Source organism: Amphibalanus amphitrite, unplaced genomic scaffold (genome assembly GCF_019059575.1).
Source record: "Amphibalanus amphitrite isolate SeventyFive unplaced genomic scaffold, NRLGWU_Aamphi_draft 000951F_arrow, whole genome shotgun sequence".
In the NCBI taxonomy this organism is placed as follows: Eukaryota; Metazoa; Arthropoda; class Thecostraca; order Balanomorpha; family Balanidae; genus Amphibalanus; species Amphibalanus amphitrite.
Genome location: NW_024882445.1, coordinates 153,031 through 275,003, shown reverse-complemented (window position 1 = coordinate 275,003; position 121,973 = coordinate 153,031). Strand labels below are relative to the sequence as shown.

General features: G+C 47.9%; 2 protein-coding genes across 10 annotated transcripts; both read right to left on the bottom strand.

The window, feature by feature from the left end:
* Positions 1-12,421: 12,421 nt before the first annotated feature.
* LOC122368485 (protein white-like) lies at positions 12,422-57,577 on the bottom strand. 8 transcript variants are annotated; one of them, XM_043342444.1, is made up of 16 exons: positions 41,863-41,906; positions 34,792-34,960; positions 34,317-34,464; positions 33,775-34,013; positions 32,240-32,413; positions 31,816-31,962; positions 29,148-29,239; positions 28,763-28,886; positions 26,922-27,022; positions 25,348-25,459; positions 22,340-22,471; positions 21,709-21,937; positions 14,401-14,506; positions 13,646-13,814; positions 13,150-13,355; positions 12,422-13,090 (listed from the first exon to the last, which is right to left on the bottom strand). In XM_043342444.1, exons 2-15 carry the CDS (start codon positions 34,882-34,884, stop codon positions 13,254-13,256), a joined length of 1,968 nt encoding a protein of 655 aa, XP_043198379.1. In that variant the 5' UTR covers positions 34,885-34,960; positions 41,863-41,906; the 3' UTR covers positions 12,422-13,090; positions 13,150-13,253. The 8 variants fall into 8 exon arrangements, with proteins under 8 accessions (XP_043198379.1, XP_043198381.1, XP_043198380.1 ...); XM_043342446.1 differs by having other exon boundaries at positions 41,805-41,903; XM_043342445.1 differs by having other exon boundaries at positions 41,843-41,903.
* A 17,222-nt stretch (positions 57,578-74,799) lies between these two features.
* On the bottom strand, positions 74,800-115,479 carry LOC122368493 (protein scarlet-like). Of its 2 annotated transcripts, none has more exons than XM_043342470.1 (16): positions 115,303-115,479; positions 100,514-100,623; positions 99,070-99,262; positions 98,772-98,820; positions 89,312-89,498; positions 88,809-88,979; positions 88,220-88,458; positions 87,571-87,775; positions 87,160-87,191; positions 84,938-85,043; positions 84,509-84,652; positions 82,009-82,089; positions 80,207-80,342; positions 79,673-79,778; positions 75,904-76,004; positions 74,800-75,632 (listed from the first exon to the last, which is right to left on the bottom strand). In XM_043342470.1, exons 2-16 carry the CDS (start codon positions 100,592-100,594, stop codon positions 75,457-75,459), a joined length of 2,007 nt encoding a protein of 668 aa, XP_043198405.1. In that variant the 5' UTR covers positions 100,595-100,623; positions 115,303-115,479; the 3' UTR covers positions 74,800-75,456. The 2 variants fall into 2 exon arrangements, with proteins under 2 accessions (XP_043198405.1, XP_043198404.1); XM_043342469.1 differs by lacking the exon at positions 115,303-115,479 and adding an exon at positions 115,099-115,298.
* Between the last annotated feature and the right edge of the window lie 6,494 nt (positions 115,480-121,973).

The following is a 121,973-nucleotide window of genomic DNA, read 5'->3' as shown; positions in this document are numbered from 1 at the left end:
GGTTTGCCGTTTACAACATATGAATGTTAAGGGAGGTCCGAGATTGGGGCCTGTAAAATTGCACTGTCCGTATGGGCGGTTACACCCCTAGTGCTAGGGCGTATTTTGCGTTTTTTTTTTTTACTGGGGAGATGATTATGACCAGGAATAGCACTCTGCAAACTTCTATGGGCGCCTGTATAGGGGGCGAAACTGATTTTCCAGTGCAGGGACGGCCATCGGCATTGTGGGGCGGCATTTATTCCACTGGGGCGTCTGCCAGTGTTGAAGGGCGGTATTCATTTCAATGGGGCGCCCGTTGGTGTTGATGGGCGACATGTATCACCTGGGGCGCCTATCGGAGATCGGGGCGGCATTAATTTCACTGAGGCGCCTATCGGCGTTGACGGGTGGGTATTTATTCATCCGGGGCGCTTATCGGTGGTATAGGCCGGCATTCGCTTCACTGAGGTGCCTATCGGTGTTGTAAGGCGGCAGTAAATCCACTGGTGTCTGGGGCACCTACCGGCGTCGAAAGGCGACATTCATAATTCATTTCACTGGGTGGCATATTGGTGTTGATGTATAACATTCATTCTCCTGGGCGCCCGGCAATGAGGGGGCGGCATTTATTCCGTTCCCCTGGGATGGGCCCCTATCGGTGTGGAGGCGTCGCCGTCGTATTAGTTTGAAATGGGGGCACCTCTGGGTGGTAATAGATGCATTCATTTCGCTGGGACACCTACCAGCGTTGATTGCCTGTATTCATTCATTTCGGGCTCCTATCGGTGTTGAAAGGCGGCATTTATTTCACTGGGGCGTCACAAACCTGCTACTCCCACCATAAACCTCAGCCTATTCACTTCACGTTAGCAGTAACTAGAAGTCTCTTAGGCGGCGTTCGATGTCTCCCGGACGGCAAAGATTCTTTGCCGTCCGGCCAATAACGTCCAAGGTCAGCGGGGGCTCGGCTGCGGTTATGAAACGTGATTGGCCGGACGGCGTAGAATCTTCGCCGTCCGAGAGACATCGAACGCGGGGTTAGTCTCGGCATAGAGTCTCGGGTATCATTGCGTCGCGTCGGAGCGATTAGAAACCGGGTTCTAACGATCGAAATTTCGCAGCTCTAACCAACTTGCCGGGAGGACGGATGCAACTTAAACGCAATTTAAATGAGTGTTTTTTTTTTTTTAGCGCCGAATGATGTTTCATTAAGAAATAGTCTCTTCACTGTTTGTGTTACTACAACCGTGTATATGGTAAGGGGCGCCCAGCGGGAAGGGGCGCTTCAATATCGTTTGCACCCCTATCCTAGAATACCTTCCGCCGCCACTGACTAACATGAAATTTGTGATCAGCACAAAAAAAAACGTATTACAGCCTTACTTTAGGAGGTTCTGACAGGTCCTGATTTTCCCGTCTTTTGGGTCTGTGACCTGACCTGGGCGGTGTTTCACGGCACGCTGCCAGCCGCTGCCAGCGCTGATGGCACTTTTGGTTTCAATGGAGACATCAACAAGCCTATACCCACAACACTACCGAAGGCTGACCTTAGCTCGCGGAATGCGCTGTCAGCGGCTGTCAGCACGACCGTGAAACACCGCCCTGGAAGGTCAACCAATGACCAAGGACCTTAAAATCGGGTATCATCGGCTTCGTCTCGTCACTCACGGGCAACACGCCTGTTTTTTTTTCCGCGAGCTCTAGCTTAAAGGGACTATCCCACCTTCTAAAATGTTGTTAAACCAGTTAAATTGTGCCCGACCTTATAGATTGGATGACCAGGAACACGGTTCTGGCATTTATTTTTCATTAAACATCTTAGGCTTCCCATATTCCAAACACAAACTTTCAAATATGTGACGTCACAGCCCAAAATTACCTCCTTCCCCAGGCCACATTACTGTCATAAAGCTGATTCTTTTTACTCTGTAGGCACCACAACAAAGTTCAGACCAAGTTTTAAGCGATTTTTCAACGAACAAACCCATTTAAATCAGAATGACTAAACGAGGTGACGTCACACTAACGGTCGCTCCATGTTGAAGATAGGGCCTTGTGCAAGGCCCATTTTCAAATGAAGGGAACGAATTTCTTCAACACCAAGAGGCCGCGGGGGTTGCAACCTAGATAGATAGTGGTTTCTGAACCTCGCCGCAAACTTGGCTATCTCAACTCAAACCCCATGTTAAAGGTGGGATAGTCCCTTTAATCAGGGGCCGAACGGCAGGGGGTCCAACCGACACCTCCCAGCCCGCGAAGGCTGCGCCACGCACCGACCCGGAGCGGGCTAATTGGTCGACAAAAGCAATTTGAAGTGTTTTCAAAGTAATATTTAGGCTCGGGTTGGGTGGGCTACCATTTCTATTTTTTATTTTTAGTTTAAAAAAAAATATCGTTTCAGGGCTGTGACGAAAAAATAAGTGGCCTAAATCCGATGAGAAAACAGGATTTGGGGGTACCCTAGGTTTGGTTACTTGCAGGAGTTGGCCCCCCCCCAAAACGCAAGTCTGGATCCGCCAGTGGCTTGGATTGTAGCCAAGGGTCCATTACGGAAGTGATTGCATTAATTGAGAAATGGTACAGATCTTACGTAACTCAACTCGGTAAAAAAGCTTATGCTCTATGGGAGTGGTTCTGTCAAATAACTTGTGAAGCTGCAAGCACACTCCGTTTACCAAAGCTAGCGCAGCGCTTGCCGCCCACGCCGCCGCCTGTTTTCATTTCATTGAAACGTGTGGAGGCAACCTCGCGATTGACAACATGGGAATTCCACCGGCACCCTATCCGCCCTCTGTGGGGCCGACAGGCAGCGGCTGAGCTCCGGCCGCCGCCGCTGGAGGTGTCGCCGCGCGCGCCGGGGGCTCTCACCGTCCCTGCGCCGGGCGGTGGACAGGTGAAGGGGGGGGGGGGGAGCCAGTGGAGGGGCGGAGCCAGTCGGCCGGCCGGCAGAGCCGTCCGTGGCGCCGCCACCCCTCCCCTGGCCTCACCGGGCCGCCGCGCCGGTAACCCTCAGACAGGCGGCACCGCTCTGCAAGCCTTTGATGACATGACTGGCCAGATTTACTACCATTATCGTCAATGACTTATCGGAATGACTCTTGGCAACCGTTCTCCACTGTTCAGTGACCTATGTATCGAGTGTTTCCCTTATAGGAACAAACCGATCATTGGTCAAATGTTGGAGTGCGTGCACACTGCGCCGGCTATGTCGACTCATCAGTGCAGCGGCGACTCATGCGATCCAGAGTTAGCAGTCAGTTACATAAGCTGGCGGCGGCTGATTGCTCGAACAGGACTTAGAGGTTCATGTGCGTTCAGTGACTGCATTGTGCAAGTTAACGTTTCTGTGATGCTTACGCAATCATAGGCGGCGGAACGGGGAAGGCACCGGGGCACCGTGCCCCCCTTTGATTTTGGCATTTTAACATAAGCCCTATGGCGTTGCATGGAAAGAATGAGACCAAAAGTCGGTAGTGCCCCCCCCCCCCCGTTAATTGAAGGTGTTCCACCGATACTGTACGCAATAAATGTCGCATACGAAATGCACCATCAAAACGGGATAGTGTTAGTAAGTCTGATGAATTCACATCAAATGAGTCTGTAGCCAACGTGATTTGCCCTATCAGCATTTCCATAGTCGCCAGGTTTGAACTCCGGGCGTGAATGTCTGGCAGTCTTATAAATTTTCATATCATTTTTGACTGATGTTTGACGGGACTGGCCCTGTTTGCTCAACTTCTTTCTCGAAGACACTTTGTCTGCATAGATAAACAAAGTCGTAAAACCATTTAGTGCCTCGATACTCAATGTTGCACTTCCTATAGCGCCATTGTCGCGCGAGATGATTTTACAATGGACTTAGGCGTCAACTCACGAAACAGCAAGCTCGCTGCTGTATAAATAGTATTTCACGAGTGCCTGACAGGCTATTAAAGAGACAAGAATAACACTCGAAATATCACGTTACCTTAAAGTGAGAGCTAAGGCCCAAGTCTACTATAGCAGTGGGCCAAAACGGTGCGCAAGATCAAGATTATCTATGACCCGGGTTATATAACCTGTAGAAAGCGGCCGGCCTGACTGGTTCTGCTTTGCCCTCAATGGCCTACAGTGTCACTTCATGTCCGGAAAGGATTCTTCTTCTAATGTTCATTACCGCTCTTTTAATATCCTGCTGCAAAACCCATGTCACTCTCACTTGAAACCACGTTACGCTGAGGCCGTGCGTATTGGATCCTTTCTTGTACGGATGCTGTGTTTTGTGCTTACTTATTGTCACGCATTTGTTCTGCTGAACCATACAAAATTATCTCAGATAGCAAACACGTCATATTGTGTTTCATAGTAGGTATATATTGAGCGAACTTACTGGAAGCGATAAGCTGAATTTTCGAGCATTTTTTCTTGCTGTGAGAGGTCTGATATGATTGCCATTTTTAATAATTGGTATGAAAAAAACTGAACATTGAGAAGGAGGGTTAGTACCTGAATAACTTTGTGCAGCTGGATTAATTGATTTTGTCTTAAAGCTATCGGATACACACAATCCAGGCAATATGTTCTTTTGAAAGGTTGAAATACATGTTCAACGCATGTAACTTTAGCTCGTTTTTCTTAAGTTCGACCCTCACTGTAAACAACTGCACGATATTTTCTGAGAAAATGACTGAGAAAAACTGGTTGATGCACATTGTATTGAAGAGCTAAATAATGTTTTCAAAATGTGCTCTGAACACCAACAGAGTAACACCGTTCGATTGATTGATGAGTTCACTTATAATTCCCGACAAGTCGAGTATAACTTGGAATTGTAAATGTAGATTAAACTCATTAGGTATCGGTGATAGGAAGTAAAAAAAAAATGATCAACCTGATCATCTGTGAAAAGAGATGAGCGCTAGCCAGTTTTCTAAGTAATTCATCTCACAAATCTCGTGCTGTGTTCACAGAGACGTTTAGTGACGGTAGAACTTAAAAAAATGAACTATATATTTTTTAGCTTGTCTTTAAACATTTTTCTTCTAAAAAGGCAAAGCTTTCCTGACGGTTTGTTGTTACAAAATGTGATAACAAACAATTTCCGTATGCATGTGTACTCTGTCTCTTATGTAGATAGTAAGATAAAACTGCATAAGGCAGGTATACCATTAATTAGAACAAAGAATATGCAGATAATTCATTTTGCATTGTCACAAAACTATATCCAGTATACACATCGGTCAATAAGCTATAACGACTGCATGCTGCATGCTTCTGTTTGGGGTCAGGAAAGCTAAATTTATTTCTCAGTTTTTTCCTTGCGAAAGGTTCAAAGGCCATTTTCCTCGAGGTGCTTTCGCAAAAAGGGGAAAATATGTTGAATTTCATAGTTTATGGGTTGGAAGATATTTTCCATATTTACCACTAGCCAAAATATCCTTAGAAAGTAACATAGGCATGTCCTATTTGGTAAAAACCTCTGACCCCGTTGTGGCTTAAGTTAAAGGTAAATGAGTATCAATTAAGGAAATAATCCACTTGAATTTCTTAGACAAATTGAAAGGAATATCCACGACAGAGCTGCCAAAAAATATTGCCATGAACGCTTAGTATAATAAACGAATATAATGAACCCTTAGTATAATGAGCGTTTGGAATTTGAATTCTCAGTACCGAATGATATGATGCTTTGGGATACAAGCCAAGCAAATAATAAAAATAAAATAGAATATAGTAAACAGCTATGTATGTAGCCCAGCCTCGGGCGGTGAAGCATAAACGTATAGGAAGATATTTTGAAAACAGCATAAAATGGTGTTTGCAAATCAAAATGGTGAGCCTGATACTTCCGAGGTGTAAACCATGATCAGTTAACTGAAGGATGAATGATCTAACAGTAGCGTTGCGATTGTTTTAAATCAGTCGCCGCCGGATAATTGAACCCTAATTTCAAGTAAGTTTGCTGGCTGACCTTTCCGAGCGTAAATGTTTTATTGATGAATAAAAAGCTATAAATTCCTGTTGCAATCTTGAGTGAGGCTGAAAAACACTTAGAAGAAACCTGCTGCCCTTAAACTATGAATAATTGCCAATTTGTATGTTAGAACAAGACGGTCAAAGCATGTCCCCATTCCACCGCTGGCTCCTGGCGGCTTTTTAACAGATTTTCCGGTCAAAACCGTAAGCCTGGATTTGTCGCACGGGGAGTGTCCATTAGCTTCTTACCTACGTTTCCATAAATCTGTCTGCACATCAAATCTTGCAGAAGGCATAAATGAATGGGTGCAAGAATGCCCTTGCAAAATTAAATGCAACTCGTCATGTTTCGGAGCGGAAATAGAGCTTGCCACTGTTCGAGGTGCGTAGCTACCAAGGGCAAAAAGTGACCCATGATGTCGGTGATGAGTGTCGGCGCGTCATTGAACCTACCTCGTCTCCGGCGACTCCGTCCACTGTCCGCGCACTCAGCCCACCAGCAGGTCCTCGATCTCCGGACCGCTGCCTGATCGGGGGCAGTGCGCGATCTGGCCACCAGAGGCGCTGGCTGCGCACAGCCCTCCGATCGGCCCGGCCGGCTCGGTCGGCGCGCACTGAGTGATCATATGGCCCACCCCGGGCCGTGACACGACCTAGGCACGTGGGCAGGTTCTCGGCACTAACCGGTAATCGCGCCAGACACGTGCTCGATATTGGAACAATTGCCACTTTCTAATGCATTTCGATGATGCATGATAAGGTCTTCAACTGTATTGATCCGCCAGTTTTAATAAGAAACACAATCCTAACCCGACTGTAGTGTGAAACAGTCTGTGGTTAAAAATTGAGCATGTTCTACTCTAGTTCTAATTTGGTTTCCATATTACTTTCTACTGCTCTCAACACCGGAAATCCAATAAATGAATCATTCATATATGACGTTACAACATGACGTTAGAACTTAGAACTAATTAGCGGCGCGGTGTTCAGTTATTAATATACAACATGCAACTAAATGTATCTTAAATCCGCGCCGGTTACTGAAACTTCACCAGTTCAAAAACTAAGGATATGAGGATGACACACCGACGGCAAGGTTTTGGCGTATTCAGCCATGAGGCTTTGGGGCTTCTTTCAGAGCCAGACCTACAGACACGCCAGCTTTCGAAGGGGGACAGGAGCCGCCGGCTCGCGCACCCGCCATGTGTATTGATGCGGCATCAATACACATGGCCGGTATGCGTGACATTCGCCACATGTTTGTGCATTAAAGTGAAGAATTTAGAGGGAAAGGCTATCGATGGTGTTTGGTAGGTACTAGGTAGTGATAGACCTACCCTACTTCAAATGGTATCATTTTTTTCAATGAAAAGGTTCTGGGAAAGGTGCAACAAGAATTTGAATGCGTGAAATTCCAGGAACTTTTTATCATTATATATATTTTAACCGAAAAATTTATTTCTCCATACATGTTACCGTTGCCTCTAAAGATGAACCGTAGATAAAAAGCTACCATAGTTTCTGACTTTTAACCCGCGCCCGGCTGGGGGTCCTGGATTTCCACGCCCTGCTGGGGGGGGGGGTGTTTGAACACCCCCCCCTTCTAACTCGGCTCCTGGGCCACGTAGCGATACGCGGAAGGCGGCGTTCGAAAGAGCGTCAAAAATAATGACGAAATCACTTCGGTCAATTTTTTGGTCAGGTCAAAGGTCAGGTCACCAGAGGTCATTGAAGGCAAAATTTCGCCGATTTCCGGGTCGAATGTCGAAAATTTCCAAGAAGCCAACGCATAACTCGGGAACCAATAGAGCTACAGCGCCGCGGAAAAGCGCATTCGATAGCCCTATTAACGCCCTTTCTGAGTAATTCTCTCAGATTTGACCTAACGTCAACGGTTTTGCCTGCAGGGGGCAAAAACTGCAAAAATAGCCGATTTTTTCGGAAACAGTTTTTCTGCAATAACTTTTGACCCAAGCCTTGTACGAGCTTACTTTTACCGGCATCGTGTTCCTCTCGTCAATACGCATCGAATGAACTATAACTTGACCTTGAAAGGTCAACTTGAAAATTTGACCTCAGGTCAAGGTCATGACCTGACCGGAAAGGGTCATGTTGCATATCAGTCGATCCGTATCGTCGAGCTGAACACATCTAAGGCGTTTTCATCGCTCTAGCATGCCTCTATCAAAAGTTATTCGAGAAAAACTGTTAGATACCATTCGTGACCTAAGATGACCTCAGGGCATAAACAGGGGTCACGGACACCATTTTCATGTTCAGTGTGTCTAAACCACTTGTAATTCGGTGTTTGGGAGTGTTTATGATGTCTTTCGTCCAAAAGAGGCGCATTTCAATTTTCTCCCATTGACTTATAATGGGGAGGTCGCAAAATTGACCTGACCTTAGGTCATCGATATCAAAATTCTGAGATAAACATTTTGTACATGCTATTGCTCTTAGCAATCGCTGAAAGTTTCAAAGCGATCGGTCACTCGGTGTAGCTATGACAGACATTGAAACTTTGTATGAGGTGAGGTCACTTCAAGTGACCTGGTGACCTGACCTTGAATGACCTTGGTCTGAAATTTTCACAACATGTGTAGAATTGATGTATGATAAGGTGTACCAAAAACGGCGGCGCTCCGCGCCGCCGTTTTTGAGATATTCGCGAAAAACCACAAGGGGGGGTGTTCAAACACCCCCCCCCAGCAGGGCGCGGGTTAATATTCATAGTTCAGACTCTATACGAATGGTTTTGAAGGCTTGAAAAGTCCTTCACATCCGTGAGGTTGGCAGATTCACAGTTTTCCCCTGGTCTGGACACTGATCGCCCCAACCGGAGCTCTGAACGAGGGGGGGGGGGGAACCGTCATAGGCGGGCTTACCTTTCTGTGTTACACGTAAAGTAATTTATTTTTGCACAAAAAATTAATAATAGGTAACCCTTTGCCCATAACTAACAGAAGCAAAAAACGAGTCCATTTCTTATTTGTTTTTGTCTTCCTTTAGTTATGAGCAAAAGTTTTTCATAATTATGATGATAATCACGCTCACGGCTTAAGATAACGTTTCAAACCATTCAAACTATATTTACTTTGCTTATTTACGAAATCATGTATACGTGGCACACCCAATGACGAATGAGGTCATCATATTATAATTTATAAAACAGTAGATGCGCACAGCGCCAAAACGCTAAAATATGGGTGACAGGTGCTCATCTCTAGATGATGCTCAGCACGCTTGATCTCCCGGGAGCTCTGGTGCCATATGTCGGCATCGCAGTGAACATTTATGAAGATGTTACAAGCTTCTGGGATGCGGATAAAAAGACCACGCTTGTACTATTAACCCTTGCTTGGGGAACATGAAATGTGGTCTGTTGACGCACAGATCTCGCTGGCACAGCGAGCGGCAAATACAAGGAAGGTACAATGATATTATTTTCACGTCGGTTGAACATTGAAAATCTTACAAATAGCAGCATGAAAAAGCAGGAAAAATAAGGAAATCGGAAAGCCTGAGCCGGGCGCTGCGAAACCGGTTCCATTCCAGCAGGACCAGTCCCGTAACATGACACAGTAGCATGATAGCGTCCCTCACGGGTTATACAAGCCTTTTGATTGCAGCGTTATATAAAACATTCATTGGGATGACGTGTCTAGTGGGTTACGTAAACTATTTTCGTAAGCGGCGTACACTCCGGCCATGCCACGAGGCTGAACATATAAGTCAATACCTTCGCCTTTTGCATGGTATGCTTGCTTACTCGTATGTTCCTTCATGCTTCAGTTCTCGCTGAGGGGTTAATGGGGCCATGGTATGACCTCGTTCTTTTTATGTGGCATCTGCCGACTTCCCACATGGCTGCATACGATCCACATGGTGAGGTTACAGCGTGCTTTCATAACATATATGCAATTGGACTCACAGTTTATTGCTGTGTTTAATAGATTCATTCTCTCATTCATTTACAAGCAGCTACCAGGTCTGGGCTAAGCGAAGGGGGAAGAGAGAGAGAGAGAGAGAGAGAGAGAGAGAGAGAGAGAGAGAGAGAGAGAGAGAGAGAGAGAGAGAGAGAGAGAGAGAGAGAGAGAGAGAGAGAGAGAGAGAGAGAGAGAGAGAGAGAGAGAGAGAGAGAGAGAGAGAGAGAGAGAGGAGAGAGAGAGAGAGAGAGAGAGGAGAGAGAGAGAGAGAGAGAGAGAGAGAGAGAGAGAGAGAGAGAGAGAGAGAGAGAGAGAGAGAGAGAGAGAGAGAGAGAGAGAGAGAGAGAGAGAGAGAGAGAGAGAGAGAGAGAGAGAGGAGAGAGAGAGAGAGAGAGAGGAGAGAGAGAGAGAGAGAGAGAGAGAGAGAGAGAGAGAGAGAGAGAGAGAGAGAGAGAGAGAGAGAGAGAGGAGAGAGAGAGAGAGAGAGAGAGAGAGAGAGAGAGAGAGAGGAGAGAGAGAGAGAGAGAGAGAGGAGAGAGAGAGAGAGAGAGAGAGGAGAGAGAGAGAGAGAGAGAGAGAGAGAGAGAGAGAGAGAGAGAGAGAGAGAGAGAGAGAGAGGAGAGAGAGAGAGAGAAGAGAGAGAGAGAGAGAGAGAGAGAGAGAGAGAGAGAGGAGAGAGAGAGAGAGAGAGAGGAGAGAGAGAGAGAGAGAGAGAGAGAGAGAGAGAGAGAGGAGAGAGAGAGAGAGAGAGAGAGAGAGAGAGAGAGGAGAGAGAGAGAGAGAGAGAGAGAGAGAGAGAGAGAGAGAGAGAGAGAGAGAGAGAGAGAGAGAGAGAGAGAGAGAGAGGAGAGAGAGAGAGAGAGAGAGAGAGAGAGAGAGAGAGAGAGAGAGAGAGAGAGAGAGAGAGAGAGAGAGAGAGAGAGAGAGAGAGAGAGAGAGAGAGAGAGAGAGAGAGAGAGAGAGAGAGAGAGAGGAGAGAGAGAGAGAGAGAGAGAGAGAGAGAGAGAGAGAGAGAGAGAGAGAGAGAGAGAGAGAGAGAGAGAGAGACCTCCGGCTTCGTCAGGCGATTTCAATCAGCGATCGATGCCGCACTGCTGACCGATGCGTTTATGGGGCAATCTATCGCGGTCCTGCTGCGAGGTTCAGGAGAACACACACAAACAATGGCTGGCAATCGGCAGTGGGTTCGCCACTCGCCAGTGCCACGAGCCGGTGTTCTGTGTTCTGGCCCGACCCGGTCGATCACTGCACCGGTTGCTCAGCGCGATCTGGAAAATCCTGGTCTCCGCTCCCCAAGGCTCCTCCCTCTCCTCCTCTCATTTCATCTCCTCTCCGCTCGTCTCGTTTCGTCTCCTCTTTCCTTCCCTTCTCTTCTCCTCTCCTCTCGTCTCTTGTCGTCTCTTCTCTCTCCCCCTCTTTCTCTCTCTTACTCCCTACCGCACTCTGTCTGTATGTACGAGTATGTCTGTCTCTCTGTCTCTTTCTTTCTTTCTTTCTTTCTTTCTTTCTTTCTTTCTTTCTTTCTTTCTTTCTTTCTTCTTTCTTTCTTTCTTTCTTTCTTTCTTTCTTTCTTTTTTTTCTCTCTCTTCCTCTCTCTCTCTCTCGCTCGCTCATGCTCTCTTTCTTTCGTCCTCTAGCGAGCACATCTATCGAAGAGATTGGTTTGAGAAGTAAGCGGCTTCAAGTAATAGGACAAGTTTAAAGCGAGCCTTTTGCCAGGAGGTAGTGCAACTCCTTCGCTTTATTTCTCACATTAGCAGTTAGTTAGATTTAGGTCGGCCCGAGGCACCTCCCACCAGGCTCCCGCCTTTTTTCAGCGAAATATTATCAGAAGTGAGAAGATCATGACATTGATGGCCTCATGGTCGCTCCTCATCAGCTCAAATCAAGATCGCTGTTAAATTCTTTTGTCCGCTATCATGGTTTGTATGTTCAGTGCTGAATTATGTGCGTTCTTCTATGATGAAACTGTCCCATTATTTGCTCTCTCAAGAAGATGGCTCACGTACTACCGGCTAGTTAAAATTCGTATGGCTATATTTTATCGGCCTTTTTGTGTGACACAAACCCATAATACTATAAATAGACGGTGGCAGTGATCGACAATAAAATCCTATTGGAAAAACGTGCTCCGTATTTTACCGCCCCAGGTGGGCTCCGCTTTTTGCCCTCATTATGTCGTGCGCGAGTGCTGCTTTTGGGCACGGTCCGATAAGGTCATGTCAACCCATCATTAGTAGCGCATCACTGGGCGAGGTAGGGAGGGGACACCGCCAAGTCACCCCTCGTTTTCTGCAATATTTTCCAAACCTGTGAACCTATCGCCACCAAACTTGCAGTGCCTTCTGTTGCATCAAAGTGGCACCTCTCCGTCCTAGGAAAAAATCGTTTCTAGCATAGGTTGGCTAAAAAGGATGCCCCAACTCCCAAAAAAAAAATGCCCCGGGCATTCAAGGTCCGTTTGATGAGTTACATTATCCACTTACACTACCCGTATTTCCGTGTTTGATTTCAATGTTCAGGTGAATGGTCAGACATAAATTGGAAAAACAAATATCTGCATTGTACGTATTTATTCACATTATAACTGATAAGCACTCTGCCGCTTAAAATGACGAGGACATTTTGGCATATGCTATTGGAAAGAACACATTCCTGGGCGAGCAAAACCAATATTGGCTTGCCTCGGCTCAGCTCTGAACCACAAGTTCATATTCATCTGTAGTGATGGAAAACGCAAAAGACATATGTACATATACGATTATCATTTCCCAATAGATTATATTTACCCTAGCTACAAAAGTCTGAGGCACGATCGTCACAGTTTGCACAGGGACTATGCAGTCATTTCGGGTATTTCAGCACACCAACAGGAAATAATTTGAAATTTGTGAAAAAAGCATCATGTGTTTCTCAGCACCAGATTGATTGAGATGCCTGAAATGCGCTTGAGAATTAAGATTTAACAGTGCCACCGATACCCAGGAACACACGCTGCCGAGCCTGTCGCACCCCTCCGGTACCTATATAGCTAATCTCAACACATTACCGAGCTTCAATGCCACATTCTAGCACCAGGAACGTCGTACCCCGGCCCCGCACACTAGGTGACGACGAATAGCCCAGATGCTGCCATCCTGCACAATACAGTTCAAACAAGGCCTCACATTTGACTGTTGCCTCTCGACATTATTCGGTGACTTGCCACTGACGTGAGGATGTCATACCCATTGACCTATAATAAGTACTTATTATACTTATACTTATTATAGGTCAATGGTCATACCACCAGACATCACACGGCGATGGCTCTTGGCAATGGCACGTGACAATGACACTGACAGCTACGCGCTGTGAAGAAGCTAAAGCGCGGCACTGTGGCAGCTAGCGCTACTCGTGTCTATAGGACTTGAAGAGCAGGATCAGGTAGGCGAGCAGCCGGTAGCCGACTAGAAGTGCGGCCAGGGCGCCGATGTCCACATTGAAGTTATCCTGGAATGTGAACCGAGATTGTCAGGATAGTGACAAATCTCGCGCCGCCAGGACAAAAACGGTTAGCAGACTCCGAGCAGAATAGCTGTACCTATGCCCTCCAACGAACGGACAATGGAAAACTGCGTGAAACCGTTCACCCTCTCGTCGATGAAAATAGCATGGATAACATAGCATGGATAAAATATGATGGATAGTTACCATCGGCTGCCAACATGATAACTTTAACCGGTAGAAAAAAGGGCACAGCAGTCTGACTTTACCACTCGCGGCGCGGACGGGCCACTTACCACGCTGTAGCTGAGAGTCTCCAGTACGACAGTGCCGTTGCTGGGGCACGCCGGAGAGCCCCCACAGTCGATGTGATCGATGTTTTGCCACTGGTTGATGCACAGCGCCTCATTGGCGTAGTTGAACCAGGACAGGTACTGGAGCCACTCCAGCCAGACGGGTACGGACCTGCAGCGGACGGGCACACACTCAGCGCCCGGCCCAGCCGCCAGCGGCCCTCACAGAGCTGGGAGCTTACGGCTGCATTCCGCCAAAATTACTCCCGGCTGAGGGTGTCTAAAAGCTCCAGCAGAACGATTCTACAAGTAATGGAGCCCAGCTTTAGCGTAATTATTGCATGGGTGCTGGGCATCAAGAAGCTGCTTAAAAAAAACGAGCCAACCTGTTCTTCACACATGACAGCTGCCACACTCAGATGCACGTTTATGTCATCCAGTTAAGTACAATCGTCAAATGACCAGCGAACCTTAAAATTCCTATGTTGTCGCTCAGTACTTTCTGCCATGCAGGGCTCGCTGTTATTGTTAAGAAGGGTTTTTATTTGTTACGTCGCTGTCGAGCAACACAACAACGCTTGATTGTTTTAACATGCGATAAGCCTGCGTCGTTAAATTGTTCAAGCGTTATATGTCAAAACATGAATATCCTAGGTTCTTCCATGCAGATCACCCGACCGTCTCACTCTCGTCCGTAGTCCCGCCCACAGTGTCACTCTCGCCGGTCTGTGGGAGGTCCGAATCCGGCGGCCACTCACCCGCTATTGAGGAAGAAGCCGCCGAACAGCATGAACGGGATGATGGCCGGAGCAGTGATGGCCAGAGCCACGTTCACACTGCTACTCGAACAAGACGTCATGTAGCCTGCAGAAGAGGGACACGGAGGTCAGCGCGTGCTGCGAGCCGCACCGGGCAGAAGCCGACCGATCGTGTCAGGCGGAAATTCGAACGGGAGAGGAAAGATAGTGCACGCGGATGAAAGACAGCTCACTGAAGCAGGACGAAAACACAGGAGAGGACGTCTGAGGAATGCCCGCTTCTATATGCGCACCGAGATATCATGTGGCGCCGAATCGAAACATCATATATAACCGTTTGCTCGTTGCGTGTTTAGAATTGTGTGGTTACTCAGTTTTTCAATGCCGTTGCTTCGCTGCAGAAATCCAATTAGTGTGCCTTTCATTGGGTAAGGCATTTGGTAGGTTCCTTTTCCTAAACGCGATATGAACGTTGCCTGCATCCCGTTAACCCTATTAGTGGCAGGCTCCTGGTTAACTATTTTGAATAATTAAGTAAAGATATTTTAAAAGTTTTGAACTCATTTCGTGGGCAATGCAAGGTCTGCTTTGCTTGAACAATTTTTTGACTGATTGCTTTGCCAACAATTGCAGTCGCCAACGAAATGGGAATTTTTTGCTTTTTTCCGAAAAACAGAGGCAAACAGTTTTTTCTTTCCATGTTTTGGCACTAATCGGACGTCTGGATTTTATAAACGGAGACAGCGATGAGATACCTCACTCAGGCCATCACCGTAGCCGGCCGGCCCCGGGCGGTGGCCTTTCGCCGTGGTTTCTATATTTAGATAATCGCCAGCCATCGGCGGTGATAGCCATCCTACGAATTCCGACCCATGGCCTCTGCGCGACCGCACCCGCGGAATGCTCGCGCCGCCTACGGAGACGAGAAGACTAAGGAGACCGATGGGCTAATCAGAATCCGACATCACACGGCAGGGGCGGATCCAGAAAATCTCCAAGGGAGGGGCCATTAGAAACCAGGAGGCCCCCCCATAATCCCACCTGTTGGAGGCCCCATCTTCCCACTTGTTGGGCCCCCCCCCCCCCTAAAAAAAACTGCGTCTATTGAGCTTATCTAGCTGTTCAGGCAACATCTCAACATCTGTGCAGGCTTGGAGGCCCTCTGTGCAGGTTAGGAGGCCCTGTAAAAGTAGTCATCTCTGTGAGTATAAGAGACCTCCAAGTTATGAAAAGCTTTACCAATCTTCTAACAAAGAAGTCTTCTCAGCTAGTCTTCTAAGAAATAACTAAGTGGGTAGGTAAAAAAAAACTCATCGGATTTCGGCCACTTTATTTTCAGGAGGCCCCCTTTTCAGCTTTTTAACTTTTTAACTTTTTATTTTATTTTTGAAAAAAATCGGCCAAGGGGGGGGGCCATGGCCCCCATGGCCCCCCCTTTGTATCCGCGCCTGTCACACGGTCGACTGCCTCTCCCCGCGGCATCGGATGCTGAAACGGAGTCTGACAGACATCGAGACCGAGTGCTCTGCGTCTGACCAGCGCGACCGATCACCCGGGTCACACGTTTTCCGCGCGCTAAAAAAGGAACACGGGAGGCCGGTCTCGGCAAGAGCCCTGCTCCATAATGAATGAACGGGTGGCGGCGCGCTGCGCTGTGGCCGGCGTCGTCCGATAGGGGAGGTTGGGGTAATTTGGCCGGTGGTGTAAATTGGCCGCCCCCACCTGTACAATATCTGATAAAATAAAATGAAATAACTCTAGTCTCTATTCATTTGTCATGGGTAGAACTAACTCGAGGACAAATGTCAAATCTTCCCCCCTCATACTTTTCTTCAAAATAAATAAAACATGAAACTTTTACTTCCGCTTAAAAAGTTGTATAACATGCAGTATTTGGGCTGTAAACGAATTCCGACATTATAGCGTCATCCTGGGGGGTTGTTCAGCGGTTCCAAGAGCAATTTCATTTAGTTCCGTACAGTCATGACGACTTTATAGACAACAAATTTCAGAATAGCAATGTGGGGTTATTTGGCCGGGACTAGCGGGGCAACTTGGCCGGTGCGCTCAGGGTCGCTTTGCTGGGGCGGCCCGTGACCTTTAGGTCAAGCGACTTGAGGTAGCGTGACCTGAAGTCAACCTTTGACCTTGACCTCCCGAGGTTAACACATACATGTTTCGATGCGGACTGACGAGAGAATTACGATGCTACTTTTAGTTTTGACCTAGCTTGATTACTTCAAAAGTTATTCGTAAAAAACTGTGCTCGCATCTAGAGCCGCTATTTTGGCTATTTTCGACCCCTGTGACCGCTGAGTCAACCTCCGAAATGCGTCAAATGCGTCGTAGGACACATGTCATTGCTGAATGCGAAGCTGACTCGCCTATAACAAAAAAAAAAAAATCCCGGCCTCAAACTAACACCGGCCAAATTGCCCCACACCCCCGGCCAAAGAACCCTGCTAGTGGGGCAATTTGGCCGCCTTGTAGACATTTGTAATACGTCACACATACAATATAAGTAATTACTCTAGCATTTCAAGTTCACTGTCCAGTAAAGTAAAATGAATGCGACACCTGCCAGCGCTGAGAAAATGCAGAAATGTGTCGTCAATTTTAAGTTACATCGTTTTCTAAAAAAGCGGCCAAATTACCCCAACCTCCCCTACTCGGCTCACTGCCCCGAGCCTTGCTCCCCGGCTGGGGTCACGCTGCTCTGGGGTGGCCAGGACCAGCAGTGGACCATGTCACCAGAACATGTCCCTGCCGTAACAACATCAAACGATATCATCAGACAATGTAGCCAGACCTACATCAAAATGAGCCGCTGGACGCGTCCCGGTGCATTTATCTCTAGCTCGGCTCTCCAGAGCATCACGAAATCAAACAAAATAGCCAATACAAATGGATGTGCCTGTCTCCGATCAATGTCATCCCGCGTTTCGGCTGCAGCAAACAAATCACCATTTTGTATTTATTAATGCTATAAGCAGAGTGATAAGAATTAAACAGCATGGATCGGGATCTTCTGTAAATACGCACACCTTTAACCCTCGCCCTGGCAGGGCATTTTTCATAACACGGCCTGGCAGGGGGGGGGGGGGTCGATGCGACCCCCCCCTCGCGATTGGCTCCTATGGCACCTAGAAACACCAAATTTTGTAGGTAGGTGGGCCCCCTGGAGTTCTCGTCCCTGTGCAAATTTGGTTGCTCTAGGTCAATATTTAGGGGGGTTTTGGGGGGTATAAATGTAAAAATTTCGCTAAAAACAGGTCAAAAGTTTTTCGCTTATAACTTTTGATCTAATAACGATAGAGCAAAAAGAAAAGCACCAGTGAACTTAGCACGTCAAGGCGCATCGAATGATATACTTTTTAGCTTGCTTAAGTGTACTTAAAGTTTTTCTTAAATTTTAAGTAAACTTAAATTAATAAATTAAGTTCAAGTTAATCAAATTGCATCATATCGCATATCATTCGATTCGGCTGATCACCAGGAACACAATGATACCATTTTTTTTAAGCTCTAGCGTCATTATGTGCCAAGTTATTGGCAAAAACGTCATTTGACCTCAATTGACCTCATTTGACCTGACCCATGGATAAGTACACCAAACAAAGAAGCACCAAGTGACCTGCTGATAAGTACTGTGGTTTCTAAGCACAAAAGTGATAGAACGAAGCGGATATCTCCAGTATTTTCCGAATTTAGCATTTTCCCATAGGCTTAACATTACGACGTAATGACCTCTAACTGACCTCAGGTCAGTGACCTCAAAAAACCCGAACTATATGTTATACAACTCGGTGAACTTAGCACATCCTGAAAGTTTGAAGGAAATCAGTCCAAAACTGTGAGCTGGACAGGTGCAAAAAGAAAATTGAAATTTGACCATGACCTTGTACCGGTTTTTCTGACCTGGTGACCTGACCCAAGGTCACCCGGACCTGAAATTTTCAGGTCATATGTAAAAAGGTTGCCCCATAGGCTGTGCCAAATTTGGCGGCGCTGCGCGCCGCCGCTTTTACGCTATCTTCGAAAAACCTTAGGGGGGGGGGTCGCATCGACCCCCCCTGCCAGGGCGAGGGTTAACAGGTGACTTCTTGTTACGTTGTGAATAGTCGGCATTGTATGTATAATACATAGATATGACCTGCTTTGCCGGCATTGGTACGGAGCCCATCTATTGAATTCCCAAGGCATTAAGGTTGTTGTCCTTTTTTTGGGGGGGGGGGAGCACGTTTAGCGCACTTTCCGCAGGCATATTTTATAAAGCTGTATACTGACTATTGAGTGCACCATCTCTACAAGCACCGTTACCGCAATATCAAACCGTTTCTGCTAGTCATTTTAAATCTGGCTACAAAAATGTAGAACTTAATCAGTAATCAACGTTCCAGATGTGAATGGCTCGTTTGAATATCATTAAAATAATGGTTTCCTTTATTGCTGTGCAAAGTTACCCTAAAATATGTATGCACGTAACCTAGAGATTAGAATCATATACGGAGTACATTTAAGGTCCATGACATTGACAATGCTCTAATAAAAGATCAAAATCATTTAGCATTCACCTCGCGCATGTGATATAGATATCGAGCGATCTGTCGCATGCCTCCCGACATTTGTTGTTGACCGACAGTCATCAATGCTACTATCGGCAACTCGATCAGCTTTTAACGTCGGCGATAACCGGTCTCCAAAGCTACGCAGCGGTCCTGCGTTACATGACAGTCTGCTGCTAAAGGCATCGAGAGACCATTATGAATACATCCTCCTATATCTGTTTGGCAAAATATTGTTCAAACACCAGCTTTAAGTTTTTATTGGTAGCTTTCGGAAGCGTTACAGCTTCCTTCGTCAGCCTTGGATAGAATTCTTAAAAAGACAGATAAACACGTAAATACAAAACAATTCAAAATTCAAAAAACGCCACTTAAACTTAAAGTGGCGCAGATATTCGAGAAAAGCTCGTTTCGTAATTCGTAGCGTTCCACTTCGTTGACGAATTCGCGTACATGAGTAAGCACAATAAACAAAAATACACCGCACGAACATTGAACTATCATTTAGTCGCCTAGCCGAGCACACGATACACATCTGCCACCATGACACCAGGTTTCACATTCAGCACATTTCCTCTCGCCTTGTCGATAAAAATACCCTCTTTGATTTTTCGTTTCCTCCAGTCAGACTCGTAAGCTAAGACTTTCACATCTCCCCAAGCGACACAGTGGCCCGTTTCTATAACATGTTTGGCTAGTCCTGAATGATTCTCGTCCAAGTTGCGTATCGCCCTCTTGTGCTCTGTTTCTCTCGCTTTAATACTACGACACGTTTCTCCTATGTAAATTTTTCCACACGCACACTCATATTGGTAGACCAAGCCCGTCCTGTGACACATGTCCCTCTTGTCCTTGGGGTGCACCAGAAAGCTTTTCAAATTCCTCTCTGGCCTGGTAGCAACCCGGGCAAACGGTTTGACCGCGCGTGTAACTCTCTCCGTGACCCCCTTCACGTAAGGTAGAACAACTAAAGGCTTGTCCGTCTGCTCCTCTCTGACCCCAGTCCTCTTTGGTCTGGCTAGTTTCCTGCGAGTGGCCTGAATGAAATGTTTTGGATAGTTGTTAGCCTTAAGTGCCTTATCTATGTGACCCGACTCAGCCTCCCTACTCTCCTGACATGATACGAAAGTTTCGCCCCTCTGTACCAATGACCGAATCACCGACTCCTTGTGCTGTTTACTGTGATGTGAGTTAAAATTTAGGTAGCTATCTGTGTGTGTTGTTTTCCTGTATACTCCTGTCATCACCGTCCCGTCCTCCCCCCTCCTCACCTCTACGTCCAAAAATGGAAGAATGCCGTCCTTCTCCCTCTCCACCGTGAAAGCCACCCCTGCCGCCTGACTGTTTAGGTGCTCGTGAAGACTCTCCACCAAGTCCCCTTTCATCACTACAAAAGTGTCATCCACGTAGCGTCGCCAGACCTTAACTGGATGGGCAAAAGACTCCAGAGCTCTCTGTTCCAGCTCTTCCATAAAGAGATTGGCTACTACAACACTAACCGGACTACCCATCGCTGTGCCCCTTTTTTGTTTGTAAAAAGCGCCGTTTACCTGAAAGTACGTCGTATCCAGGCATAGACGAAGTAGCATGACTATATCATCGACATCCATGGCAGTACTTGCCAGAACATCACTGTCGCCCTTCTCTTCCTCAGCCTGTAGCCTTTTTTTGGCCACATCACAAGCTACCTCAGTTGGAACCGAGGTGAAAAGCGAAGTGACGTCGAATGACACCATGTTTTCATCTTCGTCCAAGTTTAGAGACTGCGCAAATTGAACAAACTCCTTCGAATCTTTCACGTGGGAGTCGGTCTTCCCTACTAGTGGGGCTAGAATACGGGATAGGTGCTTCGCTATAGGGTAGGTTACTGACCCGATCGTGGAGACTATAGGTCTCATATTTATTTTTAATATTTTTTTTTAATATTTTGCCAAATGAATCCGTCCCAGCTCAACAACAACATATATAATCTCCTCCTATATCTGAGGGTGAATTTAGTTGATTTAACTGATATGGTGATTGGTGAAGCCCTGTCGCTTGCTAAACTACAAGGGGCATTGGGGACATCGTATTCGGATGTGGTATGACAGTTTGCAATCATCATTCAGATTCAGAGATGCAATGAGGCATGAGCAATGGTCATCATTTTCATGATATAGCTCTATGTTCACTGTTCAAGTTTCAGTTCAAATTTCTCTTCGAGTCAACTCCAGAGTGCTTGTAACATTTGAAGATACAAAATGCTTAGCACTTGATTTCCATAAATATTACTCAAAACGGTGCACTTATAGGGCTACAATTGTAATTGGTTGAATGGAAGTGGCTTGTAAGCAATTGTTGATGTGAACGATATAACGAAAAAGAAAAGAAGAGCAACTACTAAACCAAAAAAAAAACCAAAAAAAAACAGCTTTGGGTGGAATCACTCAGGCTCTTATTCGTACGTAGTAAGGTGTTAGGCGGATATTAACTTGGGCACCAACATCAGAATGTAACGTTTTTTTGTGACTTTAAAGGCAATTTTAAGGGCAAAAAATCGCGAATTAAATGAAGGTGGTACTAAATTTAAAAGAGCTTGCCCCGAACAATGGGCGAACGCACACACTGGACGAACAAAATCTACATAAATACGCACGCACACATACACGCACACACGCGTGATAACATCTGACGTCATTCGGGCTCAGTGTATAAACAAGCAGCGTACATAGAACATACATGATGTTCACACTCGGAGACCTACCGAACGAAGCTGCGCAGTTCGCGACCAAGATGACGATTCCGACGCAGATGAAGAACGCGGTGACATCGCTGTTCAGGCCCATCATGAAGTAGCTAATGGCGACGAAGACGGCCGGGAAGATGATGTAGAGAGGCAGCTCCGCCAGCGTCTTGGCTAAGAAGTAGACGTCGGTGCGATACATCCCGTTACCGTGTTCTCGCATGAAGATGGGCAGCTCCAGGCAGAACACCTGGACGGGAGAGGTGGAGAAGCGGATTTGAATTTACAGATCCCCATTTTTTTTTTCAGATCATCGAATTTCTGTGGTTTGGTGTATTTTGGAAGTGGCATTCGGTACCCGAACACCGTAAAAATGTTCACAAATCCGCCGTCTTCCTGCAATGTAACGTACTAACTACTATCATCTAAAATGGCAGATTCAATCATTTGATGGCCACATGTAAATGCAAGCGCGATTTCATAGAAGCGCTCATTGCACCGGCATGCCTCATAATGACCGACATCAACATACTACATATTAAGCCGTCGTAAAATTGTCCTTGGGCATGCGGTCCGAGGGCGATCGAGTCACCGCAACTATTGCGTGGAGGAATGTCTGTGGACGGTTCTGCGCAGTTCGGTAGGTACTTACGTTCACGACGCTGAACACGTTCTGGAAGGTCATGTTGGTGAGGAAGAGGAAGAGGGCGCCGTTGATGTTCATCACGCCCTCCTGGTTCAGCTCTTGACCGAGGTAGATGACGCCGAACAGGAGCGAGATGAACTGAAAGTGAACACAGCGCGGGGTAGAAATGGCAGGGGCTGGCTTAGCAATCTCCTCCCACCGACCTTAACGACACGGTCGTTTGAATTGGGGTGCCACAAGTCACAACTAGCAGGACCGTATATATTGATAAAGGGCTAGTACCTTCTGGTGCACTCTTCCCACCGTCTTCCTCGAGAGAAAATTGAGGATGATGTGTTGTTAATTAGAGTTTTAGAGCGCGCTGGCCGCAACGCTTTTTCTTACCGAGATCTTGGATTATGGGCGGCTCATTTAATTCGATGTTATTTATTGTATGATATTTTACTTCCACATGGGTTCCAGGGGATTGGTTGACGAAAAATATGGGTATACGCTTACTTATTTGCACGATCAGCGCGGTGCCAGATCTAATGAAGATTGCTATTATCAATTTTCTTGTTTTTATATACACAACTGCATTTTTGAGGGTTTTGAACATCGAAATCAAATACGCTTGTCGCGTGCCAGCGCTCAACACATCCGGTACATGAGCAGGCCATGGTGCGAAGAGGAAGCTGACTGTGTGTGGTACGGCTTCTGTCGCCCGGGCTCCGTTTCGGTTGCGGTTGATCGGCTGCTGGGCCTGTCTGCGGCCATCAGACACCGGTCGGCGACACCGTGAAGCCCGCCGTGCCGCGCGCGTGCGGATGTCCGCCGCCCCTTCCACCCTCCCAGCCGAGGTCACAACAGCTCGGTGATGCGGTAGCTGACCGGATCACTGGCCTCCCCACCCACGCCGCGCGCCTCCCCGCCTTCCCCGCCTCTCCCGCCGGGAGGCGTCATCGGCCCGTCTGTCTGGCCGTGGCCGAGGAAGGGAGGGAGGGTTAGAGGGGGAGTGGGAAGGGGAGAGACAGGCCGGAGCCCACCCTCGACGACGGCACGGTTACCGGTGTTGCTAGGCAGGCGGCGGCTACGGCGACGTATCACACCGCGATTTGAACGTGTCCTGGTGTCGACCATCCAATTCCCGGGATCGGCGGCGGCGTTTGACGGCTCAGTGGAACTGATATCGTTTGAAGACTGACATTCAATGACAATTCATTCTTATAAAACTGGTGCGCACGTGTGGATAATGTGTATTGTAATTGTAATTGTATTGTAACTACTGCCCACCGTCCTGCTTTTACCTTCCATAAAAGTCGCATGCATGCAATGATATTTTGAGTGGCACGATGAAAGGGTCTCTGCACCGTGTTACCGTGTTATAAAATCATGCATCGTAATGATAGTACTGAATGTTGATAGAGAAAGGTACCTGCATGATGTCGATAAAAATGGAATTGGTTTTCGAGGAATTGATCATATTGATCCTAACCAAAAATACCGAAGAACAACCAGGTACAAAACCAACAGTTTTTATCACATACATTAAAAGATCTTAAAATAAATGCGAGCACCGTCAGGCAGTCATTGTCCATTACATAAGTCCACAAACACTTGAAAGCCAAGATAACGCGTATCTTACAATGACAGGTACAACTGTCAAATCCATTGAAACCCGAATACCATTGCAGCATTACTCATATCTAGTTTGACAGTTGCTACGGATGGAATGGCATTGGGCGCCTCGGTTTCACAGGTATTTTTTAAGAATAAATTCCAGCTTTGATTGAGACGCACTGACAGAAGTCGATAAAAGTTATTAACCCTCGCCGGCCGAGGGGGGGGGGCGGGTGCCGCCCCCCCCATAGGGTTTTTTCGCGATAGCTCCGAACACGCTGGCGATAGAGAGCTGAAACTTGGCATACCTGACCTTTGATCCAAGCCGGATCTTTTGACACCAACCGCATTTTTGGGTCAGGTCAGGTCACTGACCTATGACGTCATAAGTGAACCTCTGCACGGTCTTCAGATGTCGCAACTTCGCAACGCCCTCACTGCCAGAGGAGATGTCACAGGGAAATGAAACTTGCAGGATCTAGTATCCATTATGAGTCCCACAACTTGTATATCTCGGATTTTTCCTAAAGGTCATATGAGGTCAGGTCATTTTCGTGACCTCACCATTATAAGTCAATGGGGAAAAATGAAAACTGCTATTCTGGCGCCGGGAACGATCTCCAACTATCTCAAGCACACAGAATCGTGATTTGATGCACTCCTTGCAAGGTTAGATGCGTCACTTTTGCAATGTTGACCTTGCGTGACGTCATTTATGACGTCATCAAGGTCATATTAGTTTTTCGTCAATAACTCTTGATCAAATTGAGCTAGCGAGTCGAGAAAGCCACCAATGGACTCAGGAAGACCTGCCGAATCGAATGATATTCGACATGACCTCTTTCGACCAGCTTCGTGACCTGGGGGTGCTGACCTGACCTTGACCTGAGGTCAACACTCCAAGTTGACCTGACCCGGACAAAAAGTATATCATTCGACGCGCCTGAGCGAGACGAACACGATGCTGCCAAAATCGGCGCTCTGCGGCCGTTTTTTGCGAAGTTATTCACCAAAACCTGAACCGTACCTTGGGGCACTTGACCTGACCTCAGAGGTCACCGGTTGACCTAGGACCTTAAAATCGGGTACCAGTCTCTGTGTCTCGTAACGGCGCACACGCTCGTTTTTTCCGCGACGCGCTAGCTCCACCAGGGGCGAAACGGCGAGGGGGGGTCGTACCCGCCCCCCCCCCCCCTCGGCCGGCGCGTATGTAGAAAACCAATAGGTCCGGCGAGGGTTAAAATGCTCCTCGTGGACCTTCCTACGTCGGTTGAGCCGGTTGAGGTGATGCTGCAAACCACTGCACCGCGCTTACGTAAAACATAACCGAACGCCGCCATTTCAGCTGGCGTGATGCCGTTGTTGGCCGCGCGGTGCGAGGCGGCCACCGTGGCGGCACGTGACCGTCTACTCACCACTGTTTGGATGATTTTCACTTTGAGCACCATGGGCTCCCGGATATTGGAGATGACCGACCGCCAGAAGACCGCCTTGAACTGGCTCCACCAGCCGGCCTTGTAGTCGGACCTGAAGAGACGGCAGCGGTCAACGGCGTCTCCCGCCGGGCGTATATACGTGCAGGTGCAGACGGGTATCGCTGGTTACACCCTATTGGCGGCGTGCTCTAAATCTCAGAAACAGTCACTGGGCCGCGTGTCATGTACGGTGAGGATGTCTGGCTTCAAATTAGGTGGAGATGTCGTTCGGAACGATAATAAGAGAAAATAAACATTTGTATGGATGATCCATAAAGTATGCATCCGACGGTGACGCAGGCGCACAGAATCTGTATCTCTGAGAAAGCAAACGCCAAGAGCAGGAACTGAAATACGTAACAGTGCCCAGGTCGCACCGATAGTATTGTTAAAGTCATATCTGCCCAGACCACATGGCGTGAAGAGGCACAGACGCAAGGCTTAGGTCAAGACAGGCGGCCCTTCTGAAGCCAGGAGTCAAATGTTTGTACGACTAAATGGTAAAAACGATGGATCGATAGCAAAGCATCGGACATGTATCTTCTATATTGAAATGTCATATGAAAATGTGCAATTTGTCATGTGAAGTCCATAACACGTCAAATGGCAAAAACTATCGAGCGTTTCAGATAAATACGGCTGATACGGACGAAGTGAACATGAATTACACTCGGATTACAACACAAGAAACAATATAAATTCCAAGTTCCTTTGTAATGTGTAAATATGTACTTGGTCATGTACATGCGCTTTAGGACGTGAAAAATTAGTCGTTTTCATCTTAAGCTGCCGTAGCAACCGGGTGGTTAAGCTGACTGATATGACATCAGATGACGTACGAATGCTGCCATCGCCATCGATCTTAACAAGCTTATCTCGGCGGGAGAGGGGTCATGGGGCCGGCATGGGCCTGGGGACACAGGTCACGTGTCCGAAGCTGCGGGAGGAGCGCTGGTGGAGGCGGACAGGCTTGTTGAAATTCCATTCATGGTGACTTTATGATATAGTCAGGAGAGTTTTATCGACTTTTTATCATGATTATGCCATGGTTCGATATTCGTCTGTCATTTTTCAATGTTTTATTTTCCTGCAACGTTTTCATCTGAATATTTTATCGCTGATATTTCATCTCACAGGAAGTACATTTGGCTCGAAGTTTCATGCCTCGTGGAAGTATCAGTCGTGTCCAAGTCTGCCGAAATGTAGAATCCGACTATGTGTGTCCACGGGCCACACTTGTCTGACTGATATTTCAATACCGCAGTGTCCCTATTCCATCTGATGACGTCTAACTGAGTTTCCAGCGGCCTCCCGTGACCTCACAGGGTCCCGCAGTGGAGTCACGTCATCCGCCGTCCAGATCAATTACCACAACCTTTTCTCTTTTAATTTCTACACCACTTGCTACACCACTAACGTCGGTAATAAGCTGATGGCTTGCAAAGATTTTCCTTAGAGCATAGACAAAAAAAAAAAGAATTCTCAGCAGACACCGATGGTCAGTAGGTACTTACCGATACGAGGCGTCTGTGTCGACGTCTGCGCTGTTGCCGCTGGTGATGGACTGCACCAGCTTGCCGGCCTCCTTGGAAATGTCCTGGCCCAGCTTACACTCCTATAAGGGTGCACCACGCAGGTCAGCGACGTGGTAGTTAAAAATTTGGATAGTTGAAGATATTTGTGATGATCATTTGTTTCCTGGCAATCAATTTAAAAGTTGAAGTAAAAATAAGAAATACTCTTAGCGTAAAACTCCTGAAAATTAATTTCAGGTGCAATGAAATGCTTGAGCCAACAAAGCTAATTCTAAAGCTCATTTATTCAGCAATTCTACCTTTAAATTGCTTCCCAAAGCATAACGTGCCTAGTGAGGAGCGTCATTTGCCTTGCATGACATGGACTTTGCATTCCTCACTTATTAGACTTCAGTTCCCAAGCAAACGTGGAAGCCAGACAGCGAATACCTTCACGGAGAGCGACTAACGATTACATTATCTTCTCCTTGTGATAGATGCATAAAAATTCGTGTTATTCATCAGTTCTCCGTAATCTTGGTCGCTACTAAACCGGTTACACTATTATGCGACACATAATGCAGAGACGCCGTCCTCCTCTCTCTCTCTCTCTCTCCCCTCCCTCTTTCTCGCCCTCCCTCCCTCCCTCCTCTCTCTCTCTCTCTCTCTCCCTCTCTCTCTCTCTCTCTCTCTCTCTCTCTCTCTCTCTCTCTCTCTCTCTCTCTCTCTCTCTCTCTCTCTCTCTCTCATACTCAATGTTTCTGTTGGCTATTTTGGGCCATGCTCCTGTTCTATTGGCTGCTCCTCGCGGGACTGGATAGTGTATATCGTACATGTGCTGGCAACGGTTACCCATCTATAAATTCGACCAGAAATGTTTCAATGAAATATGCATAGTAGACATTGAAGCCATAATCTCGTTGTGAGCTTATGAGCCTTTGACTGCAGTATTGCAAAAAAAAGCTATGCGACTTTTGGTTCGAGGGATAGCAGAGGAAATATACCCCCACTTCTTGGGTTTTGCGTTTGAACGCCAACCCCAAAACTGCACCTTTATATCACATCCAGAATGTGTTCCTATACATACTACGTGCCTATAATTCGCACGGTTACGTAAGTCCTTGTAATTAACTAATTTGTGGAATCCTTTTGAATAGACTAAGATGATGCATACAGCGATACAATAGATGGGAAGATATTTCATGACTGGCAACTATGAGCATTTAACTATAATCTGTGTTTCACTCCTAGAGTATGTTAAGAATTAATAATGTGCTTCGTGCACGCAGCCTCATACAGATAGACTGTCCCGCGGCTACACATGAAATATTAGGTGCAGGGCACGGTAATAGTAAGCGACACCAAATTGCAGGTACATTAGGCTCACCGTCGCACCTTCTGCAGACAGTCACGCATATCTCGGTGATTGGACTGGAACAGTCAGTCTCAGGTCACGTGCGATAGCATCAAATTGGGTTACATTGCTTATATCAGTTGCAGGTCATGCATGACTGCGCCAGGGTCAGATCTCCAGTTCTTGTGGAATGCAGCGTTAGGTGGTCCCGGACTGTGGAAGGTCAGGGTATCCCAAACTAGGCCAGTGTTCGGTTCCCACTAATGTGGGTCAGTCTGCGGTTGTTGGTAACCTATTCCACCTTAGGTTTATGTTGTCTGACCCACCGTCCCACCGTCCAGTCCAGGCGGCCGCTGGCCCTTTCTCGATCTCCACTGACTGCGGCCTGCGGAGCCCAGTCGATGGAAACTCTGTCCATCACTCCGCCGGCGACCGGTGTCCGCGTGTTGGCGAGCTCCGGCCGGCCGCCGCGGCGCGGGGCACCCACCTGAAATCGAGTGGCGATCTTGTCCACCCTCTGTCGGCACTGCTCCTCGTTTCCAGGAACGATGGCCATCGTCTGGATGAAGAAGTCGGCCGGGTTAAAGTTGGTCGGGCACGCGTAGCCCACTCTGCAAAAACCAACACGCGGCCCGTACAGTTAGCAAACCAATCGACAGATTGCCCGTAGAATATTCAATAAAATGTCACCACATACCACCTGCCGCATGAGCGATAAGTTACGTCCTCGTAGGCATGCTGCACTGCAATCGGACCGATCTGGGGCTTTTTGTCGTCGTCTCCCGTCTGTTTTTATTGGTGAGGTGTGCGGACGGCGGCCGGCCGCAGACAGTCTCCGGTGGCCGGCCCGCGGCGGTGAACACTGAACTCACTCTCTGAAGAAGTCGTAGGCGCCGTCCACGTCGCCCATGTAGGCCACGCGACCCTCGGCCATCAGCAGGACACGGTCGAACATGGCGTACACCTGGGGGTCGCGGCACGGGACGGGGTCAGGGCGAGCACCTCTCCCCCCGCCGCTGGGAGATCCACTCCGAGATACTCTACCCGCTACCGCTACTACAAGACGACAGCAGCTATGATCTGGGTAAGTTTCATTATTAATATGACACGTTTATGAGGCATGAGCGAAGTTCAGAGGGATTGTGTTGTGAGTTAAGTTCCTGGTTCAGAAGGATTTACAAGATGGGAAAATGGTGCTTCAGTAATGAACTATTCAGCAGGATGTGGATATGCGGTAATTTAGTGCATGGTACAAGTGTAGAAGCGCACGTAACACTCACGAATGATCGATTTTTAAAATACATTTATGGGCGTGATGCGAGACCTTAACTCGTGTAGAAACGAAGTCGTGATAAAGGAACTTCTTCCTTTTCCAAGAAGTTCAGGCACACAGGTAAATTCGTATTGACAGGTCAAATAAAAGGCGGCCTTCCCTCTCGTATCGCCCATACTACAGAGAATCGTATATCGTCCATGCAATTGCAACATCGTCCATTGTTTTGAACAGTGTCCTAGCATTATGCACGTTGGATACTGCCTAGTTTTTTTGTGGGCACACCAGAAGCAAGAAAAAGCATGCCGCTATGACTATTTTAGTCGATTGTTCATGTGGTGTCACAGGGCTAAACGATGGAACTGCTGTAATGTGTTGTGATTCGACTTTTACAGCTCACAGTTTACAATCTACCCTCATCCCCTCCCGGTCAGGTTTCACTCTAGGATAGTGCCCTCCCATTGGAACTAGCCATCTTCTCGCCAGCCCACGTCAGTCACTACGGCAGAATCATATTATCTTGTCGGGCCTGCCCTCGTCCATCTCCCCTCCCATCGACCCAAGTCGCCGCCGTCGGGAGACAGGTAGCCCAGGCGTCCCGATAGTCATCCCTCCGGCGGAGACACGGCGGCCAACATCAGATGACGGCCGATAGCGTCACGGGACGGTGATGAGCGTCCGGGGAGGGGTCGGCTTCCCGTACCGGACCCGTCACAACGGCGGCCCAACTGTGCGGGAAGTGGCCTGACCACATGCCAGTCAAAGCGAGGTGTGATAGACTACACACGTTTGAAGGTAGGTATAATGGTAGATGTCCACTAGGCTTAAGCTGGCTCACGTTCTTAGCTCGGATGCTGAGGCGACGTGGAATATGTTTTTATTACAACTGCATTGGTAAGCTGGATTCATCACACTTCAATCGTCCTGCTAAAAATCCAGGTTATGTGGAAATTTATGGAATTGTCATTATTTAAGGAGCATTTACAACACATATTTCTTGAACTGAATTTCACTGATTACGTCCCATCTGAGCCCAGTGCGGGTGTTTGGTTGAACGGAATCACAGACTGACTCTGGGATGTATCGGCGTAAGATCGGAAATGAAGTCACTAACGAAGCGGCGAGCCATAACTGTTAATTAACTATGAAACAGGGGAGAGTTGGCTGTGGATGCCGAAGGCTAAACTGTCGGTCTCAGCTACGTGAAGAAATGCAGCTGACTGAGCTGACTCGTGTTATTCACTCGTTGGTGCTTTGGACAGCCGAGGGGCCCATTGGAACCTCCTCGCTAACTCGTTCTTCACGCAAAACGCGGTGCTAATGACAACATTTGCCCGGGGCAGATGGGAGGTAATGAATAGCCGGGAAGGTGACGAAAATGGCTCGCAGTGGAATCCGGGCGCCCGAAAATGGCGCGAACGGTACAGATTTTAAGATTTATTTGAGATTTTACGATCAGGCAAGCTGGCTGTATCTTCATAAATTGGTGGGCAATTATTATTTACCAGCGCGATAGATACGATTCGTAGCCGAACAAACGGAACTAATGAATGAATGGTCGCACAATTAAACAAAGAAACAAAAGAAGATCCACATCTCGCAGGAAACTGACACGAGCTCCAGTAGCGTGGAAGAAAATAACGAATGTAAGTGTGAGGTGAAATAACTAATGAAATAGCCGTTAAAGAGGCAATCATTTAAGCAGTTAGCGGCCGTGGTCTGTGTGAGGGCCTATTTTTGGTGGTTAGGACCGGCGTCTGCCGCGGGCGGCAATTAGATCCTCTCGTCTCAGACCGGTACCGGGTGCTCTCCAAAGTAAGACGCACCGACACCCGTGCCCCGGGGACGTCGACTGGCCTTGTGTATAAAGCAGCGGGCGTTGGGAACGGTCGCTTTACGGTGGACTCCTGCGGGGCGAATTACTGTCCTCGATGACCCGGCGGGTCCTGCCGACCGGCCGGTAGCAGGAGGCCGGAGTAGCGCGGCGCCGGGGGCGGGGGTGGAGCCAGGGGCGGGGCGGGGTCGGGACCGGAGTAGCGCGGCGCCGGGGGCGGGGCTAGGGCAGGGGCTAGGGCAGGGGTAGCGCCGGGACCGGGGTAGCAAGGGGCCGGGGCGAGACTGGGAACGGGGCCAGAGTAGGGAGGCGCCGGGGCCGCGGTAGCGAGAGGCCGCGGTAGCGAGGCGCCGGGCACGGGGTCCGGACTATGGAGTACCGCGACGGCGGGGTCGGGGTGGCGCCGGAGCGTGGCCGGGGCCGGCGCACTCACCTCCGAGCTCGGCTGGTGGATGGTGCAGATGACCGTCTTGCCGCGCTCGGCCAGCGTCTTGAGCACGGCCACCACGTTCTGAGCCATGAACGAGTCCAGACCGGAGGTGGGCTCGTCGCAGAGCATGAGCGGCGGGTCGGTGATAACCTGCGGGTCAGCGCCGACCGACCGACCGTCACACACCTGCGCCCTCCTCAGATATGACCATAGATAGCCGCCAGCAGATGCAGCAACTGCATGCCTGCATTTATTTTGCACTGCATATATGTACCTATTTCGTTTCACATTGAGTTAGTGATGTTGCAAGCACATGTAGAGGTAGGAAATATGGTACACCAGCTAGGCGCGCGATATCAATGCGTAGTAATTCGCGCATTACATCGTAAGTCAATGAAAAATAACAACGGCGTGCTGATTATCGTACCTCGCAGGCGAATGAGAGCCGCTTCATCTCGCCGCCCGAGATGCCCTTTTTGCCGAGTGACGGAGAGCCGATGACGGTGTCGGCGCACTTGGTCAGGCCCAGGTCCTGGATCACATCGGCCACCCGCTTCATCCTGGCCTCGTACGGCACGTGCGAGTCCATCCGCAGCAGCGCCTGCCGGGGACGGACGGACGGGGGAGGCGTGGTGTAGATGGAGCGACAGGTGTAAGTAGTGTATACGTTTAGGGTAAAGTAAGTACATTGCACGTCAGTAAACAGTCGTGACAGCGTGTGCTGTTTATTACATACCGTAATCGCCATCAATGTACATTGTACAACATGCAGTCTAAATGTGGATGAATGTAGCATGAATGCATGGATGTATGCGCGAGTATCAAAGGCAGATTCTGCCACTCCAAAACTCCAGGGACCGATTCGCGTTGGCGCACTAAGGCCCTAGTGACACTTGATTTCAAGCGTCACTATGCGATTTCGGTTCGCGCTGAGCCACTAGCCGATTGGTGTAAAATACCGCTTAGTGTCACTACATTCAAGTGTCACTTGGCCGCCTAGTCTTACTAGCTTCCTAGTGCGCCATCTCGAATCGGCCCCTGGTCTTTATTTATGTAAAATCCATTTACACGGCTGACCAATACCAGCCGTATAAAACCAAGCATCCCACCTTAATGGATGCCTAATTGTTCATCGATAAAACCGATCATCATGATTTATGGAAACTGGTTTTCTGCAAAACAGATAGGACCGGGGTCGTTAAACGATAACCGGGAGATTCCGCCCTTAGGAAATGAATACCACTCAGAGAGTTCGAGGGTCGAGGGAAACAGGTGCATTAGAAAAACGACCGTAAGCGGATCGATGAAACACTAAGATTTTAATAAAGAAACTACTTAATAGATATAAAGGTGCAACTGAACATAAGCAGGAATAATATATTGTTAAAAATTCAAGTGGCAGGTATGATAAAATAATGCAAATAACATTATGCTCGACTCTGTGGACTCACAACAAACCTCCGGCCTTACGTAACGAAAACCTTATTGTCCAAAGCGAACGATTGCTTTCGAATAAGATTGATGTGACATCTTCTGGAATTCTCAAAGTAGATAGCATTTAAATGGCCAAGGGGAAATGTAGGTACTCGAGTTTTGGCTGTATTCCCCAGTCACTGGACGTCAGGCAGGCATTGACCATCTAGTCGGCATGCATCTCAGGTTGTGAGCTGACATGCCAACCGGCTTAGCTCCGATGAACAATGCCGAAATAAATAACAGCATTCACAGTCACACTGGCTTTCATTCTTATCATATCGATACCGAATCGCAGTGATTGTTTTATCGGCAAGTGTCCCATAGATCATTCGTCCAATGTAGGCAGTTGCCCGGTCATCAGATCCACTGGCGGAACCATCAGACGGTGGACGGTCCGCCAGACCAGACCACTCAGACCACCCAGACCAGACCAGACCAGACCACTCAGACCACCCAGACCAGACCAGACCAGAGCGGCGTCCTCACCTGGAACCGGAGGTGCTCGCGGACGGTGAGGGTGCCGATCATGAGGTCGTCCTGCTGCACGTAGGCGCCGATCTTTTTGATGGAGCTGAGGTTGGTGGTCTCGCCGTTGATGGTTCGTCCGCCGGTCACCTTGAGGCCGCGCAGGTTTCGGAAGGTGAGGACGTTGAGCAGGGTGGTCTTGCCGGCACCGGAGGCCCCCATGATGGCCACAAACTCACCGGGGTGCACCACGCCACGGACTGGGGGAGGACGGGCGAGGGCCACGAACGGCGGTCAGAGTTGTAAGCATACCAAGCGGTTCGGGTGCGATATCTGGTGGCCCGGTCAAGCTGATAGTTGCACACGATGGTTGTCAGATCTTGGTGTTTGACGTATGCGGTCTTTGGAATTGATGTGGTTTCGGATGAATGTCATGTCATTTTGTTGTTCTATGTATTATGCTAAATTTGTTTACATACTTCTGACTATGATGCAAAATAATTGTGAGTTGTACCAAAAAGGATAACCAGTAACCACTAGGACTATGGGCAACATGTGCTCACCATCTTTGAGGATGTGTTTGCGTTCTTTGGGCTGCGACTTGCCGAAGCTGAACCGGCTCTTGCTGACGCGCGTGTAGACGTTGATCTGGTCCCAGGCGTAGGTGGCCTGCTGGTACTTCTCCGGAGTCACCATCACTGCCGTGGAGCCCTGGAACAGGCGCGCCAGGCCGGGTCAGACGCAGGGTAGGGGGCTCACTGACTGCGCGTCCGCCGCGCACTCGACGACCGAGGCCCGGACGCTTCAGATCCTCAGCGGCCTGTGAGGACAACAAGTAGAAATTGCGGTGTAATGCGTGATAGGATCACTTCTGTCTGGCCTATGCAAAGTCGTGATTCAAGCAAGTGTACTTATTTTAATTTAGTTGTTAATTTATGTAGCCACTAGCCACATATTATGATGACATCAATAAAGACATGCCGATCGCCCCTACACAAAGCTAAAGGATGGCATTGTCCGTGACGGGTGTTTACGTACCACCGAAGAAATTGCAGACTTGTGGCCTGTCGAGCTGCCAGCTCCACCATCTTGTATCGCATCGAACGCTTTGTTGTCAATGCCGCCCGCCATTTGACATTAGATTGAATTTGTATTTTGTAAATGAGTACCGCTCAAAACAATCGCTATGTGTTATTATGCAGGAGTACTGAACAGGGATGCGGAGCCGTGGAAATTTCAGACGGCTCCGGCTCCGGCTCCGGCTCCGGAGAAAAAAATCGGCTCCGGCTCCGGCTCCGGCTCCGGGTGAAATGTTATGGCGGCTCCGGCTCCGGCTCCGGCTCCGAGTAAAATGGTCCGGCTCCGGCGGCTCCGGCTCCGGCGGCTCCGGCTCCGACTCAGTACATCTCCTATGCAATCAATTAAATACGGGTGGAAGAAAAATTGGATTGGTACACGTAGCTTCTGTATTTGCATAACAACTAACAACTAAGGCTATTTTTCTCAACAGCACATGCAATCAGCGAACAGGGTATATAAGCACGTGGCGAAATGTTATGACTATACGGCCGCGTTACTCTATGCCATGACCGGCTCACCGCGTCCCCGCGCAAACGCACCTCGGAGAGAACTGGCAGAACAAAGGACTAGAAAGCATTGGAAAGGACATTGGAAACGCAGTCGCCACGAATCGGAGTTCACTGAACCATCGTAAGCTGACACCCATCTCGGCTGCATTGGGGGTGGGGGGGTGGGGGGGGGGGTGGGAAGAGACGGTGCTGGGAGTCGCAGTCCACTGCACTGGCTTCAAAACAATGGCCGTCACCTGATGACCGGTCCTCATGTTCTGGGGATGCAGTAGACGTGGGGGGGGGGGGAGCAGACAGGAAGTTGATTGCGTACTGTGGGATGCTGGAGATATACGGCTTTTTTCATTCACTTGATGGCCCATGACGTACTATTGGTCTCAAGATAAGGGCCCAGGCGACCTGTAGTTTTGATGCGGTGAATACCCTTACCCTCGCCATAACTCGGGCCGAGTGCACCCCTCCTACCAGCCAGCGCCACCCCCACTCGAGTTGTGGCGAGGGTGAGGGTATTCACCGCATCAAAACTACAGGTCGCCTGGGCCCTTATCTTGAGACCAATAGTACCATATGTTTTACTGCCTTATACTGTCAAACCGAACTACATAGGTCAATTATTTTTTTTCCTCTTCAAAAAATAAAAAGGAGCCGGAGTCGCCCCCTTTTTTGGCGGCTCCGGCTCCGGCTCCGGCTCCGGGCTATATTGTTTCACGGCTCCGGCTCCGGCTCCGGCTCCGGGCAAAATATGCCGGCTCCGGCGGCTCCGGCTCCGACTCCGGCTCCGGCTCCGCATCCCTGGTACTGAAATATTATAAAAGTAATAATGGATGCATGGATACGATAATAATATTTACGACCATAGACTAGTTATACCAGTTCAGAAAATCACCCGCTGTCGGTATTTTATTTCTAAAAGTCTCCCACAAATCCAACCAACCACGCAAAATGATAAGCATTGATGTGGGCACATATTAGCCGTTTTCACGACGGCCATCTGGTACACATTTGGTGCACATCTGGTACAGATTAGGTGCAGATTTGGTCAAATCAGGTTCAGTGTGTCTCTTAGCAACTATCAGCTAGGGTTGCACTAATTGCTTATATGCCTGCTTTGTCATATTATCAGAGAGCATCATCGATTAAAACACTGAAATAAATTCATAAAATGAAGATATTTGCTGTAAAAGAAATTAGGTGCAGATTTGGTCAAATCAGGCGCATTCGCCAGATAGCCCGTCGTGAAAACGGCTATTGTGTAGCTGGCTGACATATTTTTTTTTTTTTACATCAGCGGTTAGGTATTTTTTTTAGTGGCTGGGGAAATTCGGGGGCGACCTTTAGGCAAAAAATACCGGCAGCCGGCCATTTTTCTTTTGGTAGAACTGACCTCTTGTCACGTCAAATAAAAGTTGTGCCAATCGTGACAATGAAAATTTTTGCTCCATTTTATTGTAGGTAAGATAAATATTTTTTACTGTCACATTTCATGAACTACATAGCATTATCATATTAACAATAACGAACTCTATCGTCTTTCGTTCAAGAATGATACATATCACCCAACCTATATTATCTGATGCCTTTTTTTGCTATGTTCAATGACCCAGAACGTCCCTGAAACATCAGTCTACCATGCGAGGTCTCGGTAGTCGGATTCCTCACACCGGCTACTAAAATTAGACACAAAGGTCGCTTTCATAAAAACTGCCAACAGCGCCGTTACGTACAAGGCCCATGAGGCTATTTCTGGACCGAGATCAATCATCCCTACCGAACGCCGCGCTGCACAGTGGGGATTTTTCCGATCTAGCACGTATTTATTCGTAGAGGGCAAACCATAGGTAGAATTGTAGCCAGATTGTGCACAGATGTTGGCTGGTGTGTCCTGGTGAGAATTTTACCTGTAAATGTGCATAATCAACATAGTATAGGGGGTTCAATTGGACCCCCGCTCAGTCGTTTGTCCCCTGATCAAGCTAGAGCTTCGCGGAAAAGTCAAGCGTGCTGCCTATGACGAAATGAGGCCGAATATATCCAATTTCAAAGTCCAAGGCCATAAGCTGACTTTCCAAGTCAGTTTAATGACCCAACTAAAGTTGGGAAATCGAGACCTCTTGAAACTTCGCAAAGTTAGGGTGTTACGGGGTATTTTGGGGTGCTGATCACGAATTTCATGTTAGTTTTGATCACAGACGATGTCTTTATGCATTTAGGCCAGGTCGGGTCAGGTCAGGTTAGATCAACTAGTAGCGTCCTGCCGGACATCCATAGAAGTGTCACCTACTACTGATAGCTTCGTAACATGGAATGAAGGCACCAAAACTACTTCGTAAATATTCAAATGGCTGCTAAAATCGAAATCAGCACCAAAAACTACCCTAGAAACAAGTAAAACTCGAAAAAGTGAACCAAGGTCATCAAAAGGTCAATGACCTTGACTTGACCTTCACGTGACCTTGACACCCACCATTATGCATGGCACCAACATCATTTCACATATTTGAACGTTTAAAACCACAAAAAGACTGGAAACCACGGATAATGTGAGCTGGCATACGCCGAATCGCGATTCCGGCCAAACATGGTCTCGAGAAATATGCCACAGGTCAAAGGTCAGTTGGGTCAGAGTCATGAAATTTTTAGGTTAGATGTAAAATTAATGATCTCGAGTGGACCAAAAGTTTCGGCGCAATCGGCCGCTTTTTGCGCGAGTAATTTGCGGAAAACCATGGGGTTTTATCCGACCCCTTCCCCCTCCCCCTCCCCACAAGTGCGATGGTTAATAAGGTTACCGTATGTATAATTTACGCTTGTCATCCTATTCCTAATGAATGTGTCTCAGAAAATATGCATCATATAAATCACGAAGTAAAATTATTCGCCTATGTCCGGAACATACCTATATCGTGCTGTTTGCCCTAGCGCTCCTCGAGTGGGGTGTTAAGATACTCTAATGTGAATATTCCGTGTTCAGGCAAGTTTCGGCAGCCAAACTAGGCGTTGTCTTGTGCAGGAGAAAGTGGCGAATTCGATAGGATATATTTCGGAGTGGAAAAGTGTGGAGAACATTGTTGATTTCCTACATTTATTTAGAATACCATTCCTTCAATATGGTGTCTGTAAGGGTTTTTTTGTAAAGGGCATTTTTGTGACCTTAGTAAGGTTGTGGTATACTTTCTGTTTGCCATTCCATTCCTAATAAAGGTGCCTTTCAGACGATATGCAACTTTAAGACCTCGCAAGATTAAACCCAACAGGACAGGACAATGAAATTGAGCTATACTTTCGGGCCTTGCTGAGCCCATTGAGTAATCACGCATGAGTGTGAACTTTGGGCGCATTTTTGCTACTTTTGCTGTGGACATACAGATAAAACAATACCACATATGAAAAATTCAGACATTTCTTAGCCCTACTGACACAAAAAATAAACAAAAAACCCAAAAAGATTTTTTTGAATTAAGAGGCGCTAGATCGGAAAAATCCCCACTGTGCGCTGGTCCGCCCGCTCTCCGCGCTTACCGGTCACCCGCCGAGACCGCTCTGCGCCGCGACCTGACCCGACCTCGACCGACAGCTGATACATGCCGTCCGAGGTCACTGGTTTCATAAACAGCCGCCAGACTGCAGCACTGGCGGTCGGCGACGTCCACGCAACTAAATAATACGTGTTTAAGTTAAAGGGAAAATGGTAATTTATTTGATTAAGCTAAAAGGAGATAATTTCGAATGCTGATGTTTTATTTAAATGCATCCGAACAGCCATTTTCAATTATAGGCATTGATGTGATGTTCATTTCTTATTTCAATTTCCATTTCTCGGTTGATTTATATAAATACTCGATAGACCTCGTGGGAGATCATGTGCCGGCCATTATAGGTATCATAAAGTGCCCCCGTTATCATCGAGGTGACGCTCGTACGACAAGAGTCGGCCAAGGACAGCGCCGTATCGCACACCTTGGCTGTGTAGCGTAGCACTTGTCACTTGGCAGGAGCCGGGAAACGCTCCGCTCAACGAGGTGGTAAACGCACATCCATTCCTCCGCAGTTTCGCGAAAAGGTAAATGAAGAAAGACGGCAGTCGAGACGTCATAACCTGCCGCGTATTAGGATGCAAGAGCCTTATTGATAAGAGAACGACTAGGTTAAGTACTAATCTACTTAAAGGGACCCTCCCACCTTCAAAAAAGTTAATGAATTGGCATGAAAGTGATGTCGCTCGGTTCAGAAAGAGCAAAAACGAATATCTACCAAATTTTATCGAAAAATATTCACCGGTTTTCAAGATATTAGACTTTTACTTTTGTTTACTTTTTGGGATCTCCGCTGTTCCTAGCGACTTTATTTGAAAGTGCGGCATTTGTTGCGCGCAAAGCAGCATATACCACCGCGTGCTACAAAACGTTTTAGTCAAACATTTAACGGACGTTCGAAAGCCTGATGACGTCATCAGATTCCCGTAATGGTTAAGAGATAGGGACCACGCTGGTCCCACCCTGCAAGTAAAGGGAAGAAATTTCTTGAACACCATAAAGCTGCGGGGGTTGCGACCAGGATAAATGGTGGTTTCTGAGCCTGGCCGCAAACTTGGCTATCTCAACTCAAAACTAATGTTAAGGTGGGAGGGTCCCTTTAAAGTACTTTGACAAGTGAGTGTCTTTCTGGTAGGCTTTAATCCCACATCATTAATACTGATGATCGTCTCGCGCCTTGGTTGAGTGTCGCCGCCTTCGCCCGGATCCGTCCCAGAGGTGACGGGTTCGGGCTGCCCCTCACACCAAGGTCTCGGTGTATCGATACATCTCGACATCGATGGCGGCGTGTCTCATTACGGGAGCTCTCACGGGCGCGCTGAGGACCTCCCGGCGGCGGCACCGGTCGGTCCGGCGGCTCCAGCTCCCCGGCGCGGCCGCGCGCGGCGGTGGCCCGAGTGTCTCGGCTGGCGGCCCGACGGCGGCAGGCGCGGCGACCGGGGCGCGACCGCAGAGGCCCAGCCGTCGGGACGGGGAGGACAGCGGCGCCTCGGCGGATTCCTTCGGTGGCGGACTTATGTAACTGTGCCCACTTGACCAGCGCCCATGCGAGTCACGGGCTCCTTACGTAACCGGCCTTTCTGTCTGCAATGCAGCCGAGTGACACGGCACATTTGCAACGCAGCGGACGGTGGTCATTCTACCAGCGAACGGTGAATAAACAGTCTCCAAGGCTCACGGATGTGTCTCGGTCATCTTTTAGGGTCTGGCAGGGTCGATACTTTGATTTCTTGAACCAACTGTTCATTAGAGCTGGGACAAAACTAGGGAAACAGTTACCAAGTTTGCGAAAGCTTTTATCGTTCATTTCGTCAATCACTTCAATTCAGAGGCAGGATTTGTCAAAGTTATTGTCGCACAATCGTTTCAACTCATAATATTGATGTAAGAAGAAAACGTTGTCCATATGTCTGAACTGAGTTGCAAAACTGACTTCTACCCCAATCTTTAGGTGCCAATCGCTTATCAAGCGCCCACGTGATAGGAAGATTGTTTCGAAAGTCGTTTAAAAGTATCGCAGGACGCAGCTGTCTAAACAATTTTACAGCAAGATAATAAACAGGGTAATACCCTTTAAATGCAGCTTTCTCAGCCATTCATATACCAGTATATCATAACTTCATGATAAAAGGCCTGCATAAGCTAAGTGCTTGCAGAGTGTTCATTTGATTTTTTTAAAATTTATTTGGAAGTGTTTTATTAAAATAAGTAATCCAGCACTATTTAAAGTTACCTACAACATACATAGGTATGCAAAGCCCGGCAGGGCTGCGGAGTCGGAGTCGGAGCTGGAGTCGGTCGGAGTCGACAGTTCTGCCCGGAGTCGGAGTCGGAGTCGGAGTCGCCAAAATCTTACCGACTCCGACTCCGGAGTCGGAGTTAACGCTGCATGGCTCAACGGCATGCACTGCACCTGTTAGATTGCCGATGCTGCGCTCGAATTTAGATTTTGTCGAAAAAAGGCCATGTTGCTGTTTTGAACGAACGTTTTCAGCAAAAGAAGCAAGACTGTGAATTCCCCAGAATCTGCTTGTTATTTTTATTGCATTTTTCCATCTAAAAGCCTTGGAACGCACAAAGGATCGTTTCAGGTAAGATAAAAACATATCCGTTATGAACTTCAATATCATGATATGGATTTTAATAGAACCGTCCGGAGTCGGAGTCGGAGTTGGAGTCGGAGTCGGAGTCGATTTTTGAAGCCGGAGTCGGGGTCGGAGTCGGAGTCACCCTAAAATCCATCGACTCCGCAGCCCTGTGCAAAGGTACTATGCTACAAATAATGAGGAAAGGCGCTTCTTATGGAAAACGTTATGCCTAAGCCCGTGGTTTTTATATATTTCGATTATTTTTTTTTGTGTGTGGAGATGACTGACAAAATGGGGTCTCTATAATCCAAAATGGAGACTTTCAAATCATGCCAGCGCACCACGGTCGGCTGTCACGGATCCAGCGGTCACGACTCACGACACGGTGTCACGACTCACGGCACGGAGTCACCGGTCACGGCACGGAGTCACGGTCGACTGGCGGCCCTGCCGTGTCCCGGTGACCACAGATCGCCGTCCTATCATATCGGGCAGATAGCCGGGCGCGCACACACGGTCACACGGACCACCTGTATCGCGCGCCGAGCAGATATGGTGGGACACACACTCACAGTGACGGTGCGGAACACATTTAGTATTGTATCCAAGTAAAGGTTAAGTACCTACGCTCTGATCGAAATACGTCCTGACGGAATACAATGTAAAATCGTCGTCAGCGTGCGTATGGTGTGTTTTGGCTTCTCACGCTGAAAAACGAATAAGTATGCACCAATTTACTTATACTATGTACATTGTACGCAAAAAATGACTCAAATGGTTTTGATGATAGATTCAGCAATTTAGCTAAGATTGATGTGTACGTACAGGTCTCGCGAAATTAAGCGGTAGGTTTTGCACTTTTACCTTTCCGGTTATATTGTGGTGCTGTGGGGCAGTTCACCACATATCAGTGACTGGATTTTACGTTAATCAGAAATGGAAAATATCAACCTGGTGCGTGTTCCAAAAATTCAATCAGTTCGATCCAAACGGCCCCAAGTAAAAGAATTAATTTAAGGAGCGGGTTGTTATATTTTAAGTTCCAAAACGAAGGCAAAAACCGAAACAGCGAATCAGACAATGGAGCGACGAAGAGACGAGAATGAAATCCAAGTTTGCCAAATATGCCCTGCCTAATCTAAGTTATAAAATCCCGGACAGAACGGGCCAAATCGAGGAGCCAGACGTGACGCGTCTGCTCGGGCCAAGAGCTCGGCCAGAAGTCCCGGGGTAGCGCGCGGCCCGACGCAGCGGGCCGGGTCCAGACATGCGCAGAAGCACTCGGACACCACGTGGCTGCCGATCGGAGCGCGGATTGGTCACTGGCCGACGCACTGCGGCAGCGCAGGCCGCAGACACGCGGTCGCATCGTGATGGGACAAAGTTCACGAACAGACACGTCCTGGGCCGCCTCCCCAGCGCCGGGGCGGGGTAGCGACGTCACAAGTCGGCGCGCGAATCGGTCTGCGCCGGGAACTCCCGTGCCGGCCGGCGACACACGTGGTTACCACAGTACTCACCGCCTCAGCGCGGAGCGCATACACGATAAGCCAAAACAATCACTTTTCACATCACTCGGTGCGCGACGCGATCGACACTTCACTGCGCGACGCAATAATCACTACACGGTACGGCGCAACGCAATTGTCACTGCACGGTCCTGCGCGACGCAAGAATCACTACACCGCGCGACGCAGTTATCACTTCACTGTCGGCGCCACGCGATCAGGATCGTCCTCGAACGCACGTACGCGGGCGCACTCAAAAGTATCGGAAGTCCGGTTGCGGCCGGAACTGCACGCGGCGGCCGCTGCGGGTGTGCACCGGCGCAGCCGCGGACGGCTTGTCGTCCTTGGCCGGCGATGCGGAAGACGTCACTCCAGGTTTTGAAGTCCTCTTGCTGGACGGTCTTGTAGTCGTTGGCGTCGGTGTCGGCTCGTCGGGCGCCCCAGTGGCGAGGGACCCGAGCGAGGTCGACGGTGACGGCTGCTGCTCCGGCGCCGTAGGCTCGGTACTGCTCGGACCAAGCGTGTCCGCAGATGGCGGCATGTGTGCCGGTTTGAGTCTGTCGACGCTTACAGTGTCGTGGGCGCCAGTCGGCAGCTCCAACGTGAACACTTTAGGGCTGCGTCTGATGACTCGCATGGGGCCGCGGTACGGGGACTCCAGAGAGTGCCGCACGCGGTCAACGCGTACCCACACGTGTGTGCATGTCATGAGATCGGGTGGCACATGTGTCGGTGGTGTGCGGGCATGGTTCGAGCCCTGTGAGAGTGTGACAAAATCGATTTCTGACATACGCTTTGCCAGTTCTTGGACGTACTTTGTCCCGACGGGGACCTTTTCGACGGCGGAGCGGGGAAACAGCACCTGCGCGCCTGTGACGGCAGTGAATGCCGAAAAACCTGACTCTGCTGGCATAGCTCTCAAACCTAGCAAAACGACGGGTAGCGCGCGCAGCCACTCTTGCTTGCGCGCCCGGATGGCGGCTTTGAGCGTTCGGTGGACTCTTTCCACCATCCCATTACATGTCAGATGATAAGCAGTGGTTCGGAGGCGATGGAAACCTATCATTGAAGACAAGTGTGAAAACAGTTCCGATTCGAATTGGGAACCGCGGTCTGTGACTACATGCAGTGGCACTCCGAACCGGGACACCCAAGTGTCGAGGAAAGCAGAGGCCACACTTTCCGCGGTGATCGAGACCAACGGCACGGCCTCGACCCAACGCGTGGCGCGATCGATGCATGTCAACAAATAACGAAATGGTGCGGTGAAGGGGTGCCCGTGAGGTACTGACGGGGGCAGCGGCCCGACTATGTCTATATGTACAGTTTCGAACCGCTGTGAGGGCACGTCAAACCGACCGGGCGGAGAACGAGTGTGCCTGTGCACCTTGGCTTCCTGGCATGCTTCACACTCCTTCACCCATCGCGCAATGTCACGGCGCATATCATGCCAGAAATAGCGAGAGCTGATGAGACGGGTGGTGCCTTTCCTACCCGGGTGTGACAGGCCGTGGAAACGATCAAACACGGCGCGCCTGCATGCCTCTGGTACGTACGGGCGTGGATGTGGTCCAGTGTTTTCACACAGGACTGTGATGTCGCCAGACAGTGTTACTGGCTCCAATCGGGAGGTGTCCTGCGGCTTTGAGCGCGATTCTGGACCTGACTCGGAATCCTGGTGCTCTGAATCGGCACTGCCGGCGTCTCTCTCCTTTTCCTGCTTCTGAGCCGCCGCGATATAATGGAGGTCACATGCATCGAGGGACACTGCATTTACCGGGCGACTAAGGCAGTCCGCCACCACGTTGTCACTGCCACGAATGTACGAGACCTCCGTGATGTATTCCGTGACGACACACCAGTGGCGCTGTTGGCGGTCAGACTTAGCCGTGTGTGGGCTGTGAAAAGCGCGCACGAGTGGCTTGTGGTCCGTTCGCAGGGTAACGTGGCGGCCTTCGATCATGTCACGAAAGTGGAGTGTGGCCAGATAAGCCGCGAGTAGCTCTCTGTCATACGCGGCGTACTTCTGTTGGGCCTGACTGAGCTTCCGTGAAAAGAAGCCAGTGGGAACGGGTACTCCGTCCACAATCTGATGGAGCGCGGCACCCACCGCGACTTGTGATGCGTCAGTAACGAGCTCGTACTGCTCGCAGTGTGGCACTGGGTGTGGCAGAGTGCAGGCGCCAGCCAGCGCCGCTTTACTGTCACTGAACGCCTGAGTCTGTTCCTCTGTCCACGTCAGTTCTTTGCTTTTTGGATTGAGTCGAATCAGTTCGGTCAGGTGGAACGTGACATCGGCGAATCGCGGAATCATACGCCGGTAGAAGCCGATGAGTCCCAGATAGCGACGCAGTGACTCTGAGTCATGCGGTAGAGGGAGGTCCAGAATCTCCTTCACTCTGGCCTTGGGAGGTGTGACACCTGTGCTGGTGACGTCATGACCGAGGAAGATGAGTGACTTCTTCATGAACTCGCATTTCTCCAGTGAGATGCGAAGCTTGTGCTCAGCCAGCTTGCTGAACACGAGGCGCAGATCTTTCTCATGCGCTCCTGGTTCTCGGAAAATACCAGAATATCGTCGAGATAGACGAACACGCACGGCACGTCTCGGAAGATGCCGTCCATGACCCTCTGGAATGTGGCACCTGCGTTGCGAAGGCCCATTGGAATGAAGGTGTATTCGTACAAGCCGAAGGGCGTGGTGACGGCCGTCTTCTCTGAGTCAGCGGGGTTCATAGGCACCTGGTGATATGCACGGAGCAGATCGATTTTGCTGAACCACTGAGCGTTGTGGAGCTTGGTTGAGAGGCTCTGAATGTGCGGCAGTGGGTAGCGGTCCGGTTTGGTTACGGCGTTGAGCGCGCGGTAATCACCGGTGACACGCCACTCACCAGGGGTACTCTTCGGAACCATGTGGATGGGTGAGGCCCACGGGGACCTAGACGGACGAATCACTCCTGTTTTGAGCAGCACATCGAGTGCTTGTTTTGCTGCGGTTAGTTTGTCGGGCGGCAGCTTGCGTGGGCTGGCGAACGTGGGTGGAGCGCTGCCGGTGTCGATGAAGTGAGTGGTTTTGATTGGCGAGTCTGTGTAATCCGGCTGGTTAGGGCTGAGAACAGCGGGGTGATCCTCTAGGATGGGCCGCACTGCCTCAGGCACCTGAGCGAGATCGTTTATCACCAAATGAACAGACTCCCCGGTCGTCGGTACACCGGGAGCAGAGAGCAGAGTGGTGGAGTCGCGGAGAACTTGGGAACCACAATCGACAACCAACGAGTTGTGAGCGAGAAAATCGTTACCGAGTAGTGGCTCTGTCACTTCAGCCACTACAAATGTCCATGTGTAACTGCGTCTGAGTGTGGGGAGGACAATATCGAGAGTGGCCTCGCCATGCACGCGCAGTGGCTGCCCGCTGGCAGTCGTGATCGAAACAGCGGACGGGTGAATTAGAGTTCCATTCACATAGGAGGGCGGAACCAGGGATACACCAGCGCCAGTATCCACGATGAATTTCAGGGGCTGATCATTCACCTTGGCTGTTACCCTAAGGAGCGGCAGGCCGAGGGCTGCGTTTACGGCCTGCTCCTCTCGTTTCCCGACTCTGAGGCTGCACGGGAGGGAGATGCAGCTCGTGAGGACGGCTGCATGGTCAGATCAGCAGCTTTGTCGGGCCAGTGACACCATGGCTTGCAAGTGCGTGCTCTGCTGCCGAAAAACAGGTGAGCACGGCATACTTTCGGCTTCTGGTCAGGGTGGAACGGCGTGAGACCGAGAGACGCCCTTGAATCACGAGCATCACGAGCAGGGGAGTGTGTGGCGGCTCGGCTCTGCGGCTGAGTGGCCCTGTGGTACCTTGGGTGCTGCTGAGCCACAAGGAACGCCTGTGAGTCAGACTGTGGGTCCTGATCCTGACAGTGAACCATGTTAGCAGCTGAGTTTTGCACAAGAGGCATTAGCTCATCCGCGAGTTTGCCCAACTGCGACAATGAGAGCTCGCGCTGAGAAGCCAGGGCTGTTGCGATGCCTGTAGGTAGCGACTGGATAAATTTGTGCCGAACGAGATCGTCTCCGACACCAACCTTGTCGGCCACCTCTCTGAGTTCGCTTAGAAAGAGTGAGGGTCGGCCCGTCAGACGCGTTTTGCTGATCAGTTTCTCAAACATCTCTGGCTTTGTCTTTTCGTACATGTCAGTGACGGCTGTCTGTAGCTCAGAGAAATTTTTGTTGCTCAAGACAGCACGTGGAATGTGCGAGATGGTTTCCGGAGGCAGGGCAGAGAGAACGTGGTAGAATTTGGTCTGCGAGTTGGTGATTTTGGCAATGTTAAATTGGGCGTCCATAATAGCGAACCAGCCGTCAACCGCGGTGTCCATAAAAACCGGCGGCTTGATCGACACACGATGGACCGGCTCAGCATGAGCGGGTTCCATCGTGCCCTCGTTCGTCATGATCGTTAAAGTATAGCTGGTGTTTGCAATGCACTGAACAATTAAGATTTAAAACACCGAGTGCAAAATCCGAAAGAGCCAATGGAACGCCGAAATAAAATCACCGAGAAGATAAATGCCTAACTAATCACACGGCGGAGAGATGGCACAGAAACCATCATGGAAAAGTGGCGCAGAAGCCACTGTGGAGCGACGGAATAGCAATCCATGTGGGGGAATAATATAAAATAATTGATTCGGGAATGAGCGGAGGCGACAACCCGGAAGTATGGAAAAATCGAACAAGAATCACGTCGGGGTCACCAATATGTGGTGCAGTGGGGCAGTTCACCACATATCAGTGACTGGATTTTACGTTAATCAGAAATGGAAAATATCAACCTGGTGCGTGTTCCAAAAATTCAATCAGTTCGATCCAAACGGCCCCAAGTAAAAGAATTAATTTAAGGAGCGGGTTGTTATATTTTAAGTTCCAAAACGAAGGCAAAAACCGAAACAGCGAATCAGACAATGGAGCGACGAAGAGACGAGAATGAAATCCAAGTTTGCCAAATATGCCCTGCCTAATCTAAGTTATAAAATCCCGGACAGAACGGGCCAAATCGAGGAGCCAGACGTGACGCGTCTGCTCGGGCCAAGAGCTCGGCCAGAAGTCCCGGGGTAGCGCGCGGCCCGACGCAGCGGGCCGGGTCCAGACATGCGCAGAAGCACTCGGACACCACGTGGCTGCCGATCGGAGCGCGGATTGGTCACTGGCCGACGCACTGCGGCAGCGCAGGCCGCAGACACGCGGTCGCATCGTGATGGGACAAAGTTCACGAACAGACACGTCCTGGGCCGCCTCCCCAGCGCCGGGGCGGGGTAGCGACGTCACAAGTCGGCGCGCGAATCGGTCTGCGCCGGGAACTCCCGTGCCGGCCGGCGACACACGTGGTTACCACAATATCTCAGAAACTAATCGATCTACGATGAAGCCATTTTACACGATCATGGCCGGCTTGTTACCCAACAAGTCGATCGCATCTTCAACACTTAAAAGCTTAAGACGACGAAGATATAGCCTGAAGTACACTAAATTTTCTAGGTGCAAAACCTACCGCTAAAACCCGCGAGACCTGTACATACATGAGGGATAACGCACAAGGTGGCGTGGAAGACCGAAGAGGTCACTTAGTTTGAAATACTCATGTTTAAATAGAAATGAAAAGTACGTCTCCTTCTCACTTGACTGTGAGTGCGGACAGTTTCCAAGCTAGGTTTGCTATCAGAATTCACAAACACGAGCTGCATCATTTGCTGGCTGCCTGCAGCTCGTTGTAGTTACCACACATTTGAATATGAAACACACATGATACAATTATTTTGAAGAGATTGATGACGCTGCATTACGGCCCGCGGTCATCATCAAGATCAATTATCCACAATTGCAGGGCGGACCCGGGTTGAAGCTCTGCCCACTGACGCCGGGCGGAGGCCAGCGCCTTTCCCTTCCCTGCGCTCTGCCGTGAGTGTATATTGTATAAATGCCCCCTCCCTTCGGATCAAACGACCCGAGAGTCGTGAATCCTTCAATAAAATATACCGTGCCATTGCATGCAATATCATATACGAGATTTGCATTTTCAGTTACATAACATCGGTTCTGCTGTCACCGTGCGAGGTCGCGTCTGACCTTGTGTGGAGATAATATGGTGCCGCGGGAGGCGGCGGCGCGCCCGCGCCCCATTGGTCGCTGTCGCGTCGTACAGCGGCTACCCGCCGGCCGCTCACGACGTCGGGTGGGTGGCGCCGTCGTGAAATGTGACAGCCCGCCGACGCCGTGGTCTTCCAATACTGCGACTGCCGTGATCGCCGCCGGCCCGCTCTGAATTTATGGATGCACGAGCAGTGGGGGGTCGCTGGGTACACCTGTTCCTGAGGACATTTACAATGGGCGCCGCTGTCCGGGCGACGATAATCTCCAATGATAAATTGAACATGTCTTCTGCCATCCCTATATGGAAACTGCAAGATTTATAAAATTGTTCGAATGGCCCATTCGAACAATTTTATAATCGAATTTTATAATCGGCCATTCGATTGTAATCGAACGACTGAAGTACGTCTCGGAGACGTACTTCAGTCGTTCGATTAAAGCAATGGTTTAGCAATGACTCTAATTTTAGCTCTTTTGAAGTACCGCGCGTAACAAAAAGTGTACGTATACAATTTCCGATACAGCTCAAAAGTCTATAAACATAATTAAGTTTTGAAGAGCATGTATAAACTACTGTGCCACTATTTCTCAAGCTTGTGAATTTAGCCTTCACCGGTAACGGAGTCCCATAGTTTCACCGTTTCTGTCGCCGTTGTAACTTTTTCGGCTTCTTCCCGCGAACCATAATTACGTGCCTAACGGAACACGTGACTGAAGCTGGGGATAATCTCCTCTCGTCGCCTCCTTATGCGACTCGGTACGCGTCCTCCCACGGCCACGACAGGCTTGATATACCCGTTGCTCCCCGGCCACAACAGACGCGGGCCATACACTACCGCGCGTCGGCGGCACGTCAAACGCCCTGACCTGGACGTGTGTTACAGGGCGCCCACCCGCGCGTCACAGACACAGACACTAGACAGACAGGCTGAGCGGCCGTGTACTAGAAGTGTCACGATGTCCTTCACGAGTACGCCCCCAATTCCCTCCCCAAATCCTCACTATCTTGTCTATCCATTCTGATTCATCTCATTCTCCATATGTTACTCACTTCATCGCACATCTTAGTCAACACTTCTTTTGTTGTTGCAAATTGCACAAAGACTACCTCCATCAGCAACAACTACACCCAAGCAGACGTACCATTCCAACCCTTAACAATTGCACAGTCCAGTTCTGAATGTCCTGCTTATCTATTGTCCGGGTTGGCACGTCTCTCTTCGACACGGTTTCCTGTCTCTAATAACCCTACCACCATCTGGGCAATGAGCAAGGAAACCTAACAGGTGAGTTCAACAGGTGAGGCCACACACAGGGTGAGACAGAAAAGCGGTCCGGGCTAATCCACTGTCTGGAGTAAGATGACGAACCATGCCTGGCGAGCCAACTATTCACATCGCATGTGCGACCAAAGAAACTTTTTAATCACCATATCCCAATCATTAAGCACGTTGATCAATAGACTTCACTCCAGAGAGCAAACCAATTGCTATTCAGAACCGTTTTTTATCGTGGAAAAGGATGAATTTACTAGCGAAAATTCAAATAACGAACTTGCTATAATTATGATTATCGACTCATCTGGGGAAATCGTTGATTGATCCGTAACCCTATCAATCAAACTTTTTCGTTCTGCCACCACATCTTCGATTTTTTCCTTCGCAGTTGCAATTCTGTTCTTTTCTTAGAACTTGTATAATATAGATCTTTCGAATATCTTGAACCAGTTTGATTTTAAGCTCCTCCTCTGACGATTCGTTAAGCCATGTTTATTTAGAGCTGATGAAACGCATACTTTCAGGCATATGCAGCATTAATCAAGTGAAAAAATGTAAGCGATATGCAGACCTTTTTCATTACCACATGTGCTGCTATCTAAACCAAGCTTCAATTTTCTTGCAGATCCTGTTTTCACTCCACTTCGACATGAAATTCGAGCCCGTGTTATAATTTTCGGATTGTATTGATTACCGATGGAATACTCTATAGCTCCTATTTCTTCCTGAAAGAAACATTGAGCTATGTTTTCTGTGGTGACAGGTTGACAACCACACATCTATAATCCAGTGATGAATATCGTGTTAGAGACATAGAAGACGGCTGCATGACAACGGCGATAACCAACGAAGAACCACAGACAGCTCAATGTCGCCCCCCATGCAACCTTGCGAATAAGGAGCAGACGGAACAGTGTGGACAATGATCAGGAGCCGGCGCTAAGCTCCTTTGCGGTTAACAGTCATTGTCCCTTCCTGATAGATTTCTCGTATGACCATTTCCATCCCTCCCTGCAATCAGACAAACCACGTTGCGTAACTCGGTGTGCAAGGCTGCTTGCATAACACGGTCATCGCTTGATCAAGATCCGGCTACAAATGTCCAGTGTCACGTGTCGTCTCTTCCTCTGCCTCGAACCGAAGTCAATGGAATGCGATACTGACATGTTTTTGACCCGTTACGATTCGGCTGATATGGTATCTTTGACACGACTTGATTACATGCACTGAAAATGTAAACCGTAACATGCTTTGTGCATTAAACCCGCGGTTGAACAAATACGATTCTTAAAACATGCAACTATTTGTATAGTGCTGACATGGAACTAACCACATATTCTGCGGTCATCTTTATGCCACAGGTAATACAACATCGCTCATTATGACAAATTAGTGTCGTTAATGAACCATAAATTTACATAGCCAATTGCATGGCCCTCCTTGTTTGTCAGGTGATATCAAACTTTGCTTTGCATTAACCAAGACTGTAATAATTTGAAAAGAGCGTGTTTGATGACACGATGTGGATCGGTCTTATCACGTTTCTGTCATGCAAGAGGCGAGGCATGTGTATCAATATTGGTGCCAATCGGCGTGCTTATTTATTATTCATAGTTAGCATCAAACTGTCAGCGGATAGCCGCATTTGCTTTAAGTACCCACTCATGGGTGGAGAACCTGCCCCGGCCACCCCGGCCGTGGCCGGGGTAACTTTCAGCCTACCCCGGCGCGGCCGGGGTAACTTTTCTACTCTTGTAAATCCTAAAAGCTGTCTCCATACGAGAAAAGAAAACTCACGCTCTTCGAATGTTGACTTCCATGGGCGTAATATTGCAAATCAGGTAGGTATTTACCATTTACTTAACTTGCCATAATCTCCAACCCTAAGACCCGCGTGTGGTCGCCAATGCCAAGATTGCTCTCAAATCCTGTTCAGTTTCGAAATTTTGGCGCGCCTTCGGCGCACTTTTTCAAAACTACTGCTTGACCTCATTGCCTTCAACTGACCTGCCACCAACCGCAACCACACCCCTTTATGAGCGTACCCGTCAGGGTGCTCATAAACACCGAGCGGCCATCATGCTTCGAACTCGGACTGTTGTAACCGGGCCGCGTGCTCTCGCCACGCGGAATCCAACGCTCTAGCAACTGAGCTACGAGACCGGGACCGCGTTAGGCGGCACGGGCGGACATCGATAGCAGCGCCTCTATCGGTCACTAGGGAAAGCTGGGCTGTAGGCGACGAAATACCGGCTGAGTTGTCACACGTTGAATAGATTTATAGACATCAGTCTTGTGAAAAAGTTGAACTTTTGCCTTCAATATTTCTACAGGCAATTTTAGAAGTGTCTTCACATAGATTACAAAACCGTTTAGATTATTGTATTAACTTCAAGCCTTCCCTATTGTTCTTGACGATGAGCGGGAACTATTTCTAATTAGTGTTTCTAGCTTAGTAAAAAAAAAACATATTGTGCAAACGATGAAAAAAGCATAAATGGAAGATTTAAATGCAATTTTCTCTAACAATTAATGGTAAAATCTCTACACATCAAGGAAAAGGTGCATGCTAACTGATAATTTAAAGTTCTTGGGGCCAGTTGTTTTCTTCTTTTCTTACGTCGCCCCAATGGCCGCGAATACACTTGTGATAACGCCTATCGGATCGATATTCCTGGATCGACTCCCTGTTTGTATTATAAGAGCCGCCCAACATTGAAAAAGGCTACGCCCGTGGATGTCAGTGACCTATTTTATTGCTTTGCTTGGTTCGATCTGTCAATTTCTCTGTAAAGCTTCTACTATGGTGAGTTGTCTTTTTGTAGCTATTTTGAGACACAATAAAAAGCTGAAAACGCAACATTTAGGTACTCAAAATGGCATATGGTTTGGTTTGGGTTCGGTGTGAAATTGGAAGTTTAAGTAAAAAGAAATAATAATTTAAAAGGAAATTGCCTTTTCGATCATTCCAAAAATGTTATGAATAATACGGTGTCGGATACAACGCTCATCCTTGAGCAAACACAGCATCCTATTCCATGCGTCAGAATAGGGGTTTGATGATGACCGTTGAGAACAACGTGAGTATATCGTCTTCCCGCGACTATCGGTCGCCGGCCGGGGTAACTTTTTCAAACATTCTCCACCCATGTCATGGGTGGAGAACCTGCCCCGGCCACCCCGGCCGTGGCCGGGGTAACTTTCAGCCTACCCCGGCGCGGCCGGGGTAACTTTTCTACTCTTGTAAATCCTAAAAGCTGTCTCCATACGAGAAAAGAAAACTCACCGCTCTTCGAATGTTGACTTCCATGGGCGTAATATTGCAAATCAGGTAGGTATTTACCACGGTGACTATAAATTTACCATTTACTTAACTTGCCATAATCTCCAACCCTAAGACCCGCGTGTGGTCGCCAATGCCAAGATTGCTCTCAAATCCTGTTCAGTTTCGAAATTTTGGCGCGCCTTCGGCGCACTTTTTCAAAACTACTGCTTGACCTCATTGCCTTCAACTGACCTGCCACCAACCGCAACCACACCCCTTTATGAGCGTACCCGTCAGGGTGCTCATAAACACCGAGCGGCCATCATGCTTCGAACTCGGACTGTTGTAACCGGGCCGCGTGCTCTCGCCACGCGGAATCCAACGCTCTAGCAACTGAGCTACGAGACCGGGACCGATCGATATTCCTGGATCGACTCCCTGTTTGTATTATAAGAGCCGCCCAACATTGAAAAAGGCTACGCCCGTGGATGTCAGTGACCTATTTTATTGCTTTGCTTGGTTCGATCTGTCAATTTCTCTGTAAAGCTTCTACTATGGTGAGTTGTCTTTTTGTAGCTATTTTGAGACACAATAAAAAGCTGAAAACGCAACATTTAGGTACTCAAAATGGCATATGGTTTGGTTTGGGTTCGGTGTGAAATTGGAAGTTTAAGTAAAAAGAAATAATAATTTAAAAGGAAATTGCCTTTTCGATCATTCCAAAAATGTTATGAATAATACGGTGTCGGATACAACGCTCATCCTTGAGCAAACACAGCATCCTATTCCATGCGTCAGAATAGGGGTTTGATGATGACCGTTGAGAACAACGTGAGTATATCGTCTTCCCGCGACTATCGGTCGCCGGCCGGGGTAACTTTTTCAAACATTCTCCACCCATGTACCCACTTCGCTGACTTATCTGAAACACGAAATACGGTTTTGTGGCCTGGGTACGTGCATGAGTAAGTTGCAACCTTGCGTAATGGAGCCACGGAGAAGGACAACCGGTCCCGACTAAAGCTTTCTTAGTGGAGGTGACGAAGTCAGCATTCAGCAACTTTTCACAGCCATTATTACACTGTTATTTACAGTGGGATTCCAAACTCCAAGGTAACGCATCTTCTCTGCACATCAAACAAATCCGCACGCACATCAATGTGAAGACACGGCCAATATAAGATAACATCTCTGATATTAGCTGATAAATCGTATACACCCGGCGCAGTGTTCCCGAGAAAAAATCAGCTGGTGTTTTACAGTCCGATGTGGAAAGAATCAAAGTCGGGACGCATCACACATTTTATTTCCTGGACAGGAAAATAACAGGAGCCGGACACAGAGACCGGGAGATATGAGGCGGCTCCAGATGCTTCGTGCTGAGCACAGGGTATATAATCCCTCGGGAAATTTGACTTCCACGACCACACCATGGATTTGACTACATAAGATCATACTTCTCGCGTCATTTTTGTTTTTGAGACTACGGGATATGTGAGATAAAACGTGCGAAGACAGAAGTAAAATTTCATTGAATTTTCATTTCAATGACGACTGTGTAAACTTCAGGAGCTGGAGGGACCCGGGGGGGGGGGGGGGGACATGAGCGGAACATTCGCTCCATCAGGTCCTAAGGTGTTTTGGACGGGGACGGATCAAGAAATACAGTCGACGAAATCGACATAAAAAGCAAGCTGATAAGACTTATGAAAAAGGAAGGTGGTCATTACCCCCTAAAACGGCGATTTTCCGTTAATCGGCTGATACAGTATCATCAATCGACCGCAACTAAGTCAAGGTTATGCAACATGCATGGTCAATGGGCATGCATAACAGACTGGTTTCCTGAATTTCAATGACGTCATTTAACCCTCGCCGGCCGAGGGGGGGGGGGGCGGGTGCCGCCCCCCCCCCCATAGGGTTTTTTTCGCGATAGCTCCGAACACGCTGGCGATAGAGAGCTGAAACTTGGCATACCTGACCTTTGATCCAAGCCGCATCTTTTGACACCAACCGCATTTTTGGGTCAGGTCAGGTCACTGACCTATGACGTCATAAGTGAACCTCTGCACGGTCTTCAGATGTCGCAACTTCGCAACACCCTCACTGCCAGAGGAGATGTCACAGGGAAATGAAACTTGCAGGATCTAGTATCCATTATGAGTCCCACAACTTGTATATCTCGGATTTTTCCTAAAGGTCATATGAGGTCAGGTCATTTTCGTGACCTCACCATTATAAGTCAATGGGGAAAAATGAAAACTGCTATTCTGGCGCCGGGAACGATCTCCAACTATCTCAAGCACACAGAATCGTGATTTGATGCACTACTTGCAAGGTTAGATGCGTCACTTTTGCAATGTTGACCTTGCGTGATGTCATTTATGACGTCATCAAGGTCATATTAGTTTTTCGTCAATAACTCTTGATCAAATTGAGCTAGCGAGTCGGGAAAGCCACCAATGGACTCAGGAAGACCTGCCGAATCGAATGATATGCGACATGACCTCTTTCGAACAACTTCGTGACCTGGGGGTGCTGACCTGACCTTGACCTGAGGTCAACACCCCAAGTTGACCTGACCCGAACAAAAAGTATATCATTCGACGCGCCTGAGCGAGGTGAACACGATGCTGCCAAAATCGCGGCTCGCGACCGTTTTTTGCGAAGTTATCCACCAAAAACTGAACCGTACCTTGGGGCACTTGACCTGACCTCAGAGGTCACCGGTTGACCTAGGACCTTAAAATCGGGTACCAATCTCTGCGTCTCGTAACGGCGCACACGCTCGTTTTTTCCGCGACGCGCTAGCTCCACCAGGGGCGAAACGGCGAGGGGGGGGGGTCGTACCCGCCCCCCCCCCTCGGCCGGCGCGTATGTAGAAAACCAATAGGTCCGGTGAGGGTTAAAGGTAGTGTGCCACCTTTGAAAGATTTCCCATTTTATTTTTCCTAGGATAAGAAGCTTCTGTTTTTACCTAATATCGCAAAAAAAATCAAAAATGGGCCTGGAATAGTGCCTTTTTCGCCTAAAAGTTTATCGGTTTTTCGATATGTATAACAACTGTAGTGGGTTCACCTGCAAACAGGCGTCGCCAACAATCGCGAATGCGGCGCACATGTGACAATAAGCAAAGGTCATTATAGTGTTACGACGTACGGGAATGAGTTATCAGCTGTCTAATCGTAGACAACACAATGTCGAGCCTTAAACTGTAAGCCTGTATTGGTATTGTTTCTTTTATTTGGCTGTCGAACATTATTTATGGTTTGAAATATGATTTTATGTAAAATAATTGATATGAAAAAGCCGTCTCATAAGTTATGACCCCATTTCACCACACGCAAGTGGCAGAAATGACAATGATCAGCTGACGCATTTTTCTTGGCCGAAGTCAGAGCGCGCAGCCCGACGCACCACCACCGCACCACAAAGTATGAGCAGAAGCCGCGCCCAAAGCCAGGGCCCCGGTAACGTGAGGTAGCCGAGTCGGGGCAGCGTTGTTGATTTCCAGATCCCAACTATGCGTGAGCGAGCAGCGGAAAACATGTAAAGACGTCCTTCCTCATTAAATGTTTCATTAGCATGCTAATTGCCTAACCTTATTTTCTCGTTTTTAGCAGGATTAGTGTTCACTTACCGTGAAGAAGGGGTCCATGATGGGGAGCGTGTCCTCGCCGCTCTTGAGTCTGTTGGCCGGCATGGTGTCTGATGGTGTGAGCACGCGGCGCGGGTCCTCGGTCGGACGGTACGCTCCTGCTGTCACCGGGGGCTGGAGGGCACCCTGCGCCGACCGGCCCGGCCACCAGGGCCCGCGCCGGGCCGACCCCAGACTGCGGTCCACTCACCAACTAATGGTTCGCGTGGCTGCCGCCGCCGCTGGCGGCGCCACCTACCTAGGTGAGGGACGGCACCTGATGAGAGTGCCACAGGAGCGGCCGGGGGCGAGGGTTCGTGATCGCCGGGCCCGCCCGGTAGGCTATCTTGATCAAGACCTCCTACCGCTCCCCGTGGCTGATTCTGAAGGATAAGTAGCGGCTCCCGTAAATGGTCTAGTGGTAGCTGCTGTGACGGCCTGCGAGTTATTGGATTGGATGCTCCGATCAACGTGAACGTTTTTGCCACCCTTCCGTACACACGGTGAAGGTATCCGCCGGCTTATAAATCGATCGGGTAATTCTGAGTGGTAGTAAAAAGGGAAAGATGTAAATAACGGCGGCGTCACGCGGCGTTAGCTGTTATCTGTTCGTCGCGGAACCCAGCCCACCGTTCACCCTAACCTAATGGACAAGAAAAAAATGTTTGTCCCACCCTGCACTTTACGACCACCAACATCTCAATAAATTGTGGCTGTTCAATGTATTTACTGACTCTTTCCAGACACTGAACACGTCTCGAATTCATGAGCAGGTTCCCGAGGCGGACGACAGAGACCCGCACAGAGAACTGACGGCGAGTAAATTACCGACAACGATGGCTATCGGCGGCGGAGAATATTGAGCAGTTTAGTGGCCGCTGCAGACACGCCAGGCAGCCTTCAAAACGGACTTATAACACACATTTCCCCGAGTAACCCATAGCAATCGACATATTTTATGCAAAGGAAGAAAATAAATTGACCAGCAATTGATTTCATGATTTGGGTCCCTGTCGGAATGCCTATTTATTTTAACACTATCGGCATAAAAGTTAATGAACCTATGGGCCTTATTTGCATACTAAGGCCGAGGAAAAGGTTGTATGAAGACAATCAATCCCCGCCTTTTCGCCTTTGAATAAGCCGAAACGGGTGTGTGAGCCATTATGAGACGTGACGATTGATAGATATCCAATTTTTAGGTCTTGCGCCAAGTCGGCTTCAATATTTGCCATAAGTGGAGGGTATTGAGCAAAATGTGAAAAGATGTGCCTGCAGTTATTTCAATGCATCGTTGTAACCAAACCAATAAAGCCATCAAAGGTCGGGTTACAGATATGATAACGTTCAGCTCTCTTTACCTAACACATTCCAACCAATCTGTGAAAAACGCCAGGGGTGGGCCCACATACAAACCCTCTTTCCCATCTTGGCCGGGGAAGGTTAGCTGCTTTGACACGACCTGAGTCTGACCATCTGATACACACGCTCTAGGCACACGCGCGCGCCACACAGGCAGGTACACAAATTAAAGGCAGTAGTAAGCATTTTAAAATAAGCACCCCTAGATAAGGCCATTGGCTTACAGCGATGCAAATTTAGCCGCAAAACCCCCGTCCGTGAAGACAGCTGAAAGGTACGCACACCATCAATCATGACATGGCTCCGGCGCCGGACACGGTAACATTCCAGGAATGCTGGACAAGAATGGAAGAATTCTATAGCTGTCACCAGCTGACATCACTAAACCCTGTTGACAGTGATTGATAAATGGATTGATATGATTCGATCGGACCACCCTTTAATGCCTCGCATATCGGCGCGCGAGTCCAGTTTTTGTTATGTACGAGGATGATGTATGTACTTCGAGTTGCCATCATAAATAACTTGGTGTGCTCTTCACAGACCACAGCCATCGCGTCGGTCAATTCATGCCATTGTGTCTGCATTGTCGAGCAGCACACAAGGCGAGGCCTGGGGAATGCGGAAGCCTCACCCTTTAATTGGAGGCGATGTGTGCATAGGTGGAGATCTCGGGGGGGGGGGGGTCGGGGGGGGGGGGGGTCGGGGGGATCAGCTCAGGACCCCCTGAAAACGAACTACTGCTATGTAAGTCAATGGTACCATGCATCCAGTCCGCCTCCATCTGCCCGGCCTGGACCCCCCCCCCCCCCCCTGAAATTTTGACAGATCTCCACCCCTGGATGTGTGTATATTTGTGCCTGCCAAGTGTGTTTTTCTTTAGCTTGAACTATTTGAATAGATACACGAGGCTAGCACACACGCTGAACACGGCTCGGACAATGGACAGCTTCCTTCCCAGCTTATACCGCACAATCGATCAATGCTGAGTTAACTGAAAGGGGTGCCAAACGTGTTCGAAGGGCCATATAGTCGGATACGCTCCGTTGATTTCGATCCGATCGTTTGGGCTGGCTACAATATGTAGAAGGTGGATACCATGGGTGTGGTTCGCCAAACACCTGCGTCAGAAGTGAATAAAACGAGAACGATTTTTAACCTAGACAAGCTTATCTTGCTGGTTTAGGTACTGAAACGCGGATCCATGAATGGCGAAAAATAGAGCATAATACGCCTGAGAATCAATGCATAATTCATGAATTGCGACGACGCCCTTTCTTAGAAGCGAAGCCCTTCTCTTCTCGATTGGCGGGGCGTCGTGGATTCACATGAATATTACTGTGGCTGAATATACATACATAGACCGTTTTCTGAAGATGGATCAGTTAACGCTATCCATGCCCGTCGTTCAGTGCTTTGGGTCAGACGTGCCAGCGGCAGCTGTGCTTGGACACGTCTCAGGATGCAAGACTCCGAAAAAGGCCCCGGAACACTGCTCACAGAACGCTTATGAACGCATAATTGAAATACCCGTTACGAACCGTTCGTTTATTGGAAGGACAGGAATACTATTTGTGAAATGAAACTCTGTCTGTCTGTCTGTTTGCACCGTGCAGAGGGGTGCTTTGACGCCGTGCACAGGTCAAACGGTGCGGTCGATTGGGCTGAAATTTGCACACGATGTTGATGACGTCACGCGCACGTGCAGTGTCGAGATGCGAGTCCCGGGGGGTGGATGGTTCGCACGTGGCACGCCCTGGAAAAAGGCGTATTTCCTCACAAATTTGCTCGGTCTTCAAGGCATCGGCAGCCATAGAGATCTTATATACATAGAGATGACATGCACTTAAAATCGTGGCGATTCAGTGGGTCTTTTTAAGCAACTTATTTTCAGCCAGTAGCGTGCCAATATGGCTGAGGCATTGATAGTCTGAAGAAATTATTACGGAGCGAGCGAAGCAAGCGTAGTCTTTCGTAGATTAACGGAAATTTCTGAGTATGAGCGGCCGGCCGGCCGTGGTTACGCTTTTGCGAGGCTTATATCTCAGCAACCACTTGACCGATTTACATTCGATGATTTTTCTAGGGTAGCTTCATTCCTTCTACCAAGTATTGGACTATTCTCGATGCATGTGGGTGACCGCTTATGCACGTGCCACGTGCAAAACGAAAAGGTGTCACTTTTATAATTGTTGCAATATCTCGGTAACTACTTGGCCGATTGCGCTGAAAGTTGGCATGTAGGTAGGCACCCACTAGGCAATACATATCCATGTGCCACAGTTGGGGTGCCGCTGCACGTGCGCACATGCAGGGGTCGATTCCAGATCTCGAGAACGGCTGAACCGATTGTGCTGAAATTTGGTACATGGTTAGGAACCAGTTAGTATAGGGTGCCGTGCAAAAGTCAGTTGGGACCCACTTTGCACGTGCGCACGTGCAGGGTGCCGCTTCCAGATCTCGAGAACGGCTAGGCCGATTGCGCTCAAATTTGGCACATCGCTCGGGACCGGTTAGTAGGGTGCAGTGCACAAGTTAGTTGGAGGTGTCCCTTGCAATTTCGCTTGTCCAAGGCCCACCCTCTCGCTCGCTCTGCTGGTCGCCCCAAAAGGCGTTTTACTGGTTAAAAATATTGCTGTTCTTCCCTCGCTGATTTCATTCCTGAGGTAAGCAATGAAATTTGTAGCATGATTTCATTTTGTGTTTTGATTGAATTCCTTAAAAGCTCGCCTAAAAACATTCTCTCTCATTCAGGCTCTCATCAACCGGGCAGGCGGTGGACCTCCCGGCCACCTTCCGCGCGGTGGGGGGGAGGCATTTTTTTGCCCCCCTCCCGTATCTCCGAAACTAATGGACGGATCCGTAACATTCAAACGATGTTCGATAGCCCTGTCAAATTTGTCGACGGAACTCCAATTTCATTGACCTCGGGGTCACCGATGACGTCACAGGTCAGGTCAAAGATAAATGTTTCGCCGTTCACAGGTCTTCTAGGGAATACGCTATAACAAAGAGCAAAACGCATTTTGTCGAAAATCAGCAATAGGGCGTACGTTGCCTAGTATATATGTTGCTATTAGAGGTCACTGATAATACCATGTCAGGTCACAGGTCAGGTCACCAAGGGTCAGCACATGAACCCAACTTTACTAGGGTTGTGCGATGCATGTTTTATGGCCCCCGACATGGTCCCCCCAAAAAAGGTCACAGATCTAAGGTCATTTGGGTCAGGTTCATGGAATTTTCAGGGTAGGTTTCTTGAGATTTGGTGAAGCTTGGCGCTTTCGGTCAACCGTCGTGAAAACGGCTGTTCTGAACCTTTCTGAGCACGGTGCAAGCATGTTACATGTTCCCATTCAATGATACATAAACCCTCCCAGGACCTATTGGTTTTCTACATACGCGCCGGCCGGGGTCGTTGGTGCGATTTCCCTCGCCGTTTCGCCCCTGATGAAGCTAGAGCGTCGCGGAAAAAGACAAGCGCGTGCGCCGTTACAAGACGCAGCGACTGGTACCCGATTTTAAGGTCTCAGGTCAACCGGTGTCCTCTGAGGTCAGGTCAAGTGACCAAGGGCAAGGGTTCAGTTTTTTCATAACTTCGCAACAAAAAAAAAACGGTCGGAGAGCCGCGATTTTGGCATCATCGTGCTCACCTCGCTCAGGCGCGTCGAATGGTATACTTTTTGTTCGGGTGAGGTCAACTTGAGGTGTTGACCTCGGGTCAAGGGCAGGTCAGCGCCCCCAGATCACGAAGCTGGTTGAAAGAGGTCATGTTACATATTACTCGAATCGGCAGGTCTTCCTGAGTTTAATGGTGGCTTTCCCGACTCGCTAACTCAATTTGATGGGTAGTTATTGATGAAAAACTCTAATGACCCAAGTGACCATAAATGACGCCACGCAATGTCAACAAGGCAATAGTGAAGCATCGGACCTTGCAAGGCGTGCAAGAAATCACGATTCCATGTGCTGGAGACAGTTTGAGATAGTTCTCGGCGCTAACATAGCAGTTTTCATTTTTCCCCATTGGCTTATACCTAATGGTGAGGTCACGTGGCCGACCTGACCTCATGTGATTTTTAGGGAAAATTCAAGATATACAAGTTGTGAGACCTCTGGAGGATACTACATCCTGTAAGTTTCATCTCCCTGTGAAAGTTCCTCTGGCACTGACGGCGTTGCTGAGTTGCGACATCTGAGGACTGTGCAGAAGTTCACTTATGACGTCACAGGTCAGTGACCTGACCTGACCTGAAAACGTGGTTGGTGTCACAAAATGCGGCTTGGATCAAAGGTCAGGTATGCCAAGTTTCAGCTCTCTATCGCCGGCGTGTTCGGAGCTATCGTGAAAATCCTATGGGGGCGGCACCCCCCCCCCCCCCGTCGGCCGGGCGAGGGTAAATGATACATGTAGTAGGTACCTGATACGAGCATAAAGTTAAAACATGCCTAATTTCATTTCAATAATAACGCTCGAAAGCGTCACAGCTAGACAAAAAAGAAAAGCTGTACTTAAAAATAAGCGGATGTGAACACAATCTCCTTGACCGAATCCTTACAAAATGCAAGTCACGGGCCATGGCACCCCAGAAAACCTTGCTTAAAAAGACCCACTGAATCGCCACGAAATCAAGTGCTTTAACATAGGCGTGTCATCTCTATGTATATAAGATCTCTATGTCGGCAGCCGGGTTCGATGAGCTTTGCAACTAAAATGCATGGCAAGCGGCGGCGGGTGCCTCTCATTTGCGGATTGACATCTTATTTATTTTGATAAACAGATGCGAATGAAGTTGTTGATTTTCGGTAAATAAAGACCGTTTTCAATGCGCTTAACCGAATGCACCGCGTTTGCCGCAATGCGCCACATTTGTCACGATGTGCCATTTTTGTCGCAAATCGCACAACTTTGTCAAATATGGTCCGACAAACGTGCAATTCGGTGGAAGGATGCATGACAAAACGACAATTAAAAATGCACCAATTTTGTCGTAATGCGCCACATTTGTCACAAAGCGACATTTCCACCAAATATGATCAAGAATAGTGGAGCGACAAGATTAGGAGCAAGGCTAGGAACACTTTTTAGTTTATCAGTTTATCTGATAGTCTGTGACCTCAGATGACCCAGTGGTAGTGGTAGGTGTAGTGGTAGTAGTATTGGTAGGAGTAGCGGTAGGGGTAGTGGTAGTATTAGGGGTAGTAGTAGGGGTAGTGGTAGGGGTAGTGGTAGGGGTAGTAGTAGGGGTAGTGCCGGTAGTGGTAGTAGTAGGGGTAGGGGTAGTGGTAGGGGTAGTGTTGGGAGTAGTGGTAGGGGGTAGTGGTAGTGGTAGGGGTAGTGGTAGGGGTAGTGGTAGGGGTAGTGGAAGGGGTAGTGGTAGGAGTAGTGGTATGGGTAGAATTAGTAGAAGTGTGGCACAGGCCGATCCAATGTGACGTGGTGACCTATACGACCTGGCCTGACCGAAGGTGACCTGGCCTGATAAACAGTCTAAAATGTATCTGCAATTTGCCCGTTTTTACCCCCCTCTACCCCCCTATTGACATTTTTTAATTTTTATTTTTTAGAAATGTAGATCACGTTGAGCGAAATCGAATGCCGTTTGAATTTTGAAAATCGGCCCGTTAGATCTCGAGATATCAAGGGGGGTCGTAAACAGCCCCCCCCCCCTGCCACTAATAGGGGTAGCCAGGAGCCTGCCACTAATAGGGTTAAATACACCAACCCAGAACATTTGCCATGCAGCCCGTGCCATCGCGTCGTCATGAATGAAGCCCAGCCGGCAATCGGCCTTGATAGGCGCTGGGCAGCTTTCATTCAGACCCGGGGGACTGAAATCCGACGTCCCATATTTGCCGTTTCTCCAGCGATCGCCTCTGTCAATACAGGAATCCCGCCACATCCAATCCCCGGTAAAATGTTCGGAGCCGGTCCCGACAGATCGAAACCCGGTCTCGGGGCCGCCATTAGCAGCTGATGACGCTCGTTTTCACTTGGATGACGCTGACTGGCGCAGAGCCGATCGGGGAGTCCTTTGATCTGAGTCAGGGCCGGTGAACTCAAGGTAGCGCTAATTTGGTGGTGGTAAAAAACGGTCGATGTCCTCTGAAGCTTTTATAGGCACAATACGAATTACACAACACATCTGTTGCTCAATGTAGACAAAAGGTGGCTAAAGAAGCATCGCAATGCCTTGTCTGGCTCCCTTATGAATGAAACCAAGCCATTTAACAACGGACACCAGCCATATTTTGAATATTGCATTGAAGTGGGTGATACGAATATGTTATTCTCATCCCCCAAAATATATATTTCTCAAATACCGCCGTAACAGCTGCATGCAGTGTGATTTATGCAAGCATGTCCTGCTAATTATTTTTACTTTATGTCCACTCTGGACTCGAGGAGACATCTCGACACTCTTTCTCCATAAACAGCTGTCTGTACCCGCAGCACGTCTGGCCGCTGGCGGGTACTGACTGCTTTCCTTCCTGTCCCCGGACAGGGTCGGTCGTGGGCCAATTAACGCGTGGCCCCGATGGCCCTGATAAGGCCGTCGACACAGGTCGGTCCGGTGTGGAGAAATGGCCGAGGACCGAGCTCAGTCGGGTACAGTCGTCATTAGAGGACAGAACTCGATTGGGGACAGACAGTCCTGGCTGGTGGCTAGTCACGAACCAACTCTCACTTGCTCCAAATGGTGGGATGTCGAAAACTTCCCTCCTTTCAAACTTCGTTGCCGAAATGCTTTCCGTAGTGAACCTGATAATCATTTTTTAATATGTGTTTTATTAGAGAGGCTTCTGCTCTCGTATGAACCATATTCGATGACAATTTTGGTCGATGAACGGGATACATTTCAGGCAGTCCCATTGCAACGAATGGCTTCGTATTTGGCAACGACTGTATCTTCTTCTGCAAACATCTTTTACTTCTTCCCGTGTTACTCTACCTCATCATATTGCTCTTCTTTCCCATTCTTCATCTCCCTCTCTCCAATATCTTCCCATCTCTCCTCTTTCCCTCCAATCTCCCTCCTCTCTCCTTCGCTGCGTCTTTTTCAGGCGCCGCATGACAGCCACCTGTCATCGTCTGGCCATTAAATTCTCTCCGTTTTACAGCGATAAATGTGAGAATCACGCTGTGCTGGCATGTGGGTGTGCGCTGGGCCGGCACGGCCAGGCTCTCCGCCCGGCGTGGGGCGCTTCACGGCACGGTGAGCGTCTGGGAATTGTGGGGTAGACGCCGCCAGTCAGGCAGCGCTGGCGACGGCGGCAGCTTTGACGGTTTGGGCCTACATGGCTGGAAGAATGAACGCTGATTGAGATGACAAATGGTTGGCGGTGTGTTAGGATATTCAGAGAAGTTGTCGTTTACTTCGCCAATCGTCGCTTCTTTAAAGGAAGGGTGCCACCTTTTGGACACAACGCAGTTTTTACAAGATTAGCCTCACATGAACCTAAAAACCGGCTTCACTTACCTATGCTCGAGACGGTCAGCATTGAATCCGCACGTGAAGTTATCATTTGCGAGTTTTGCTGCCAGCATTCGGGCAGGCAAAAATCTTCAGCACTATTTCCTCGTCGTGTTAAGGGTATTTTATAAAACATGAAATCAGCAAAGGTATGTATAAAAGTTATACTTTTGAAGCATGTTTTATCATTTTGAAAGGGTATATTTTTTCTTTATGGTATACACTTAAGTTTTAAAATTTTAATTGGGAAGTTTTTCTAGTAAGTTGCATGAAGGGTGAAGGGTTCCATAGATCTCTTAAGCATTGTAAAGGAAAAACCTTTACTCGACTTATTTGATGTTCTTTAACTGTTGGCAAATATGGCCAACAGTTACCTACTTGGTTACCTACAACTTAGTTCAAATCATGTTATCTTCTTCCTTTTTATTTGTTCATCTTTTTGTCTCAGTTGCGCCATCAATGCAAATGGCAGAATGATATGTTGCCATGACAACAGGATATGCCAGCCGTCCTAGCTGCCACATCAAACGACCTTGAGTTGTAGTGGTGATATAAACAACGATCTTTTTTTTTGGCCAATGTATTAAATGCAATGTTTCGGTTTTTTGTATATTGTGGACGCGCTAACCACGTCTAAAAATTCAAATAAGTAAAATAGATTCATAGAACAAAAATTTCGGAAGGTGGCACCCTTCCTTTAATAACTTGTCAATTGCTGAATCGCTTAAAGGGACTATCCCACCTTTAACATGCGGTTTGAGTTGAGATAGCCAAGTTTGCGGCGAGGTTCAGAAACCACTATCTATCTAGGTTGCAACCCCCGCGGCCTCTTGGTGTTGAAGAAATTCGTTCCCTTCATTTGAAAATGGGCCTTGTACAAGGCCCTATCTTCAACATTGAGCGACCGTTAGTGTGACGTCACCTCGTTTAGTCATTCTGATTTAAATGGGTTTGTTCGTTGAAAAATCGCTTAAAACTTGGTCTGAACTTTGTTGTGGTGCCTACAGAGTAAAAAGAATCAGCTTTATGACAGTAATGTGGCCTGGGGAAGGAGGTAATTTTGGGCTGTGACGTCACACATTTGAAAGTTTGTGTTTGGAATATGGGAAGCATAAGATGTTTAATAAAAAATAAATGCTAGAACCGTGTTCCTGGTCATCCAATCTATAAAGTCGGGCACAATTTAACTGGTTTTAACAACATTTTAGAAGGTGGGATAGTCCCTTTAACACATTTCGCAAACGTTTGTTTAATTATATTCCAAGATGTACAAGTGTGGTAACGGGAACAATTAGGAGGGTTTCTCTGTTCATTATGAAACACTCGGAGAACGATTACAGACCCATCTAAGGGTCTTGGGACCTACTTAGAGCTACTACCGTGTTCATTTACATGGCAGCTGTCTGCTATTTAAGATAAGGCTAATTGCCCTCTCAGAAATGCTTATGTTCCGTCACGAAGGTAGTCCAGGAATCACCAAGGGGGACTTCCATAATGATGCAACGCTATCTATGCACGTTTCTAATAGTTTCATGTTTGTTATTAGTGTTCTTGTCTCACGTTTGAGGTTCGCTTTTTCCTACGTCAGAATCCTCTCGTCTGTAGCCATGCGCCGATCCTGCCTCCTGCCCGGTGCTCCACTTCCCCGGCCGCTTCCCGCTGGGCCCGGCTCCTGACTCGGTGATCTGATTACCGGAGAGGGCGATTTAATCAGCCGGTCCGCGTGCCGGCTGGGCTGGCCGAGCGGTCAGACCGGGCTCGATTACACCCGGCTCGTTACAGGAGTTGGGCCGGCCGGCCGACCCGCCCTCCTCGGACGCGAGCCGCTCGCGCACCTCGAGATCAGTATAACCGGAGAGGTGATGACGGCCACGCACGCGTCTCCTCCCCTTCCAGCTGAGCGCACCTGAGCACTTGAGCGGTGGTCGCTGGACCGAGCAGAGCGCTGGATTATGGCGGTGAACCGTTTCGGTGTGGAAAGAGGAACATGCAGGATTAAAAATGTGTTGAGTGTCTCCTTGTGATTAATACGGTGATTTAGTGAGATTTCTAGGAGTGTCACACTTGAGTGGCAAGTGCGTCTGCTTTCTTTTTATGTGCAATGACGGAATAGCATTCGAAATCATGTTTCCATCTAAGGTGCACGTCCAAAGAGGAAAGACCTCGGTATATAAATGCCTACATTTTTTCACAGAAATGTTTCATTTTTCAGGACTTGAGTGATCAGGAAAACAAGGCATAACTACATATAGCAAAAAGCCCCATTGCTTGAAAGATGCCCCTTTATCGTCAATCAAATGAAAGGCACATTTCATCAGCGTCGTTCGCTAGGGTATGATTTCTCTAGTGAGGAAAATACAGACTTACTTGACTGTGGCGATCATGTTCGCTCAGAAAAAAAAAACATAGACCTCATGTGCGCATGCAAGTACTATCTTGGGGGTTCGTTCATCTAATGGCTAATGGCTGATACCGTACGAGTATATCGGGCATAGTAGCAGCGTCACTGTTAGATTTGGTCACCGACAAGTGACTAGCCGGTAGCTTATAAAAGCGCTTCAGTGGAAAGTCAGCCACCGCCATGACCAACACCACTTTTTATTTGAGATGTCTACAGCATCATAATATTGAGGGGAGTGATGCTTGAGCTGATTCCGTTTCTCCCTGCCCTGATCAACATTCAGTATCAACATTCACTATCAGTTATTATTTAGTAGCCGCTCGTAAAGCATCGCTTTTGCTGCTGTCTTTCGAGCACGAGCGGTCACTCCCACGAGGCACGAAAAAGCCGGACACTCCTCTTTGCTAATACATTTTAGCTCTGACGGCCTCTCGATGGTGATTAGTTACAAACGACAGCACATGCATATCATTAGCCTGTCGTTACGCGAGCGTGAGTTAGCGTTTTTGGCCGTTTCCGTTTACCGTAGTCAGCAATGGAGGTGTGCATGATAGCCGGGCTCCCGCGGCGCCAGCACAAATGACCGTCATCATTTGTAAGGTGAAAAGTTGGGTCACGGGTCAGCCATTCAATGAAGCTTCCGACAGAGCCAGTGCAGAGAGCTGAGTAATTAAGAGACAAATAACACCAATGACTTGAGATTTTTCCCACCCGCCGCCGAGCCAGTGACATTTTAGCTGACGACGTGACATAAACTTTGGGAGTTTCACCTGTGTGATATGATAAATGGATCCGTTTGGCGAACTTGATATCCCAACTGGCGTAATTTCAGAGAACGCTACTGTTTTATGTAAATTTTAATTAGGAGTACTGGCATTTCACCTCTGCCTCCTACCAAACAATGCTGATGCATGTACTGGCCCAGGGCACTAGCGGTAAGCCTCATTCATGATTATCACGAAAACAAGAGTCTGCATCCAGAACAGTTACCAGCAATTTCATAGTTTATGGTGACTTATGGTTACGTGTCAATTGGCATTAGCCAATTGTCGTCACGAGTCATTATATGACGTTATTCATCATGATTTTATACAATGAGTCGTAGTTCGCATCATGCTGCTACAATTTTGTCCGTTGTTTCTACAGTAATACTGAGACCACCTAAAATAGGCTACGTCAATTGATAGCTAATCGAGGCTATGTCGATTGATCTACCTCATTATTTACTGCTCTGGCCATCGCCAGTGCCCACCTCCGTCCCATTATCACAACCAGACCATTTCGTAGCCAGTCGCACCGGCGCACAGTGGCCCGTTTCGCTCCCGCCCCTGGTCACCACTCTGATCAAACCCCGCCCCACCCCGGCAGCCGAGGTCGCTGGTTCAGCCACGCCGGCGGCTGCCCCGAACACGTCCGAACTGTGGATTATTGGTCAGCCCCGGGAGCGCCCCGCGGGGAGGCACCGAGAATAGCTGTAATCAGAGCGCCAGTGGACGCCCGGCGGTCGATGTAAGTGCGCGGAATGTCGGAGCCGCCATCCGATCACTCAGAGGGTGCTCGGTCATCGGGAAAAGTGAGTAATGCTCCCGGGATATTTGTCATGTTTTATTGGTAGAATGGTATTTTGTTGGTTTTTTAGGACAGGCTGAAGAAAGATTACCTTTGTCGGTTTTTGCATGAGACTCCAAGTCCTAACTCCTAAAAGCTTGACGTTCTGCGAAAGTCAATTTTGGCTTTCCTTTCCACACAAAAAAAAAGAAGAAAAAAAGCAGTACTCAACCGCCGTAACTTTCAGGTATTGACTTGACGCAAGTACAGCAAGAAGGCATTCTCAATGAAAATTTGATATCAATGCTAGTCTCAGAAACGCTATCGAATTCAGTTCAAGCAATGTGCATATTAAACTCGGTTGACCACTCATAGCTGAGGGACCTGGTAAATCTGGCCTGCCCTTACAATAGAACAGCTGGCGTTCCCCGCGTTCCTCAGTAAATCGTTACCCCTCTCCGGTGCGCTTTGTCAATGCAATTCTATAGCGATTCGGTTCCTCATGCAAACAAACTTCAATTCAATTGCAACAGCTCAATGGACAGCCGCTGTTGCGCGGCAGTCAACGCTATTTCCTACCGCTGGCTTCAGCACAGTTCAACGAGTCTATTTGCGGATCAGGAGCAATGTACCCAACGTCGGGCGCCGCTTGCAGCAGTGATGATAAGCCAGCAACGCCAGCAATATTGGCGTGCATGCTATCGGGGTGGACTATGTTCAATCGGTTGTGGCTTGTGAATTGTTCTAATCGGGGTCTGTGATTCCTTCCCGACCGTGACAGTCACATGAGCGGTGATTGTCTCCAGCGGTGAGCCAGCGCTTCTGTTTACTGTTCCTATCAACAGACCCTGTCCCAGTTCCACGGCCCACTGCCAGGCCACCGGAAATGCGTGAGTTCCGCCCGTCCCGAGGCCGTCACGGGAGAGAATGACAGTAAAGTGGCTGTTTTTTCAGTTCGTGAGTTTTACCGACCAGAGGCAATGGTTTGAGCAGCCAATAGTAGCAGCTGTTGCCTGTTGGCTTTTCCTCAGTGTCCACTGTCTCCAAATGATCAATTGTAGTATCGGCTTTGTGACTGTATTCGGCCGTGTCATGGCCACTGTCTCATACCGGTGCCTGTTGGCGCAGTATAGATTTAAATTGCGGCTTACCTAAGCATTAATAAAAGCGATGGGTTCGAAGACGTTTACAGTGCGATATCAACTCAAACGATGGCACACTCCACAATTGTTTCCAGCCGTTTTAAAAGTCTGACATCATCTGTGTCTTACTGCCAGTAATCAGTGTCGCCATTGCAACAGCTCACACCTTGTGCCAGTCGCACCTATAGCAGATTTAACAATGGGTGTCTTTTACCAAGCTATTTATGGGACAAATATTGGTCATTGATCATGTTTCATTCTCCCAAACCTTGTCCCTGGTGAATGCATGCGAATAATATAGCACCTGAAAACATCCGTAATTGCCGATCTATAGCCCATCAACGTAACCTATCTGTTTTTAATAGCGGTGATTTCGGCCCGAGCATAATATACTGTTATTGAAATCAGCGTGGTTACAGCAGGTTACCTGCACACGCCCTTTACCGAGAAAGGTGCCAGGGTGCGCGATGGCCTGTGTCATAAAAAAACATACGCGCACCATCTTAGCGGTCATGAACGGGACGTGTATCGTGCTACAAGTCTTGCGATTTTACGCCACAGAGCGTAACAAATCTTGTTAGCTAAACGGACTACCTCAGTGACGTAAGATTAACCGAATAACTTTTTAATCTAGCTTTGTTTTTTGAATGATCTTAAATCTGCATTTCATTCAAACAACTATGGGATTTCGCAACCAAAGGGAGCGACCTGTCTTTTAAGGCTCCACATCCCATGCACATTCCATTTCCCTCTCAATCTGCATGAGCTGGGATTGACGAGAGGATCACGATGATGCCCTTAGTTTGTTCCTATCTTGACTAATTCGAAAGTTATTTGATAAAAACTCTCTCCATATCTAGCGCCGCCATTTTAACTTTTTCGACCCCTGTGACGTCATCTTTGACCTGACCTGAAAATGACCTTAGTAAAAATTGTAGATCTTGGCCGTGCGTATCCGATGCCGTTTACCGCTTGTCGCTATCTTGCTTCGTTCTCGAGATCTCAGGGGGGGGGGCCGAATCGGCCCCCCCCCCGCCAGTTTCTTGTCCCGGCGGAGCCCGCCAGGAATAGGGTTAACAGATCATTTTGCACGATGACATACTATGCCGACTATCGAATTCGAGTCCATCGAGTGGGAGGAGGTCGGCCGTCTTCTCTGTGTGACTGTGGGAGCAGTCGGAACGAGTGTTTTCCACTGTCGGGAATATCGTCACAAAAGTGCGGTCGAGTCTCGGCGACGAAGTCGTTGATGCACTTTGCTTCCTCAAGTGCTACTACCGTAACAATTAAATGTGACCAGGACATGCTGCTGGTCAGACGACCACAATCCGTAGGCACGTCTACTGTATCCTGACTCGAAATATAAACAAGAAATACTATGATCAATGTCATTCATGCTCTTATATTTGTTCGGGGTGAAGGTGTATGCCTTGTATTGTGTTTATGATGGTAAGGATGCGCCATATACATACGATATTGCAAGAAAATTCTGCTTTGTAGACAGGTTAAAATAAAAACTGCTCAATCCCGGGATCCCGGGATATCCCGGGATTGCATTTCTAAAATCCCGGGATCCCGGGATTGCCAAAAAGTCCCGGGATTATCAGCCCTACTTGGCAGAGATGTAATGTCACGGTATAGTGGGCGGAGTATGAACTGAACTTACTCGTTAAGGCTGTTCAATTCTCAAACACCACGTACCTACTTTCCTCGAGGATTTATTCGCATGAATCTGTTAACCTTCGCCCCAGTGGGGGGGGGGGGGGCATATGTTACCACCCTGTGGCGTTTTTTGCGTGGGAATAAAAAACCGCGGCGCGTAGCGCCGCGCCGCTTGGGGTAGCTTTTGGTACATCAATTTTGGACAATGTGTGAAATTTTTGACCCCAGGTCATGTCAGGTCAGGTCACCAGGTCAAGTTAACTGACCAAGCCTAAAAAAAGTTTGCAATCATGTCCAGCCTGCAGTGTTTGTCAGAAAGGTTTTAAACTTGGTGGATTGCATGCTGTTATGGGCGCCTACAATTTGTATATCTCGGATTTTTTTATATCTGTGACCTAAGGTCAGGTCAGTGGCGTGACCTTTCCATTACAAGTCAATGGAGAAAAATGAAAATGCCTCTAGATCCGTGTGTACGCATCGGAACAGTCCAAATATTTCAGAATCACAATGATTTAGTCCACTCGTGATGACCAAGGTGTCATATTTGCTGATAGCCTCTAGACAGGTCATCCGAGGTCACTTGAGGCTACAAACAGTTTTTTGCCAATAACTCGCGATTGGAAAGAGCTAGAACGCTGGGGATGGTCTCATTGTGTTTGTCTTGTTGAGACGCATCGACTGATATGCAACATGACCTATTCCGGTAAGGTCATGACCTTGACCTGAGGTCAAATTTTCAAGTTGACCTTTCAAGGTCAAATTATAGTTCATTCGACGCGTCTCGGCGAGGGGAACACGATTCTGGCCATAGAAATGTCGTGGCTTTTTGAAGTCGAAAGTTATTGTCGAAAAACACTTTTCGTAAAAACAGTTATTTTGGGAGTTTTTGCCCTCTGGAGGCTAAACCGCTGACCTGAGGTCAATATTGATAATGACCTTTTCAAAAGAAGAGTTCAAAAGCTATCGTTTGCTCTTCCATGCGTTTTTCTAGCTACCATAGTTCCTGAGATAGCGGCATGTTTTCTGAAAAATATTATAATTGGCAAATTTTGACATTTGATGACCTCTGGTGACCTCAATATTGCTCTAAGGTGAAAAATGACTCAAATACTTTCAAACGTACGCATTGAGAGCTATCGACTGCTTTTTACCGCGTCTTTCTAGCCCTCTTAGTTTTTGAGTTAGAGGTGGGTGGTAACATATGCCCCCCCTCACTAGGGCGAAGTTGGCCGAGACCGCCACTGGGGCGCGGGTTAATATCCTGGGTCTGCGGTTTGCACTCTCTAAGGGCGTTGCAATCCTAAAATAACTCCAGCCTCAATTTTCACGTTAGACGCATAGGTAATAGGCATGACTCGAGTACAAACTTTTATCCGCTTCAAACTGTTGGCTTATACATGAGAGATCCGACGGGACTGGGCTCGCTACCGCTTCTTTCAGACTCGGCATCAATCCGTGAGATCACAGTGACCCTAGATGAGACGCCGGTGACCTCCGGGTCGGGTGTCACGGAGCCCTCCAGTCCTCGATGACCGCATCGGCACGGGAAATGCTGCTGCGCCGGACCTCCCGTCGTCGTCTCTGAAAATGTGCGTCATTGAGCGCGTGCCTGCGATGTGCCAGGGTGATAGCTCTATAAAGGTTGAGTCGTTGGATTGTTGCTTCGCATGTGATGAGGCATGTGCCCACTTACTGAGAAAGTGTGACACTTCTGAAGTGAATGAGGTGGATGAAGTCGTGCCGAGGTCACTGACCTTGTTCTAGGTCGCTCAGTGAGAATTAGCCTGACCGGAAACATTGCGATAAAGAATTGCATAAAACCGGAGTGTGCTGCTTAGTCACTTATTTACTTCAGAATGTTTGATTACGGAAGAACACTACCGGGTGAAATGTTCTGGAGTCAAAACACAATTGGTCGATCGCGTACGTCTGTTTATTGATAGTTGAGGACACGTTTGCTCAAGGCATGTTAGTGAAAGTACACCAATCATGCCTAAAAATGACAAACTAATAGGCAGTTATGCTGTATCATCAGCGTACATCAGCATATGCACCCAAATATTGACATGGCACTGGCTATATTGAATCCAGCACCAAGCAGTTTGTACACAGTACCTAATACTTTATTTGTAAAAAGTATGTATGCAAAACACGATCATAGACAAAAGCACTTAACAACATGCAGCTGGGGTCAACCAGAGGGAATATGAAGCAAATACCGCAAACCCCTCCCGTTTCCACGCATTCCGCCCCCACTCAGCTCACACTGAGCTGAAGCATCAGCCGCCCGTCCGCCGTGCTATCACCATATGGGTGTGATATGTAACCACCGACCAGCAGTGATCCCCGTACCGATATCGGACGGGCAACGTCCCTCCCTGCCAACTGTCATAAACGATCGCTCTGTGAGGCGCATCAGACGACTGCAAACGTCACATCTCTAATCCTAATCACCAGTGTTTCTCAGTCATCCTCCCCGTCTCCGTCATTGACTGTTTAGTCGGCCCTCCTTCCCGTCGGACAGGTGCCCGGTCATATAGGACGGTCACCGGCGCCGTTTAAGGGTCTAGGTTCACTGTCGGCGACTACGCAGCCACAGCGCCACGGCGCCCAGTATGTGGAAGCATGTGAAGAGTAGGATGAACCCGTTGAAGTCGATCGCCAGGTCGCCCGAGTGGAAGCTGTACTTATTCAGTACCTCCTCGCCGTTCTTCAGGCACCTCGATGAGTTTGATAAGTTCTCACACGCTGTAAGAAGGTGCAGGATGTGAACAAACGCCCAGAGAGTCGGAAAATAGCGGAGTAGACGTCATTTGAAACGCTGGCAATGATAGCACGATGTCTAAAAAAATAATAGTTTAACAAAATAGTGCTTTGCAGCTTTTGATACGTCATTGAATAGCAATCAGATGAAAGATGTAAAACAGACCAAAATGTCACCAGGGAGGTCAATGTCGTTTATCTGCGCTGCGACGGCGTTGTTTGGGTCCTGTCGGTGTTTTCCGGTGCGGGTACTTACGAATGTTCTCTATCCCTGACCACTGGATGATGGAGAAGGCTTCGTTGGCGTACATAAACCACGACAGCGACTTGGTCCACGTCAGCAGTTTCGGCAGTGTACTGGCGAAAATAACCAAACATTGTAAACGACAGACGCTTGGGATCACAGGCGTGGGTTCGCAGTTACATTACACTTTGTATATAATCGTTACGCATGCAAATGATGTAGTTATATTCGAATTACGTGTACAAGTCACCGACAGAGCTGTTTTCGGAAATTGACATTTGTTTGTCCAAAGGAATCTCGTCCAGTTTTCTTTACCGACGTTTTTTCCCATGACCCACTGACGGTTTCCAGCGTCGGGCGGAATATCAGGAACACGTGGCCTCACGCATGGTGTTCTATTTGCGTGAAAACATGAGTGGTCCCCGGGTCTGGTTTCCGCCTTGCCGACCCACATGGCTTCCGGTGGCGCCATGGTCTGGTTCGCATGATCTGTGTCGTGTATATTGTGAAGTGCAAGGACTACTAGGACAAGACGGGATCGGTTGTACATGGGTCCTGTATGCTCTGTGGACATTACGGGTGTACCTACGTCGTGTAGGTCGTTTAACCCTCGCCGGCCGAGAGAGGGGGGGGGGGGTGCCGCCACCCCCATAGGGTTTTTTTTTCGCGATAGCTCCGAACACGCTGGCGATAGAGAGCTGAAACTTGGCATACCTGACCTTTGATTCAAGCCTGATCTTCTGACACCAACCGCATTTTCGGGTCAGGTCAGGTCACTGACCTATGACGTCATAAGTGAACGAACCTCTACACGGTCTTCAGATTCGCAACTTCGCGCAACGCCCTCACTGCCAGAGGATCTTTCACAGGGAAATGAAACTTGCAGGCTCTAGTATCCATTACGAGACTCACTGAACTTGTATATCTCGGATTTTTCCTAAAGGTCATATGAAGTCAGGCCATTTTCGTGGCCTCACAATTATAAGTCACCGGGAAAAATGAAAACTGCTATTCTGGCGCCGGGAACGATCTCCAACTATCTCAAGCACACAGAATCGTGACTTGATGCACTCCTTGCAAGGATAAATGCGTCACTTTTGCGATGTTGACCTTGCGTGACGTCATTTGTGACGTCATCAAGGTCATATAAGTTTTTCGTCAATAACTCCCGATCAAATTGAGCTAGCGAGTCGGGAAAGCCACCAATGGACTCAGGAAGACCTGCCGAATCAAATGATATGCGACATGACCTCTTTCGCTCAGCGTCGTGACTTGGGGGGCGCTGACCTGACCGTGACCCGAGGTCAACACCCTAAGTTGACCTGACCCCAACAAAAAGTATAACATTCGACGCGCCTGAGCGAGGCGAACACGATGCTGACAAAATCGCGGCTCAGCGGCCGTTTTTTTGCGAAGTTATTCACAAAAAACTGAACCGTACCTTGGGGCACTTGGCCTGACCTCAGAGGTCATCGGTTAAACTAGGACCTTAAAATTGGGTATCAATCTCTGTGTTTCGTGTAGCTAGACGGGCAAAGAGGATCTGATCTGGGATTTAGGAGGTGGAAACATTTTCGGCTGTTCTATAGCTTTTGCTCACAAGTTTTTATTTTGTTCAAACATTTGTTTTAATTTAGTGCACTGGCATGTCAACTTTTGTCCTTATCATCAAATTGTTAAGAGGAAAATTGAACTTGTTCCAAATCATCTCCTAATATACAAAACAATGGACAAAGCTCTCCTGTTTTTGGAATACGGCCAACCCACCCAGACCACCCAGAGGGGAGGGCAGATTCAAGAAATGATCAAACATTCCTCCGGGGTGACCGTTCGGGCATCCTGGTGCCCTGCCCCACCACGACAGGTCAACGCCGGTCCCAACGGGACGGCGTGCTGTCCTGTAACCATTCCTCTCGGGGAGTGACGAGGAAGAAATAAATCGGCCACAAGAGTCTGTCAACATAAGACCGAGATGCGGCAACTAATTATTGCTTCTGAAACATGTCCCAGCATTACGTGGTTCCACGAAAACCTGTTTGTCTCTACACGCTCTGTCTTGATGAGCCATGCATGCTAATGTGTCTGGTCTCCAATTAAAAACGTCATCCCACACGCGATGGTATCTCCGGCCTGCACGTGATTCCACTTTGGAATCCCTTCCAAAGCATCCCGGCCTGATACTCGTGTCGTCAGATGGGCGGTGGACACTCGAACTGGCATGTGGTAAAGACGTGTGGTCCTTTAACTGGGAGAGGTTTTCTCCAGCAACGCTTTGATCTCAGCGCAAGAAAAAAGGCTTTTTATTGTCCGGCAGAAGGATGATGTTATTCACAGCGCTCGATAAATATTTTGCCAATTTAAAAAGAGCACTTAGCGTTAACCCGCGCCCCGTAGGGGGGGGGGGGGCCGAAACGGCCCCCCCTGTCCTTTTCGGTCGATATCTCCTAAACGGCTAGAGATATCGCCACCAAACTTTCAGGACCCCTCCGGGCATCAATTTTACACATTGTGATAAAAAATTTTACTAGAGGCTATGATAGGTTGGCCACAAATGACGTCAGAGTGACGTCATGTTCTGTCATTTTCGACCGAAAAAAGACCTTCGCGAGAAGACCTGTCAGGACTACAGCTTTGAAGATACAGAAAAATGATCAGACATAAAAGGTGTAGAATTGACAGGGCTACAAAACTGCTATCTCGAATTTTTGAAATTTTTGAGTTTTGACCCCCAAAAATCAAAAAAGCATTTTTTTGGGATATATTCGCCAAAAAATCCAAAAAGTTTTTGAGTTTCGAAAAAAACCGGAATATATGTGATAGTGCCTACCATCTTCTATCTACATACCAAATTTCAGATCGATACCTCGTTTTTTGGCCAAGTTATAGCGAAAAAACTGTTCAAAAATGATGACGTCAAATTTTCAAACTCAATTTTTGGCAATTCTAGAAATCTTAGAGCAAAACGAAGACCACCATTAGACTCCCCGTGACGAGCTGCATCGAATCGATAGCCATTTTATGCAAAAATATCAACTTTGAAATTTGACCTAATTTGACCTGACCTTGACCTGACCTTCACAAAAACGTGACCTAGGCTGGCCCCAAAGGCTGCCTAACCCACATAATCGCATTTGTCATGTAAAATGGACCATAAAACATGTATCACACGACACATTCATATTGTGACCCCCGTTGACCTGACCTCGCTGTGACCTGACCTGGTATCAGTGACCTCAGATAGCAAGGTATGTGTTTGACGAACAATGTACCATACCATCGATGGTTTTCAATAAATTACCAATTTACTCGCTTTCACAACACATTTCTTGAATTGCCTGTGAACGGTGAAAATCTGACCTTTGACCTGACCTGTGACGTCATCAGTTTGACCTAGGTCAATGAAATTTGGTCACAAGGTAGTTCCCGGGTGGGGCTATCGAACGCCGTTTGAATTTTGAAAATCGGCCGGTAACTTTCCGAGATCTTAGGGGGGGGGGGCCGAAACGCCCCCCCCCCCCTACGGGTGGTAGGGTCCGCCGGTAGCCCTACGGGGCGCGGGGTAACGGACACTGGACAGAAAGGCCTACTTCTTCGTCATAACCTAACGTCTTGTTGTGTTCTTAGCGCAATCTGTCGTTACCGTTCAACCTGAAAGGATTGGTGTTGTAAAAATTGCTTTCCTGCGTTGATATCAAGTGACATGTTTATGAAAACTCACGCTTGAAGCCAAATTGCTTCTGTGCTTGCGATAAAGTGCAGGTGCATCCTGTTTCTCACTGACCTGAGGTTGATGAAGATGCCTCCGGTGATCATGAGGAGGTAGTCGAACGGAATCAGCACCGCCATTGCCTGTGACATGTTCTGGAAGGCCGCAGAGAAAAAGCAGCCTGCGGAGACGAGCCGTTCGAGGCCGGTTAGCAGGGAGAGAGGCGCGACAAAGGGTCGAGTTGGTGACACCGCTATCCTGAGGTTAGTAGTGAATTATTATAATTGTTTTTTTTTTTACGAACTACGAACAAGCACTCAAGGAACTGATGATTAATTCTGAATGACGTTAAACCACTGTGCTGGATGCCATAACTAATGTTACATGGCTACGACGCAATCTAGAATCCATTTGTGAACCGCTTCACCGACAGCGGAATTGTAAGCACTATTTTCACCAGGTTTATGGAATGACAATACCGCACAATTTTCACTGGGTTGACGCGGGAGAGGGTCGACTACCGGGTCCAGCAGCTCTCCCGTTCATACGACAGCCCGAGTCCCGGGGTTTTGGCGGACGGGCCGCTCATGGCAAACTTCCCGGACTCACCGCAGGCGGCGGCCGTGTTGCACGTGAACACGCCGATGAGGTACATCATCAGCACGGAGGGCAGGTCACTGCGCAGACTGGTCAGGATGTACATCATGCTGATGAAGATCACCGGGTCCAGGATGAAGCCGGGCACCTGGCAGACAATAGGCTCATCAGCTCCAGAACGCCGGTAGACGGCGAACTATTGATAGCTAGACTACGTCAGCACCTGCCCAGCTGGGACAAACAACCCTCACTGACACTGGCCAGTGGTCAGGTCATTACTGGACGGGACTGTTCTGGTTCTGGTTCTGGTATTTTGGCTTACGGGCCACCACAGCGTCCTGTATTTGGGCCCGGTTCTGTCGTCCGTCTTCGTTGTTGGTCCGTCCGTTGTCTTGCAGTGTCCGTCGTCTTCTTTGGCTCGTAAGGGTGGGGTGAGGGGTGGGTCAGGGTACCTAGCTATCTCCTCCCGGGTAGCCGGATTGCCCCTTCTCTTTTTTTGTGCTTTTTGTCTCTTTTTTTTTTTGCCATTTTGCCATTCTGGGGTCTTTTATTTTGATTGTCATTGTTTTCAATGTTTTTTTTTGTTTTTTTTTTGTTTTTTTGTTTTTTTTTTGGCTTTTTTGTCCTTGGCTCTAGGGGAGGAGATTTACAGGTCATTTATCAGCCCAGTGTTGTGTATGTAGTGGATGAGTAGTGTTGTTAGCTCGGGGTGTAAGTCCCCGAGCAGTGTTGTGAGTGTTAGTGGGATGTTGGCGTCTCTGCAGTATGTTTGTATGTTTGTCCTGTGGTGTTGGTATTGTGGGCATGTGAGTAGCAGATGTTTGACAGTGATGAAAGTGTTGCAGGTGTTGTCCGACCATAGAGATCTGGTCATGAGATCATATCATATTCATATAGAGATCATATTCATGAGATATGAGATATAAGCGTCGTAGAATCGTGACCACGGCCGGCCGGCCGGCCGGCCGGCCGCTCATACTCAGAAATTTCCTTTATTCTACGTAAGACTCCGCTCGCTTCGCTCGCTCCGTAATAAGCGGATGTGAACACAATCTCCTTGACCGAATCCTTACAAAATGCAAGTCACGGGCCATGACACCCCAGAAAACCTTGCTTAAAAAGACCCACTGAATCGCCACGAATTCAAGTGCTTTAACATAGGCGTGTCATCTCTATGTATATAAGATCTCTATGACTGTGACAGCTTGGGCTGGGTTCTGTCGTGCCGTCACGATACTGCAATCAAATATCAGATAAGTGGTCGGCCAATTCGCTTTGTAGTTGTTCGATATTCACGTTCCTGACTTGTAGGCAGCCTTACATAAATACCTTTAAGGAAAACAATGTAGCATGATTTGTGCTCCGTCGATGCATTCCGCCGCAGGGGATAATTTGAGGGGTAGGTACCTTATAAGGTTTCACGGCCGAGCCACTGTCCGCTGGACAGCTGTAATTTACGAAGATGGAGTGCTTTCTGCATCACGGATAAATAATTTTGCACAATGCCTGGGTGCACAACAATTAACAACACATTAAACACAACAATTAAAGTGGATGCACAACAAGAACATCAGCCCGGTGATGCGCGATTCTGATACCCATTTCAAATGCATCGCTCGGTTTTCATCCATCCTTTATCCTCATGGAGTTAAGTTTAGGTTGCAATCGTAAGCGAGGATATTCGACTTAGCTCCTGATGGCTCCTGTGGCACAGCAGGGAGCATAACAAAATGCCCAGTAAGGGTGATCACGGCCATATTACCACGATACTTAATTACCGTGCACGGTCGTGCCAAGGTCGTGCCAATACTTACCAAAGCCATCACCTTGCTGAAGTAAAAGAGTGGAGCGCTGTACATCTCACTCTTGTTTTCTCTCAGGAACAGCGGCAACTCCTGTGGCAGTGTCAAAATATGGGTAAGTAGAGAAAAGAGAGAGCGAGAGAGAGAGCGAGAGAGAGAGAGAGAGGAGAGAGAGAGAGAGAGAGAGAGAGAGAGAGAGAGAGAGAGAGAGAGAGAGAGAGAGAGAGAGAGAGAGAGAGAGAGAGAGAGAGAGACGAGAGTGATAGTGAGGTAATTACCAAGATAAAGATACGAAAAAATAGGGCGTAACGCAAATCGATAAATCTTAAGGCTCCCTGTGCTGGAAACGCTTAGCTTATAAGGATAAGCCCCATCTTCTGTATGCAAAGTTTGCATTTTGCAGAATGTCTCGGTTAATGAAGTAGATGAGGGCCGAATTATCCTTTTCGGATCGATAATAAGCACAACCCGGCACTTATGTGGTGCGTGTGTTATCCAGTGTCCTCATGTGGGCCTAATTGACAACGTCACGCAGATTAGTTGCTGTCACCAGTTCGTACCGCGGGGACCTGCCAGGTCTCGGACGATCGAGTCCACTGTATGTGTATCTGAGCTGTAATCTCGGTATAAATGCACGGCGAACGTGATCGGTTTGCCGCAGTAATGAGCAGGCTGGCACGTCAGAGTCAACTATGATGGATTGGGAGCGAACGCCGACCCTTGAGAAACATGGGCCGTGGGCAAACGAAGTCGCTTCGTCATCTGTGGGGATTCGTAAACATGTAAACAGTTTCCTGTAGGTTTACCGTACATCGCACAGGCATTCCCACTGTTAATTATCCTTATGTAATTATGCATGAAACACCAGGAGTCGGGCACTGCTATCAATTCACCTAAGTTTGGCGAAGGTATGCACTACTAAATATTTATGATAGTTTATCAAATTAGGAAGTCTAACAATATTCATTAGTTCAGCACCATTCACTAGTGGATCGGGGACAGTATTTAATGCACTTGCTCTTCCGCAACGTTTTACCTCGTATACCTACCGTGTAGAAAGAGAGTTTAATAAGTAACTTCTAAAATAAAAAGCTTGCGTAAAGTCACAAAGCGACGCATCAAGAAGCAGCTTTGGAGTTCTTGGAAATTTGATTTTTTTTAAAGGTATTATCCCCTCCCTTGTATAACTATACTATTTTATCTTCCATTGCCACCTTTCTGGGTATGTCAATGTCACCAGATAACATTTCGAAATTTTCCTTTTGCAGTATTAAATAAACTGCATTCCATCCTTAATTGGACAAAAATCACTTCACTTCCTTTCCTCTTTTGCTGGAAAGAGGGCTGATGACAAATCACAAACATTGCGGGTATTACCGACAAACTCTGGGTCCAAGCCTGCTCTGAACCATACCGTCACCACGGAATGCTCCCATCCCTGATGTGCCGATAAAGCGCACTCAGAAAGCGACCAATCAATATCGGCCCGGCGTGCCGCGGCGACTCGCGCGGTCGCAGGCCCTATCAATCGGGCCCGTCCCGCCCCCTGAGGAAGGTCCGCATGCCGAGCGGCCGAGGAGGCACCAATAAACGAAACGCACACGGTGTTTACTTCTCATCGGCCGCCCGGCCGCTAAGGGTCACTAAACGAAACGATGGGCAATCTCTTGTCTCCGTCTCCGACTCTGTCTTTCCCACTTTGATGTGCCTCTGATTGTCTCTCTGTATGTTTCTCTCTCTCTCTCTCTCTCTCTCTCTCTCTCTCTCTCTCTCTCTCTCTCTCTCTCTCTCTCTCTCTCTCTCTCTCCTCTCTCTCTCTCTCTCTCTCTCTTCATCCTTTTTGATTAATTGACTGTTTCACCATCGTTTTTATCAAATACATATTTGACACATTTGATAAGGTTTGCCATCTGATATCAATTGGCGTAAATTTACCGAAGCAAACTGGACGCATCTCGAGTCTACGAGATAATCAAGGGGCATGTGGTGCATTACAAAATGGCCCGAACCGCATTTGTAAATCAGCTATTTACGATGCATTTAAAGACAGCATGTACGCACCAAATAAACGTGAATGCGTAGCTGCTAACTTGAGTCTTTGTTTTCTGACATTCTTGATTATAGGCATTTCTTCTTAGTTGATCAACTGGGACAGATGAATCGACATATCCGATCCGATAGGAACTTTGTAAAAGAAGTTTCTTATATAAACTGCGGCAGATATCAAACATTAAAAAAAGTTTTCAGCCACGCATCGTGATGATATTGTCTTATATCCATAAAATACTTCCATTTTTTCACGATACTTAATTTGATGTATTTAGAATGCATTTTTAAGGCTCTCAGGCTTATTACTATGTATTTTAATAATAAGTCTGAATTTGTATTCTAGTAACAAGCCTTTTGGGTCCGTTTGACGGCTGTCTCTCAGGTGCTGTGTGTTGGGGGAGATTGCCGTGGAGAGGTGCGGGGGTGGGGGTGAGGGGTGGTGTCTAAGACGGAGCCGGCTCACCTGAGGGAAGAGCGAAAGCACGCCGTACATGGCCGGGAACGTGTTCTCGGTGACCAGGATGAACATGAGGCCCTGCAGGTTCTGCGCTCCCAGCTGGTCGTACTGCAGGTTCGAGTAGCACAGGCCCACCATCAGACCGATTCCCTGCGGAGGGGCGCCAACTCGGTCAGACAGCGCTCGACGGGTAGATGGGCCGGTGTGCCGGACAACGGAACGGGAAGACTCGATAACTCCGAGACCGTCATTATAGCAAATACACAATCATTCAGCATTGATCAGTTGTCGTAATGCTAGTTCAATGTGAAACAATATCATCCAATAGACAACACTTTTCATGAAGTATTCGTATAAAATTATATGCACCCTTCGCCGCGTTTGGGCCTCTCCGGAATTTACGCACATAAGGCATCACACCGATAAGCGCCTCACCATCTTTTGTAGGATGCGTATCCAGTGGATGGCCGGGTTGCGCATGCTGTCGATGAAGGCCCGCCATGTGAGCCAGTAGAGCTGAACGAACCACGAGGCGCGTCTCCTGTGGACATAGAGGCAGCAGGGTCACACTTGATCTGAACATCGGACACCCTACTCTACGGACCGAACGGAACATGTTCGACGGCAAACAAATGGAGAACCTCAACGCATTCTCATGAGACGACTGCTTCTTGCTTGTTTCTCTGAATGTTCTTGTTCCTTATCAGACGTACGAGTGGGAGGAGAGATAGAAAGATAGAGAGGTAAAGAGATGGAGAGATAGGGAGAGAGAGAGAGAGAGAGAGAGAGAGAGAGAGAGAGAGAGAGAGAGAGAGAGAGAGAGAGAGAGAGAGAGAGAGAGAGCGAGGAGAGGGAGAGATGCAAGAGGGAGAAAGAAAAGAGCAAACTACAGTTCGGGAGAGAGAGAGAGAGAGAGAGAGAGGGGGAGAGAGAGAGAGAGAGAGAGAGAGAGCGAGAGAGAGAGAGAGAGAGAGAGAGAGAGAGAGAGAGAGAGAGAGAGAGAGAGAGAGAGAGAGAGAGAGAGAGAGAGAGAGAGAGAGAGAGAGAGAGAGAGAGAGAGAGAGAGAGAGAGAGAGAGGAGAGGGAGAGATGCGAGAGGGAGAAAGAAAAGAGCAAACTACAGTTCCCTATCTTGTCAAAACGGTGGAGCTTGTCGAACCACGCTCAAATGAATTACATCGCATAGATAATGTTAAGTGTTTAATGCTTGTTGCATAGCTACACAATATAATTTCAGCGTTGCACCTCAAAACTTCTCTAAGTAAGTTTGTAGGGAATATGCCGATGGCTCCCAGAAAGGCTACAGTACCGAAACGTAACAAACACGGCTAATTAAAGATCTATTTACAGTACAAAAAATATGCATTCATAGCATGTGTATTGTGTATTGTGTATTCACCCTGTATGTCCCATTTCAGTATGCTACAAATCAGTTGGCCGTAAAGTTAGCATCGTCTCTTAAATATTTATTCTGGTTTTTCAAGCATCGGACATACCGTCAACCGACACACGACATGTCCCAAAGTCAAGTTTCTATTTCGGAACAGCATTTTGTCAACAACACTTCGTACCGTAAAGCTGTAACTGCGACCACCTTCTTCGGAGAATCGGAGTTTGTAAGGTGTACTAAACATAGTAGCCGGGTGTTTGAGACGTCTTACATAAGCCACACCGATTGTCAACACGGTATAGTACTATCCTGGCCGCATGGAGCGCTTATGTAAGCTGCAGTGACGAGCGGCCGCTTGCAGTATCGGTTGACAGGAGAGGGAGGGGTCTGGGGCCCTGCCGTGCACACTCCCATGCGGATTAACATACAATCGAGGACATCGGCTCACTTGGAGCTTTACCGGAAAGGGCAGCAGTGCGGGGTGTAATGTTACTATGCATGCAATTTTGGTAAAGTCAAAACATATTTATTGCTTATCAAAAGTGAGCGGAAAGTCGCCTTACAGCCACAGTGAAGTAGGTTAGTCATTAAATATATCATGGCATAGACTTTTAAATGTGATCAACTGTTTAATTACACAGGCCTGGTTTCGTTTGGTTACTTCCTTTTAGTTTTCCTCGGGATATCAGGAGACTAGCATATCCCACTCAACATTCCCACCCACCATGGGTTCAAGACTGTTATATAAGTATTTATCGATGCAACGCTCAGAAGGTCATTCCATCACTCAGGCGATATCGGTACGGCGCGCGCCTGGAGGTGCGGCTGGTCACCCCAGGCGCGGACGCCGGGACGTGCGTTATACATACAGTTCAGGGCGGACTCCGACCTAGCCCACTTCCCGTGCAATCGGGGCAGGCCGTCTGCGGCACGCCGCGCGCCGCCGTGGCGTGTCACAAATCGGCCGCTTCGCCGAACTCCTTGGGCCGACCATCGAGTGGCTCAGTCGTCGTACACGCCACGGGACGGAGTCGGTGGATAGGGGGAGCTCTGCGCCGGAAAGGCACATCAGTCCAGGAGAGAGGTTTGTAGGATTGCTTTCAACGTTATTGTACCAAGTAAATAGTTGCGAACTTCACGAGGTTCCTTAGAGATTGCATCTCAACAGCCTGGGGCGAAAGTAGATTAGCATCGTTGATCTGTTTCTCCTCATGTGATTCACTTAGCTATTTGTTAGTAACTTGTAAGTCATTCAGTTGTTACTTACACTGCACTCCTGGTGAGCTCTCGGCACTCATACTGAAAAGGAAAACAAAGCGGGATTAGCTTCCTGTTCTAGTGGTGGGATTGCATCGCTAGAACTCAATGTTTGCTTTTACTTACGGGACATATGACTGCTCCTAACAGCAGATTAAGTCAACAACAACATTGAACCTTGGCCGGCCTAATGTCTATTTGTGGTCTGTGGATTTCTTCGCATGTGTGGATATAGTCGGTAGTATGTTACCATGAAACAATTCATCAGCACACCATATAAAGACGTGCTGCGCAGTGCCCTGTGCCGGTCCTACTATCGGTCTGCAATTCTAACACATACCACACATAAAATTGCATAGCATTGCAGACCAGCCTCTTCGGGGTTTTCGAAGAAATAGGCGGCCTGCTCGGTTCCACGTACCCGTCTGGCCTGAGTGTGCGCCAGTGCGGCCGCCTCGTGGTACTGGGCCGTCACGGCCATGTCCTTGGCGTGCGAAGAGACGCTGAAGTTGTCGCAGATCGCCTTGATGCGCTCGCGACTCTGCGCCTCTCTGCCGGGCGCCACGGCCAAGCAGTGGATGTAGAAGTCGGCCGCGTTGTAGGTGGCCGGGCAAATCAGGTTCAGGCTGTCGAGCAGAGGAGGGTCTGTCAGAGCGGTGGCTGTGTTTGGGTAGTCACTGGACTGTGGCGTCATAGCGTACGATTGTACTGTATACAGTGAAGTTCTGGGAACTTCAACAATATTTCCAGGCATTCGTTAGCCATGACGTTTGAATGGTACGAGCCGCGAACTTAGTGTTTGTTGTACTTTGACCCCAGGTCACTGTTTATGTCCCAGGAGTAGGTATTGATGATGTAAGAAAGAACACTCGCACTGATGAAACCAGATGGCGGCTTTTGTGATAGAGAATAACATCGGGATAACAATGATGATATCCAGACATTTCTCAGTGACGAAGAAAATGCCAAAATAGTTTTTTAAACGTCCATCAGCGTCGACATCATAGCCAACATCAGAGTCTGGTTTATCGGAATCAGGACCCACAACACCGATCTCACGACTGACTGACCTGGTGAAGAATTCTGCGGCGTTGGTGGCGGAGCCCATGTAGGCCAGCCGGCCCTCGGAAAGGAACATGAGCTGGTCGAACATGGCGAACAGTCCCGAGCTCGGCTGGTGGATGGTGCACAGGATCGTCTTGCCGTGGTAGGCCATCTCCTTGAGCATGGAGACGATCCTCTCGGCGTTGTACGAGTCCAGACCGGTGGTGGGCTCGTCGCAGAACAGCAGCGGCGGATCCGTGAGGATCTGAGAAATGGAATGAGTGCCCGCGGAAATGAGAGTGCCTGTCACTTCCCGGCCAATACCGGCTATTGCCGAGAGCTTAGGCCTGGAACAGTGCGAATGTGATTGCAGTTGAAACAGGCCATGCATGCTGAAGGAAAGGATGAGGAGAAACAACGCAATGCACCCCAACCTAACTATATGACTGTCTGTTAGGTGAGGAACATGATCGCTTGAGACCTCAGGCGGTAATAGTTAGGAACCAACGAGCTGGAACCAACAACTTCATCACACACTTTTTGCATGTAAAACGTATGAAGGCGAGTATGAATTCCAGATTAGATACTTCCGCTCCGAGGTGCCCCTAAGCTTACCTCTGCGGCGAAGGCCAGCCTCTTGCGCTCGCCGCCGGAGAGGCTCTTTTTCTGGCCGGGAACTCCGATTCGGGTGTGCTCCGACTTCTTCAGGCCCAGGTTGATCATGATGGTGTCGATGCGAGCGCGCCGCTCGGCGGCAGTCGTGTGACGCTCCATTTTGAGACGCGCCTGTCGGCATAGTGTTTCAGGCGTTGTCAGGGCGACACCTGAACTGGAGGATGTCATATGAATAACGGGGCAAAATGTAGGAGAGGGGATGAGGGAGAGCGAGGGAGGAGAGAGGAGATAAGAAGAAAGAACAGGGAGAAAGAAGAGAAGAAAGGAGAGAATAAATAAGGGAGAAAAAAAAGAATGATAGGTAAAAACATAAACAGAAGAAGTAAGGAGAAGGAAAAAGATTAGAGGAATGAAAAAGGAGAGCAAGGATGAAAAGGAGAAGAAAATATCTTGCTAACAACAACAACAACAACCCCAGCGCTGGAGCCGGAGCGGCGCCGTACCGCGAACTCGAGGTGCTCTCGGACGGTGAGCGATCCGACGAACATGTCGTCCTGGTAGACGAAGCCGGCCATGCTGCGCATCTGCTTGGTGGCCGGCTGTCCGTTGTACTGGATGTCGGCGTCCACCATCACCTCCCCGGGGTTGCGCTGCGCCAGAGTCGTCATCAGCGTGGACTTGCCGCTCCCGCTGCGGGAGAAGGGGTGGTCAGGTGCTGTAGGTGCCGATAGGTGCCGCTGGTGGAGGAGGGGTGGTCAGGTGCTGCTCCGGGAAAAGGGAACACAGGTGCGGTTAGAGGACACAGGACAGAACGTGGTACGTCATCAAACGCTAATCTCGTCTACATATAACACGGGCCACCTCACTCTCCGCCAACTTGCGTAAGGCCCGTAAAGTCGACATGGGCAGGCCTAATGTCGAGAGAGTGCCGGAACCGATCTTTCGCCCCTTTCTGGGACGGACATTTATCAGGGAACATGGTAATGTGAACAGGTGCAGAGGTATTGTGAACAGGCAAATACGCTTCTTAGCCGTTTCAAATATTTTGCCAGAAGCCTAGCAGGCTGAGCTGAAAATACGTTCTGCCGTTCTTCTTTCGTCTCATATCAGGCAACTATGTACGTTATTTGCTCCTTCACCCCTTACCCTGACATGCCTCCCACCACATCTTGTGTGGTGTCATATTTCTATGCTCTTCAAAATATATGTTAACGTCACTTTTCCGGAGTGTAAGAATATTTATGCACGAGACTTTGCGATTTAAGACCACATGTGCTTAAATGATTATTTAAGCACATGTTCATAAATGAACGACCGTAGGGAGTTCATTTATGAACAAGTGCTTAAATAATCATTTAAGCACGAGTGGTCTTAAATTGCAAAGTTGAGTGCATAAATATTCTTGCACGACGGAAAAGTGATGTTAAGTGTATTTAAAACAATTTTAAGTCGTAATTTATTATCACGAATGTGCAAAACTGCCCATTTCTGTATAGTTTTGTGTGTAAAGAGGGTTATTTGTGAGGTAAAGAAAAAAATTTGGACTAGATTTTTGGGGAAGAGGAAAGAGCACATGATCATAAATAATAACCCGACTGCAGACAGAAAATATATTTATAAACATGCGTCGTTTGTTCGGCTCCTTGCATTAATTCACACTTGCTCGTTCACACACTCTTCGTTCAGCAGCAAGTCCTGATGTCTTCTTGATCGGGTTGAAATTCCAATATCAGAAACTTTAGATAATACACATTATTACGATTTTTCACCTCATGTGTTCATCTATAACCAAGTGAATGCTGCTGCTAAGGCTGCTGCCAGGGCTGTCTCATCCCTATCTCCGTAACGTGTCGTGTGCGACCAATGACGTCACGGCATTGCGGCGTTCTGATTGGGCGGCAGCTCTGAATCGCCCGACTGGTGGTCCCCGCTCGACAAGCGCACGTGCGCCGACTAGACATTTGTAGTGGCATTGACGGCAGAAAAAGTGAGGTAATGCAGAGCTCTGAATATACTTGAATAGAGTCTAAGCCGTTAGTAATACGTAAAAACGTCAGATAGGTTTCTTGTTCGTCTTGATTCGAGGTTTTATGTGATATAATTTTTACCTTAGTGTCGAGTCTGTGAGCTATGTGGGAGAGCCCTAAAGTTGGGTCATTTTCCATAGGATTGCATTACAGCCGTCCGACCCTTCGTACCTGTGACGTCACGGAAATCGCTGCTTCGGCCTAATGAGCATACCTTCTATATAGGGCCTTGGGCTGCTGCAATGGGCCTTGCTGCAATGGCTGCTGCGGCGACGACGGCGACGTTTTGCAAAAATGTCACCGTTTGTTTTGTCTGCGAGCAGTTTGCACGTGATTTATGCACAGCAGCCTCATATTTAAAACACAAAATTAACATGGCGTTTTTCGGAAAATTGTTTTAAATGAGAATTCTCGCACGTCATGTTTCTCCTGTCGTTACGGTCACCATGAAGAGAAATAAGATGAAGAGTGATTTGTCCCAGTTATCAAAGGATTTGGATGTTTAAAGAAATAATGAACTTAAGAAATAGACTATCACGATTAAGCTAATTTACAATAAGCGTGTTCGTGTGATCTGACACTAACGCGATCAGACAACTCGAAGTTTAATGACGCGTCAGGCCGGGGAATGTTAAATGCGTCTGACATACTGGGAGTCAGACGGTGTGTGGTACTGATCCTATCTGGAATGAAAGTGATTGGTTCGAGACGGATGGGATGGGACCTCCACCAGACTTCCGCACGTGACCTAACCAGTCAAACACGTGAACAATCCAATGCTAGTTATGGCAGTTAAACCCTGAAAATAATAGGTTTAATAATTAATATTGCTTGGTTGGATAAACTCGTAAATAACATATGCTCATATGCAACCAAAACGAGTTTTATCATTTTCTTAGTGTTTGGAATGATTGATTTTTGTACGTCTACATATAGTTATTAGTTATAACTATAGATATATAGTGAAAGCCAGGCGCGGATCCAGGGCGGTGGGGCGGCCCTCTAGGGACCGAAGACCCTGGCCTGTCAAAAAAAAAAGATGCCGGCGACGGAGTGCGGCATTTTTCGAAATGCAGTGGAGTGCATTTTTATAGATATTTGCGAAATACCACAGGAGGGTGTAAAAGCAGTAAAGCAGGGGGGGGGGGTAATTAACCCCGCAGCAGGGCGAGGGTTAATTGTCGCAAGTAGGAAGTAGCTTTTGATACACACCAGTGCAATGGCTGGGAGAGCCTACGAGGATTAAGTGAAAAGGCCAGTGCCAACAAATCACGACGTTTGATTTCGTATCTTGTCGTCTTGGATGAACCTTGGTGCATTGCCAACTCCAAGGAGAGTTGACCAATTAATGTAAAATATTACATAATCATGTCTACACGATAACCTTTGTACTGATAATATGGCGATGCAAGTTATTGTGTCTAGACGCTCGTTTAAGTGGTAATTAATTATTAATTAGTTACTAACGCTAAAGCACCTCATTTGTTACCAATGGTAAAGAACCTCCCGTTGCCATCCGGTTTACACTTCTGAGACGATATCCCAAAGGACATCAATAACGAACATGCTGCTGACGTTCCGACTACTTTTTATCACTCGTTCACTGTTTGTATGGGCAACGCTCGCCTCATTAATGCTTCCTAATGTCCCCATAAATGTAATCAGCTGTATATGCCGCCTGATAACCTTAGTATCTTAAAATGCTTCTCTAGTGATCGTGTGGCCCTGGAATTCATAATTAATAGAAAACTGTCGAGAGCTGTCAGAGTAACTTGAGTGAAATTAGTCTACGTGTGTATACCGTGTAACTAAGTTCTTATACCTACACTCTTAAACATCGGGTGTCATCGCATCACCTCCAAAAACAATGCATTCATTCGATGAAAGAGTGGCCAAATTGGCAGACTGGACCAATTAAAACAGAGGTCCACTGGCATCACTACAGAAGCGATGACAGTTGCTTTCGCTCCAATCATTTGCTGGCCGCTCTAGTTTGAGCGGTGCAATATTCCTACCGTGACAGTGCGCGCTTCCACCTGACTCCACACAGCCCGACGGGCACCAACGTCGCCGGAACGCGTGCCTCTTAACTCAAACAAGCCACAATCAGCCCGACACCCGCACCAGTGCCGGTGTTGTTTACGTTCTAGACCCGTGACAGTTGTTGCCTTACAACTCAGTCGAACACATACCCTGGCATGCGCCTCTCCCAGATGGCAAACAATGCGACCGAGCGACCCGAGGCGGGGGTGTACCGCAAGGTCCACGGCGTGGGTCTACAGACCGGCAGACCTGCAGTGAGGTCTGCCGGTCTGCCACGGCAGGATCTGCCGTGACCCACCGATCGGCATTCATTGACCCCGGCGGGGACCGAATGATGACCCGCGTCGGCGAGCGGCTCTCCTCAGCCATACCCAATCTAAAACCGGCGAACAGAGGTACGCGTACGCGCATACTAAGAGTTTTACATTTAGGTAATGATAACCAGAAGCCGCTCGTAATGCATTTATTTGTCCCATTTGGGACTTGCTATTCCTCGCACATACCTAATTCAGGGGGAGATATTTTTCACAAAAGAATTTCATGGATCGAGAACGCCATTTATAGCATTTCATTCACAATAACGCACTTTACAGCCGGTCATTACGGTTGAAAGTCTATTTATGGTATCTGGTTCGAGGTGACGAATTTCCATCTATTGACGGTGATGAGGTCTATTTTTAGAGCAGTGTCCTCGGCACCTTTCCAAACCGGGCTCGCCAGAGGGCATACCTAACTCTGGATCCGTCGGTCGATGCCTCGACAGTCGGGGATATCTGTATTCTGTACAGTATCGCCAATTAGCAGAGGCGCGGGGTCATGGGCGCCACATGATTAAAATGTTTTACGTATACGTGTAGCATAAAAGCGAATTAATCGGCAGGGGAAGACAAGGTTAGATTCCCCCCTCCTGGCATCGAATGTTTAATTAACATCATTATACGGGCATGCGTTACGGGCATATTCCAAACATTGCTTATTTCCGCTTTTTATGCTATCCGGATATCCGGCTTCGGGTCATGCGGGGGCTTAGTTCACGATGAGCAAATTTATCAGCCATTCCATGCTTTTGTTGTTGCAACGGAGCAGCGCATTATTTTTCCCTAAGTTTACCTATCGGGGCTACTTGGATGTCCCACGGCGTATGTATATCGCTGACCTTGTATTGACGGTCCAGCCGGCCGGCCGGTCACCGGGTACGTCCCTCGTCCCAGCTCGCCGGTCCCTCGTCCCAGCCAGTCGGCCACTCGTCCCAGCCAGTTGGCCACTCGTCCCCAGCTCGCCGGTCACTGCTTCCAACCACTCGGTCCCCCGTCCCAGTGCGAGTGGCATCGGGACTTCAGTTGGCGGCTATAGCTTTTTCGGTTTGTTTATTCTAGCATCTCTTTGGGTCAAAATATGTGTGAAATAATGCACGCCATTTAAGTTTGTATTTTTTTTCGAGCTACGAAATAGGTAACTTCAGCTACATTTTATGAAAACAGGAGTGGGGGAGCAAATAACAAGTCACTTTTTGTGAAAATGGATGATCATTAAGCAAACTTATTGAAATTACTATTTTTTAGGGAAGTTGACAACAATGCCAATTATCTTTGCAAGATTATTGCCTATTACGAAGGAATTACCGGATCTGTTCTTTTAGGCATTTCTATACCTCGTTTTCCTTAATAGGTACTCCTTCTTAAGTGTGCAAAACCATTCATTACGTGCAGTATTATATACTATCCAGTGATGGATTTATGAACATTCATTACCACAGATCCTGTAAGCCATTTCCAGAAGCTGTTTTGCCATGCCCGAGGCTCGTTTTAAATCTGACGGCATGTTCATTGCCCGTACCTACGGCTGAATTCACTACTCTGGCATAATCAGGTGCAATCCAGCGTCATTTAAAGGCCATAGTGCTGACGGCACTTTAACCCGCGAGTTGCTGGGGGGGGGGGCGTTAAACGCCCCCACTTTTTTCGCCGGGCCATAGCATAAAAACGGCGCGCCGCAGGCGCGCCAAATTTTGGGTACCTGTATGGAATTGATTGAAGTGTATTGTGACAAAGTTTCAAAAAAATCGGTCAGAAAATTTTTGAGATATCGAGGTTTTAGTGACGTCATGATTTCTGAGTTTTCGACCAAAAACGGCATATGTTCCAAAAATCATATAAAATCACAGAATAGACATACAGACATGCCGTAAACGCCATTAGACTGCCAATACCATGAACAATCAAATGGCTATCTTCGATTATTGATTATCGATCTGCATTTTCCAAAATCTTGAACTGAATCTTGGCAATTTCTCGTGACTACTTCACGACCATGATACATGCATTTCTTAAATTGAACTTTTTGAGCCAAACACGTACACATATGACAAAATGAATTTCACCATCGTGTTCTACGCCCCAAATTACCCATAAAACATGTGTCACAGGCTGCGAATATCAGTTTTGATTTTCGGGGACATGTGCCTACCCGGTTGACCTGACCTTGACCCTGACCTATGCTTGACTGACCCCTACATGAAGCTGACACTCTTGTAGGCCTTATATGATGGATTGTGCACCGTTTTGACAGAGTTTATGACGAGAGCCGCCCATTGCGAAGTCCTGAAGTCCATGCTACTGGAAGCCCGATTTCAGGTGTTTGACCTGACCTTGACCCGACCTGTGACCTCAAAATTCAACTTTAAAGTACTCATCTGACGCGTCTCGTCGCGTTCTTTCGTTTGCCGCCTCGTGCGTTTCGCTGCGCCTATTGGTTCTCGAGTTATCGGCTGGGGGCGTTTAACGCCCCCCCCCCCCCAGCAAACGGTGGGTGGCGAAATACCCCAGCAACTGCCGGGTTAAAGGTTTTAAGATGAAAAATTGCCCATAAGGAACGCAATAAAAGTACTTCGCTGACTTTTATTTCAACGTTCTGTGTCAAGAAGAAAACCAGCTTAATAACATCTGGTGAACACAACAAGTACGTATTCGCACTGTCTCGCGCATAAGGAGTATGCCAAATTTGGTGGCGCTACGCGTCGCCGTTTTTACGCTATTTGCGAAAACCTTAGGGGGTGTGCATCAACCCCCCTGGCCCGGCGAGGGTTAATCTAACATTATTATTGAGTTGAATTGCACACTATGATGAGTGACAATACGGCACATTACATTATTACTGAGTTTAATTATACTATGTAAGTGACATTATGGCACATTAAATATCATTATGACGTTTAATAACTCAACGCAATGAGACGAGGGAGATGGATTTTTTTTTTTTAATGCGTACCTGTGTAAGAACTGTATCGCATAGTCATAAAGAAAATGAAAATAGATCCCATTGGTATTGAAATTCGTACACAACATGCGAAATCGGAAATATCAAAAAAAATCGACACGACAGCAAAATTTTGGCTGTATATGTAATTGATAGATTTAATCATTGAGTTAATATTATACCAATTATGAATGAAAAGGCCCGCCAGAGTGGTCGGGGATTTCCCGTCATTTTTGCCGGCGGCTGCGTTGCATCATTGCACGCTACCGGACGCTACTACGGGTTGATGAGATTATAATGCAGTGAAGATGGAAGATGTTTCGTGCGGCCATCTCGTGATCGTTGTGCTCCGTTGTTTAATTATCGCATCGCTGGCCGCTGGGTATTCTTCTCTTCCACGTCCTATTGCCCTATGGCGCCAACGTTGGAAAGAACGGAGCTGAGATGCCTTTGGAGCACTTTGCACGCGTTTTCAGTCATTGCAGACAGACAGACAGGAGGTAGCTTAGCTTTCTTGATAGCTTTGAGAGAGATGCTCTTAGCGTGTAGGTACTTCAGTATGCACAATGCGGGCTTGTGCACCGTGCAATGTGTATAAATAATTGTTGTGCCTTAGACCACTTTTTTAATGTTCACAAGACCAGCGTATAGTGATGGCTATGACAGTGTATGTTGGAATGCTTCTGCTTTTTTTCCTCGACATATCGAGTAGAGGTCAGGTGTTCAAAAGCTTTTGACCAGCATTACAGTTGCACATCAAGGATATTTTTCATGATAAATGGTCTTCTCCAGAGCTTACGGACTGCTAGATATGCGACTTTTACCTTTTCCGACTGCCTAAAAGTAGAATATCTGTTGCATCGGTACGTTCTCTAGTGTACGAAAATATAAGATAAATACGCATATAAATAAAATGTGATTGATGAATTGAGCATGTCACGAATTAATTGGTATTCAGAGAACAGTATTGACGTCCAAACAACTAGTGTACTTAATGACCCCCGGACATTGCAGCAAAACAAAGCATTTGATTTATTACGGCCGTCTTGACAGTTGGCGGCATAGTTACCATCAGAGGGAAGCCTACCGCAGGTGATCATGTACAAATATTAGTCAGAGTTTCCAACTATGCCCGATGGCAGGGGCACGGCATGCAACGATGAGCATGGTCAACAAAAAGGGATTGACGATTTACGGCCATTTACTTCCATGTGCATGGCCTGGCATGATAACCGCAAACCAAAGCAATATGCTGATAAGTCTGGTTAATTGTGGCTCGATAGCGGGTTAGTGATTTGAAAAGCGTCCAGCAGAAATGCTTGCTATTTCTAAATTGATGGGGAAGGGGTGATTGGCGGGCTGGCGCTCGTGCCTGACCGTTGTGCTTGTCGGTAATATCCGTCAGGAGATGGTCGCTGAAAAACGGCAAAACAGCACTTTCCTCCTCAATATGATGAATTTGATGCCAGTGAATTATAATGTCGATAGAAAAGCCATTTTGAATTTGAATCTGTTTATTTGTTTAGGAATGATTACCTACGGTTCTGGTTACCTCAACGTCAAACGACATTGAATCTTATCTTATGTTTACCTTTCTACTGATCGACTCATTTAATTTTCTCAATTTCACTACAAGCCTGTGCCTTCTTTTTGTGTGAATTTTTCTTCGTTTCACGGGAGTTCCAGAATGTGACATTGGACGCTGCAGGGAGCATGCTTCCCAAAAACTTCTCCCAATAAAAAACATTGAAGCAGCAGAGCCTGCTTCCTTATGCGCTCTGAGCAGCTGAATATTATCTTCTGATGTATTTCTACGCAAGGAAAAATGCACTTCTTATTAGCTTCGCACGCTGCGGGGTAGATGTCACCGATTGCCCTTTATCCCACGATGTTTTTTTTCCGAAAGCCTTCAGCAGCCTTTCATCAATTTATCTGCCCAACAACCTGCTTTCATAAAACGCTGAGTATGCCCGATAACTGTAAGTTCAAAGTCGTCGAAATAGAGGTCTACGTATCTTGCACCATAGCTTGCACAAACGCAGAAGTGGAGCTTCAACGTGTGAGCCAGTAGTGTTGAGTCTTCATTAACTGATTGAAACCACCCACCTTACCGGTTCCTAACGGCATGCCACGCGTTAGCGTGATTGCAGTCCAGCCGTTGCTGACATATTAACAGGTTATGCACGTGCGCACGTGCAGTGATACCCTAGTTTGACATATGGAAATTGATCGCCTGTATGCCCATCAATCAATCACATTTCAACACAATCAAACTATTTATTATCGGGCCTCAGAACGGAGCCTACTTTGACGTGTGGGAATCAGCACTTGACTCGTGGATTCATTTTTTAAACGTCTTTCTCCTGTCACGAACTGGTTGTTCCATTGATATACTATCTCTATAAACCTTGCCATGATGTTCAGACCCTCCCTCCGGCGGGGCCGGGAAGGAAGCGCAGCGCGTGACCGATATCAGGTGTCCCGTCCCCACCGATATTCGATCTGTGTGCGGGAAGTCCGGACCGCACGCCGGCTACAGCTGACCCACACCCCGGCGGGGGTCCCACCCAGCCCGGCGTCCAGCCGGCGCGGGCCGGGCCAGCCGAGACCGCAGTGCGCGGCTCGCTATCGGACTCACCTGGATCCCATGACGGCCACCAGGTTACCGGCCAGCACGGCGCCGTACACTGCCGCAAGGCACACAGCAGGGCGGAGGTCACGACCGGGGTAACGTAGAACAATATACTGCACGGAGGATAAATGCGAACAGAAAGTAGGTTGATATGAGGTTCGGGCTTAAGTCAACATTTACAAGAGCTAACTGAATCACAGGTAGGCATGTAGATAGAGGATTTTAATCTCATGGACAGTACACACAAAGTTGAATATCAGAAGCGTTTTCAAGCAGAGGTGTGGCAGAGCACGCCCGTACTCACCATTGTTGAGCACCCGTTTCAGTTTGGGCGCCTCCGACTGGCAGCTGCTGAAGACGCTGCTGTTCTTCTTGTCGGGCACGTAGACGTTTACATCGTGCCATGTGAGCGTGACGCCGCCGGTGGGCAGTGGCGACAGTGGCTTCACGGCGCCGTAGCCGGCCGACTCGCGGCTCAGCTCCGTCTCCAGCAGACGCTGCGGCAGACGGCGGCGCCCGTTCGTCACACGCCCGCCGAGATCAGGTCGGGGGAGGGTTCACTGAGGGTCGCCGCTCAGACACGCCGGGACCATCACCCGGCGCGCGGCGCGCTCGTTAGAATACCTACGGCCGCTCGCCGAGACTGATCAGTCCAACCACTACTGGCTATCGCTTGGAACGAGGGAGAGGGAGACAGCGACCAGCTCAGATAGATACGAACGTGGACACTGGACAGTGGACAGCGAGAGCGCGCTGGTCCGACACGCGACAGGCGTGTGAAGGCGTTCACAGATCTCGCTGCCAAACGAGCCTTTTTGTGCCACAAATTACGATGTTTTTTATAACTGCACTCTTATCATCGAAGGAGACTGATTAAAAGAAGTGAATTTTATATTGTAGTTCAGTCCTGATTTCAACATCTCTTTTATTGAGTGGACTAAGCAACCTTAAAGGGACTATCCCACCTTTAACATGGGGTTTGAGTTGAGATAGCCAAGTTTGCGGCGAGGTTCAGAAACCACTATCTATCTAGGTTGCAACCCCCGCGGCCTCTTGGTGTTGAAGAAATTCGTTCCCTTCATTTGAAAATGGGCCTTGTACAAGGCCCTATCTTCAACATGGAGCGACCGTTAGTGTGACGTCACCTCGTTTAGTCATTTTGATTTAAATGGGTTTGTTCGTTGAAAAATCGCTTAAAACTTGGTCTGAACTTTGTTGTGGTGCCTACAGAGTAAAAAGAATCAGCTTTATGACAGTAATGTGGCCTGGGGAAGGAGGCAATTTTGGGCTGTGACGTCACATATTTGAAAGTTTGTGTTTGGAATATGGGAAGCCTAAGATGTTTAATGAAAAATAAATGCCAGAACCGTGTTCCTGGTCATCCAATCTATAAAGTCGGGCACAATTTAACTGGTTTTAACAACATTTTAGGAGGTGGGATAGTCCCTTTAACTGATCCTAATAAGCAATAAGGAATGGGGATGGCTAAGATAATCAGCAGACGAACAAGGAAACAAATATGGACGGACAGATGGACAGATGGACAGACGGACAGACGTCAGACGGACAGACGGACGGGCGGACGGACAGACGTACGGACGGACAGGCGCACAGACGGACGGACGGACGGACGCACAGACGGACGGACGGACGGACAGACGGACGGACGGACGGACGGACGGACAGACGGACGGACGGACGGACAGACGGACGGACGGACGGACGGACAGACGGACGGACGGACGGACCTGGTGCTCGCTGTACTCCCTCGGTGACCGGCGGCCGCCCAGCAGCGACACGCTCTGTTCACCGTCATCGCGACGCACCATTCTGAGTCGACGTGCCGACTCCCGGGTCACTGGAATCAGAGAAAAGTCAGCTACATAGGTTGGCGGTTTCCTTTTTTTTCATGCGTGACTTGGGCCGGGCTGTTTCGCTGTTTTTATTAGAATATGCACGTTTCAGGACTAGATCACAGGACATACATCCATTTTGTTGCAAACTCCGGCGTGAATAGGTGGGGCTTTGCTGTTACGTGCCCTACTTAAATACGTGTCCTAGAGCAACAGATAAGTTCAGTTGCCTGCAAAAGTGTTAAAGCGTGGCCAATGGCGATCGCTCTCCATTTTGAATTTGCATTGTATTGTGCTTGTCCCCTGCTTTTTTCTGCATCTATATTCGTTGTTTACGCTGAGAAACATTTTTTTTTTTGCTTCCTGCTAGGCGAGATGTCACTATGAGCATGCAGCCTAAAGCATAAATCGCAGATGCTTAAACGTAGAAAAACTAATGAAACGTGCACGCCTGTCACCGTACGCTGCATGGTGCAATAGTGCATAGTAACCGGCGTGAGCAGGTGATTTCGTTAGGCGGCACGGGCGGACATTGATACCAGCGCCTCTATCGGTCACTAGGGAAAGCTGGGCTGTAGGCGACGAAATACCGGCTGAGTTGTCACAAGTTAAATAGGTTTATAGACATCCGTCTTGTGAAAAGGTTGAACTTTTGCCTTCAATATTTCTACAGGCAATTTTAGAAGTGCCTTCACATAGATTACAAAACCGTTTAAATTATTTTATTCACTTCAAGCCTTCCCTATTGTTCTTGATGATGCGGGAACTATTTCTAATTAGTGTTTCTAGCTTAGTAAAAGAACATATTGTGCAAACGATGAAAAAAGCATAAATGGAAGATTTTAAATGCAATTTTTTGTAACAAATAATGGTAAATTCTCTACACATCAAGGAAAAGGTGCATGCTAACTGATAATTTAAAGTTCTTGGGGCCAGTTGTTTTCTTCTTTTCTTACGTCGCCCCAATGGCCGCGAATACACTTGTGATGACGCCTATCGTAGCGCATGCAAGTCACCGGCGACCCTGGACGCCTCGTGCGACCGGCTGGTTTCATCAGGCTCCTCTCTGGCCATTTCTGCTGGGACCTGGCTTTAGTGCCATTAGTTGGCTACTATGTGCAGTTGCAAGTTGATGAGACTGGTGAACCTGCTTGGGCGCCGCGGGCACTGACGTCACACCGTCCGCGGGCTCCTGCCTCAGGGCTCTGACCGGCCCCAGACGCGCCTGGTAGAGACGTACATACTGGCCTGGAACTGCCGGCCGCGGGCGGCGCGGGCGCTTAGATCTCGACAGCGGCGCCTCACCGGCCCTGCCATCCATTGTGTTCCTGGCAAAGGGTCCACCATCTCCCGGCCGCGATATCGTCCGTTATATCACGCTCATTACCGGCCGCGCGGTAGCTGGAACGACGCAAGTCGCCCTCACCATTGCAGCTGATTAGACGCAGAAGATGAGTTATGGTGTAACCTAATTGTGGTCTTTTAACACTTAAGATTGCGGAAAAAGCGCGATTCGCGACCCTGAACCCGTCCGGTTGCGTTGATGGGCCGTTTTACAACTTTGTCAGGCTTTTATTTCCCAGATATCGCGAAAATTTGGCATCGCACAACATCGCTTTTAAACTCACCCTATCACAAGCAATTGTACAGTCACAGTACAGTGCAACAATTTTGACACAAAGTCCCTCGGGCCCGGTCGTATCGCGCATGAGATGATCTGTCTGTGTACGGGATCGGCCCCGCGGCTTACGGCTAAGGGCTATTGAAAGTCATGAATATTGTCACCATAGAGCCGGTATACCTGCAGGTAAGCCCATGTGTCTCGTGCGGAGCGACCTCGACGTGCACACACTGCGCCAAAGTGTGACGTGCAGACTGCAGTTTCGGCACGGAGAGTGCGTGCCCTGGGCGAGCCTGAGGAGCTCGCTGCATGTTAGTGTCCTCCATTCAAGGCAGTGTAATCACTCCAGCAGGCAGGAGCGTAACCTGCGCCTGCCAGCGACAAGAACAGCACTGCGGCCGGGCAGCGAGGGTTTGCATACCGAGCAGCCTCGCTTCTAAGAAATGCCTGTGTGGCAACTGGCATGACACGATTCGAGCTAGTGCACCTTTTTAACAGGCGGCGAAACGTTTATTTTATTTGGAGTATATATGTGTGTGTTTGTTGGTGGTGTGTGTTGTTGCGGTAACTGATTGTTGTGTTTTGCCGTTTACTTGTGTATTGTGTATTGTGTAACCATATTGACTTTCCTGCAACCGTTTTATTCACTGACTATTAACGTGTAATAGCCACCCTGTTGTGGACTGTCAGCTGACGAAAATACGTAAATGCAAGTACAAATATAAGTGTTACGGTAAAACGATAAACCGCAAGGCCGAAAATGTTAGGCGAAGCAGTGAATGACGATATACATTTATATCACTGAAAACCATTTAAGTGAAATAATAAAAGGAAATGGTGCATGATGTGAGTACGAAAAGACGAGACGACATTAAATAATGTGATTAAATGACAATGAATGAATTAATTCAATGAGAGCAGAATCGATACATTAATAAAAAAACAGAGAGCGTATTTTTTGAAGTGCAAGATCCTAAAAACTCTGTTTTCAAAGTTAAGTACCAAAGTTCGTTTCTTATAATCTCGTGGCTATGCTCATGCGGCGACTTTCCAAAACGAGCCGCTGCTTGCAACGGTGGCACCAACCTGCCCAGTGCCCACGGTCAATTCATCAGCAATTTGATCCGTCTAATTTCTGGTGTGTGTGTAGGATAATTATCTTACTTCAATTTGAGGAAGAAAAAAAAACGCAATGCGTAACGCTGTGCAGACTGTTTGAATACACATGCTGGTGACTAAAAAAAAATCCTGCTATGCGTGCACAATGAATGCACAAACGTGTGTTAACACACATGCTGAATGTTTTGTTCCACGATTGGTAGTACCGCGCACCTAATCCGCGCCCAGGTGGACCTCTCAGTCAACTTCGCCGTAGTGGGGGTGGGTCGGGGGGGGGGGGCTTTTAGGCCGCACCATGCTATCACGGAAAGTAAGCAAGCTAAAAGGACGCGGTGAAAAAGCAATAGATAGTTCGCTATAAGATCGTTCAGAATTATACAGGTCATTTTACCTGACCTTAGGTCACCGATATCAAAATTCGGAGATATACAAATTGTTGGTACTGATTTCCTCATGCAATAGCCCAAGTTTCAAACTTCTGGGTTGTAAGCTGTATGAATGAATGAATCACACAACTTTTTTTAGGCATGGCCACTTAACTTTCTGGTAGTGGTGACCTGACCTCATGTGACCTGGGGTCAAAAATTAATTTGACAAACGATGCGAAATTGATGTATCATATGCTATACCAAGTTTCGCGGCGCTGCTCGCCGCGGTTTTCTTTACACACGCAAAAAACTGGAAGGTGTGGCCAAAAACCCCCACTCGGGCGAAGGCTAACGTGACCTACTGTTAACGCCAGACCCCTTGAGACCCTAATTTTTCGCGATTACTTTTAAATGCGTGAAGGAATTTCAACCAAGCTCAGGACATGGCCGTTTCAAGACAGGCCGAAACTTTTACAATTTAGATATTTTATCGCCATTTCAATATTTCAGGCACTTGTCATTGACTCGTAATGTTAACTGTTTTTCCATCCTGGATAGAGGCTTTCTACGTCATATGACATTAGGCTCCGCCCACGACTGCGGCATTGACCCGTGCCCATCAGCGACCTCTGTACAAACGACACCCCTGCCATCTGTGAAGGACTATGAATTTCGCTGACGCTTCACGTACTATGAGTCAATTGCAGCAGACGGTCAAGTAAATGTTAGGCTCTTGTTGACTCTTGTATATAGGACCAAGAGGACCATCACTCCTCAACCTACTACTCAGTCGTGCTTCGAACAAACGTTAACGATTCCTAACAAATACGATTTTCGATGTAGGGTATCTGTTTGAAATACGAGCGAGCCGTATGATGTGAAGCTCAGGCAATTAACTTATTATTGCGTTGTTCGATGGTTGCATAGCGATGTACAAATCGGCAGCTACTTGGTGACATCCGACATCCCATTATCGCATTATCTGCAACGCCATAGGCTTTAAATACAGGTGAATATTTCCTAACCTTATGTCAGTTATATGCCATCTGCCCGTCATTTGCAGCTTATAAAAAAGAAAAAATATATCAGCGAACATATCAGCATTGTAGAAGCAATGCGCATTGAGCATTTATGACTCCTTAGTCATCATGTCGCTCTCTGGGCACTGTCAGCCAAGACGCTACGCACAACTCCGCCGGCTTTCGGCACCGCTCGACCGTCGCCCGTCCCCGCTCCCCGCCACAGCGAGAGTGACCGCGCGTCGGCCCGAAACCGCCGCAGGCCAAGACCACAGAGGCGGGGCTTAGCTGTGACGTCATAACGTATCACAGGCTGACTGGTGATAGCCTCTACACACCGGATGAAAATCTTGCTCGAAATTTAACATTACGAGTCAATGACAAGTGCCTGAAATATTGAAATGGCGATAAAATATCTAAATTGTAAAAGTTTCGGCCTGTCTTGAAACGGCCATGTCCTGAGCTTGGTTGAAATTCCTTCACGCATTTAAAAGTAATCGCGAAAAATTAGGGTCTCAAGGGGTCTGGCGTTAACAGTACACTAACAACACACGCTGGCAGCAAACAGGCAGCGATGTAAGCTTTTTCATATGCTGCAGCAAAGCCTAATGACAAACAAGGAGGCATAAAGTTTGCAATATCGTGTCAGAAATGTTGCCATAAAATCCAATCGCGCATGTGAAGACCGTCTGATGAGTGCACGTGATGAGCTTTAGGCGTTATGATAGCAGGTGTGTTCTTCAATAAAGCTGCTCATTCGAGACACTCACCGAAGTTTCATTATATAATTCTGTTCGACTCATTGACGGATGCAGCTCGAGATAAGGCCGGGTGTTGTGGAGAACAATGGATCCGATGACTTAAAACTTGCAGAACTTAGTGCTTGGATCACTGGCGGATCCAGGGGGGGGGGCCACCGGGGCCATGGCCCCCCCCCAAAAGCCTGAAAGGGGGGGCCAACATATCTTTTGGCCCCCCCAAAACGCTTGGAGAAAAATTAATGTGAGAAGGTTGCGTAGTAGATACCTACTAGAATCAGCAGCGTGATTCAATAGCGTAGAGAAAGTCAGGGGCGCGGGAACTACTTTCAGACTGGGGGAGCACACCATAATAGAGATCAACCTAGGGTCCCCCCAAATCTAGTTTTCTCACCGGTTTTAGGCCACTTATTTTTCATCCCTTGGCTTTTTCAACAAAAAAAAAGAAACAGTTGCAAAAAAGGACGGTATTCCGTTTTAAAGTTGTGGGGGCACCGCCCCCACTGGCGGATTCAAGGGGGCCACCGGGGCCATGGGCCCAAAAAGCCTAAAAGAGGGGGCCAACATATCTTTTGGCCCCCCAAAACGCTCGAAGAAAAATTAATGTGAGAAGGTTGTGTAGTAGATACTTACTAGAATCAGCAGCGTGATTCAATAGCGTAGAGAAACCCAGGGGCGCGGGAACTACTTTTAGACGGGGGGGGGGAGGTCACACCATGATAGAGATCAACCTAGGATCCCCCAAATATAGTTTTCTCGCCGGTTTTAGGCCACTTATTTTTCATCCCTTGGCTTTTTCAAAAAAAAAAAAGAAAACATTTGCAAAAAGGAGCGGTATTCTGTCTGAAAGTTGTGGGGGCACCGCCCGCACGGCCCCAGAGTTGGGGGGGGGGGGGGGGCAAGCTGCCACCACTGCCCCCTCCCCCCGGTTCCCGCGCCTATGGAGAAACTACCGGGTTTACTAGCTTCTTTCATAAAGTGTCGTCATGTCTTATCGTCACCCGAGAAGGTCTTATTGCATAAATATCGATTGAGCTGTCAAGTTAACAAACTTGCTGTGGCAGCCTGACCTGACATGACCCGGCAACTTTTCATTCACGGAATATGCGCAATAAATTTTTTAGGAAAACTCACTGAGTTTTCGTTGAAAAAAAAACTTGTTTTGTTTCGTAATTGTACAAGAAGCATATGAGGGACCTTTTTGTCCCTTCCTGCGAAACGGTAAAAGACTTATTTCGGTCACAGCTCAGGCCAATCTCTAAGGGTCAGTCGGGTCACTTATTTCTTAAAAGGGTCCTTACGGCATCCAAGGACCAATTCCGGCTTTTGAGTGCGCCACATCAGCATTTGATGCTACGACAGATGTCGAAATCTGAATATATGTTACAGGCCGTACGAAAATTCGGTCCGTTTGCAAACGGCCTGGCCCAGTCAGGCCATATGAAACTACCTGAAAACACCGGCCGTTTGCAAACTATGACCTGAAATATCAGACCGTTTGAAAACGACCTAGTTAGTTTCGGCCTAGCGGATCCAGGGGGGCCACGGGGTCATGCCCCCAAGCCTGAAAGGGGAACAACATATATTTTTTGTCCCCAAAAACACTTAAGAAAAATGAATGTGAGAAGGGCGTAGTAGGTAGAGAGAAAATACCGTATCATTAAAAATCTGTGAGCTTGATAAAAGTGTTGGTCTTGTCTTCACCCAAGAAGTTCTTATTGCACACTTTAACCATGGATGAAAGAACCTTCATCCCCTGGTTCTCCTTCATCCATGCTTTAAAGGGACTATCCCACCTTCTAAAATGTTGTTAAAACCAGTTAAATTGTGCCCGACTTTATAGATTGGATGACCAGGAACACGGTTCTGGCATTTATTTTTCATTAAACATCTTAAGCTTCCCATATTCCAAACACAAACTTTCAAATATGTGACGTCACAGCCCAAAATTACCTCCTTCCCCAGGCCACATTACTGTCATAAAGCTGATTCTTTTTACTCTGTAGGCACCACAACAAAGTTCAGACCAGGTTTTAAGCGATTTGTCAACGAACAAACCCATTTAAATCAGAATGACTAAACGAGGTGACGTCACACTAACGGTCGCTCCATGTTGAAGATAGGGCCTTGTACAAGGCCCATTTTCAAATGAAGGGAACGAATTTCTTCAACACCAAGAGGCCGCGGGGGTTGCAACCTAGATAGATAGTGGTTTCTGAACCTCGCCGCAAACTTGGCTATCTCAACTCAAACCCCATGTTAAAGGTGGGATAATCCCTTTAACTCTCGATCGACGTGTGAAGTTATCGTGTAAGGTATCATGAAGCCGATCGCGACGAAACTTTAGTACCCTCATGGTGACAAAGTCTGAAAATTTCATGACCCTGACCCAAGTGAACTTTGACTTGTGGCCTATTTCTCGAGACTGTTTGGTCATGTTGGAGGCCATGTTTGGCCGGAATAGCGATTCGGCGTATGTCGGCTCACATTATCCGCGCTTTTATAGTCTTTTCGTGGTTTAAAACGCTCAAACATGTGATATGATGTTGCTCCCACGCATTAGGGCGGATGCCAATGTCACCTTACGGTCAAGTCAGGTCATTGACCTTTGATGACCTCGGTGCACTTTTCCGTGTTTAACATGTTTCTAGGATAGTTTCGTTTAGCTGATTTTGAATTTAGCATTTTGCAACCATTTGAACATTTACGAAGTAGTTTTGATGCCTTCGTATCATGTTACGTAGCTGCCAGTGGTAGTGGACACCTGCTATACGGAGTCAGCGGACGCCCATAAGTACTCCTACTGGTTGATCTGACCTGACCTGCCCCGACATGGTCTAAACGCATGAAGACATTATCTATGATCCAAACTAACATCAGTGGCGGCGGAAGCAGGGGGGCAAGGGGGGCAGCTGCACCCTAAAGCTATGGAAAGGGGCGCCTCGAAAATCTGTAGAGGAGGCAGGAAGTTAAGAGGTGCGGCAGCCATAAAGCTGAGCAGTGCGACACCGCAACTGATAAAGGCACTTGTGACACGAAGAGGGTGGCAATGACGTGGGAAAAGTATCTTTTGATATGCTGAAGAGTGGAGGGCATCCTTATCTGAAACAAAGGCAGATGCTGCCGACCCTGTCGAATATAATCTTGCCAGGCGATAAAGGCTAGGAGGGCGCAGCCACTCGAGAAGCGCGCCATGCGGAAGAGGGGCGCCTGCATGCGAAAGAGGGGCGCCTGTGTGTGGGACGAAAAAGAAACATGTATGGAGACGTCTTTGAAGGCGATAGCCTCCGAACGCCAACACGAACATATGAGGGCTTATCGCGTTGCAGGCTCCATGCGACAAAAAGGGGCGCCTGATGGCCGATATGCGAGAGGAAATTAGTTTGTGTAACATTTATCGGGGGCGGTTTGCCGTTTACAACATATGAATGTTAAGGGAGGTCCGAGATTGGGGCCTGTAAAATTGCACTGTCCGTATGGGCGGTTACACCCCTAGTGCTAGGGCGTATTTTGCGTTTTTTTTTTTTTACTGGGGAGATGATTATGACCAGGAATAGCACTCTGCAAACTTCTATGGGCGCCTGTATAGGGGCGAAACTGATTTTCCAGTGCAGGGACGGCCATCGGCATTGTGGGGCGGCATTTATTCCACTGGGGCGTCTGCCAGTGTTGAAGGGCGGTATTCATTTCAATGGGGCGCCCGTTGGTGTTGATGGGCGACATGTATCACCTGGGGCGCCTATCGGAGATCGGGGCGGCATTAATTTCACTGAGGCGCCTATCGGCGTTGACGGGTGGTATTTATTCATCCGGGGCGCTTATCGGTGGTATAGGCCGGCATTCGCTTCACTGAGGTGCCTATCGGTGTTGTAAGGCGGCAGTAAATCCACTGGTGTCTGGGGCACCTACCGGCGTCGAAAGGCGACATTCATAATTCATTTCACTGGGTGGCATATTGGTGTTGATGTATAACATTCATTCTCCTGGGGCGCCCGGCAATGAGGGGGCGGCATTTATTCCGTTCCCCTGGGATGGGCCCCTATCGGTGTGGAGGCGTCGCCGTCGTATTAGTTTGAAATGGGGGCACCTCTGGGTGGTAATAGATGCATTCATTTCGCTGGGACACCTACCAGCGTTGATTGCCTGTATTCATTCATTTCGGGCTCCTATCGGTGTTGAAAGGCGGCATTTATTTCACTGGGGCGTCACAAACCTGCTACTCCCACCATAAACCTCAGCCTATTCACTTCACGTTAGCAGTAACTAGAAGTCTCTTAGGCGGCGTTCGATGTCTCCCGGACGGCAAAGATTCTTTGCCGTCCGGCCAATAACGTCCAAGGTCAGCGGGGGCTCGGCTGCGGTTATGAAACGTGATTGGCCGGACGGCGTAGAATCTTCGCCGTCCGAGAGACATCGAACGCGGGGTTAGTCTCGGCATAGAGTCTCGGGTATCATTGCGTCGCGTCGGAGCGATTAGAAACCGGGTTCTAACGATCGAAATTTCGCAGCTCTAACCAACTTGCCGGGAGGACGGATGCAACTTAAACGCAATTTAAATGAGTGTTTTTTTTTTTAGCGCCGAATGATGTTTCATTAAGAAATAGTCTCTTCACTGTTTGTGTTACTACAACCGTGTATATGGTAAGGGGCGCCCAGCGGGAAGGGGCGCTTCAATATCGTTTGCACCCCTATCCTAGAATACCTTCCGCCGCCACTGACTAACATGAAATTTGTGATCAGCACAAAAAAAAAACGTATTACAGCCTTACTTTAGGAGGTTCTGACAGGTCCTGATTTTCCCGTCTTTTGGGTCTGTGACCTGACCTGGGCGGTGTTTCACGGCACGCTGCCAGCCGCTGCCAGCGCTGATGGCACTTTTGGTTTCAATGGAGACATCAACAAGCCTATACCCACAACACTACCGAAGGCTGACCTTAGCTCGCGGAATGCGCTGTCAGCGGCTGTCAGCACGACCGTGAAACACCGCCCTGGAAGGTCAACCAATGACCAAGGACCTTAAAATCGGGTATCATCGGCTTCGTCTCGTCACTCACGGGCAACACGCCTGTTTTTTTTCCGCGAGCTCTAGCTTAAAGGGACTATCCCACCTTCTAAAATGTTGTTAAACCAGTTAAATTGTGCCCGACCTTATAGATTGGATGACCAGGAACACGGTTCTGGCATTTATTTTTCATTAAACATCTTAGGCTTCCCATATTCCAAACACAAACTTTCAAATATGTGACGTCACAGCCCAAAATTACCTCCTTCCCCAGGCCACATTACTGTCATAAAGCTGATTCTTTTTACTCTGTAGGCACCACAACAAAGTTCAGACCAAGTTTTAAGCGATTTTTCAACGAACAAACCCATTTAAATCAGAATGACTAAACGAGGTGACGTCACACTAACGGTCGCTCCATGTTGAAGATAGGGCCTTGTGCAAGGCCCATTTTCAAATGAAGGGAACGAATTTCTTCAACACCAAGAGGCCGCGGGGGTTGCAACCTAGATAGATAGTGGTTTCTGAACCTCGCCGCAAACTTGGCTATCTCAACTCAAACCCCATGTTAAAGGTGGGATAGTCCCTTTAATCAGGGGCCGAACGGCAGGGGGTCCAACCGACACCTCCCAGCCCGCGAAGGCTGCGCCACGCACCGACCCGGAGCGGGCTAATTGGTCGACAAAAGCAATTTGAAGTGTTTTCAAAGTAATATTTAGGCTCGGGTTGGGTGGGCTACCATTTCTATTTTTTATTTTTAGTTAAAAAAAAATATCGTTTCAGGGCTGTGACGAAAAAATAAGTGGCCTAAATCCGATGAGAAAACAGGATTTGGGGGTACCCTAGGTTTGGTTACTTGCAGGAGTTGGCCCCCCCCAAAACGCAAGTCTGGATCCGCCAGTGGCTTGGATTGTAGCCAAGGGTCCATTACGGAAGTGATTGCATTAATTGAGAAATGGTACAGATCTTACGTAACTCAACTCGGTAAAAAAGCTTATGCTCTATGGGAGTGGTTCTGTCAAATAACTTGTGAAGCTGCAAGCACACTCCGTTTACCAAAGCTAGCGCAGCGCTTGCCGCCCACGCCGCCGCCTGTTTTCATTTCATTGAAACGTGTGGAGGCAACCTCGCGATTGACAACATGGGAATTCCACCGGCACCCTATCCGCCCTCTGTGGGGCCGACAGGCAGCGGCTGAGCTCCGGCCGCCGCTGGAGGTGTCGCCGCGCGCGCCGGGGGCTCTCACCGTCCCTGCGCCGGGCGGTCACGGTGGACAGGTGAAGGGGGGGGGGGGGAGCCAGTGGGAGGGGCGGAGCCAGTCGGCCGGCCGGCAGAGCCGTCCGTGGCGCCGCCACCCCTCCCCTGGCCTCACCGGGCCGCCGCGCCGGTAACCCTCAGACAGGCGGCACCGCTCTGCAAGCCTTTGATGACATGACTGGCCAGATTTACTACCATTATCGTCAATGACTTATCGGAATGACTCTTGGCAACCGTTCTCCACTGTTCAGTGACCTATGTATCGAGTGTTTCCCTTATAGGAACAAACCGATCATTTGGTCAAATGTTGGAGTGCGTGCACACTGCGCCGGCTATGTCGACTCATCAGTGCAGCGGCGACTCATGCGATCCAGAGTTAGCAGTCAGTTACATAAGCTGGCGGCGGCTGATTGCTCGAACAGGACTTAGAGGTTCATGTGCGTTCAGTGACTGCATTGTGCAAGTTAACGTTTCTGTGATGCTTACGCAATCATAGGCGGCGGAACGGGGAAGGCACCGGGGCACCGTGCCCCCCTTTGATTTTGGCATTTTAACATAAGCCCTATGGCGTTGCATGGAAAGAATGAGACCAAAAGTCGGTAGTGCCCCCCCCCCCCCCGTTAATTGAAGGTGTTCCACCGATACTGTACGCAATAAATGTCGCATACGAAATGCACCATCAAAACGGGATAGTGTTAGTAAGTCTGATGAATTCACATCAAATGAGTCTGTAGCCAACGTGATTTGCCCTATCAGCATTTCCATAGTCGCCAGGTTTGAACTCCGGGCGTGAATGTCTGGCAGTCTTATAAATTTTCATATCATTTTTGACTGATGTTTGACGGGACTGGCCCTGTTTGCTCAACTTCTTTCTCGAAGACACTTTGTCTGCATAGATAAACAAAGTCGTAAAACCATTTAGTGCCTCGATACTCAATGTTGCACTTCCTATAGCGCCATTGTCGCGCGAGATGATTTTACAATGGACTTAGGCGTCAACTCACGAAACAGCAAGCTCGCTGCTGTATAAATAGTATTTCACGAGTGCCTGACAGGCTATTAAAGAGACAAGAATAACACTCGAAATATCACGTTACCTTAAAGTGAGAGCTAAGGCCCAAGTCTACTATAGCAGTGGGCCAAAACGGTGCGCAAGATCAAGATTATCTATGACCCGGGTTATATAACCTGTAGAAAGCGGCCGGCCTGACTGGTTCTGCTTTGCCCTCAATGGCCTACAGTGTCACTTCATGTCCGGAAAGGATTCTTCTTCTAATGTTCATTACCGCTCTTTTAATATCCTGCTGCAAAACCCATGTCACTCTCACTTGAAACCACGTTACGCTGAGGCCGTGCGTATTGGATCCTTTCTTGTACGGATGCTGTGTTTTGTGCTTACTTATTGTCACGCATTTGTTCTGCTGAACCATACAAAATTATCTCAGATAGCAACACGTCATATTGTGTTTCATAGTTAGGTATATATTGAGCGAACTTACTGGAAGCGATAAGCTGAATTTTCGAGCATTTTTTCTTGCTGTGAGAGGTCTGATATGATTGCCATTTTTAATAATTGGTATGAAAAAAACTGAACATTGAGAAGGAGGGTTAGTACCTGAATAACTTTGTGCAGCTGGATTAATTGATTTTGTCTTAAAGCTATCGGATACACACAATCCAGGCAATATGTTCTTTTTGAAAGGTTGAAATACATGTTCAACGCATGTAACTTTAGCTCGTTTTTCTTAAGTTCGACCCTCACTGTAAACAACTGCACGATATTTTCTGAGAAAATGACTGAGAAAACTGGTTGATGCACATTGTATTGAAGAGCTAAATAATGTTTTCAAAATGTGCTCTGAACACCAACAGAGTAACACCGTTCGATTGATTGATGAGTTCACTTATAATTCCCGACAAGTCGAGTATAACTTTGGAATTGTAAATGTAGATTAAACTCATTATGTATCGGTGATAGGAAGTAAAAAAAAAAATGATCAACCTGATCATCTGTGAAAAGAGATGAGCGCTAGCCAGTTTTCTAAGTAATTCATCTCACAAATCTCGTGCTGTGTTCACAGAGACGTTTAGTGACGGTAGAACTTAAAAAATGAACTATATATTTTTTAGCTTGTCTTTAAACATTTTTCTTCTAAAAAGGCAAAGCTTTCCTGACGGTTTGTTGTTACAAAATGTGATAACAAACAATTTCCGTATGCATGTGTACTCTGTCTCTTATGTAGATAGTAAGATAAAACTGCATAAGGCAGGTATACCATTAATTAGAACAAAGAATATGCAGATAATTCATTTTGCATTGTCACAAAACTATATCCAGTATACACATCGGTCAATAAGCTATAACGACTGCATGCTGCATGCTTCTGTTTGGGGTCAGGAAAGCTAAATTTATTTCTCAGTTTTTTCCTTGCGAAAGGTTCAAAGGCCATTTTCCTCGAGGTGCTTTCGCAAAAAGGGGAAAATATGTTGAATTTCATAGTTTATGGGTTGGAAGATATTTTCCATATTTACCACTAGCCAAAATATCCTTAGAAAGTAACATAGGCATGTCCTATTTGGTAAAAACCTCTGACCCCGTTGTGGCTTAAGTTAAAGGTAAATGAGTATCAATTAAGGAAATAATCCACTTGAATTTCTTAGACAAATTGAAAGGAATATCCACGACAGAGCTGCCAAAAAATATTGCCATGAACGCTTAGTATAATAAACGAATATAATGAACCCTTAGTATAATGAGCGTTTGGAATTTGAATTCTCAGTACCGAATGATATGATGCTTTGGGATACAAGCCAAGCAAATAATAAAAATAAAATAGAATATAGTAAACAGCTATGTATGTAGCCCAGCCTCGGGCGGTGAAGCATAAACGTATAGGAAGATATTTTGAAAACAGCATAAAATGGTGTTTGCAAATCAAAATGGTGAGCCTGATACTTCCGAGGTGTAAACCATGATCAGTTAACTGAAGGATGAATGATCTAACAGTAGCGTTGCGATTGTTTTAAATCAGTCGCCGCCGGATAATTGAACCCTAATTTCAAGTAAGTTTGCTGGCTGACCTTTCCGAGCGTAAATGTTTTATTGATGAATAAAAAAGCTATAAATTCCTGTTGCAATCTTGAGTGAGGCTGAAAAACACTTAGAAGAAACCTGCTGCTCTTAAACTATGAATAATTGCCAATTTGTATGTTAGAACAAGACGGTCAAAGCATGTCCCCATTCCACCGCTGGCTCCTGGCGGCTTTTTAACAGATTTTCCGGTCAAAACCGTAAGCCTGGATTTGTCGCACGGGGAGTGTCCATTAGCTTCTTACCTACGTTTCCATAAATCTGTCTGCACATCAAATCTTGCAGAAGGCATAAATGAATGGGTGCAAGAATGCCCTTGCAAAATTAAATGCAACTCGTCATGTTTCGGAGCGGAAATAGAGCTTGCCACTGTTCGAGGTGCGTAGCTACCAAGGGCAAAAAGTGACCCATGATGTCGGTGATGAGTGTCGGCGCGTCATTGAACCTACCTCGTCTCCGGCGACTCCGTCCACTGTCCGCGCACTCAGCCCACTAGCAGGTCCTCGATCTCCGGACCGCTGCCTGATCGGGGGCAGTGCGCGATCTGGCCACCAGAGGCGCTGGCTGCGCACAGCCCTCCGATCGGCCCGGCCGGCTCGGTCGGCGCGCACTGAGTGATCATATGGCCCACCCCGGGCCGTGACACGACCTAGGCACGTGGGCAGGTTCTCGGCACTAACCGGTAATCGCGCCAGACACGTGCTCGATATTGGAACAATTGCCACTTTCTAATGCATTTCGATGATGCATGATAAGGTCTTCAACTGTATTGATCCGCCAGTTTTAATAAGAAACACAATCCTAACCCGACTGTAGTGTGAAACAGTCTGTGGTTAAAAATTGAGCATGTTCTACTGTAGTTCTAATTTGGTTTCCATATTACTTTCTACTGCTCTCAACACCGGAAATCCAATAAATGAATCATTCATATATGACGTTACAACATGACGTTAGAACTTAGAACTAATTAGCGGCGCGGTGTTCAGTTATTAATATACAGCATGCAACTAAATGTATCTTAAATCCGCGCCGGTTACTGAAACTTCACCAGTTCAAAAACTAAGGATATGAGGATGACACACCGACGGCAAGGTTTTGGCGTATTCAGCCATGAGGCTTTGGGGCTTCTTTCAGAGCCAGACCTACAGACACGCCAGCTTTCGAAGGGGGACAGGAGCCGCCGGCTCGCGCACCCGCCATGTGTATTGATGCGGCATCAATACACATGGCCGGTATGCGTGACATTCGCCACATGTTTGTGCATTAAAGTGAAGAATTTAGAGGGAAAGGCTATCGATGGTGTTTGGTAGGTACTAGGTAGTGATAGACCTACCCTACTTCAAATGGTATCATTTTTTTCAATGAAAAGGTTCTGGGAAAGGTGCAACAAGAATTTGAATGCGTGAAATTCCAGGAACTTTTTATCATTATATATATTTTAACCGAAAAATTTATTTCTCCATACATGTTACCGTTGCCTCTAAAGATGAACCGTAGATAAAAAGCTACCATAGTTTCTGACTTTTAACCCGCGCCCGGCTGGGGGTCCTGGATTTCCACGCCCTGCTGGGGGGGGGGGTGTTTGAACACCCCCCCCTTCTAACTCGGCTCCTGGGCCACGCACACTGGTCGGAAACGCTCCAGCGAGAGGCCAGCGGCCTTTCCGCAAAAGTTTTTTGCTTGTTATTCCACAACTAGTAAAGCAAACTTCATAAAACTTTGCATACCTTCTCTGTCATATGTAAGCTATCATTTGGATGTCAAGCACTAAATATATGACGTGAATCTGTTAAGTTATGACGTCATAATTGAGTATAATACAGGATCTAGCACCACTTTAAGTCAACAAGGGAAATTGGGAGCTGCTATTCGGGCACCGGGAATGGTTTCATGCACTCCTTGCAAGGTCCAGTGCTTCACTTTAGCATTGTTGACTTTGCGTGACGTCATTTATGACGTCACTAAGGCCATGTAAGTTTTTCGTCAACAACTCCTGATCAGATGGAGCTAGCGAGTCGGGAAAACCACCAATGGACTCAGGAAGACCTGCCGAATCGAATGATATGCGATATGACCTCCTTCAACCATTTTCGTGACCTGAGGGGCTCCGACCTGACCTTGAACCGAGGTTAACACCTTAAGTTGACTTCACCCGAACACCAAGTATAGCATTCAACGCGCCTGGGCTAGACAGACACGATGATGCCAAAATCGCGGCAGTGCGACCATTTTTGGCAAAGTAATTAACCTAAAACCGAGCCCGTGCCTTGTGGCACTTACCTGACCTAAGAGGTCACTGGCTGACCTAAGACCTTAAAATCGGTTAGTAATCGTGCGTCTTATAACGGCACACACGCTCGTTTTTTCCGCGAGGCTCTAGCTCAATTAGAGGCGAAACGGCGAGGGAGTTGTACCAACCCTCCCCGGTCAATATAGAAAACCAATCGGTCCGGCCAGGGTTAAATACCGGAATTGTGATCTAATTTAAAAAGACGACCCAAGGTAACCCGACGTCAGTGACAGGTGTCCTATATTTGCAGCGTCTTATATTCACGAAGGTTTCAATTTCCACTTTCTTCAGCCGAGTGATGACTGATGGTTGTCATAGCAAGGCTCTCTAAATGCAAGCCGTAATCGCCACGCAATATGTGGAAGGCTTTTGATGTCAATACATACATAAATGCATACATAAAACGCGCTTTTCACCAAATTCATAAACTCAAGCGCATCTGTTTTTTAATGACCAGTCAACTACGCATGGATGCGTGCAGGCCACACAGGTCAGCGTAAGCCGGGCGCGGCGGCCGAGCCGAAACTGGGGCGGGGCGGGCGGTAGTTGGGTAGGAAGAGCGGCTCCTGCAAATTTTGCGCAAATATGCGCAGTTAGCTTTTATGTTGCCCTGGTGTAAATTTAAATCCTACTTCATCTCACAAAAAATCAGGGTGGGACTAGATGGGACTACCTGTTGTTTCCTTACCTAAACTTTGCAGTTATATTCCAGAATCACTGTAGGAGAGCCTTCATAAAAAAGCTACAGTAAATCTTAGGTAGGGAAAAAGTATACCAAAAATTTTGCACTGACCAGTCGGCAACTTCATAACAAACATTTTGATGCATAATATGTGGGATTTCAACTTGGTGTCAATCAGCAATAAGACTCTGAATATCCGGCTCAAGAAACCTCTTGCTCCGCGTCAGTTTCCGAGTTCTGGGATACCCCATCTTCGGGGGCTGATTACAGTTATTTTTGGTCACCCGGATTAGTTTTTTTGGCCTAATTATAATAATTTGATCAATTTCAAATCGATCTATATAAAAAATAATCCGAAACTCCGGAATCGCCCGTGGCCTCTCGTGAGGGCGTTTCCGACCAGTGTGCCACGTAGCGATACGCGGAAGGCGGCGTTCGAAAGAGCGTCAAAAATAATGACGAAATCACTTCGGTCAATTTTTTGGTCAGGTCAAAGGTCAGGTCACCAGAGGTCATTGAAGGCAAAATTTCGCCGATTTCCGGGTCGAATGTCGAAAATTTCCAAGAAGCCAACGCATAACTCGGGAACCAATAGAGCTACAGCGCCGCGGAAAAGCGCATTCGATAGCCCTATTAACGCCCTTTCTGAGTAATTCTCTCAGATTTGACCTAACGTCAACGGTTTTGCCTGCAGGGGGCAAAAACTGCAAAAATAGCCGATTTTTTCGGAAACAGTTTTTCTGCAATAACTTTTGACCCAAGCCTTGTACGAGCTTACTTTTACCGGCATCGTGTTCCTCTCGTCAATACGCATCGAATGAACTATAACTTGACCTTGAAAGGTCAACTTGAAAATTTGACCTCAGGTCAAGGTCATGACCTGACCGGAAAGGGTCATGTTGCATATCAGTCGATCCGTATCGTCGAGCTGAACACATCTAAGGCGTTTTCATCGCTCTAGCATGCCTCTATCAAAAGTTATTCGAGAAAAACTGTTAGATACCATTCGTGACCTAAGATGACCTCAGGGCATAAACAGGGGTCACGGACACCATTTTCATGTTCAGTGTGTCTAAACCACTTGTAATTCGGTGTTTGGGAGTGTTTATGATGTCTTTCGTCCAAAAGAGGCGCATTTCAATTTTCTCCCATTGACTTATAATGGGGAGGTCGCAAAATTGACCTGACCTTAGGTCATCGATATCAAAATTCTGAGATAAACATTTTGTACATGCTATTGCTCTTAGCAATCGCTGAAAGTTTCAAAGCGATCGGTCACTCGGTGTAGCTATGACAGACATTGAAACTTTGTATGAGGTGAGGTCACTTCAAGTGACCTGGTGACCTGACCTTGAATGACCTTGGTCTGAAATTTTCACAACATGTGTAGAATTGATGTATGATAAGGTGTACCAAAAACGGCGGCGCTCCGCGCCGCCGTTTTTGAGATATTCGCGAAAAACCACAAGGGGGGGTGTTCAAACACCCCCCCCCAGCAGGGCGCGGGTTAATATTCATAGTTCAGACTCTATACGAATGGTTTTGAAGGCTTGAAAAGTCCTTCACATCCGTGAGGTTGGCAGATTCACAGTTTTCCCCTGGTCTGGACACTGATCGCCCCAACCGGAGCTCTGAACGAGGGGGGGGGGAACCGTCATAGGCGGGCTTACCTTTCTGTGTTACACGTAAAGTAATTTATTTTTGCACAAAAAATTAATAATAGGTAACCCTTTGCCCATAACTAACAGAAGCAAAAAACGAGTCCATTTCTTATTTGTTTTTGTCTTCCTTTAGTTATGAGCAAAAGTTTTTCATAATTATGATGATAATCACGCTCACGGCTTAAGATAACGTTTCAAACCATTCAAACTATATTTACTTTGCTTATTTACGAAATCATGTATACGTGGCACACCCAATGACGAATGAGGTCATCATATTATAATTTATAAAACAGTAGATGCGCACAGCGCCAAAACGCTAAAATATGGGTGACAGGTGCTCATCTCTAGATGATGCTCAGCACGCTTGATCTCCCGGGAGCTCTGGTGCCATATGTCGGCATCGCAGTGAACATTTATGAAGATGTTACAAGCTTCTGGGATGCGGATAAAAAGACCACGCTTGTACTATTAACCCTTGCTTGGGGAACATGAAATGTGGTCTGTTGACGCACAGATCTCGCTGGCACAGCGAGCGGCAAATACAAGGAAGGTACAATGATATTATTTTCACGTCGGTTGAACATTGAAAATCTTACAAATAGCAGCATGAAAAAGCAGGAAAAGTAAGGAAATCGGAAAGCCTGAGCCGGGCGCTGCGAAACCGGTTCCATTCCAGCAGGACCAGTCCCGTAACATGACACAGTAGCATGATAGCGTCCCTCACGGGTTATACAAGCCTTTTGATTGCAGCGTTATATAAAACATTCATTGGGATGACGTGTCTAGTGGGTTACGTAAACTATTTTCGTAAGCGGCGTACACTCCGGCCATGCCACGAGGCTGAACATATAAGTCAATACCTTCGCCTTTTGCATGGTATGCTTGCTTACTCGTATGTTCCTTCATGCTTCAGTTCTCGCTGAGGGGTTAATGGGGCCATGGTATGACCTCGTTCTTTTTATGTGGCATCTGCCGACTTCCCACATGGCTGCATACGATCCACATGGTGAGGTTACAGCGTGCTTTCATAACATATATGCAATTGGACTCACAGTTTATTGCTGTGTTTAATAGATTCATTCTCTCATTCATTTACAAGCAGCTACCAGGTCTGGGCTAAGCGAAGGGGGAAGAGAGAGAGAGAGAGAGAGAGAGAGAGAGAGAGAGAGAGAGAGAGAGAGAGAGAGAGAGAGAGAGAGAGAGAGAGAGAGAGAGAGAGAGAGAGAGAGAGAGAGAGAGAGAGAGAGAGAGAGAGAGAGAGAGAGAGAGAGAGAGAGAGAGAGAGAGAGAGAGAGAGAGAGAGAGAGAGAGAGAGAGAGAGAGAGAGAGAGAGAGAGAGAGAGAGAGAGAGAGAGAGAGAGAGAGAGAGAGAGAGAGAGAGAGAGAGAGAGAGAGAGAGAGAGAGAGAGAGAGAGAGAGAGAGAGAGAGAGAGAGAGAGAGAGAGAGAGAGAGAGAGAGAGAGAGAGAGAGAGAGAGAGAGAGAGAGAGAGAGAGAGACCTCCGGCTTCGTCAGGCGATTTCAATCAGCGATCGATGCCGCACTGCTGACCGATGCGTTTATGGGGGCAATCTATCGCGGTCCTGCTGCGAGGTTCAGGAGAACACACACAAACAATGGCTGGCAATCGGCAGTGGGTTCGCCACTCGCCAGTGCCACGAGCCGGTGTTCTGTGTTCTGGCCCGACCCGGTCGATCACTGCACCGGTTGCTCAGCGCGATCTGGAAAATCCTGGTCTCCGCTCCCCAAGGCTCCTCCCTCTCCTCCTCTCATTTCATCTCCTCTCCGCTCGTCTCGTTTCGTCTCCTCTTTCCTTCCCTTCTCTTCTCCTCTCCTCTCGTCTCTTGTCGTCTCTTCTCTCTCCCCCTCTTTCTCTCTCTTACTCCCTACCGCACTCTGTCTGTATGTACGAGTATGTCTGTCTCTCTGTCTCTTTCTTTCTTTCTTTCTTTCTTTCTTTCTTTCTTTCTTTCTTTCTTTCTTTCTTTCTTTCTTTCTTTCTTTCTTTCTTTCTTTCTTTCTTTCTTTCTTTCTTTTTTTTCTCTCTCTTCCTCTCTCTCTCTCTCGCTCGCTCATGCTCTCTTTCTTTCGTCCTCTAGCGAGCACATCTATCGAAGAGATTGGTTTGAGAAGTAAGCGGCTTCAAGTAATAGGACAAGTTTAAAGCGAGCCTTTTGCCAGGAGGTAGTGCAACTCCTTCGCTTTATTTCTCACATTAGCAGTTAGTTAGATTTAGGTCGGCCCGAGGCACCTCCCACCAGGCTCCCGCCTTTTTTCAGCGAAATATTATCAGAAGTGAGAAGATCATGACATTGATGGCCTCATGGTCGCTCCTCATCAGCTCAAATCAAGATCGCTGTTAAATTCTTTTGTCCGCTATCATGGTTTGTATGTTCAGTGCTGAATTATGTGCGTTCTTCTATGATGAAACTGTCCCATTATTTGCTCTCTCAAGAAGATGGCTCACGTACTACCGGCTAGTTAA

What these genes read in the sequence shown, in the direction of transcription:
- LOC122368485 (XM_043342444.1), bottom strand. Translation starts at nt 34,884, where the DNA reads ATGGCGGGCGGCATTGACAACAAAGCGTTCGATGCGATACAAGATGGT. An exon ending in GCCTACGACTTCTTCAGAGA is followed by an intron (nt 28,887 to 29,147) that starts GTGAGTTCAGTG and finishes TGGTTTTTGCAG; the next exon opens with AGTGGGCTACGCGTGCCCGA. An exon ending in ACGTGTTCAGCGTCGTGAAC is followed by an intron (nt 21,938 to 22,339) that starts GTAAGTACCTAC and finishes TCTCCCGTCCAG; the next exon opens with GTGTTCTGCCTGGAGCTGCC.
- LOC122368493 (XM_043342469.1), bottom strand. Translation starts at nt 115,126, where the DNA reads ATGTGCAGACAGATTTATGGAAACGTAG. An exon ending in GGCTGGCCTTCGCCGCAGAG is followed by an intron (nt 88,459 to 88,808) that starts GTAAGCTTAGGG and finishes TCCATTTCTCAG; the next exon opens with ATCCTCACGGATCCGCCGCT. An exon ending in CAACACGGCCGCCGCCTGCG is followed by an intron (nt 79,779 to 80,206) that starts GTGAGTCCGGGA and finishes TCGTCTCCGCAG; the next exon opens with GCTGCTTTTTCTCTGCGGCC.